The sequence below is a fragment of the Vespula pensylvanica genome, chromosome 13, assembly GCF_014466175.1.
Source record: "Vespula pensylvanica isolate Volc-1 chromosome 13, ASM1446617v1, whole genome shotgun sequence".
In the NCBI taxonomy this organism is placed as follows: Eukaryota; Metazoa; Arthropoda; class Insecta; order Hymenoptera; family Vespidae; genus Vespula; species Vespula pensylvanica.
The window spans coordinates 4,969,915-5,099,538 of NC_057697.1; the positions used below are offsets into that span (position 1 = coordinate 4,969,915).

Below are 129,624 nucleotides of genomic sequence, written 5' to 3' on the forward strand. Positions count from 1 at the left end.
AGTTAATTTTGTTGAAGCCATTCTTAAACCACAATTAATCGTAAATCGAACCACAAAAAGCCAATTGTCCTTGTTTACTAATGTTTATTAAATTTATAGTAATACAAAAAATTGTAAAATTATATCAACAATACAATTTAAACATTTAATTGTCAGTATCCTCACATAGAAGTATTACGTTTTTGATATTCTTCCATGATGCACTAATCCTAATATACCAAATAAGACGCAAAAGCTTCTACAGATGTTCCATTGGAACAATTCACAGTCATTTAAAAAATATTGAGAATGTTTACAGTTTCTTATATTCTAATAAAATTACATATTTAACTAATGGGTAAAATTAATGGAATTTAACTTCTCATTAGATCTGTGAATAATAAAATAGTGTGTGTGTGGGAGAAGGGACACGTAATAACTAGGATTGTTCGTAAAAAGAGAAAATATAGATATAAATAATGTTTAAAAGATTAAAATAATCTTAAATACAATAAAAGTAACTGTTCTAATAGTTTTATAATATGTCATTTATATTTATGTCAATTAATATATCACTTATATATACAATATTTTATAATATGTATATACATAAATATATTTCATACATATATATGACAAAAACATCCATTGTTTACATTAATATAATATAAGAAAACTCATTTACACATATTTTATTATATATTCATTTTTATTATATTGAACACACTCATTCAATAAAAGAAGTCTTACTATGAATAAATAAAATAATAATTACATCGTTAAGACTTCGTGTAAAAGACATACTAAGTTGAATACAAGTGAACAGCGCATGAATTTTTTCTTGAAAATAATCAATAATTTTTCTAATTTGTTATTTTATAAAAAGATTAAATACTATATAGTATTTTATTAATATTGACAATATTAATAAAATTAAACATTTTATTTGAATAATAATAGTTGAAGTACTAAACTAATAACTAATTATTAAGCTAATTAATAATTTATATAATAATTAATAATTTAGCTAATAATCAATTTATATAATTAACAATGTTATTAATATTAAATTTAGATCAATAACAACTTTGTTTCCATTTTTACAATACAATCATTTGTATTTATATTATTCTTATCAAAATATAAAAATTGTATATATAATGAATATATTCAATAATCATATTGAACAAAATCTTTTAAAATAGATAATAACTTTGACTTCTGTTCTTTGTTAGACAATGAATACTTTATCGGTGATACGCAAAAACTGATAAAATCTCCTTTTATAACATTCAGAGTAGAACTGATGAAATAACTAGTTAAAGTGTCTCAGAAAGTTCTTACCCGTTGGGGCAGATAGAATATTTGATTTTGTATAAATACTTGATGTAATGACTTGCATACGATGATACTATTTTACATTTAATGCTCGATATTAAATATAATTCAATATGAATGATTCTTAATGACAATATTCATACTTCTTGGAATTTAATATTTTTCAAAATTTTAACTCTTATATACAATTTTTCGAAACGAGTCAATTATAATTCAAACCGCATGTATTGTTTCCTAAAAAATATTGTTTATAGTCTGTCATTTACGATGAAAATAATATATTATATTATCATCAATTATATAAAATTAATAAAATTTCCCTTTTAATTTGAATTGTAAATAATAAAATACATACAATAAAAGTAACACTTCTTAAACTCCTATTTATTTAATTTATACTTTTATTAACTAATTGTAAGTATTTCTATAATTAAATGGTCAGTGTGCGTGTATGTATGTTATATATAACAATAACATATTATATAAAATAAAACATATTATTTATTTAATACAAAAATATTTACATTTAATAATATACATAAGTATATTATTTTCATTGTTAAAATAGATAAACAAGTTATATTATCTTCTATTATATCCTCAATTTACTTCAAATAAAATACAGAAATAGTCTACAATGAAGGGATTAAAATAAGATTATATGTATTGTTCAGAGTTGAAACCCGCGGACGGCAAAATAGGCACTCTGGAAGTCCATCCCATAACATCTTTAATAAATCTTATAATCCTAAGAGTACACTCTATTAATAAGATTATCGTACTTAGAGCTTACGAGCTTACACTGAGAACAAAGAAAGAAATAAAAATACAGTTTCGTTATATTAATAGCTAATTCTCTGGAATTTGAGACTACGCAAATAGTTCGATGTTCAATTTATCGTTCGTTCTTATGTCTTATTTGCTCTTAATACATCTTATTCTACATTACTATTATTACTCGATCTAATTAGTATGTATAACTTTCTTCGTAAATCAATAAGACGAATCAAAAATACGAATGAAAGGTGTCTCCTTCCATTTTGATCAAAATTAGATCCGCTTTCCTTCTGCAGGATTTCTTCCATCTCTAAACAATACTTACACGACTATACAAGAATACGTGTGCATGTATAGTTTCAACGTATTATATATGTATAGTCAATGAATACAAGGATGTATGTAATGTGTGTACCCATATACATTGAATATATATGAAAGTCAAATATGTCACAAAATAACATTAATAAAACTCTAAATTATTATGATGACCATAAACATACATTGAAAAGCATACACTTCGCGGAAATAAGGGACAAAAATTCGTGAAAAAGTATGACGCAATGACTTCCCGTGTACACGATCATACACTAATTTTATTTTCGCGAATTAATTCAAAGGCAAAATTATTTCAACTTACGAACACTATACAGTAGAAAGCGCGTGTTCGATTATCGATTAGTATATTGATAATTCGGAGAAAATAAAAAAATTACCTATATTTATGAGAACGACGAACTTCGACAAAACATGTTGGAATACGTAAATCCAAAAGAGTTTTGACTACACATCGGCAACGAGGATGAACTAAAATACGTAGCACAACCTTGCGGATATCTCTCACCAAATGAATGATTACGAGCAAGACAAATTTTCTGAAATAGTATACAAGAACATTGAATTAAATAATTAATATTAGATTTTGTAAACATTAAGAACTTTTAAAACTTTCAAAATAAAAAGTTTAAAAGATTAACTAAAAAGTTTAAAAGTTAAAACTTCAAAAGATTTATTTTCTTTTACTTATTTATTATTGTCCATGTACTTATTTTACTCTCACTTATCTATTTTTATAAGATCATTAATTCTGGTTTATTCTCTATTTCAATCATATTTGATACGATGCACAATTATCTTTATCTAAAAGTTAAATATTAGATTGATTTTTTAATATATGTATCTGTTGTTTATCTTTGAACGAATAAGTAATAAACTAATAACTTAATGATATATGGACTATTACATGACCAAATCTATCTATTTTCAGCTCCTATATTAATTCTCTGTAATGGCATGTAACATTAAAGTCACAAATCTTATATGAAAGTCAATATCTTAGATAAAAGTTCATGTAATAGTTATCTATTTTTTATTGCACTTTTGTATTGATTTTAATGCTATTTTCACATAACATAGTTTTGTAACTTCCATCAAGCTATAGTTAGATAGTATATCAAATGTTATTTTTAACATAATTTATTTTACTATAATATTATAGACCTGAAATATGGAAACTGAAGTGTTAATTAAGAATTTTTCATGTCCAACTATGGTTAGCCACATGATCTGTTATTTATTGGAAATCAGATATGACAGCTATTGCTAATACAATGAATTTAATATAATGGAAACTAATTAAATCTAAAATACAATTTTTCAATAATTTACATGCTGATTGAAATAATAATTTAAGGGAAGTAGATAATTTACGATATATAGGAACTCTTTTGATTGACTACTTTCAAATTTTAATCATATTCTCATAAATAAAAAATTTTTTGTTCATGAATAAATGATTTAATTCGAAAAAAGCATGGACTAAATCCAAAGAATAATGTTACAAAATTTTCTTATGATGCAATTCTTCTAGAATTATACATAATTTTAAAATAAATATTAAGAATAAAGTGAAGGTAAGTAAAATTAAAGATAAAGTGAAACATGTTATCCAATTACCTGGCATAAAGATAAGTAAAAATGTATAAGGTATAAAATAATCCAGAATTGTGCAAAAAAATTTATTTTGATATCTAATTTATTTTGATAATTGGTTCACAACTATGGATTTCTTTTAAAGAAATGAAAAGAAATATGGAGAATGATTGATATATTCTCCACAAATATAACTGAATTATCTGTAAAAATAGTAGAATAGTATCATATTAAGTGGATACACTTATGAAGTATATTTTAGACATGATATTACCCATAGACATGATATAACCAATAAATACAATAAAGATATAGGGCAGAGAAACCTAAAAAAGTATCGATGTTGAACACTTTAATACAGTAAAATTATATAATGAATCCATATATTCAGTAGACTTAAAAAAATGATATCACCGCATTGTGTTCTATTTATTGCTGTTAACAGTTGCAATTATTTGACTTTTATATAGAAGAAATTGTTTTTTATATATTGTAAGAAGAAAACATCAATACCATTTCTTATATATTAAAGCAGAAATTGCTTCTTGCTTATGCCAAGAATATAAAGAAAATAAAAAGAAAGAATGTCCTATTTCACATTCTATGCTGGAGAAATAACAACATTACAGAAAAAATTAAAAATTATAAAAATAAAGAAAACAACGAATAAATGCAGTTATTCCAGGAAAAGTTTACAAAGATCAAGTTTTTTACTTTTTATTTTTTTTTATTTTTTTATTTTTATTTTTTTTTTTTTTTTTTTTTTGGTACTGGTTAGATAAATCGATTTGAATCATTACTTTTTATTTGGAGCATTCCTTTATCTAATTATTTTCTAAATTATTAGCAATAAGTACTATTAAGTATTTTACAAATTTGTATTAGTTCATTTTATTCGAATTATATTTATCATTTTCTTTGAATTCTTCAAGATTAGATACTACACAGTTGCCTTTCCTTATTTATCTAGCATTATAATTACTGTCAATATAGTTATTATTTTCTATTATCTTTCGTTTTATTTACTATTTGAATTCAACTATGTGTCAATCCTGTAACTATGAATTATATGCTGAACATCAAGGTTTGCAAATTGTGCATAGTATTACTTTATAGCCTATCTGATTCTCTTTTAACCATTTGTTCAAAAATCTACTTCCCATATTTACATAACAATTATTAATATTGTATAATTCTAAGCTTACAAGTAGATTCTTGTACTCCTTTTACAATTCTTTATATTATTAGCGCGTTATATTATACTCTTATTCACAAATGTTCATATAGAAAAATTTTTCTTTTGATTCAATTTCGATCGATTTAATGATGAACACAATTTATTTTTTTAACTCTAGATAAATCCTACTAAACTCGACTAATTCTGAGTATCTCGGAGTGGTTCTATACATTTTCACGTTTAGGCAATCTAATGTAAAAATTTCGGACAGAACCTGCTCAATTCGGAGAAAATTTGGCTGCTTCCATAAAAGTGTATTAAATCTGGATAAGATGTGTAAATTCGGCTAAGTTCGAGTGTTTTCTAGTGCTTTTATGCATTTTTTCAGGTCTACCCGATCTAATTTAAAAAATTCGGTCAAAATTCATGTACTTCCAAGAAAATTTAATAATTCTGGACATGTTAGTTTAAATTCAGTTAAGGTCGATTGTTTCCGAGAGTTTTTATGGATTTCTCAGGTGTACCCAATATAATTTAAAAATTTCGAACAGGCTCGGCTCAATTCAGTTGCCTTCAGACTAATTTACTTATTTCAGATAAGTTCGGTTATATATACCTAAATTTGTATATATCCGTGTGTTTTTATTCATTTTTGGGTGTATCTGATCTAATTTAAAAATTTTTGAGAGGTCTGAAACAATTCGGCTAAATTCTATTTCTTTTAATATAATTTATTAATCTCAGACAAGTTCAAATAAATATGGCTAAGTTTGAGTATTTCCGAGTGGTTTTATGCTTTTTCGAGTGTATCCGATCTGAATTAAAAATTTCGGTCCGATTAAATTTAGTAAAATTCGGGTACTTTCAGGGTAATTTATTTATTTCGGACGAATTCGAATAAATCAGACTAGGTTCGGGTGTATCCGGGTAGTGTTATGCAATTTTTTGTATTTCTGATCTAATTAAAAAATTTCGGATAGATAAAACTAAATTGGGGTAAAATCAGGTGTTTCTAAGGTAATTTATTAATTTCGGACAATTTTAGTTAAATTTCAGAGTAATTTATTAATTTCAAACAAGTTCGGGTAAAATCGACTACGTTCGGTTATTTTTCGAGTAGTTTTATACATTTTCAAGTGTATCCGATCTAATTTAAAAATTTTGGACAGATCCGACACAATTCGGCCAAAATTCAGAAGCTTCCATACAAATTTATTAATTCCGAATAAGTTCGAATAAATTCAGCTAAATTCAGGTGCTTCCGAGTAGTTTTATATATTTTCAGGTATACTCGACCTATTCCAAATATTTCGAACAGATCCGACTAAATTCGTAAAAATTTGGATGATTCCACGGTAATTTATTAATTTTCGATAAGTTCGGATACATTCGACTAGGCTCGAGTGTTTAAGGTTGGTCTTATGCAATTTCCTGTGTTTTCGATTCAATCATATTCGGTTATACTCGAACAAATTTTGGTAAAATAGGGCTTTTCGGATAAATCCATGTATTACAAGTAAATTGGGATAAATTTGGCGATATTTGGATATATCTAGGTAAGTGCGGGCTAATCCGAGCAAACTGGGTACATTCGCGCTTATTTGGTGAATATTAGGTATATCAAAAAAGTTCCGTGCAAATCCATAAAAATTAAAACAAATCCGAGAAGATTTGAGCAAATTCGATCAAATCCATACAAATTCAAACAAATCTAGGAAAATTTAACGAATATTAGTCAATCCAGAAATATCTGGCAAATCCAGACAATTCCAAATAAATCCGAACAAATCCAAACAAATTCTGACAAATCCGGAAAATTTAATGGGTCCTGGGCATATCTAAACAAATCCGGACAAATTCGTGCATTTCTGGATAAACTTAGAGAAATGTGAATATTAAAGTAAATCCGAGATAATTTAACGAAATTCAAGCATATTTTTGCAAAACTGGGGAATTTTGGCAAATTTGGGCACACACAGAAAAAATGGCTGAATTCAGGGCATATCTAGGCAGATCCACACAAATTCGAGGAAATTTGGTAAAATCTATACAATCATATCTAGACAAATTTGAACAATTCCGAGCAGGTCAAATTCGAACGGATCTGGGCAAGTTTGGTAAAATATGACCAGTTCTGTGCAAATCCGGGCATACTCGATCAAATTCAGGTCAATTCGAATTATTCCACGCAAAATCGAAAAAATTTGATGAATTCTGAGTATATTTTGGCAAATCTGGAAGAATTTGGCAATTTCTAAATATATGTAGGGCAAATTCGATAAAATTCAAATTAATCTGAGCTAATTCGGAAAAATCTGGACATGCCTACGCAAATTTAGGCAAATTCGAACAATTTGGAACAGATTCAGGCAAATCTGGTGTAATCTAATAAAATATGATAGAATCAGAAATATGGGAAAATCATGGATATAGCTGGAGATGTCTAGTGAAATCTGGAGAAATCTGTAGAAATCTGATAAAATTTTGAGAAATCTTAAGGTATCAGGTGAAATCTGTCGAAATTTTGGTAAATCTTAGAAAATCAGAAGAAATATACTAAAATCTGATTAGATCCGGAGATGTCTGGTGTTATGTACTGGAATCTAATGAAATCTGATGTAATTTTAGGAGATCTGGTGAAATCTGGTTAAATTTGATATGATCTTGGAGTAAATCTGGGAAAATGTGGTGATATCTGTTGAAATCAGATGGAATATGATGGAATCTGAGGAAATCTGAATGATATATATGGAAATTTGGGACAATCTGGGGAAATCAGGAAAAATTACGAAGGAATCTGGATAAAACCTGAAAAATGTGAACCTAAAAGAACCTGAAAAAGAAAATTATGTAAATCTTGGAAAATATGCTGAATTCTAGATGAAATCTGAATAAATATGATGAAATCTGTGAAAATTTTGAGAAATCTTCGGAAAATCTGGGGAAAAACGATGAAACTTGTGAACAATTTAGGGAAATTGTTGAAATCTGATGAAATCTAGTGATATCTAAGTAAATCTAAAAAATGTATTGATATCTGGGGAAATTAAATGACGTGCGTCAAATTCTAGTGTGTTCTGATAAAACTACGGATATCTGGAGAAATCAAGGCAAATCTAAGAAAGTCTGGTAATATCTGAAACAATCTGGAGAAATTTTGAGAAAGATGGTGAAATGTGGTGGAATCTGGTAAAATCTAGCTAAATCTTCTGATATCTGACGATATCAGATATGTCGTAAATTCTGATGCATTCTGAGGAAATCTGGTAAAATATGTAGTAATCTGGTTGGAACTACATCTTAGAAAATCTTGTGAAACCTGGAGAAATTTGAGGAGCAATCTTGCAAAATGTGGTCAAATTTGGGGAACAACTCTTGAGCTAACCAGATAGAAGTTATATATATATTATGACTATTATTTTTATGCGATTATTCGTAAAACTATTGTTACATAGATTTTTATACTATTGTATATTTCCAAATAAAGATTATTTATATATATAAAAAAAAAAAATTCTCATTCGATCACTAAAGTTAAGCAACATTGGGCATAATTAATTCTTGGATGGGTAATCACTTAAGAACATTATATAATATTAGCACCCTTTTTGTCTTTTGTAACGCTTATTTCTACTGTTCTTTTTACCCATATAGATTTCAGTGAACAAAACCCCATAGTTTTTTCTCTTTTGTCAACAACAATAACTTTATTAGTAATGTACATGTAATATACATTATTAAGTACAATCTCTTAATATATATATTAAATACAATCTCTCTTAGTCTGTCCAAAATATAATTGATCCTATCTCTGTTTATCTTAGCTTTGCTATTAATATCTAGCATTGCTATACTAAACTATTATAACGTTTATATTTTTGATTAGATTTATATGAGGAGTTAATATAAAACTGTATAATTACTCATATAAAAAATATATAATATTTTTAATAAAACTGAGTAATTAGTTAACAGTTATACCATGTTGTTACAATAGTTCTCATCCAATCACCGAAGTTAAACAACATTAGGCACGATGGATAGTATTTGAACAGGTGACCACACAAGAACACCACGTATATATTAACTATTATTAGCAATTCCATTTATCTTTTTCACCTATTTAAGATGTTCTTCTCAATCATATATAATGCACAAAACTTACTTTTCTTTTATTTTTGTTAATAAAAATAAGTTTATTAATATTATATATGCAATACTGAATATATACTTATGTATTTTCTATATAAACTACAATACATAGTCTGTACAAACTATCTTGTTTAATTCTATCCAGCAACATCTAAGGATGCTCGCTTTTATCAAGTCTCAACAATAATATATTAATCTATACTACATTAAGTTTTCTTCCTCCATAGTAAGAATTATCTTTGATTAATATTAGTATTATATCTATTCTTATTTACGGATCAAGGAAAGAGAAAAAAAAACAAAAAAAGCTAGCAAGAAAAATATAAATCTATACTCTACCAATTTCAAGACTGTCCTATGGTAAAAGTTATTAAGTGAGTAGTGATATTAAAACAGACTGTTTTTAAACATTGCATTGTCACAAATACATTAACTTCGGTAAATCTGACTCAGATAGTATTACTGATACGTAGTGCTTCTTAAACAATAGCACTATACCATAGTTAAATAATGTATTGCATACATTTTTTAAAATTAAAAATGGAAGCATAACACTCTTTATTTAATCATTGGGAAACTATCTGTTTCCATACTTATATGCAATTTCAAACTATTGTCTCTCCGATCTGTATTTACTTATCATATTTAGTATTAGAACAACATTCCTACAGTCAATTTATTTCAAATAAACATATTACATATAAAAAGAATATTTGTTTCTATTTCAAATATTATATATATATATATATATATATATATATATATATATATATATAAACATCATTTTATAACATACTCATTACAGACCATATATAATGATCTTGAGGGATTAAAAGTATATACAAATAGCTTAATATATCTTTTTGAATTAAATTTGAATTAAAATTGATATTAAAAAGGAAGCATTTAAAATATATTTGTTATTGTCATATTATAACTCTATATTCTTTCTACTAATTTAGTATTATTTCAATTCTATTATTATATTCTTTACTATATAATATCTTTATTAAATTCGTTTGTTGTTTTTTATTTTAGATTTGTTGATTTAATCAAAATTATTTTTCCAAATATATGATTTCCAGAAGCTAAGATTTTATAATTTAAACTTATCTTATCCCATAATATCAATCAAATTTTGTCTCGACCGATCGTCTATACTTTTCCGAATTATAGCTTTACTATATTATAGATATGGTTAATTATTAGAAAAAAATCGTTTAACAAACCTCCAAATATGTATATCTGCAAAAATTAGTCTTCGTCAAATCACATATCTTATATGTCCACAAGTTCCCTTGTCTTGAGCTCTACCTGTAACTACAATGTTCTTTATGATAAATATGCTTTATTTATTTTATATTATCTACGTCGCTACAGATGTAAAAACAATAGTTACGTATGATGTATCTGTAATTTAGTTTGTACAAAAATCGACTTTTTCAAAAAAACCTACCATGAACAAATTTGATTTCACATTTTTTATTTATTCTTTAACGTAGAATAAATAAGATGCAGCACGACAAAATAAGTATACTTCTAAAATAACGCCATTGATCGATCTAGCAACGCACCGGTCCATCTCACGCCAGTCCATGTAATACTTTCTCTCTACCATAAAAAGAGAACATATATATGAATAATACTATATACGACGAATAATAAGCATATGATACATGAATAATCTAGTATATATGTATGAATACATACAAATGTGCCTTGTTTCTCTTCCTTTTTGTTATTGAACGAATAAAAATATCGTATATTATTATAATTTTATTCGCTTAATCATAAAAATTACAGAACATGTATTATCGAACGAAATAAAAAATTATTGGAGTTATAGAGAGTTACAATTTACAATGTACAATACATATATTTCAATATAATTATTTTCCTAAACATTTACAAAATAACAAAAAGAATGTAATTTCTAGTTTGATTAATTATCTAAGACAATATTTTAATTCGAAATTACATTTTTTCACATTCTGGTGGCTTTCGCTACTAAATATGTGATATAATATAAATATATAATATATTACAATATAATAATAATAATAGTAAAAATGTACTTAAATAGAATTTATATATATTAAACAATATGAAAAGAAATGCATGAAGATCCTAAAGTAGTAAGAGGAAAAGAAACGATACGGATGAAAACAAAAGAAATGTTTCGTACTTATCATTATAGGTCATTTGTATAGAACGTATCTATTATGGGCGGTCATGTGTCGAAATTATCAAAAACACGATATATTGAGAATTCATGTGATAAACCATGACGTAAAATGACATGTTTTTCCTTCTTTTGTTATCATAAATTACATCATATGTATCATGATGTACATACTATAAATATATTCTTCTTATTACTGTTCTTATTACTATATTATTATAATATATATTATTATTATAGTAATAATATCAGTAATAATAATAATATGAATTGAATTCCTACAGAGGAAACTATAACAAAATAGCATGGGAAGAAAACTCTTGTAGATAATGTGGAAATTCATATTTTGATCTTTATTAAAAATAATATGCAATATATATATTCTAATTATTAATTAGTAATTATTCTAATTATTAATAATGTTGAAAAAATAATCAACAAATATATATACTTTATATGCATTATTATACTGTTGCTATGTCCTATCTAGTACAAATCACCGTGAAATTCACTTCAGCCATTAGTGTAGGAAATAAATATAAAACATTAGATAATAATACCTTACTAAATTATCAAATTAGGAAAAAAGAATAAATTAGTTCATTATTTTCATTTACGTCAATACAATAAAAGAAAACACGGAAATCATTTTAGTCTCGAACATACGATCCCAATTTAGATGCTTACCATGTACTACATATCGCTTATAAAATCTTTATGTTTTTAATCTATAAAATCTAAAAGGAACTACAAATTTTTCAAAAATTGAATTATATTGTAGAAATTTAGATCAATGAGACCTTCTTCATCAAAATCGATCAAAAATTACGCCTGTCCTCATTGCCGGCGTAAATCATTATAAAGCCAGGGGTGATGAAATAGCCTTAAATTGATGTCGTTCAAATTCAATTTGAACTGATTTGAAAAATATATATTTTTAGAAGCAAAATTTCAAGATTGCAAAAGTGAAAGAAAAAGAAATTGATTTTCGCAAGATACGTAAAATCATAGAACAGAATTTTTAAACAAATACTTAATGTTTCAAAGCTTCGTTTAAACATATACATAAAATCGATAAAATTCACAAACTTTCCGTTAAATATTCTTATCAAAAGGATATTTTAATGATCTCAGATATTTAAATCTCGAAGATATTCTATAATACATGAATGTTTTCAATGGTAATACAACGACACTGTAATACTTAATATCGTTATATTAAATTTTTTTATAAAACAAAGGCATTTTATTGATTAAAACAATCCCATTTAATTCTTTATAATAACTTTACAATTTAATGGGAATCTTATCACATCAGATACATTTCATAAAAGATCTGCTTAGTAGCACTACTATTTACTACTTACAAAAATAATTGTGCTCATAAAGCATTATTTCAAACCTAGTTGTATTTCATAATTTATTTAATCTAGTGTTAATATTAAAATTAAAAAAGTATAAAGCAACATATTTGTGAGAAATTGTGTATTTGGTTACATCACTAATCACATACTCTTCTAGTAATTAAATATATTCTAAGAAATAAAAGAAAAATCTTTTGATTATTTAAGTTGAAAAAGAATTTCATAATCACAGAATTGTTTTTAATTATACCCTTATTAGATCCATCCTAATAATATGTCTTTTTTATCTACAAATACTTATCGCATTTATATAGCTACAGAAAAAAATATATACATGGAGAAGTATGGAGTTAAATATATCTATAAAAAATATAAACATTCTGTACATATTAATTATCTTTTGGATCACATTTACTCTCAATCAATGAGAATAGTAGTGTTAAAGTTTGAGATATAAAAACAGAATAATTAATTTCAGAATTAAATTTTTCTAATGAAATATTTCATTACAATTGTAGAATTTGACTACACAGCTGGAGATATAGAGAAAGAGTAAGGCATTTATTGGTAAGATGTCTGCAAGCTTATATTCAAATACAAAGACGTAATTTTGAATATTTCTTACGAAAGTAATCAGATAGAGTTTGTTGAAAACGACATCTGTTATATAATTCAAAAACGTAGTTAAATAGAACATAAATTTTTTTTATCGTTTAAATATGCTTCAGTTCACTAAAATATTTTTCACTTATTCTAGGACACCATGAATAATACTAACAGTGCATTTATTGTAATTAGTAAGTTTTTTTCTACATACTTTTTTCTACATACTAATAGTACATTATTTCTATGTACTATCAATGTATTGAATATATTCAGAAACTAAATTTCATTAAGAAATTTCATAATTATAAATTTATCAATGACAAAACAATCATCTTTATCTATTTAATTTTTTTTAACTTATTCTATACCAAGCAATAATATGAAATGTTAACATTGCTTATGATACAGATACTAAGTAAACCATATTGATCGGTAAAAGGAATGAATATGTCGATATTGCAGTTTTCTAATATAATAATAACTTTCTTGCAGATTTAATAAATTCTTAATAAATATTAGTAAATACATAATACTATGCATATCAAGTAAAAATATTATACCTACATATTACTGTTTTGCTTGATTTTCTTATGTGTTAAATTTATACAAGCCTTTTACATTAAAATTTTGAGACCTTGAACATGATTAGGAAATTATAGCATTTTTATATAACATGGTATATATATTTATATTTTCACAGTTTAATAATACATTATATTATAAAGTTATCGTTTTATACTGTATATGAAATAAGAAACCAAAGAATCTGTCTTTATGAAGTATTCTTAATTGATCCACGATAATGATAATTTAACAGCTTAATAGGATAACTTAAATAGGATTCTTATCATTTATTTTTCTTGTAACCAATAAATCTGTTTCCAATATTGTCATTTAAATTTTTATTAAAGAATTAAGCATTTTAGAAAGATTTAAAAATACAGTATTAGAACATAACTTAAATATAAATCTAACTTTATAATAATAATAATTTTTACATTATATTAAAATTCAGTTTCCTTTTAACTATAATTCTTACCATAGAGAAAAGTTCTAAAAAGAAAAAATTAAGATTTTAAATAGGTTGAAATTTGATGGAAGAATAAGTCGTGCTAAGTTTATAAATTTAAATGAATTAATAATTCAAACAATAAAAAAAATGGAAACAAGAGCTACAGTTTCTTTTGGATTTTCATCAAGTTTGAATGGAACTGCTACGATAAAATATACTTTAAAGAATAAAATGAAAAAGTATTAATTGATATGGATAAAAGATACCTGTTCAAAACATATGCTTTGAATAGTTATGTAATAAAACAAAAGGCAGGTTTATAAACATATAACAAGACTTAAATACATTTCTTATAATTAATCGCATGAACGTGAATTTCAAAGCAGGTTTAATAGAAATTTAAAGCTTGGCTGAATAGATTTAAAAATCGATTTTCCTTATGCAATGCCAAAATTATAAAAAAAAGTATATCAATAAATATAGAACTAACTAAAATATTTCATGAAAATTTACCCAAGATTAAAGAAATTATACTATATATCAGATGTATAATACTAATGAATTTGTCTTATTTTGAAAAAAAAAAGAAGATATTAAATTAATAGTAAATAAGATTTAAAGAAAGAAAACTGACACACTCCTTCAATTCAATAATAATAATGAAGAAAATCCATTACAGATTTTTAGTAAATTGAACCAATATTTTATTTTAAAAATGTTAAATAAAGAAGTAGAATTGACGAAAAAGTTATAACACTTTACTAATAATAATTCCAAATTTCTTTTTAACAATTATTAGTATACATTTTTATATTTTGCTATTATTTTTAATATTTAGCAATATTTAGTATTTAGTTTAATTTTTAGTAGTAAAAATACATTTTTGAAGATGATACTTTTTTACTTGCAATCAATGATAAATATTAAATAACTTTTAAAACAAATATTTTATTTCTAACCGTATTGTTTCCTGAATTATAATATTTAGTTTATTTAAATAATTAAATAATGCTATTATGTTGAACACAAATATTTACAAAAAATAATTTTCATAGATATTTTTTCTCAGGAAATTACATTAATTAAAACGAATCGATCGTTAATACATTTTACTGATTTTAATGCATCTATTTATCACTATATATAGTATACTTTCTTACTAACATACCAACATATTATTTATATAATAATATATAGAACACATATATATAATATTAATGCGTAATAAATAATAATATATAATTAGAATCATTATTTATTCTCTGAAATGTTTATTCAGCAATATCTAAATCTGGTAAATTAACAATACTATTATTGAATGAATGACTAATGAATGTATATTTACCAAGTACAGAACAATTATTTACAAATCGCTTAAACGCGATCAAGGAATTTATTCTTCGCGGCACAGTCGTCAAATTCTTTGTGCAATTTCACCACCAATCAATTCTACTCTCTTCTGAAACTGAGCCAATCGAACCAAGAAGAAAGGAATCGGCCTATCCGGCGGTAAAATCCATAATCCACAAATAAAAGAACTGGATTCCCTCGTCGAGTCCGCGTCAGCCAATCCTCATCACTGAAACAGAGGTAAATCGCAGCGTTTCATCAAATTCGTTGAAAATAAAGGTAAGTGTCATTTGATTGGCTTGCATATGCCGGCTAGCATACCATTAGGTGCCAGTTTCGTGCCACAGAACTGTACACAGCAGGTGAAGACCAAAAAAGTACATTAATCCACTTAGCAGGAAGTCCTCGAAGGGAATTTATTTTCTCGATGCCCGTGCTTCGTAAGCACATTGAATGCCGTGACTGTATGTCACAGTCTTTAGATCCAGCTGCATTTATCCAATAAAGTAGTAGTAAAAAATTTCTTTTGTACTACCACTTTATTACGTCATTTGTCTCACGTTACAAAAGTTATACCTTATAATATGTTGTCTTTAACATAACCGAATCCTAACAATCACTATATTGAGTTATTGGTCTGGTGAGATATATAAATAATCTAAGCGTCCTAGAATCGTATTTGATGAAAGTAAAGTAAATATGAAAATAATGGGTATACAGATAGCAATAATAACAATCAAATATGGTTTAATTCAATTGACAATCAAGCCAATTTAAAATCTTTCGAATATATTTAGCATTAATCTATGAAATATTAAAGTTTTAAGATATTCTTTTCCAATAGATCTTTATTTATTATTTTTCAATGAAGAAATGATCCAAATGATATATTTTGGACGATCTTGTTATCAACTTAGAAATACTTATTTATTAGAACTAGTTGATATTCGGTACATTAAACTTTACAAGTGAAATTGCATGAATATTTAGAAAATCTACTTGTTCAATAATCTTATAATTGTTAATTCATTCAACTACGTTATTTGAGAATCTATTATGATTTCTTTTTATTATATAATTCAATACATACTTACTTATAATGAATTAAACAAGGTATAATTTATAAAAAACTTTTTTGGTCTACTTTATTTTTTCTTAAATTAAATAATATAAAAAATACTTATTTACACAATCTACTTTTTTATGTAATTTATTATGATGTAACATTGAGTTAGAGTTTTGAGTTGATAATTTTGTCTTTTTATTTAAATCTTTATATTATGTTAATCATGTAGTGTTCTTTATATATTTTCTTGACCATCATTCTATATTTGCATAAGATCATTATTTCTATGAAAAATACTTGACCATTTCAGAATTGTACTGATTAGAAATTTTAAAGAAACTCTGAATCTTATAATATACTCGTACCTTCTTTTAAGAATTTGAGCTATTTTGACATTATAATAATTATCTTATTAAATATGTTACATATTTATATAAAGCTAAATAATTGTCAGAATAGTTTTTTCCAGCTTTTTTCCTCTAGCAGCATAAATATCAAAATTGTAAATATAGCTTGTTGGTATCTTGACAGATTACTTTATTTCACAAGTATATCATATTTCATTATTTTTGCAAGATTATATGTTTTAAATGAATCTGTAATGTAATTATGGAATAATATAACATTTAATGATAGTTCTTGAATAGATTTATATATATATATATATATATCATAAAAATGTATATATATATATATATATATATATATATATATATACATATACGTATATATATATCATAAAAATTTTTTAAAAAATAACAGACTAAACTTTTACTAGTTTATTTGAATTGTAAATAACGTTTTCATTATCAGTATCATTAAAGTTTTCTGTTATTTTTGATTGTTTATTATCAATATCTTAATAGTTATAATTATCTACAATTAATATAAATGACATTAATTATTTAAATTAATTAATGTTAATTATTATAACTAATGTTATTATTCATATATATAATTCCATTTTTTTTCTTTGGTATCTCATTTTTTAACTGAGCAGATTTTAAATGTATTGTACCTAATAGGCACAGATTTATTATGTTGCAAAAAAAGATAACTGTTAAACAAACATCGAAAATGGATTAAGCGATTCTGTTCCATAAATATAGATAAAGCGTACTGTTCTATTGAAAATTTTGCAACTATTATAATATGTTTAAAATCTTTTAAGTTCAGAAGTGAAATGTCAAAAGTATAACAATAAGCTGGATGAGACAGAGAAAAATGGAATTATATATATGTATAATGATGACAGTGAAAATAATTATCATTAATTAATTTGAATAATTAATGTCATTAATATTAATTATAGAAATCAAGGAGGTTTCATTTTAATTCCATCGACATTAACTTAAGATGACGAATATATGATTGACCACTTAGATATTACTAATGGATGGTCGGGAACTTTAGTTCAATAATTATCTAGAACAATCTATAAGAAGTAACTCATATATTTCTAACTGGCTAAATAACTGTGCAATTTAACTTTGATCTATATTAATGTGGCATAGAGTAATATAATTGTGACAAAAATATTATTGCAAATATAAACCTTAAAGAATAGTTATTTATATCTTACAGTCCTATTCTTGATATCCCATCAAAATAGGATCTTCCCAAAAACTTAAAAAAAATATTTATCAAATCAAGAACATTATATAATCTACGTTATCTATATAGAGTGTGAAAAAAGAAAAGTAGGTGCATTTTATACGTTAAAAGGAAAGATCAGAAAACAAAATAAAATTAAAAAGAAATGATATTTTAAAATGTTTAATTTCTTTACTGGAAAAAAATATAGTATACAAAGATAAATAAACAAAAAATATTTCGGCTTATTTGGTTTAATTTAAGTTTGATTTAGATTAACATCTTCATCTAATATGATAAATAGCATTAAAGAGATTATTAATGTTTCTTTTTTTAATAACTCAATATGAATAATATACAACTAAGTATTTTTGGGGGTTTTCGACTATTTATCCGACAGATTTTATATGCTTAAACAAATAATATAGGTTATACACAATACAAAACACGTTTACACTTGTTCTATGCATATAATTGAAAAAAATACATCCAGCAGTAATCTTATGCTATTCGCAGGATTTATTAAGTTGCTTATTGAACGCAATTATTAGCACGGAATGTTATAATAATATCGTTTATGATATAAATTCTAAATAGACTTGTATCGTAAATGTATTGGTCGGTAAGAAAAATAGATATGTTGATATTGCAGTTTTCTAATATAATGACGACTGTTCTTACAGATTTAATGCAATCTTGATATATACGTATGCATAATACTGTCATATTATGTACTAAGTAAAGATATTCTACTCACATATTATTGCGTTATCTGATTTCGATTTTTGATGTGTTAAATTAAGATTTATGCGAACTTTTACATTAGAATTTGAGGTCGTTGACAAATTCTCATATTAAACAAATTCTGAATAAATCGACCAGGTAAAAAGAATATATATCTTGAAAAAGATATTATTATTTTGTAACACTGTGATTGTTTTTACAACCTCAATAAATATTAATATAATACATGATAATATAGTATTTTCCACATTAAAAATTGTTAATATTTCGTATATATATATATATGTATTATTGTTTTTATTATTGTTTTTATGATTTTCAACGTGATCTAATCAAAGTAGTCCTCAAATTAGAAAAAAAATACAAAACAATTAAATTATATATATTTTTGTTATTTGCTCGTCTTAAAGTAATTATTATTGAGATGCGTATTCTTTTTAATTAATTAATTCTCGTCACATCGATCTATGTATGTGTATATATATATATATATATATATATATATATATATATATACACACCTACTTAACTATGCTTTAAATTTAGAAATATATACAAGAATTTTATCTTTTTAATAGTGTTTGCATATATCTTTTATTGGATTAGCATTAATGAAGAAAGATAAATTATTATTTATCGTAGTAAAAAGGAACATTATAAATAAGAAAGAAGAACGAGCTTTGTGATTATTTGTCTAAGAATTTAATTGCAAAGAGAAAGAGAGAGAGAGAGAGAGAGAGAGAGAGAGAGAGAGAGAGAGAGAGAGAGTAAAAGAACTTCGTAAAAAATAGGAGGGGATAAAAAGAAAAAGAGGGAGTGAAAAATAACGGTGAAAACTGGTAGAAAAAATGACAAGTATACTCATTTTTGGTGAATCGTCAACGTCATCGAGAACTTTTATTGTATGCCGGACTTAAAATTATTCATCTGTGGTCTATGCTGAGTTGGCACTCTTGACGAAGATAAATGTTACACTCTAATGATGTACATGATGGAACCGTGAATTCAAAGTATAGTTCGACTAATTTAAATATTTGTACTTAATGAGCTATGAGCGGACAGAAATTTCAATATGACGAAAGTGGTGGGACGTTTTTCTATTTCCTGCTTTCATTTTTGGCACTCCTCTTGATACCCGGAACATATTATCTATGGCCACGTTGCCCAAAGCAAGGTTAGAATATATCAGTTTATTTAAAATTTATTGAACTCATAAATCAAACGATGACGCTTTCCCTTATACTTTATTGTTTTCATTGTTTGTTTTTACTTTAGCAGAAAAAAATCAAGTAATTGACAAAATAAACTTTATGTAATAACTAAATTAAAAATATTTCATACGTTAAATTTAGTTTAATTTTCATGAGATATATCTCATATATTGGGTATTATCTTAATGGATTACAATTTTGTTGAAAGCTATTCAAAATCTATTATTATTAACATGTTTATGATTATTGATATATTTGTAAATAAGTTATAAGGAATAGTTAAAATTAACATTTTTATTTTTGTAGATCCGGATAAAGTTTCAAAAGAATGTCAGTGTGATGGATGCAAAAAGAAAAAAATCATTTTACAATCGAATGAACCTTGGAAAGAAACAAAAGCATTGTTTACGTAAGTTTTATATATTTTTTATGATTTAATTATTTAATTTAATAAAAGCATATAGAAGATATGATTGATATTATAATCTATACACTATTATAGGAAATTTCTGATTATTCTGGGATGGATAATTCTTATTTTACTAGCATATAAAGTATCCCAATTTGATTATGAAATGGCAAATTTTGATCCGTTTGAAATATTAGGAGTTTCTCCTGTAAGTATACATAATATCTAAAATGTCTGTTTAATTAAATAACTTCATTATTAATTGTATCTTCATTAAGGGTTCATCACAAGGTGAGATTAAAAAGGCATATCGTAAACTTTCATTGATTTTGCATCCAGATAAAGAAACAGGAAATGAAAAAGCATTTATGAAGTTAACTAAAGGTTAGTTTATAAATGAAATGAATAAAATACAATTAATTTGAATTAATATCACAATATGAATCGCGCGCGCGCGCGCGTGTGTGTGTGTAGCTTGCCTACATTGCGTATAATACATCGTATATATTGTTTCTAGCAAAAATTAACAAATTTTATATAAAATTTAACAAAAATTGTTTTTTCTTTTTTTAATATACAATTAGCTTATCAGGCTTTGACGGATGATGAGGCACGAAAAAATTGGGAAAAATATGGAAATCCAGATGGTCCAGGTGCAATGAGCTTTGGAATAGCTTTGCCTTCTTGGATAGTTGAAAAAGAAAATTCAGTTTGGGTTTTAGGTTTATATGCACTGGTTTTCATGGTAGCTTTACCTACAGTTGTTGGAACATGGTGGTATAAAAGTATTCGTTATACAGGAGATCAAGTAATTCTATTTTATATAGAAAATAACTTTATCAAATACAAATTTGTAATGTAAGTTGTATATGTAAAAGATATTGTGTATATTTAACAAAAAAACAATTTCTTAGGTTTTATTGGCTACAACTGAAACATATTACTACTTTTTTATTAAAACCCCATCAATGACTTTAAAGAGAGTTATTATGATTCTTGCTGCATCCTTTGAGTTCTGTAAGAAACGTAATGCAGAAATAATTGAAAGACATACAGACAGTGAAGAAGTTCCTTCGGTAAGATTTTTATAAAATTAACTTTTTTTATATTTTATGTAAAATATTTTTTGATACTTTCAGCTTATCAAGCAATTAACTAACTTAGGAGAAAAAAATAAAGAAATACCATTATGCCATCTGTATTCAATAAAAGCTAGAGCTTTACTTCATGCACATTTGTCACGTATGCTGTTAAATCCAGAAACATTAGATAAAGATAGACAGTACATTGTAAAGAAATGTCCATATTTAATCCAAGAAATGGTTGCATGTGTTAATCAAGTAATTTTTCTAGCTTATGCAAAACGAGGTATCTATTATATATATATATATATATATATATATATATATTTATATATAAAATAATTTTATTAATTTTTTATAAATGTAAATACATTTTTTCTAGTTCCGCGAGTACCCAGTATAAAAACTATAGAAAATTGTATGAAATTATGTCCAATGGTTGTTCAAGCATTCTGGGAATTTAAAAATCCTCTTCTTCAACTTCCACATATTTCTGAGGATAATTTAAAATATTTTCTAGCCAAAAAGGTAATTACTCTGATATTATTTTAATGATCATTTTTTATAAATATATCAAAGGTAGCATATATATATATAATATATATTATATATAATCAAAGGTAGCAAATGTTGTATATATACTTATTTGATAGCGCCAAATTAAGAGCCTTCAACAATTTGCACAATTAAAAGGAGAGGAAAGAAGACTGATTCTTAGAAACTTGACCGATATTCAATATGAAGATGTTATGAAAGTTCTTGGAAATATGCCATACATAGAATTCAAAGTACGGTCTGAAGGTAAGATTATTATTCTCTATCGCACAATAATATTACTATTTAATTCAACCAATTAATATTTTATTTGAATTTTAGTAATTGATGATGAAAATCCAACTGTGTACACTGCTGGTGCTATAGTAACTGTAACAGTATCATTAACACGCAAAGACATGAAACATTTATTTGGTGATGATACTGTTAAAGAACAAACTATGATAGATGACATCAAAGTAAGTGGGGAAATAAACAACGAAGGTTCGGAAGAACAAAATCAATCTGTGAAGAAACCAGCCTGGCTTAGACAAAAAAAAGGTCAGAAGAAACCTCACAAAAAAGGTACCAATAAGAAAACAGCTCCTGTAAAAAATATACAAGCACAAGGACAAACAACACAACAAAGTAATAATAGTACACAGCAAACTAATACACCAAATACAAAAAAGAAAGAGGACAAAATAGAAAAAGAGTCTTCCAAAGAAAAATCCGATGTTAGTGACAGTGAAGCTGATAGCGATAGAAGTGACGATGAAGACAGTAATGATAAGAAAGATATGAGTATTGACGATGATGATACAGAATGGGAAAGGTAATAATTTATAATAAATTAAGCTTTCTAATCCTATTCCATAATTATTTTCAATTATATATATAAATTAAAAATATGAAGACACCATTTTCTCATATTATTAATTATTTATAGATTTCAACAAAGAATTTCAAAAAGAGAAAGAGTTTTGGAAGGAAGAAGTAATTTATCACATGAAGTACATTGTCCACTTTTTCCTGATGTTAAACAAGAATATTGGTGGGTTTATATCTGTGATCGCAAAAGTCAAACTTTGCTGACAACTCCAGTACATGTTACATCTTTAGCACAATCGGAGGAGGTACAATTACGTTTTACAGCACCTCGTTGGCCGGGATTATACACATTTACAGTATGTTTACGTAGCGATTCATATCTTGGTTTCGATCAGGCACAAGATATTAAGGTACATTATATTGAAAAATTAACTTTTTTTACTAATTATTTTTAAATTATATTAAATTGATATAATTAATAGCTGGATGTAAAAGAAGCTCCCGAAGTACCAACAGAACATCCTCAATGGGATATTTCGGATGAAGAAACTGCAGAAGATGTGGATGCAGCGGATGAACATTCCGAGTTCACAACTGATGAAGATATCAGTGATAATGAATAATATCTATTTATCTTATGTGATTGGATGAATGGATATTCTAAAAATCCTCATTTCTTCTCTTTTTTTACTAATTAAGTTAATGTAAATTGTCTTTTATACATGGAATTGCATAATCGTTGATGTATGTGGACAATCTAGGTAATAGTATGGTGTGTAACATTTCTCATGATGAGAAAGTAATAGCAAATAAAGAATATGATATTTATTTTAAAATTGTTGTTTAATCTTTAATCTTAATTGTGCATAGGGTTGTGTATTTTATGATATACTTATATAATCTTATTTTCATACGTTTATATTATATGAATTTTTGCGATTTGAAAATCATATTCTAATGATCAAATAAATTAATAATAAAGATTTATTCTGTATATTACAAAAAAATATGTATTGTATATAGTTTTTAATAACAATAACATAATACACATAGAAGAATATGATATGTTATTGAAGTTTAGTGTATTATTGTACATTTATGTATTATATGTATATGCTGAAAAAAAATCGCATTTATAATTACTATAATTATACATTATTCGTAGTAATAGACAATAAAATCTGAATCAAGAAAAAATTTAATAAAAAAACCTACAATCAAAAAAAAATCTATAGCATCAACAAAGTATATAAATATTAGTCACTTATAAGTAACATCTTGTTTGTAAAATTACACCTAGTTATACATCACATGATCATCATATTTTAATCTGTATTTTATAAAGAACTTTACAATGCAAATCTTTTCTATAATAAATTACATATGTGCATGATGTATTTTATACGAATATAAATCTGTATAAAAATTAATATTGTTATTTGTACATATTTAATACATAAATTATTATTTAGCCTTCTTCTAAAGTTATGAAAAACATATTCTTGTATATTTACTTGTATATGCAATATATTTTATTACTTATAATAAATGTAAGTTCAATATATTTTTTGCAGCAAAATATAAAATATATAAAAAATATAATATATAATGTGTTAAATGTACACGTGCGCGCGCGCGCGCGTGTGTGTGTGTGTAAATATATATCATTTATACAATCATATGTATATAATTTTATCGATGTGTCATGCCCTGAATACCTTAAATTGTTCAATGCCATAAATATTCTTCGTTGAGAGTTAAAAAGTCATAAAATAAAAAATTGTCCGCAAATATTCGAATATCTTTAAAAACTATTCTTTCTTAATACTTCTTACTCTTTTTCATTATTTTATCAAATCATTTATTCAAATATAATTCTAAAATAAGTTTAAAAACACTTATTGAATTTAATTTCTATAGACTGGAGATTAATAATTTTTTGATTTCTAAATCTATTCGCGCAGTTATCTCTAGAGAAAATCTTCTAAGAAATAAACAGTCTCAAGTGGCTGACCCTAGACTTAAAATAGAAATATATAATCATATATAAGCGATATCTCCTTTATAGAATTGAAATGGGAACCAACCCTACAAATATAAGAATTAGACATACGTTTTATCATAAATATGAACAAAGACTCCTATCATTGTACAAAGGGGGATGTGTCGAAACAAATGGGGGGGGGGGGGGGAACAACGGACGCCACAAAGATGTGAGATACATGCGTTGGATTCATAAGCCTCGTCTCACTAGACGCAACGTCTCAAATGTCCGCAGCCGCCATTGAACATCTCCACCGCCAGGTAGGGGGAGAGCTACAACGAGCTAATAACAATATCGCGGCAAATCACTTCTCGCTGATTGGGTAACGCTCCTTATTTAACCGGACGCACACGCCGTCTCAGCGATTATTGTTAGTTAGATTTTTCGCTGTACTTAATCATCAGGCTGTTGCTTAAATTATTTTGCTATATTAATTGTTACGATTATTGCTCAGGTTATTGCTTAGTTATTATTTCTGATATACGATTCATTCGATTCAGTCTTTGTTACTATTATCTTGAACCGATCATCATCCTTGTTCAGTTACATCTATTATTATTGTTTTAAATAAATTAAGCATTATTAAACGGCCTAAATCAATAATACCGGTTGTGTCTACGGAAGCGACTCACTCCCAATTCTTATTGAGACGAATCTCAATTCCACTTCTATTTAGAAATCGCTTAAACGCGATCGAAGAATTCGTTCTCTGTAGCATAGCCAACAAATTTTTTCTGAGACTTTACCGCCAATCAATTCTACTTTCTCTGGAACCTAGCCAATCGTGTCGATAAAGAAATCGGCCTATCCGGCAATAAATATCCATAATCCACCAATAAAAGAGATGGATTCATCGTTAAGTCCCCATCAACCAATCCTCATTACCGAAACAGAGGTAAACTGTAGCGTTTCATCAAATTCATCGAAAGTAAAGGTAGGTGTCATTTGATTGGCTTGCGCATATTGGCTGGCATACCGTTAAGTGTCAGTCCCGTGCCATAGAACTGCACACAACAGATAAGGGCAAAAAAGGGCGTATAATCTTAAAACACAGGAACTCCTTAAAAGGAATTTAATTTCCTCGAGATCCGTAATTTCCTCTTCGTAAGACGTATCAATAGATACATCACAATACTCCTACGATATGCAAATTATCCATCTTTTCAATATTTAATGACTTTACATAGTTACTGGAATGAAATTGGCATCATTGAAAAAAAAAGCCGCTAATTTATGAGCGGTCGATAATGAAAACATCAAAGACGAACTAGCAGTGACTACAGTCTAAGAGAGTAATATTGAGATCGTTACAATGTGCTAAAAACAAAAAACGAGATTTATGTCTTTTTCATTAAAATTCCTTTGTGAAACTTTCTTAGTGTATCGTCCCTTAACTCTGTTTTAATTTAAGTATTAAATTTTATTATTTGTCGACGAAATCACTTCGTCGAATGATATACTTTCTTGGGTAATTATTAGACCTCTTTTGCAAATATATTTTATGTCAGTTGCATTTCACTTTATTCTTAATTATAAAAAGTTTGTGATCAAATTTTGAACCAATAGAGATGCTCCAAAACGTTTCAATAAAAAATTTATGAAAATAATATTTACATTCATTTTACGAATAAATGCATTCGTTTTGGCATACTTTCCAAATATGTGTGATAATTCAGGCAAGATTTATTTCAAATTATACCGTTAACAATATCTTAATCTGTGACTAACATATTCTGTAATTTATGCTTGGTTTGAGTTTTTTGTGGTCTATAAGATTAGTTTCATTATTTTGTAATCAGTATCAGTACTCAATTGTAATTTGCAATTAATATTCAATTCTGTACTCAATTTTTAATTTCTGTTAATTTCAGTATATATAATATCATTCTACAATTAACAAATACATACAGTAATCAAAATAGATCAAATTAGAATTTTTATTCAATCATCTGTTGTGTGAGCATTGTGCATTAATCCATTCACAGGTTCAGTTCTGAGTAAATATCAGTATTTCTATGATAATGAGCCTAGAAAAGGAGACATCAGGTTCTTTTAAAATACATAATAAGGTGAATAACTGAAGAATTACAATTTCTAGAAGATTATCCAAAATTCCTATATATTTTTATATAATTTCTGAACAATTCAGCCATCCAAACTTTTTTTACATCCATATTTATTTCTTTATACTACTTGCTTCTATGGTAATTCTGGAAAAAATATTTGAACTAAAAATTATTTCTATAAATTAGATAGAAAACTCATTTAATTTATCCTAGTTTCCAATAATAAATTAACTGTATCTATTTTAACTTTTTTTTTTTTTTTTTTTTTTTTTTTATAGAAGCACAATTTCTTCTATCATAATCTTTCATTTAATACATGTTCTTAGGATTTATTCCTGGTAAACATATTATGGAAAAAAAATCATAGAAAGAAAAAAGATCCATATTTAATATACCACAGGTGATTACAAACCATTATGACAAATATATATATTATATATTTCTTTTCTATTTCAACAATATCAACTAATCTTCTATTAGAGTTAGAAAGGATAAATAAATTGAATAGATCAATACATACATTCGTTAGAACTGAGAAAGAAATGAATATTAAATGGGTAACATAAAAGTATATCCTATTATGTTTCCAAAGTTTCCTAATGTTTCTAGAATAATTGTAATAAAAGTTAACTGAATACAACTTTTTGGTATAAATATAATATGAAATTAAAATGCAATAATATATTTGTTATTGAAACAATGCTAGTGATATTTATATTTTGCATATATCATATATCTCAAAATTTATTTTTGATTTTATGGATCAAGACTTACTATCTCCTGATATATTTTCTTTATTTCTGTCATAAGGTTATCCATCCTATATAATAAATATAATTTATAAAAATATTGTAAAAAATTAATATTAATAAAGAATAATGTAAAATAAACTCACGTATGTCGTACTACTAAATTTTCATATATTAAGCTATCATGACATTCTATAGATTTATTAGACTCGGTAATTTCATTAATTTTAGATGAAACTTCCAAATCTAAATCTTCCTTTATTATAGAATACAAATCTTCTTGATACTTTTTAGTCATGACTATTACAGAATCAAATGAACCTTCTAATTTAAAAAGCTCATTTTCCAGGTTATTTATTTGACTGTAAAAAGATTCTTAATGTACAAAGTAATACAAATTGTGATTATATTTATAAGATTATATTATATATAATAAGAAAAATAATTATTGTACAAATAAAATAATAAATGTTCTTAAACAGACATAATACCTGGCAAGTTCAATGATCTTGTTTTCACGAAATTGTTCTTCTCGTAGTTTTATAAATTCAACAAGTGCTTTAACCATTTTTGTTGGTGTCCCAGTACGATTAAAGGTCTCTTTAAAAGTTTCAAATATATCTAAAGCTTTATTATATCTATAAGAAAATTTATTAAAAATATTTCATTAATATTCTGTAAATATCAATCTTTTTTTCTTTAGAATAATATGGCGTTAAAATTGAGATATATATTATTTACATTTCATATAAAACTTCTATTGAAATCTTTTGGACAATGTTCTGTAATACATTATTATCTTCATTTAAATTAGTAAATTGTAACTGTATTTGATTAGCAGCAGTTAGTAACTTATTTACTTTCTTAGAATTTCCTTCCAAAGCTTTAATTTTCTCTTTTTTTATTTCTTGATTGACATAATTGGTTTGACAAGAAGTTACTTCCACAGCTAATAAATTTGTACTTTGTAATGTATTCTCCATACATTTTCTAAACTTAATAAGTCTTGCATTTATTAAATCTCTGAAATGTTATAAATTTTTATTATAAGATCATTGTATTGTTTTAATTTCTATATGTATTTAACAACTAAATAAACAATAAGAACTTACACTTCTATAGATAAAGCAAAAATATATAACTGGAAAAGATGTAACTCCTGTTTCATCATGAATATGGTCGCACGATAATAATCATTTAATGCTTCAAAACCTAATTCATTTTTTGATTGTTCTATCATTTTTTGTACTAGATAAGGTATACTTAGTATAGGTTTATCATATATTAATATATCCCCAGTTTTCAGGACAAATAACATTGGGTTCTATATTAATGAAGTTATTTTTAAATTATAAAAATATTTTATATACTGTGTTATAATAATACGTACATTAATTTGTGCAAAAATGGGTATATCATTAAGAAGAATATTTCCATAATAATCAGTTAATATTTGTTGATTTATTGAAATATTCGTATCTTTCTCTATAAGAAATTGCAAATTTGAGAGAGTAGTGTTGTTATCAATTATATATGTATTTATCTTATATAAATACATACAATACACATATAAAACCTGTAAAGTATAGAAACAATAATTTCTAAAAATTCTATTCTATTACTTGCACCTGTACAAAAAAGAAAAATTTCATATTTTTAATTGTTGCTTACTTAAAAATACCTTCTGCAATAGAGCTGGTTCAAGTAATTTAAAAACTGCTAATTGAGGTGTTCCATTTACATCTAATTGTTTACCCCGTTTTTTAGGATCCCATTGAAGGACAACTTTAAACCATTCTACCATAACAGATCTGATATAACTATAAAATAAAATAAAATAAATCATAATAAAGGTTATATCCAATAAATTCTTCTGTAATTGTATATAGAATAAACCAAATTTTTTTTCTTATAGAATTTACCTAGATAGATCTATTGGATCTTCTATATCTTGTCTAAATAATACTTTTTTTCCGCATTCATATGCACATATATCATCATTGGATTTATTTTTAATAATTTGCATCCTGCATAAGTTATTAATAGAATATGTTTATAAACAATATTTATTTTGTAAATATACTACTTACCATTCTATTGTATGTGGCATACGTGGTAAAAATGGTCTCTTTCCAGTAATTATTTCATAGAAAAGTATTCCTAAGCTCCAATAATCAACAGAACAACTATATTTCTCATTATAAAGAAGTTCTGGGGCTACATAATTCAATGTACCTACTATGGATGCAGATGTACTTGTCTCTCCAATTTCTTTAGCATATCCCAAGTCTATTAATTTATATAAAATCTATAAAATATTTTAAATATTCTAGAAAAGTTTTACAAACATTTCTTCTACAAGAATAAATAATACATTCTTACTGTGCCTTTTACAGCTTGTAAAACTACATTTTCTGGTTTTAAGTCACGATGAGTAATATTATGTAAGTGTAAATATTTTACAGCTAATAAAATATCATTTATTATCTTTAATATATCTGTTTCTTTAATACCGCAGCAATTCTCTGGTTTGTTTAAAACCTGCGAGTCAGACAACAATAATTAAAATTAAAGTATGATATACACAAACATTATGAATATAAAAGTAATAAAAAATTTACTTTTCTAAGATCACCCATTGTACAATATTCCATACATAATACAGGCATGCTTTTATCTTCATCTAGAAACTTAAATGGAATATGTATTGCTTTTACAATATTAGGATGTGTTAAGCGTTTCATTATTTCAACTTCTCTAGTCCATCGCTCTTTTTGTATTGCTGTTAATTGTGTATCGTTCCATTTACATTGTTTTATTGCTAAAAAATAATTACTAAATTAAATATTATAATTTTTTTTACGAATTATAAATTTAACAATACATTATACAAAACAAGTTTAATACACTTGTTACATACAATTATATTTTTACTATTTACATATTTAATTTACCCAGTTTCCGGCCGGTTGGTTTATGAACCCATAATTTTACAATTCCAAAACCTCCAGTCCCTAAGATGCGTTCATAATTCCAATTTTTGGGTGTGACAATTGTCATCTTTATTGACTTTCGTAATGAGCAATATATAAGAAGTAATAAGCAAATATAACAATTATTTTTGCAGTCCTATGCGGCGAACTTTAAAAGATTTTATCTACTTTTAATGAAAGAGATGCTGTATTATTACATTTTTTTTGCATTTTTCCTTAATTTAATTAGGATTTATTTAATTTTAAATGGTAGAGGTAGCACTGATAAGTAACATACGCACACATATTTAACGAAACTGTATCATAGCGTATCAGTAGCGTACATGCACTGCAAAGGAAATCGCCATCTATAGCTTGTTCAACGAAATGAGTTAGGAGATGCAAATGAAACAATCATGTACTAAAAGTGTGATAAATGAACGGGACAGCAGCTATTGGTTGACGAATGATAATCAGTGTTGAATACAGGAGTGAATTTTCATAGGTTTTCTGTCGGAAAAATGTTGTAATATCTGAAGGTTGTAAGTACGCTCTTGACCCAATCATATCCGATTATGTACATTTGTTAATATTTGCTGACTCGTCTCGTCGAACGAACTACAGTATGGTTACCTACACCGAGATCCTTCCGATGTCATCAAGATCAAAGAAACAAAAAATTACATGATTAATTTTTTTAATATATAATAGAAATTATATAAATAAACATATTATAACGCAAATCAGATAAATAAAATCGTATGTATTAATTTGTTCAATATATTAAATTGTTTAATATGAATGCATATACATATTAATTAATATATATACACATATAGGGTGATTCAGTAAGTCTATGACAAAGCGATATCTCCGTTACTTTGAATGATACGAAAAACTTCGGAAGGAATGAATTGTTTAGTTCAAAGAAGTATATATTACGATGTAAATAAATTCTTTCTTAAGATGATTCTTTTTAATATTTCAAGATTATCAAGAAAATTAAAAAAAAATAGAATTATATATTATCATCATTGAGACATAATAAATCAAGACGAATTTAACGATCTATAATTTTATGATCTTCACATAACCTTCAATTTGATCTAAATTATCCCTTTGAGTAATTCCTCGCATCAGTAATAAAACTAACGGAAAGATCACTTTGTAGCAGAATTATTGAGATATCGTGTATACATAATACACACATATACACATACAATTTTTATTTTTATTTTAATTTTACAAATTTTATTTACTTTAATTTATTAATTTTATACAATTTATATACAATTATTATTTACAACTAAGAATTTAAATAAAAATGTGCTAGTGGATTAATTGTGAGACTTATAATTACGTACTTGAAAAGATGTCATGTTGAAAAAAAAATAACAAGTAAAAATAAAAAATAGTGTGTAGAATGTAGATAATAGATAAAATGAAGAAAGTGTACATAAGTTTACAAATACTTTTAATCTCAAGTAATTAAGATTAGGTTAGGAATATATTGATTTAACTATCGGAATAAATAAAGCACAGTAAACAAACAGGTGAAGACATTTATTAAAATCAAAAAGAGGAAACAGAACTTAGTGATGTTTTTATGTAATATGAGAACAACTATAAATCTGGAGAAAGAAGGTTGAACAACATAAGAAAAGGTTAGATGGACTTACAAGTCCATCTTTAGAAATCAAAATGATTAACTTTATCAAATAAAAATGAAAGAAAATCAATAAACTTGCAAAATGATTTAAAAAATTTTTTGTGAATTATATGAACAAATAAAAATTGCAAAATTTATAATTAAATATATATAATATTTATAATCTAATGTATATAATATATAAAAACATATATATATATATATCAAATTAATTTCTGAAATGTTATTTATTATTCAGTAAAAACCAAAATTTTTACCATATTAAGGTGATGAATAGATACTATCAAAATAATTTATTTATTCATATTTAATTGAATACTTATGCATGTTTTTTGGTATTCAAGTTAGAAAAATGATCAAAGATGGAGTTAATCAATTTAATCCATTGACATACTAATTTTTTACCACGTATGTTTCTGCGTATACTATTTTTGCTCAAGTAAAAATATTAATTTTCACTTGTAATTTTATATATGCATAATTAATATTTTAAAGAAAAGATAGATAAAGAATAAAAGTATATAGAAATGAAAAGAATATCAATAATTAACTACTTCGTAACAAATTAGAAAGGACTTCTAAAAGTAGGAAAATTATAAATATAAGAGGATTAGCTATGCCTATAGTAATTTATTATAAGAATCTGTAAAATGTAAAAATAAGGGAAAATGATAAAAGAGGTATATTTAAAAGAAAAACAATTGTTTTAATAAATCCATATAGGAAAGGAAAAGAAAAGAAAGAAATAAGAAATACAAATTTGTAATAGAAATATGAAAATATATTCATAGAGATGATTTTTAGTGTTGAAAGAATAAAGAATAGAATGGAAAGTAAGTTTTCTTACTAGGTAAAAAGTAGATATAGTAACGAGAAAATTAGGGAGGCAGAGGGAAAAAGGTTTAAAAAGTAAAAGAAATATGAGAAAATGATAAAGAAGTGCATAAATCTTTGGAAAAATAGAGGAATAAAAATAAATTAATTTTTAGGACAAACATAGTACAATAGAAGATGTTAAGAAACGGGAAAAGAACAAGAAACAGGTGGTGATGGTGCAAGTGAAAAAATAGATAAGAGGTTAGAAAATGAAAAACTGCCTTAATACGGAGAAAAACAATGTGAAAAAGATGGAGAGTGAAATAGAAAATAAAACGCTAGAGAGAATAAATAAAAGAAAGGAAAATAAAAGGAAAATCAAGAAATTAATATTGAATTTACCAATTAGTTAAAATGATTGATTTTAACTGTTATTATAAAAGTTGCTATTTTAAATTTCATCACATGTTTTTTCTCAAGATATTACGACTTTTTTATTTTATACATATAATCAGTTTTATAATTTTCTTGTTTCTTTTTCTTTTGTTTTTCCAAAGATACATATTATAGAAATACAGATGATAAGGGAAGAAGTAAAACGAAAGAAGAAAAGGGAGTTTGTGGGAGAAATAGGAAGATTGGTAGTATAAGAATGAGATGTTAATACATTGAATGTCATGTTGGTCATCTATGACCGAAGATTGTTTCCTTAACGGAGCCATGATGGTTATTAGTGACTGCAGTACTTAAAATTTTTCTTATTACTTTGTCATTATATGTTTAGAATATTGAAAATTCTCATGCGGCTCTGAAAACGTCATTTAAATTTGGTATGGCGGTCAATATGTTAAATTAAGTGAAATCATAAAAGTAATTAGTAAAGATAAGAAGAAGGTCATAACAAATAGCTTATTTATTTTAGAATAATGAAGATTATTTTATGTAACTTTTGAGAAGAGCTATAGAAAATAAAGAAGTAGAAGGCATATAATAAGGATGAAATAGAATTAGCAGAAGGAGTAATCGACGTATACATAAAAAAACTGGATTACAAATAAGATATGGATTTTCTGCAGTATTTCAATAAGAAAAAATTAAAGAAATTGATTACAAAAGTCTAGAAGAGAGAAAGTAGGCTTTCTGCGAAAATGAAGAGAAGGAATTAGATTATCTTTACATAATAAATTCAAGTAGGGTAATTCAAATAACTATAGAGATATTATTTTTCTAAGCAATGCACGTAAGGTCTATGCACTTATGTTAAAGGAGATTTGACAAAGGGATAGAAAACAAGAAAATTCAGTTAGAAAAATCGAATCCATAATAGATAATATTTATATCCTGCAATATATAATAAAAAAAGAAGTAGGAACGTAGAAGAGATAAACAAGATTAATTGAAATAATAAAGGAAATATATGTGGGTAAAGAAACATACTTAAAAATGATAACAAACTATAAGTGATTATGAATAGAAACCTATTAGAAGGTTTTCGGAAAATAAATGAGACGAGACAAGCGTACCTAATTAAAAATACTCTCTTCATTATATTCATTTTGGGCATGAAAGAGAAAAGAACTATGTTGTTCTGGTCATTAACATGATAATTTGATAGCCAATTATAGAGAAATAAGTGATTGATGAAACAAAAAATAATGAAGACATGAAATGAATTCTTGGCACCAACTAAATGAAAACTATGGTATTTTGCAAAACAAAAATAAAAAGAGTAAACGAAGAAACAAATGATTGAATAAGTTAAAGAAGTTAAAGAACGAACAAATTAAACATGTATAAAAGTTAGTGAAGAAAATGAATGTCTTAATAAAAAAGAAAGTATCTTCAAGGATGATTTTAACAAAAAAATGAATGTTTGGAGAGCATTTTTTTGAAAATAAACTATTTTTATGGTTTTTAATAGTGGAATAGTTAAAAAATGTTGGAAGAAACATGGAAAGAAGTAAGAAATTAAGAAAAAGAAATAAAAATTCGGATAAAAATTAAAGACTAGTAGAATAAATAGAATAGTAGCAGAAAGAAGAGTAGAGAACAGATTACACAGTAAAAGTGGCTACTACTACTATACTATTATTGCTATGTCATTGGTGGTTCTTATCTCAAGAATGAGATGTCCTACTAGAGGCTTTGAAAAAAGATTAAAATTAAAATATTTCTTTTTATAAACGATTGACGGAGATGAAATAAATTTGTTTTTACTTAATGTATATTTATTGAGAGCATTAAAAAAAAAAAACTATTCGAGAATATCGAAAAACAAAAAAATATGAGGTTTTTTTTTGCAAACTTTTTTGGTCCAATTAAAAACTAAATGGACTATTCAAATTAATTAATAAATATAAGTCAATGACGATCACTGATTTTTGAAATTTTTTTTTTCAATTTGAATTGAAAATTAAGCACGGAAAATCTATGAAAAAAAGTTATTTTTACATCTATCTTGTCCAATCTATCTGAATATTTGATTTACGAAAAAGACTTGTAAATATTGAAATTGTTTAGTTATTTCTTAATGAAATTCTTTATTTATTTCAAAATTTGAAGAAAGATATTAAGGCTATTCATCATCTTTGGTTTTATAATGGTTTTTATACTAAAAATCAGAACAGGCTAGTTTTGTTAACTTTGCAGTTCCAGTTCTTCGCAATTGTTGTATCCTATCCGTTTCGTAATTTTGGAAAGCCCTAATTTAATGACTCTATTTTAATTATTTTATTTTATTTTACTTTGTAGAAAAGAAAGAAACAGAGGAAGAAGAAAATGTCTGTATATGAAAGAAAATAAAAAATTGTTAATCCTAATCTAAACAAGTACTATTTTCCCGTAATGCGTGACAAATGACATGCAAATAATGTGCATCTTTATTCAGTGTAATTTCAGTAGTCCCCACAATTACCATATCTTATATATTTTATAGCTATAACTTTAATATAGGACTCGATTTTATTATAATAAAATTATAAATTTAATTGAACTTTAGAAAAGAGAAAAAGTTCAACATTTATGTCTTCATTTTAATAATAAAAATGCATAAAATATGAAATAATCTTATTCGCTTATATATGGTAATGTTGAGACGGAGACGAAATTTTTAAGTTTCCAAATCTATCTTTATACCCATCGTCATAAAAGTATTTTAAGCGACAGCATGATATAATTAAAATATAACTAAGAGCCATTCACGAAAGATCTAGTGAACGAAAATAACTCAACAGCCTATAGATGCCCTCTTACCGTTTACGCTGGCGCGTATCACCGATGGCTTGCGCTCGAATCTTATATACGCTTGAATTTTCCGTCAGAGTGAGCGTATCGTTTAGTAACTACAACAAATTGCCATATAGTTAAAATTTCAATAATGGAAATTTAACGTATATTAATCGAAAAAAAAGTAGGACGAAGGAAAGCATTAATATGAGAGCCACAATTTGTGGGGGCCTTTTTGGCATATTTTCTTCCTTTGATTTGTGCCCTAACTTAATTGATCCTTCAAAAAATGTAATAAGGAAATCTTATTTTAAATTCTAAAATAAAAGAGAAAACTTTAACATACCTGGGCAGAAACTGATTACTATCTTTTCGAACATAAGAGAAATAGGAATTAATATATTAATTAGAAATCTTGAGCTAAAAATCGGGTCTACTGGCTGGATTCTACAAATCTTTATCTTTTATCAATGATTCTATTCGACATTTTTCATTCAAAAGCAATGACTCTACTGATTTCTTTTATTTAACCAAAAAAAATGGATTAAATATGTGATTAATTTTTAGTTAAAGATATAATAAAAAATCTTTGGACGCTCTTTCTTATGAGCGATAATTCTAATTATTAGAAAAAAAATGTAAATTCTTTTCTAATCCAGAGATTATCTATCACGAATGTCTTCTTACTTATTCTTTATTAGAACTTGTTAATACCGATTTTTTACTATTTCCGCAAGAAAAAATTCTTTAAAAATGCATCGAAATATTCAAATTACAAATAATTATAAACGCGAAACAAGAAGACCCTGTCCTGATCTAATAAATAAATCAAAAAATAAATAACTATTTACGTGTATATCTCTGAAGAAATTTATTCACGGTGACTCAATGCTTTTCTATTATTCTAATTAATTAGAACCAATCATTCGTGCTGATTTGAATCTTTCATAAAAATTCACTTACTACTTAAATAGTTCTGCTATGTTTCTGCGTTTTAGGTCGAAATTAAGGGTGGATAATCCGTAGTAGGTTGAAAATGTGTTAGGTCGATATTGCTGCAAGTTGAGATCTTCTTCAATGATACACTGACTGTAATACGCGGTAGTTATTTTTTAATGGATGATAACTAAAATTAATTCGCAAAATTCTACTGTCTTCTATAAATTCTGTGGAATTGTTAAAAAAGCAAAAAACTTCGCGAACAAACATTAACTCTAACGGATTGTACGCAGTCAATGCAAGTTTACTTGTTTAAATCGCCAAACGAGAACGACCAAACTGCTTCTACTTCGCAATTTTAGCGATATAAATCGATATAATTATCGATTACATCATTGCTTTGCGCGCAATTGCAATGATGTTTTAAAACAGAAAAATTATTAATACCAATATTATAATATGAAATCGTATTTGTATCTATAAGCGTGCGTTAAAGATTACTTAAATCGTTTTAAAATACTCGAAAGAATGATTTATTTAAGTTTAACCATTTCGAAAGAGATTGCTTCGACTTTTACGTGTCGAAATCCAAAAGAAAACTGTTTTGATAACAGTAAAAGTCAATGAAAAGTTGGTTTTTGTTGACATAAATAAACAACGACCACGCATTCAACTTTTAACCCTATTTAAATATTAATTTAATTCTATTTTATATTTAATACATGTTTCAAGCTACGAAATGTTTAAATAAATATGCCATTACTTAAATATTAGTTTATTATATTACATTGAAATATAGGAATTTTACATTAAGATTCTTTTATATTTATCGCGTGTTACGAGCTATGTTTTGTTTAAGCGAATATAGTTTTGTTTAAATATTAGTTAAATATTATTATAGTTCGCCTACTATATATTATTTAAATAATTAAAAAATTACCAACATTATAACTTGTTTAAGTTTGCCTGTATAAAGTGGAAGAATTTCGATGTTTATTCATTGGACTACCAAACAAAACTATTCCGATAATTATCAAAATCAATCAAGCATTCGTTTTTCTTGATATTAGATGTAGGCAACGACCCCTTGTTCGAAATATAAGTGAATTGAAATATTAAATTAGAATTATTTGATATTTAACACATATTACGAGCTGTATAATGTTTAAATGAATATATTTTTGTTTAAATATTAGTTTATTATACATCGTATACATTATATATTGTATCAATAATCAATAAGATTATTGAATATATAAATTATTGGAGAGTAATCATATGGAAAGGTCATCGAAGATAGACAAATGCTAGTTGTTACAAATCATACTTTCGATGCTTAGAAACGTTCTATTTTGTTTCACATTATGAAAGTATAATTTGTCTCCGCACGTTAGACAAATATGCATCTATTGCTTCATTTATAACTTCTGAATATATTCAACATTCTCATTATTTAATTTTGTATCCGTTTTTTCTATCTTGTCAATATGAATATTATATTTATATTTATTATCTTCTTCTTTTTCATTGTTTTTATAGATTTTCTTCACATACAAATAAACTAAATAATTTATTTGCAAAAATCAATATTTCTTCTTAATTTGTTTAAATAATATTTTAACTTAAATCAATATTTCTTCTTAATTTGTTTAAATAATATTTTAACTTTAAATAATATTTAAATAATGTTTTAAAATTAAGTAATAAAATTAATTGCATATAAGTATATGTTAAATCTTGATTAAAAAATTCGTCTTCTAAAGTGTTAAAATAAAATAACTACATCTGATTTGCAAAAGAATAAAATTCAACTAGTATTAGATATTACTTGAAATATTAATCTTCTACAGTCAGCAGTCCCATGTTAACTATTTTTCAATATTATAATGGCGATTGTATAAATTCTCTATTAATTTTATAAATAACAAAGGCAAAATTTTTTGAAGCAAAATTATAAATACAATCTAGATGAATGTTAGCTAAAATTGACAATAGCAAATGCAAAACTATTCTTACATTCTTGATTAAATATTATAAAAATTGAAATAAATTGATAAGAGCTGTGAATACGAATATTTTCTTATTGTGTTTTGTGTTTGGTTATTTTCGTTAGTTAACTTTTCTTTTGATTAGTTGAAAAATAGCTGACTTGAGCGACGTTTTGGTGGTAACTATTAATCTCACCACGTTCTAACTTTATTGTAGTTGACACGAGAAGATTCGTAATCTCTTTCGGCATAAATCTTTCAAGTTGTCCATTGAAATTGGATGTCTCTTTTTGAGTCACCGTCTGTATCTAAGTTTGATTATAATCTGATGAAAGACTCTTTGAGTTTAATACTACGAAGTAAATTATCGTGGTTTTCAATTCACCGTAATATTCGAAATTTCCAGCAATGGCTATAACCCATTATAACAGATCGATACTATAATATAAAAGACTTGCAACCCGCAAATTCATAAAGTTATGATATTTTGAAAATAGTAGAACATATATGGGCATGTATTACATAATTTCTTTTGCTGCTTAAGTAAAGTCCAAATTATAAAAGATAGAAAAAAGTTTTTAAGACAAACATTAATTAAGACTATTATAGCCTTATACTCTTTTAATTAGGACTATCATTCGATAAAATATTTATTAATTTTTTATATAATTAGAAAAAGTTATAAACAAAAATAATTTTTTTTTAAATTCCTTTTTCATATGAAATCTTAATTGGTAGTTTAAAGAACTATGAAGCAGCATTATATTTTTTTTTTAATATAAGCACAAACTTTGTTACATTGATGAATTATGTTCATTTATAAACAAACAACTTGTGAATCCTATTTTATTAGTATTCCTCTAACACTTACAAAAGTAAGGTAATTTATTTTATATACTTTTTTATCTTGTTACATAATAGCTAAATATATCAGATGGAAATGAAGGAAAAAAAGAGAATTATTAGATATAACTTATCTATATTAGAACTTTTTAATTTTAACATAAATCTTTTCTATTTTTAATATCGGATTTTCTTTCATTTTATCACAAAGTAGATAATGAAATAATGAGATAATAAAAAGGTTTAATAATTCATGCATAGTTAGATAATTTTAAGAATACATATGTAATGTGAATATTATGAATTATTATTATGATATATTATAAATTATTCTTTACAGCGATGAAACTGTTAAAGAAATGTATCATCTGATTGAGATATTAATATATTTTTATTATCAATGCTAAACCGAACGATAAAAATGAGAGAACACTTTGATGCATATATCTTTAATATGTAGAGAAACATTGTACAGATCTGTCACAGTTTTTATTCTCTCTATAAGTTATTCTTATAAGTTCCTCCTCATGTTAAGATACCATAATCAATTGTGGACCCAAAGAGTATATGATATATTAATAATATAGTAGCAAAAACATAAACTAAATACATATTTTTATTTATAATTGCAGCTATATGGTAATTCTATTTAACATTATAATCTATTATTATTTCTAAGTATTTAGTTTTAATTAGTCTGTTTAGAGGGATTCACGTTTACATATTTCATTTTTACCATGATCATATTAATTTGAAAATTTGAGATTCATATTTCATTATTGTCATGATCGTGCTAATTTAAAAATTTATTAATATAGTGTCATTATAGCAATGTAGCAAAGGTAATATAACAAATAATTCTTTTCGCATTTAAAGATAATTAATTTTGTTTTGTTGTCATTTATAAAACTATTTTGTTTGTAATCTTATTTGCTTTTAATTCTTTTGACACTATAAGCTATTCATACATAGGACTACAGTATCATCAACATAGGAAATTATATTATTTTCATCATTTTTTCCAAAACCTGGGACATCAAATCATTAATAGAAATTGAGAATAGTAACGGATTCAGTATAGCATGCTGATGTTCCTTACATTTAAAAATTAATTCAACATTTAGTATATCATCTATTTAAACAGTTTGGATTCTTTTACGTAAGTAATTATAGATCAAGTCCAGAGCCATTCTTCATATACCTATATTATATATATATATATATATATATATATATATATATATATATATATAGCGAAAAGACAATATGCATGATTACATAGATCATGTCAAAGACATGTGATATCCATTTTTTTATGCATATAAGTATCGGTTCTTTTGTATATAAATTTTTTGCTCTTACCGTCTTCTTCAAAGATTAAGATAATCATATACTTTAAACAAATTACTGGTTACTTTGGTAAATAATTATCTTTCAAATTGATAATCTAACAAAGACATATTGACATTTTATAATTGATAAAGCACCTAATCTAACACCTGGAAGAGGAATCATCATTGGATTACGGAAAGAAAGCCCCAAAAAATAAAGAGGACAATATGCCTATCAAGAAAATTAAGAAGATAATTTTTTCACTTCCTGATCCATCTTATTAATTAAAGAAATGTCAAGATACCATTCAGATTACGAAAAAGAATAAAGAATTGAAAAGATAATTTCTTTGTGCTTACTGTATAGGAAGTTATTTTTATTATCACTAACCGAATATGTTAACCACCTTCTCGTGTCCATTATATATATAAAAAATCCAATTTCAGGCGATATACATATAGTTTTACAAATTCGTCGATCGATCAGTTTTAAGAATTAAAATTCATCTAGTCACGTATTATAACTTTTAAATAAGTTTATTTCATTTGCAAAAGTTTAGAGAATTAAAATTCATTATCAGAATTAATCTTTAGTAAGACTCGCTAAAGGATCTCAAAATTATTTTTCTGTAAGGTAGATGGAGTAATTTTAATTTCTGCCACTATACACTTTGTATCATTTTTTCTCAAAAGTATAAAACTATGGAATCTGAGTGAACCTGATTTTGTTACTCAGCCAATGTTAAGGTTACCTCTCCTTTGCTTATGTGATGAGAGAATTCACTTGTATAGGTTAAATAAACAGCTTATTCATATAAAAGAGGGAGCATCGCGTCTTCAGCAGCGCAGTTATTTTTTTATGTACTCTTGAAACAATTTTTGGCTCAATTACTTTCCGATTTTATTTAGTTTTTATAAGTCTGATATGTAACTTCTGCTGCGCTAAGTCTTACAACTAAGTCCTGCACAAACTCCACACGATATTATTATACGTGTGCACGTCGTACTCAGTCAATTGGAGAAAATAAATATACACTTCTATAAAGTTAGGAACATATGTCGGATATCCCTTCAATGATATTCAATAAGCACATGATGAAATCTTTGCAGAAACCAATTCGATTAAGAGTGGAACACCGTAATCTCTTATTGTTTAATTTTTAATTTCTGAGAAACAGTTTTTATCACTGAGCTTAAAAAGTTCGTAGCCTGATCTGTTAGAATAGAATACAGTATTACGAATTTACAAATAAGATTTACTATGAGCGCGTCCGTTTTCGTATCGAAATAATATTTTCTAAATGTTCTGCTATCGAGAATTTATTAAGTTGATTTTACATTGTTAAAATATATTTATTTCTTTTCTGAGAAATAAATTTTCTGAGAACTCATCACTTTTAAAGTCACTGTCACATTCACTTTTTTATTAATATAAACATCCGTCTTTTTATATATATATTTTTTTTGTTTTCACTGTGTTTTTAAAAAAGGATTTTAGGATACTGATACATTTTAAATAAATTATTGGCCGCCATTAAAATAATTATTTTTCAGATGGATATATTGTTAAGGATATGTTGACACTTTCCAATTAATAAAGCAGCTCTCCTATTTGAGTTCTTAAACAAAAATCATGTATGTAAGGAATGAAGTATGTAAGGAACATAGGATCTGTTTAAGGCATCGGTCATTTAAGAAACTCTTGAATCGTTAACACTTTCACTAACGAAAAACTAATTTATTTAGATATGGGACTTCCACCATTTATTGCTCACCAGACATGGGAAGAAACATATAAGATTCTGAAAGATAATTAATCAAAAATTTAGGATGAGACACAGAGGCCATATCGTTTCCATTTTTCAATACCTCTGCTGTCAGAATTCGAGAAAACGCAAATAGAAATAAATATGATCACATACAGGAATTTATGGAAAAACAGGTTGGGAGCTTGTTTCTACGAATTCGAGATCGTTAATTCTGTCAAGGACAGAATATCGGTCGCTATACAACTTAAGATCTTCAACGCGGCACTACAACTTTAAACAATAGCCATTTCATGGGACAATATAAAAAAAAAGTTCCATTTAGATTTTCTTGGACAGTTAAATTTAAATCATTATGTTAAAAAACGAAATAACAATACCCAAGAAAACCGAAAAGATCCAGATCATTCACTAAAACTATGCGATTGGATAGGAGTTCATAAAAGTGTAACCAAAACTTGTGCACGTATTAAACAAAAATATTATTAAAAATATTACTCTAATCTTAAAACAGATGTAAAAACATACATATAAAATTGTAAAAGTCACACCAGGAAGTTTGTTAAATTGAAAATAAATTAGGCAATGATTCTCATTAACACAATAGACAAAACCTTTGACAAAATTTCTATGAACATCGTGGATCCAGTGCCAACAACATACCATGTTAACAATCCAGAATCTTACAAAACACTCTCTTGCTATTTTACTCAGACAAGTTACTTTGGAAGAAATTGCAGATGCATTTGTTAAATATGTCATATGTACATTCAAATCATAAAATAATTAAAAGTTATAAAAAATATTCTCATAAACCGAAGCTAAGTTTATTATCACAGATGATGAAAGTGATAGCTTGTAAGTTCCGTTTTTTGTTCTCCAAGTAACATCTTAAATACTTCTTTAATTCAGAGGTGAGAAAGTTACTTTCTTGATTTTTCATGTATTTTTCAGGATTGGTATCGTTTATCTTAGAAAATAGATAAAGCAATCTTTAGCCTGTTTTCTTTGTTCATAGCAATTTTGTAGAAACCAGATTCAAGATCAAATGTACTAAATTATTTTGTGCTTTCAAATTGATTTGGTATCTCTGTGATGTTCAGGAGACAGTAACTCTTTAATCGTTTTTTCAGTAAGCATCCTGTAGTCAATTACGAGTCCCTATCTCTTATTACCGTTTAAATCTGCTTTCTTTGGAATGATTCAAAGAGATGAGGCATTAAGTGATACGGACAGTCAAATGACATCACTGTCTAATAGATCGCTTATTTGCTTATTAATCTCGTCCTCCCCAATGGAATGCTTCTATATATTTGTAAGTTGACATTTTTCTGTTTCATTGTTGGTACAGCATCTAATAATACATTTTGTATTTTGGTGATAATTCTCTAGATTTCTGTGTTAATTTGATAAGCTGTGTCTATTTTAGATTTTATTGTTACACTCAGATTTAAGTTTTTTAAAAAGATTGACATCTATGACATTGTGTAATCCTTCTGTTTGTGATATAATTTTCCCATGTTATTTTCGTGTAGCACTAATAGGAAACTTTTTTTTTTAATTGCTGTAATTTAGTTGTAGCTGGTAGAGAGACTACAAATGGTGAAACTGTTGTATTTTTCATTAGTTACCTCTTGCATGATCTTAGTCCAAATATTTCCTTTTTGCTCATTTCCAATTATTTAAATTAATATACTTATTTCACGCTTCACTTTTTCAAGCAGTGTCTTAGTTAAAGATTTTGTAAACTTATCTACCAGCTATTGTGCTATATTTATATAATATATGCTAATACTATCTCATTCATAGATATAACAAAGGAAGTGATAGCAGATTTCAATACGTTATTTTCTTTTATAAAAGTTTGGATTGCTCGCAAGCTTAATGGTTGATTATCCACATGCACTTTTCCATATTACAGATCTATTTCTAAACAAAATTGTTTTCACTATACATTCTCCTGAATCCTTGATTATGCAAGCTATTTTGTTTCTGTAGATGAAAGTGTGACTATTCTTTGATTTATAGCTTTTAGATAGATCATGAAGTTCCAAGGTCACAAAACGTATTATTGATTTATGGGTTATTGTATATCCTGTGTAATCTGCATTTATGAAGTCACTTAATTTATTATGACTTCCATTATTTCCATAAACAATAACATGATCTGCTGTTCTCTTTTAATATTTTAAAATTCTTTTCACGGATTTCCAATGTTCTTGTTCATTTTAAAAATTGGCTTATTTTATTAACTGCAAATTCGAAATCTTGTCTTATAATTCTAGTTGCAAAGAATAATGAGTTGATTGTTTCATAATATGGTATATTATGGATTTTTACATTTTCATTTTTCATTAGATTTTATCTGAATTCTAAGAGTGCACTTACGAGTTTTGCATCTTCCATTTGAAATCTAACAAGCAATTTTTTAATATTTCTATTTATTTTTATTATTCCTATTTATTTTGATAATTCCATTTTTACAATAGCGTTAAATTTCCATACCGATAAATTGCTTACAATCTTCAATTGTAATTATTCTGCTCTAAATTATTCTGCAATTTTGCCAAAACTGAACTTATTACTTCTTTTGATTTAGATAATATTAATTCCTCATTTATATACAAAGCAAAAATAACTACTATTTTATTTATTTCATCCACAAAGATGTAGTTAACAATCCCTTCGATAAAAGCCAAAGTGTTTTAAAAATTAATAAATTTTAAGCTTCAACATCGCAATGACTGTTTAGTCATATAGACTTTTTCTGAACCTTCAGATTCCTTGTGGGTTAACTTTATGAACAAATCCTTGTGACTGTTTTATAAATATTCTCTCTTTTATATCACTGTGAAAAAATGCAATTTTAATGTCAAATTAATCTATTTCCAATAATTCCAAATCATCTCTTGCTGTAATAGCTAAAAATATTTTAATAAGCTCATATCTAACAATTGGTGTGAAAGTTTCATAAAAATCAATTTCTTTATGTTGAGTGATATAAGTCTTTCATGATATAGATTTATATTGCTGTTTGTGTTTAGTTTTCTAGTATAAACCCAATACTAGCTCCAGTTGTTTCATTTTTCGGCAGTTTTTCAAGTATCCACGTGTTATTTTTTTGAAATGCATTAATTCTTTGCACTCGAGAACTTTTCCACTAGAGAAACCAAAAACTCGAGGTGATTTTGTGAATATTTGGCATGCTTCCTACACTTAATTTAAAATGATTTTATATAGGAATAAATCTATAAAAATTATATATTTTAATGTTTTATATTATTAAATTTTTAAAAACAAAATTTGTTAATTATTATGCTCTTTATTTATTCTTTGTGTGATATTTTATAAAGCAATCACTAATATGTATCTTCAGTTTGTTAAAGCATGTATCGCAGTAATATGTTGTTTCATGCTTTTTACGGAGAAAATTTTGTTTAGTGCAAACTTTATAATCATTCTTAATACCTATTAGAATAGCATGCAACTTTCTATTTAAGCGAATTTCATTGACACTTGGGGTCGAAATACAATCTTGATCACGAATCTGACGAAAGTCTTCTCTTAATTGACCAACCAAAATTTTTATATATTGCGGATGAGTCATTCGTTCCTGTATATTTTCTCTAGTTTATAAACAATGTAAAAATTAATTGAACGTACTTCTAAATTCTAAAAAAATAGCTTCTACCATTATTTCAAAAATTTTCTTGAAGAACAATATGTGAAGGCATATTGATCCACTCAATCAACACCACCTATATATTTTATATAGTTTATGATGATATTTGGTTTTTTGATGTTAAATTCAACACCATCTCGTAAAATCATTTTACTGGAATTATTCCCGTATTATTCGAAGTGGTCAAACGTGTGATAATTCTTTTGTCTTTTCTCCTTTTGTACCAGAACTAAAGTATTGCTTTTAACATACTTTAGTTCTGTGGATTTTTTGTGGAATTTTAGCTTTTTTTCATTGTATTTGGCAACTACTTCTAATTTGTTAAGATCGTCCCGGTTAAATGACATTTCCTTTTATGTAATTCTTGATTAAGATGTAGCTTGTGTAATACCGATCCGTAAATACATGATGTATCCGAGCACTAGAAATTTTATGCACTACATTTTGTACAAATATTATGGGATTCTGATTGATACTGGAACATCAGTTCTTATCAATTTCTCGCGATCTTGCACTTTCAACAAGAGTTTGCATTTCTCACTTAGCTCAATCATTCCGTTGAGAAATGTTACGGGGCTGATTTCTTGTGAATAATCCTTTTGATTTTAAGAAATCTTGAAATTTTCTTGACACATTTATTTCCGTTGTTAAACTATAATGTCTATATTTTGTCGTTAGTTTTTCTGTGTATTAATCATATTCTTTAAATTTACTTATAAATTTCCTAAATGACTATATCTTTCGATTTGTGGCGTAGAAAATAGAAAAAAACCTAAGTTTTTTTTTTAAGGTTTTTCATCACTTGTCGCTCAAAGCGTGTGTGACCAACGCCAAATATAAATTACAAGCCCAAACGGAGAACGCTGTTCCTATCATGCGTCTATCTATATAGCATACCTATATAGCGTAGAAGCTTGTTGAATAATCCTCTCATCCGTACATAACAATCGCTTTTATGTAGGTTAAAGTAAATAGTGCTGTGAATTCACACTTTTCATTCTCATATGCATATCTTTTTTGATAATAGTATTCGTTTTGTAGTGATTCGTATGTTGGTACACATTTGTATCATGACAAATTCATAAAGAATAATAAATATAATTAGCACATAATATTATAATTAGTATATAAATTTGTAATAAAAAACAATATTTTGTCGAATGTTTTATCAATAATGATTAGTGACTACTTATTATACTATATATATATGTGTGTGTGTATATATAAAATAGTAAGTATATATATATATATACTTATCTTATTATATTATATATTATTATAGTAATAATATTAATAATAGAAATAATATAAAATGGATTACCCCTAAATAGGAAACCATAAAAAAAAAATGCTTGAAGAAGAATCTCGTAAGAAACGAACTTGTATTTTGATTTTTATAAAAATAGTATAGAATATATAAGTGTATATTTACTAATTATTATTTTTGAAAAAATAATTGATAAATATAAGTACTTTATATGCATTTGTCATCAAACCATGTTATACAACTATCTAGCACAGATCATAGCAAAACCCACAATCATCAGTGGAAGAAATAAATATAAGAGAAAGGGAAATATCAGATAACGAAAAAAGGAATAAGTTAGTTGATTATTTTCGTTTACATCAATACAATAAAAATAAATCACCAGAATATTTCTTAGTTTAGAACTTACGATTCTTGAATTAGATTCCTACCAATATGCTACACATTGTTGAATATAAATGATTGCCAATATGCTACATATTACTTATAATCTCTACGTTTCTAATTTCTACAATATAAAAGAAACTATAAATTTTTTCAAAATTTAACGATATTTTAGAAATTTAAATCCATTGATATGAACAATTGCATACATATTTTTGCTATAGGATCATCTATCCGAAGTTTATTAATGAGCAATCTCTCCGTTCAGTTTCTTCATATAAGCATCATAAAAGATATATTTTTTTCATTTGAAATTAAAATCGTCAAAGAATCAGTGCATCACCTATTTACGCACGCACGCACACGCAACACACACACACACACACACACACACACACACACAGAGGCAATCATTACTTCATAGAAGCAAAACATATACTAAAATATATACCAAGCATTTATATGAAAATCAGTAGTGGAGATACAAGTTTCTTCTCTTTTACCACAAATTTCAAAAGGCACCACAGTACAAAATTCTTTCTTCACGGAAAATGTTGAAAACAACATTTATGTCGCAATCAGAACAGGTATAATTCTTGACCAATTTTAAAGATTGAGAACATAATCTCATTTTGAAGATGAAAGTTTATTCTGAGATCCCTTCTTCGAATGTTTGAAAAAGCTTTATACTTGTAAATAAATTATTCTCGAAAAAATATCATTTACTGATACGATTTTTTTTTTTCGAAGAAAATAAAGCTTTTTTCAAAATTAAAAAAAAAGGATCCTAGATTAAACCTTCATTTTTTAAATGAGACCATGTTCATCAAAATAGGTTAAGAATTACACCTGTTCTCATTGTTGGCATACATCATTATAAAATTAAGGGTGATGAATAGTCTTAAATAATAAGAAATAACGTGCATGATCCATAGTTTTTACATTAATCGAACCACATATATCAGAGTGAATCATTACTTCCGATTTTTCTGCTTTGTCCATTGTGCTTAATTGTCATTCCATTTACCACATTTAATTTATTGATATCCTTGATGATATTTATTTATAGGATCTAATCTTTTATATCATAAATTTAATGAGTTTTCCTGCACTATGTTATATTCCATAGATATTTTTGTTTTAAACAGCATTTTACATCGGTGCTCATGACACATTGTCATTGACAATAAAGTATCATTTTTATTTCGAACTTCGTATCATTTATCAGCTATATGAAAGGAAAAAACCACGTTTGGTTATTGCTCCCTATTACTGAAAACAGATTTTGTTGTAAAATTAAACGGAGAATAAATTAATGCGAATTGTATTTCAATGGATTTGTATTTCAATCTCATTATTATGCTTGTATTAATGTGCTTTTCTATTCGTTTTCGTTTTTTGGTAGTAGTACTTTCCTTAATTGCATCCAGTTTTCGTTTTTTAGCTACTCGAATTATTAAATCGTTGATATTATTATTGTTTGAATTTATAATTTCCATTATTACTGTTTCTTTGTAGGGGCGCTATTCTCATTGTTGAGGTTATATATTCCTGTTATTGCTACAATTTTATATTGTTCTTTGTAAATAAATATTAATATACAATCTATTTGTATATATGAATCCATACTCATCATTTTAACCTTTCTACTTCATTTTATTTTGATATTCGTAGTAAACATATTTTTATATTATTTATTTTGTCACTCGCCTCTGTTTTTTATATTTGTAGCATTGAGAGATTCGTCGCTGTGTAATATAGTTTTTCTAAGAGATTTTCTAAGAAACATAGCATAAGTAGAAAAGGTTCTCATCTTTTTTCTGACTTGATCAAGTTGTACTTCTATTGACATTGTGTCCATAAACAAGACTCTGATTATATTTTCATAAGGTTCTTGTTGCTGGATTTAAATCCTCATTTTTTCAGCTCTTTAATTACATTATAAAATTTGATTCTGTTTCTTTATGAAAAGCTTTAATTACAAAGGTATCCTACTTCTATAATTTTTCAGAATAAGTGTGAAATCTAACACATAATTTGAAAATGTTCCTGTGTGCTGAATTCCCTTTGTGTTGCGAAGATCTCCGTTTCTCTCAGATAATATTTTATTCTCTTTAATTGGAGAGTTTAACATCTCTCAGCTTGACATTTTTATATTATTATGCAATACTAGTAGAAGTAACCTGTTTATGGTTGTTGCTGGTTTTGTCCCAGATTTGTGTTAACTTATTTTGATGTTTTCCTTCTAGACCAATTTTAGTCTGATTAATTTTCTTCTAATAGTACATCAAATCTATTTATAAAGATTATCCCTTTTTTATCACCCTGACGTTTCTGGAATTTACTTTAAGTAATCATCTTTTCTTTTTTCTTTATGTGGAAATGTTTACAGCGTTTCCTGTACAGTTCTGTTTATATTCCTTAAATTGCCAAGTTTTTAATATTAAGTCTGAATAATATGGTTTCGTAATTGCTAACATTAAGTTTCAATTTCCACATGTAATAATTTACTATTATTTTCTCAAATAATTTATAAAGCTCAAATTTGATATTTTTAGTTTTACCTGTAACAGAATATTATATAAAATATATTATATTTATAAATAGATCTATTATTAGATCTATTTATTTTCTTTAAAAAAAGTCGTGTTAAAAAATAATATTTTTTCGAGAATAGTTTATTGAAAAATGTAAAGCTTTTTCAAAAATTCAAAAAAGTGAGATCCACCGTCTTTAAAATGAGATCTTATTTGTCAAAATCGATCAAGAATTACGCCTGTTTTCATTGACATAAATGCTATTTTCAACATTTTTCAATAGTAGAAAAAGTTTGTAGGCGCTTCTTAAATTCTGTGGTAAAAGAGAAAAAGCTCATACACCCATTAGTAATTCATAATTAGTAAGCACAAATGCTCTAATTCTTTAAAAAAATGGAAATACAAAGTATTTTTGTTCTAATTTTTTTATTTTTCTGACATGTAAGCTATTCATTTAGGCTGCAATAAACTCATATTATATTTAAGTAGCTTGATAAAAAGATTTTCAATTAGTGAAGTATTTCCTATTTGTACTCTTTCGTACATGTTATTTTTTATAATGATCGTAATTCTTTCTGTTGTGTTATTTTTATGAGCTCTTATCAGTATACAGTTTTTGATTTTGAGTTTCATGATGTGTTTATATTTATTTTCATTTACGTAATATAACGATATTATTTATATTCAAATATTCTTCTATCAGTTCTTCTATTCTTCTTCTTAATTCATTTGCATTCCACATACATATGGTCAAATTATTCATTATTAAGTTCATTAATGTACGTCAGAAATATTTTGAGTATAATAATTTCAAGTGTAATAATGTCAATATAGTTGTTTCAAGTGTACTAGTTGTAAATATAACAATTACAAGTGCATGCTTGCATGCGTGCGTGTGCGCGCGCGTGTGTATGTGTGTATAGTTCCATTTAAAATAATTGCAAATATACCAATTTTAAATATGCTAATATAATAGCTCCAAGTATAATAGTTACAATTACAGTAGCTTCAGGTATAATAGCTTCAAGCACAATATCTTCCGAAGTATAGTATAGAGTAATAGTATAATGATCTTAATATAGTAATTAAAAATATAGAAGTTTCAGATATAATAGTTCCAATATAATAATTGCAAGTATAGTAATTTGAAATGTAGTACTTCCAGGTAGCAATACTTATTGTAGTAGTTTCAACTATAATTACACTAATCATGATACATACCAGTAATTATAGTACGGTGAATATACTTCGGCTGATTATAGTACGGATAATTGTAATACGACTTATTATAATATTACAAGTAGTAGCTAATTATTGTACTGCTAATTTTAATACTGCTATTTACAGTACGATTAATTACAACATGGCTACTTATGTTATAGTCTATTATTATTATGGATATATTACAGAAACTACTGTACCTGGAATCATAATATTTGTAACTATTATACCTGCAACTACCATACCTGGAATAACTATAATTTGCACTATTCTAATTAAAACTAATATAACTGAAGTTACTTTTTTTGGAGCTATTATAGTTGGAACTACTTTACTATACTAGTAACTATTATAGTTAAAACTATTGTTTCCAAAATACCATAATTAGAACTATTATAATCACTAGTACTATAATTGGAAGAATTTTTTTTACAGGAATGCTTGTAAAGAACAATAATAGGAAAATTATAAAACTTAACAATGAACGATTTTTATTCCTTTGAATTTGAATGTTCTTTCTTTCTTTTCTTTCCTAACTTTTTTATCCTTGGTTTTTTCTTTTTCCTTATCTCTATGATGTGGTATCACTAAAAAAATAAACAATGCTAGAAATTTTATTTCATAAATAGTATGGAAATAAACTAATATTTTAATTTTTATAAAAATAATGTATAATATATAAGTATATATTCACTAATTATTATTTTTCATCAAATAATCGACAAAATCTTGATTTTAATAAAAAATTTATATACTTTATCCATAGAATACATTTATCCATAGAATTCTGATATATCCAATCTATTTATTTATGCAAATATTATTAGCAACATAAAGTGATAATATTTTAATGTTTAATCAGAATTTAATGGAAAAGATTTTGAAAATACACTGCTATATGCAGTCATTCACCCGGTAGTACTCAATATACAAGTAAGTAATACTGACCCAAGTCTTACCATATGGAGGTTGCTGTATTTGGAGACCCGCGTACTATGATTCTATTCTAATATATGTGATATCGGGATAATTTGTCCCAATACTAACTGGAGGAGGGTAAGTTCCCGTTTACGGATAGCAGAATCGTCATACAACGAAAACGTCATCATCACTAACAAACATGGCCGATTGTGTTTTTTGAATTTCAACCAATAAAACGAAGTTCACAGTAGAACTTTTATCGTACCTGTGAACACTCATGCTTGTATTTTGTCGACATGCGCATGGGAATTAGAATAACGGTGACCCTACTATTAAATTTATGATACCGGGGTAATATGTCACTTACAGAAAAGTTAGATCCTAATGCTAACTGGAGCAGGGTAAATCCCCACTTACGTGCATGAATTTTTAACAAGACCGATCTTCTATTTGAAATTTTAAACAATAAAATTAGTCCAGGGTAGAATTAATCCCAACGTGTGCGTAGCTGTTCTTCTTAATCTATCCTGTTCGTCGTAAAGAAAAGAAGAAAAAAAACAAAAGAGGAGAAAATAAGGAAAAGAGAAAAAGAGAGATAAGGAGAAAAAGAGATAAGAAAAAAAGAGAAGAGAGAAAGATAAGGAAAGAGAAGAAGGGAAACCAAAAGAAACGAGCCCGGCAAAAGGTCCACACCCAAAGGCCCCGCCCGACAAAAATTAGAATAATTAATTTAGAATAATTGGTTAAACTATTATATAGTTATGCATTTTAATAAATAGAGATGATTGTTTATTTGCTTAATATACGAAGATCTTCCCTATTAAGTACATCCAGTTCTATTGTCATTATCTAACTCTCGGTTTAAGGTTAGTCCCAACCGTGCCCACCCACGCTAGCATACCACCTAGCATATCTGAAATACTTTACATATTTCATTAGTTAATACTTTTATCAAAAATGAAAAATTCTTAAATCTTAATAACATCTCTACAAATGCAGTGAAAGTGAAGAACATGATATATATTTAAGTGTGTTTATTCTGTGCAATTATAATATATATATATATATATATATATATATATATATAAGATTTTATATTTAATTTAATTTAACTTCAGAAGAAAAAAAGAAAAATTTTCAACCTAATCTAATCAAGTATTATATTCTCGTAAAGCGTGGCAAAGGGAGAATTTAACATAAATCGAAATGTGCTTATCTCAACTCCATGTACATCCTTATTCAGTAGTCACCACATTGCCATATCTTATACATTTCATGACTCTGACTTTAAACTAATTTTAAGAAATAATAATAATAATTATTTAGAAGAAATAATTTTTATAGAAACAAAGAATATATTACTTATAAAAGATGAAAGTATGAATCAAATTTAACTTTAACTCTTTCGCCACTGAACTGGATCCCGCGTCCAAAGTGTACACATTGAGCAAACGTGGATAGTTTATCTTGGAGGAAGAGGGACTTTCTTTTAAATAATATATTCATAATTTTTACATAAAAGATATAAACTTATTTTGTGGGTATAAAGAGTCTGACTAACGATTGGAAATAGTGAAAAAATAATATATAGTGATTAATAATTTAATTCAGTATGATATGTTTTGCTCTATTCTCGTTAATTATCTATTTCTTTATGGCATCTAATAGTAATGACAAAATGGAGGTAGAACAAATATGATTCAAACTGTATCGTTTATTCCTTTTGTCAAATAATTTGCTATTCAAAAACTAAGTCGTTGACGACTTTAATCGGAGTGCGTCTCTATGCGTCATTTCGTGTAAGTCGGATATATCTGGCGTGCGTCTCTGTGGATCATTTCGTGTATCCGGAGCGAAAAGGTTAAAACAAAGAAAAGTGAAAACTGTATGAGACTTGACTTTAATAATAAAAATGTGACAATTCTAACCGGATATGCGGGACAATGTGGAGACGAAAACGAATTGTTACATCATATCAATTTTTCAAATCTATGTTTATACTCATCATCATACGAGCATTTTGAATGACAATATGGTAAAATTAAAATATGACCAAAGCTATTCTCGAAAGATTCTCATGAATCTTTAAAAATAATTTTATAGTCTGTAATTACTCTCTTGAGTCACAGTTTGTGGGGCCCTCTTTGGCATATAACTTCTTCTTTGCTTCGTGCCATAATTTAACTGGTCATCGTTCAAATAGTATAATAGCAAAATCTGTTTCCAGATTCTAAGATATGGAAGGAAACAAAACATAATGTTAACGTATGTGGAAAATAAAAACCTTATCTCTTTAGGTAGAAACTGATTACTATCTTTTCGAGAAACACCTTTTCGCAGGATAAGAGAAATGGGTATTACTATATTAATTGTTGAAAATCCTGAATTAAAAATTGATTAATTTATTTTAGGACCTACGGACTGATCCTACAGGTTTCTCTTTCTTTTATCAATGAATCTATTCGATTTTTTTCATGCAAAATGATTCTATCGACACTTTTCTTTTACCAATAAAATTGATTAAATGTTTGATTAATTTTTAGTTAAAAATGTAATGAAAACTCCTTGAATGCTCCTTACAAGCGACTACTCTAATTATTAGAAATCATATACATCATTGTAATCCATCGCAAATGTCTTCTTGCTTACTCTTTATTAGAACTCGTGAATATTGGTTTTTTACTATTTTCGCGAGAGAAGTATATTTAAAAATACATTTAAATATTCAAAATTTCAAATAATTATAACTAATACGTTTGAACAAAAGACCCCATTGTAATCTAATAAATAAATTAAAAACAGGAAACCATACACGAATAAATCTTAAAAAAAATTTAATCGTGGTCACTCAATGCTCTTCTATTAATTAATTACAACCAATCACTTATTTTTTAAGAAGTTCTGCAATGGCCCAAAAACACTTGTCCGTGATTTATGTTGAAATTGAGAATAGATGATTCGTAGCTGATTGAAAATATGATAGGTCGAGATCAACGTTGGTTGAGATCCTTTTCAATGATGCACTGACTCTAATTCGCGGTATGCATTTACTTCGCAAAACTCTACTGTCTCTTATAAATACAGTCTGTGCGATTGTTAAAAAAGCAAAACACTTCACGAACAAAAACTGATTCTAATGACTGCATTGCACGCAGTCGATGCAAGTTCACTTGTTATTTAATTCATGAAACACGAATAAATATTGCATGTATTTCGCGATGGTTTTACTTTAGCGATACAAACACTCGATTACTTCATTGCTATGCGCGCGATTGCAATGAAATTCTGAAATAGAATATAAACAAAATTATTAGTATAACCGATATAATAAGAAATTATTCAAGAAGTGTGATATAGAAATATATTTATTTTAAGTCTTCGTTGATACGCGCGATAATACGATAATACGAAGAGAACCTCCCATAATTTTCAAGTCCAGTAGTATTTACAAATATTCCATATATACATTTATAAAATGTATCCCTTGCTTTGTAACATGCAAGATATTGGCTACTGTTAACGTTGGCTTCCAAGAATTATATGTGCTTGTCTTAAAAACAAAAAAATAAAACATGGTTCATGTCTTATTCAATATCTTGAGACCAATTGAAAGAGTCGTTTGGAATAGCAGTTTCAATAGTTCCTGTGCTTTATCGATGATATGTATATTAAATCATTTATTGTTATATTTTGTAAGAAATAGTGTGTTTAATCACAAAAAATGGAACGTGCCAAAAAATTGAATGAAACAGACATAAAAATCTTGAATTTAAGAAAGGACATTATTATTTAAGAAAGAATGTTATTCTAAAATTTCAAAATTCGTAGTTAGAAACTGAAATGTTATTAAAAATTTATCAAAACATCCTGAGAATTATATTAAAAAGAGAGCGAAAGATTGTTCACATGCAATAAGTGATCATGGAATTCGGTCGATTTTAAAAATTGCATCAAATTCGGCGTTGTAGTAGATGTAGAAGTAGATGTTTCGAAACGTTCAACGAATTTTACAAAAATCTGAAAAGATTCAAAGAAGAACATTAAGAAGAAATCCAATGCTCACAAAGAAACATATTGACGATTGACTGGAATTCGCATGGGAATGTCTCAGATGGAAAAAAGATGGAAAAGAATTATATTCTCAGATGAGAAAAGGTTTACCCCAGACTTGATGGCTGGTCCTATTATTTTCATATGAGAAAAGAACCACAATTCAAAATGAAATGACAGATGAAAGGCAGTGAAGTTATGGTTTGGGGTGGGATTGGATTTAAAGGAAAAACATCTATAAGATTTATAAATGGGAAAATGAGGAGTATAGATTATGTACAATTTATAAATGAAAAAATTACAACACATGCGGAACAGATAAGTGGAAAAAAATTTATATTTTAGCATGATAACGTAAGCATGCATAGCACTAAGATTGTAAGAATTTATTTAAAAAATAATAATATCGAGGTTTTACGATGGCTAGCAAGGTCTCCTTATTTAAATATTATTAAAAATGGAGGAAATTAACCCGTCATGTATTTAGTAATAGAAAACAATTTTATTATATTCTAATTAAATTTAATCATCGCAACAATAAGATACTTTTTTACATCTTCATGGAACAATCAATTGGGAAATAAGAAAGCATACCAAATGCTCAATATACTTTCTTATTGAACTATTTCAGATGCGACCTGATCAACTGTTATTGTAATTTGCTTGTCAGCAAATTCCTTATAATTCCACAGTCTATGTAACAGGTCAACGAGTTTTGATTTGTGAAAGTTGCTGTATTAGAAAAAATTAAATTCCAATTTGTAAAAACAGTTCCAAATGTAAAAACTTGAATGTAAAGATCGTTATTGATTAGAATATAGCTTTGCAGTCTCAGCACCATTTTGATTCTGTTTACTAAACAAAATAAACATATAACTGTTTCATTGTTTGTGAATATCATAATTTTGAAATATGGACTCACTAAACTATTACTCATATTTACTAATGGAAATCTTAATCTTACGTTAATATTAGTGATTAACATATTCTAAAGCATTTGTCAATAGACCAAAATAATTCAGAAAACTTTCAACTACAATAACCTTTTGATGTATAAGTTTAGTGTATAAATATGTTAATATTGTATTATACAAAATATATACATATTATGCACTGTTTAGTACTACTTAATTTTAACTTATAATATTTTTTTCTATTTTCAAGTGTTTAGGAGATACAGCCTATTATAATTGTATGGGATACTCTGTATATGATAATAATTAAAATGTTCAACTTTACGAAATCTAAGGAAATTCAGTTATTTATTATTATTTTATAATAATATCATAAAAGTATGGAGTAATATTTATTTTCAGGTATGAAGATTAATATTTAGAATACTCTAATCAAAAATGAACTGAGTATATTATATCAAGTATTTTCATAACTCTAAAAATAATAAAAGTAGTATATTATATATATTTTTATAAATAATATATTGATTTTTTTCAAATGTAAAATTGTGATGGTAATTGATCATAAAATAACTTTGAAAACAAAAAAGATATAAACATTAGATAAAATATAGAAATATTTTAGGAAGGAATCAAAAATTTTGTTACTATTTCTACAATTTTCATGAGTGTTGTTGCCATTATAGCATCAATTTGTTGTATCATATAATTAAAATATAGATAGAATATAAAGATGATCAAATTTCTAAATTCTTGTAAGGCTTGGCAAAGTATATAATTGGAGTATTCTTCAAATATATTTAAATTAAGTCAGAAACTTCTGATAAAGAAAAATGATTCTTGAGGAATAATAATGATTTCTTTAAAAAAAAATCATGTGAATTATTCTGCTGATATTTTACCAGTTTTTTCCTTATAAATTTCTTTTCCTCTGATAGATAATCAGAAAACAATCAAAGTTCATTTTTGCAAACCAATATGATTAACAATACCAATTTTCTTTGTTAGAGTGATCATGAATGTTATATTCATTAAAAGGTATAGTTCTCCATCAGTTCACAATGTCATGCTTTTATATTCGACAAGACAGTACTTTGACTAATCTTTCAGTGGTTTGCATTTTGGATTGCTATTCAACATTGATATTTTCTATAAATGATTGTACTTGAGAATTCTTCTGACTGGGCTCGAAATCAGATTTTCTATCTTAATCGTTTGTTTTACCTCTCTATATCATGTTCATGACCATAATCATTTGTATGATCACTAGTTCAACATCATTAACTACAATGTCCATCAAAAAGAAGAAGAATGGGATCATGATCGCAAAGAGTCCAATTTTCTTGGTTTAAAATATTGCACTTATATGTTTGAATATCAGTCAATCAACTTTTGAAAATAACAAGATGATAAATAAATAGCTAATAAGAAAACTTAATTAACATTAATATTACACATTAAATCTATTCATTTATTCCTTTTAATTATTTAAGGCTACAACTGATCGCCATAGAAAAATCTCGAAGAAGTGAACGTTTTTGTTTATGCTTCTTACTGTCGTTATTATTTCTCCCAATCTCTGGAATCTTTGATTTTTCCTTCATACGTTGATTATTCTTTCTTTTTCAGTTCCTATTTTTCCATCACAAACTCGGTGAAATTAATGTCAGAAACATTAAAATCATCTCTGCTCTAAACCATACTCATCTTGAAAAGGGATAAAAAGCAAAAATATGATCGAACTTATCAGTGGAATTGATCCTAGTTGCCAATAAAGAATACAGGCAATAATCAATGTGGCAATTGAACTAATCCACATATAATGAATACTATATTTAATTTAATATGTTAGCATCATATTCCATTAGATAATATTATTTGTACTGAACTACTTTTGTATAGAATTACTTCTTTTTATAAACTTTTTGATTCATCTATTAATTGTTTCTATACATCATTGGATATTTTGCTTTTCTTAATCTCATATTAGATTCATTTTTTAATATAAATAATAAGATCAATGCAAGTACCTCTCAATCTTGATTATTTAATTAATATCAAAGCTATTTTTTTTTTTCATTCTTAATTATAATTCTATTAGTATAATTCTGTAAATCATTACAAATTAATAAAACTTTTCATTTATAATTTCCATGATTTATGATCCGATTTTTTAATTTCTTAATATGTAAAATGTATATAATTAAATTTATGTTTAGAGGTTAGTATTTAGTTTTAACTAAAGTATATCATGTAATCAACTTTTGATACGCTAATCTTGATTCCTAAACCTTTCTTTTAAAATTTATTAAAAGATTCGATAAATGATATTAGTAAAGCACAATATGATATATTATAAGTACTTATTACAATAAGTGTACTGTTTCTTAATGTTGTCTTTAATATTAAAAAACAGTACACTTGATTACATTACATGCAGGTAAAAGAAGAGGAAAAAATAAACAGAAAAAGGAGCATTTACGTCAGAAAATATGAGAGCGCATTGATTAGTTTTGAATACAATTTCTAACAAATACTAATCTAAATGATATTTAAATAAGAAATTTATATATTGTTTAAATTTCTTATATAATTATTTTAAGGGTAAATTATTAATGTTTAATTAATAAGTAATTGATTAATCTCAATATAATTATATATATTTCAATATAAATATATATATATTTTTTTAATTATTATTTAATCTAAAGATATGATTATAAATATAGTAAAACTGTGAACAGCGAGAATAATGGCAAGATAAGGAGCATGATAAAATTGAATCAATATATTTCAATACAGATGTTTATAGCAAAGCAGCAATGAGAGCCATAAAGAAAGCTAAAAACAAAAATGTTTATTTTTGCTAGTGGAGATGAATGTGATTGAGGCCATTTACTGGCTTCAGCCATTGTCATGATAACAATTAATTCGAAGTGTTCTTTAATCCTAACCAGATTTTTAACAAAATTATCCCATCAAAATATAATTTTTGGATGCACCAACTTTAATATCCAATCGAATGTAATAGATATTCTAAAATAATGCTCAAATTTGTCAGGATATTATTAAGGATATTGTCATTGAAATCATTTAAAAATGTAATAAGTTTTTTTACCTATCTCTATTAATAGGATAGACTGTCCCTCTTCTGGTCCTGTATCTTAAATGATCTGAAACTAATACATATATCTAATAACAATATTTTTTGCAAGCATTAGATTTAACAACAACACGCTAAAGAAAAATAACCCACTATAATGTTTCATTTCTCATTTGACTATAAAAGATCAAATATCGATACAAATTAATTATCAGAAACATTATACATATGGGAAATCTATAGTTTGATTGAATCTAAGAATATTTAATTATTGAATTAATACATTTAATACTTCATATATTTTTTATAAGAGGAAATATAAAAAAGGATGTCATTAAAACCTAGATTACACATTTGTAGCTTTATTAAAAAGTTACAATAGAGTTATGAAAATTATGAAAAAAAAAACTATAACAGATTTGTTCTTAACTAATATGATACAAGATAAAAATAAGTTAGTATTACTATAATATGCTTATATATTATCATTCTATTTCAAAATGTTGGTTGTCTTGTCGGTAAAACTGACATTATTGAAAAATGAAATTGAAAAGTGAATTTGTAAACTTTTAAATAAAGTTTGAAACTACTTATAGCGATATAATAATTTTTTCTTATTCCTATAATATATTAATATTTAAACATAAATGTGAATACAGAAAAACCTAATATCTTTTAAAATATAAATAATATCATTGGTTAAATATCCTTGTTTTTGGATTTTTAGAAAAATACGAGGATTCTTGGTTCATGTTATTAAATCAAAAATTTCTAGAGATTTACTATGTTTTGGATCATATAACTTCATTTAAAAACTAATTATCTTTACTGTCTTTAAGCTAAATAATTAATGAAATATTGTTTTAATTTTTTAAAAATGAACTTCTTATAACATTAATTACTTAATTATTCAATGTATCATTGAATAAATTTAATTTTACTTGGTAGTGTTTATCAATACAAGTTATCTTACTGAAAACCATGCGATTTTGATATAAATTAAATTTTTATGTAACATACTTCATTTCAATTGTCATGTTAAGTGTTGTATCCTATATATATTTGTTAAATTATATTTTCAAATATAGACAGATCTCGCTCTTAAATGAATATATAAAATATACTTTATTTTATTTTATTCTACAATAATCGACTTTATATATAAAAATATGTATATATTTAAGCATGTATAAACATGTATATATTTTTTATATATGTAAATATGTGTATATTTACATATATTTTCTAATACAGAGATTATAATTAAAATGAGAAATATAAAGGGAAAATTTAATTAATTTAATAGTTTCAAGCATTATTAATTAAAAATAAAGATTATTCATAAAGTAAAATTATATATATGTATATATATATTTTTTAGACACACGCGCGCGCACCCGCGCACGCACACGCACACACACACAATATAATATTTATATATATGTATATATATATTACGTATTCTAACAACTAGTTGATAAAGTCTTCGCTAAACAAGAAACATGTATAGTAACATGATTGGTCCAATTGGATTCGAAAAGAAAATCGGCGAATGAACGTAGATTTATTGACTAATAGAAATGAATTTACTAACAGAGTAAAGAATTATAAAATACGAAATTTGCCATACTTTTATTGTATTACATCTCTTTTTTATACATATATATTGCACTAGAGAGAGAGAGAGAGAGAGAGAGAGAGAGAGAGAGAGAGAGAGAGAGAGAGAGAGAGAGAGAGAGAGAGAGAGAGAGAGAGAGAAGTACGTGTTCTCATTCAAAAGGCATTGCCGTGTAAAGGCGCAATAACAGTTTTTTTCCTATGTGTTGTTTTTCTCAGCGTAATTTTTTTCTATTTTTTCTTTTTTCGTCAAATATATATTAAAAAATACAAAATATTCATTAAGAATAGTGTTCTAATTGACGAGCAGGTAAATAGAAAAAAAAACATGCTTTGTTCTCATCATTATCCTGGCTTATAGAAAAGTATTAATTGTTATTAATTATTGCAGGTTAGGATTTATCGCTAACTTATGTGAATTTATGTGAAATAATCCAAGGTTTGAAAAATTCTCAAAATTCAAATATTGTTCGGATAACTGAGCAACTGGATAATATAAAGATAGGATACTTTCTTTTAAATCAGACTTTTGTACGACAAGATTATTATTTTGAGTATTGATGTTTTCTTAAGATCTACTTTTTCCTTTTTTTTGATTCACTTTGTTTCCTTGTCCTTGATTAGAAAGTTAAAGATTGAAATAACTGTTTTACTTCTTTAGTTTAACTATATCATATGTACAGAAAACAGTTCTTGATATCGGACTAAGAGAGGTAGAAGCACAAGATTCAGACTAATATGAACAGAGATTCGAAGAAAGTGACATGATACAGTCGTATTCCTTGAATCTTTTAACAACTCTTTATTCTCTTATCCTTCTTAAAGTATTCATACATGTGCTTATAAAAAATTGTAGAAAGAAATCTGTACGCAAAATTTTTATGAAAGAGAATTTAGAATTTAATTTTCTGAAGAGAAAGAAAAATTTGTCTTTGCTAATTTCCTTAGTTAAAGAAAATGAAAAAGGATTGTAGCTAGAAGTCTAGAAAATATAGCATTTATAATGAAGAATCATAGAAGAAGCTGCACTGCCAATTTGAAGAATGATAGCTGGAAACAAAGGAAATTTGAAAAGGTAAAAGGAATATCTAAGAAAAAGAAATATAATTAATTAAGATATATAATTTTTGAAAATTTATATAATGAATATTTAAAAAATATTGACACAAGAGCTTATAGATATATTATTTTAAAACTTATTATTAATTTAAAGTTTATGAATAATTAATTTATGAAACATTATATTAAAGAAAAAATTTTTACTTGATTTAGAAGTTAATTTATTAGATTTTACTAATCTTACAAAAAAATTTTTTGATATATATTTAATCAATTATATATATGCACCATTGATTTGAAAATTAATTAATTAAAATTTTAATCTAAATAGCAAGAATAAAAATATTTTTAAAATAAATTTTTAATTTTCTATATTTATATATCTGCGACTATAAATGAGTTATCTCTCTTCTTCTTAGCAAATTTTTTTGTTGTGGTTTTACTAGATCCTATTTTATTGTTCCAAATTCTATATTTTAATGTTTGAAAAGTGAATAGTGATATTCTAATATATCAACACTGATGTCTAATTGTCTGTGATGATGTATGAATCTTATGTAATATTTTCTTTTTTTAATACTTTGTTTCCCTTATTAATGAATTCTGATATGTATTAAAGCAACTACTGATTACTAAGGCACTTCAATTATATAAATATTTAAGAATATGGGATTATTTCAAGATAAACAAATTATCTGAATCTTATCCATTTGTTGGCTATCCAAATACCCAGATATTTATGATCAGAAAAATATTTTATATGATTTATCTGAATACTTTTTGTGTTACCTTGATGTTTATAATATTTTTTAATATTTTATAATATTTTGGTAAAAATTTATATTTTTATATCAAATAATAAAATAATGAAACTTAAATTATTTTGAATTAGATATCTTTCGAGACAGACATTGAGAAATATATTCTGATACATAATTGAATTAGACAGTGGTAATGATGATTCATTGACATTAGGATCCATTATGTAAAAATAACCAAAGCGAATTTCTATAAGAACCAGCAGAAATTACATCTTATACATCAAGGTGACAAGAAGTATCACAGGCATTTGCTCCTAGATTCCTGTAAATATGATGACCATTTCATTTTATAATAGTAATGAATTTAAAGAGTTTATGGCTATATTGTAACTAGGATATCGGTGTCTTTGATCCTAAAAGTGTTCTAAAGAGATGACAAAATCTCTAAAGAGATGAAGAAAATTTTAAAGAGATGATTATGTGTATAAGAATAGAAACAAAATTTTCTGTAGTAACTAGCATAGCTTTCATGGAAGGATATGGAAATTGCAAGGTAGGGTTTTTATTATTATATTAACACAACAGAAATGTAGTTATGTTTGTTCTAACAAACACAACGATTATGATATTAAATGTTACAATCTGAAAACCTTTAAATGTAGTAACTATAGTGTTATGTTTACAAAATTTCTTTGGTACTTTACATCCTTTATAGTCTTATTAATAATCATCTCAAAATTAATGATATGGGTAAACTTGAAAGAGTGATGTCAGTGAATTGTTTTTTTGGAAATTGAAAGTATGGAATTGAATTGAAGATATTGACTTAGAGACACCTTGCTTTTTGAGCCCAGATAAACTTTTAGTACATTTTAGTTTTTTTTTTTGATGTGTGAACATGAATAAACTGGAGGATTACAGTTCAAGATTATGTTTTTGAGGGTAAGTCAAAGAATCATTAGATATGAGTTAAATTCGATAATTCCAATTATTCTTATATATATATATTTATTGCCTATTCCACTAATTACAAAGATTTTTTTAGATCTTTTTAAGCTATTGATGGACCAATGCTTGAAGATAGTAATGTTAACTCCAATTTAAAAATTTGTTCTCTCTATAAAGGTAAGAAGTTTTGACTGAAGTAAATAAAGAATTCTTTGTCATCTATTCATTTCTCTATTCTGATATTAATCTCGATCTTCTCCATAGTTATAATATGTTGACAGCAATAACAAAAGAAAGAAGATGCTCATTATCATCAATTACTATATTACATCAATCTGTTGGTATGTATTCAATAACAAATACACAGAATAATCAGATGCAACAGGAGCGGATACAAATACAGATCTCATCTGTTTGTCATGGGGTCTTGATAACTTTCAACAATAGCAGCAATCCGGTTCTCAGAGTAACCTACATAAGAACGTATTCTATATCTTCTGGTTCCTTTGGCAGCTTCTAAGCTAATGGTATCTACTGAATCCAATTGGTATGTACTTTTTTTTTCATCAGACTATTATCCTCATTGTTATATTATCGTTGTTACCACGATCGTTGTTATCGGTATCACGATTGTTATTAACGTCGTTAATATTAAGTAAATAATACTATCACCGAATATTTTTGCAATTGCAACATTTTTTATTATTATCATTTAAGATTATACTATAAAAGTCTAAATCAAAGGCCAAATGAAAATGCAAATTTGATTCAAAAATCTAATTGCTTATTATCTCTATTTATTCATTTGACTTTCTTTAAGGGATTTTGCTCTCCAGCAGTATTCTCCAACAGTAATTACATTTAGTTTATAAATGAAGAATTTCTTATGTATATCACTCATATAACATATAAAATATAAACGTACAAATGATGGAGAAATACTCGAGTGAGTTTAGTTATATAACAATCAGGAAGGAGGATTATTTCTTTTCAGAAGAAAAACGTACGCACGTCTTTGAATAAAGATTTATAGGTTGATGCATAGAGAAATGAGAGGAATATTTATTATAGTTTAAATAAATCTACAAATCATAGAGAATTATAACACATAACAAAAATAACAAACACAGAAAATAGAATATAATTTCATTTAAATGCCTAATAATAAAGAGAAAATTTGTCAAATGTATACCATTTTATTGGAGACATTCTTAAATGGAATAGATCACTCCTGAACATATCAAACATCGATGATACATGTTAGCAATGGCTTAGCGAACATAGCTCTCTAATTCAATCAAATTGGTTGGTCAATTGTAATATATAACACTCTTTAAGTATATTTTAAATTTAAAATTACTCCTTAAAGCTGAATACATGGAAATCTTTTAACATATTTACAATGGCAAAATTTTAAGTTTGTATGAGTAGTAGTATAACATGATCTCTTGATTAAGAGTTAAAACATAAAAGCATTTGCTGTTATCTTTGCTAAGTTTTTCTAAATAAAATGTGGACATGTTACTATACTTGCATTATGGTATAGAATTCGACTTTCTTATTGGAATCAAATGCGATAAGTATGAAGTTTATAAAAACGAGTTTATCGATTACATATTTTCATATCTTTTCCTATTCTGTGTAGAGACTCGTTTTTTTCCATAAAATTTTTAATAAGTGTATATTATGATTGGAAAATATAAATCTGAATTTACAAAACTATTCAAGATAAAACTAACTTCTTAAACGTTACAATTCAACTTCTTTTTTTTATAGTTTTGGTTTTAAGAAATCGAATAGTATCATTTTTATTAGTAATTACATAGTAATTTATAAAAGAGAAGGGACTAGGCTGATGAATTTTACTTACATACATTTGCTCTCAGAAATTATTTGATTATTCTTTCGATGAACTTTATTATTAGTTTCGATTCAGGGTTTTGTATAATTAACTGATGTAGATATGTTCTACGGCACTTTGATCTCGCTGTACAAGATATTTATCGTTCTGCAATACTCGATAACAATATATGTGGATAGGTATGGGATCTGAAATACCTCGAATTGCTTTAAATCTTTTTCGTTTATATTGCTAAAAAATTTGTATAACTTCGAACTTGATTCAGAACTTGCAAAATCTTAAAAGCCTTAATAAATATCGAGTCTTTGGTTACTTTCGTTATTCTATCGACGATGAACTCACACTGAGACACTTCGAATCGTTTCGAATTTGTATCATAACTTTGAACCTGATTTCCATTTCAAAACTCTTGAAAGCCTTACAAGTTTCAAAGTCTCGAAAGTTTCGATAGATTTTTTTATTTATTTCGTGTTTGATGAATATTCGATATTTTACAAGCTTTTTAATTATTTATATTCAAGCAATATCATTGACATAAAATATCCGAAAAGTTTGAATTAGCAAGAATACACCGTCCATCCAAAAAGTTTCGGGACTGGATTAATAAAAAATGGAGGAAAGTTAAGATGGCGATTTTAATGCTTCAGATATTCTACATAGGTTCCCCTCACTTGAACATAACGCATACAATCATGTGAAATTATCAGAAAAGTTCTTCTTTGGGGTTCAACTTGCGTGTCATATGGGCTTGAATGTCAATTATATCGTCAAAGTCTTCTCTTCGGTCTTGGCGAACCATCAGAAATTCATTCTTCTTTGTCGTTTTGTGGTAGGTTCGTATTGATAACACGTAGTCTCATCACCCGTGATGATTTTTTTTCAGAAAAGAATTGTCCGAGTTTTTTCTGTTGGATGTTTCCGTCGGATGAACTTAAGGTGAGACGCCCTGATCTCTCATTGTCCTCGAGCGACACCTGTTCTTTTTTAAAACGTTTGAATCATTCAAACACTCGTGCACAACTTAAACAATTATTGCCGTAAGCTTTTTTTCATAGACTCGAATGTCTCCGTAGCTGTTTTATTGAGTAAAACGTGAAATCGAATCACTGCTCGTTGATCCATTGCGATTTCTGACACAATGCGTTGACTCACTACGATCGCACATATATATAACAATAATTCATTGCGTTTTTCTTCATGCTGGTAGGTATTGCTTTATCTTTACTGTGTATTTGTATTTGCTCATTTCAAACTATTGATTTCAAGATGGATAAGAAGCAATTTCATATAATTTTTTAGATAAATTTAAAGTGGCTCGCAAAACTGCGAAAATAATTTATGATATTAACAAAGCATTTGGCCAAGAAATCGCGAATAAATGCATATTGATAGAATGCATAAAAAATTGCATTAACTAAATCTGGCATTGATCAATCAACTCTTGACTATACGTCGCACGGCAAACTGCAAAAATTGTACGAATTAGGATACGAAACTTTGCCTTATCCAGCATATTTTCTGGATTTATCATCAACAGGCTATCTCGGTCACTTTTAGGGGAAGTTTTTGTTTAAAATGCCTTCAAAGATATTGTCAATTCCAAATTGCCGGATTTTTTGACTCGTGGAAAAAACGTATTTCTTGTTTTATATAATTTGCAATTACAATTACACAAAAATGTATAGATTGCGATAGTTTTTATTTCGAATAACAAATTTTATGCTGAGTGAAGACGTGTGATTTTAAAGATAAAGGTTGAAAATCAACATTAATGTCTTACGAACTACTTCTTTTCTATATATATATTTAAATATTAGAAATATTTAAAAATATTATGAATTATGTTAAAATATAAAAAAATATAAAGAATTATATTGTGCAATACTAATGAATCTGATAAATGTTTCTCTAATGTCAAAATTTGCGATAACATACATAAATATAATATCTAGTTGATCGTTATGGAGAACTTCTAACATTGAATTATTGCAAAATAAGTAGCTTCCTTAATTGTTGATATTAACATTTTACTTATTTTATTAGCTAGCTATTAATGTTGTAAGGAAGTAATTCGATTTATCAGAACTACAATAGCATATATTTTGATGTTATGTTTTAAAAAGTTGTTAAATTCACTTTAATAATGTGAACAATAAATAATGTAAAATAATTTTCGCAAAAATCAGAAAAAAATATCATTTCTACTATGTTTCAAAGCATTTGCTTTAGTCCTTTGTTCAGTAACTTAATGGCAGCTATTATTCTTTTTAAAACCTCTCCATAATGTTTTTTAGATTGTATTTGTTTCATCAATTTAGAATCAACTCGAATATTTACTGAATTTGATTTTCTTTTGCGTGATTACTCATAATCACATAAGATTTGTGTTATATTCCTTCAGTTACTATATAAAACCATTCATTAAGCTATTATTGACTTAGAGAAAACAAAAAAGGTAGTTGCTTCGCTGGTTTCTAAAAAAATTAGCCACTCTAGTTTCTTTTTTGTCTTTTTATAGTAAAAATATGATTCATTTACATTTATATTGTATATTTTATTTATATCTTATTGCATTCTGCATTCTTTCTTAATTTTTCGATTTTATCAATATTTTGCGGCATGTTTATTAAAATATGCAAAATAAAATCCCATATCGGGAATCCTGATAATCTCGAATCACGAGGTATTTTTAGAAACTCGAATCGATTTCGAGTTCTTGATCTAATTCAATCTGATATTTTCAAATATTTCCTAAAAAAGAATATTTTCTAAAGAAACAAGTTTATTACGATTTTAAATGTTTATCCATAGTGACAAGTACTACAAGTGTAAGTCTAACAAAAAGGTCAAATAATTATGAAGTCATTTAAAGAGTTATCCATAAATGCGTACACTGTATAATTCTCTATTGCACAGAGTAAAGATTATGCATGATCTTCGTCCAGTCTTACATTTTTTTTTTGCTGCAAACCATGCAAACTTTCTCCGTTCTTCCAGAAAGTTTTCTTATAACTATGACTGTTGCATTGTTGGATGTTTCATCAATCACGCCGATGCTATTTTCCTTTCTGCCATCCATTCTTTTGTTATCGATTGAATTGTTTCATTTATAAATTTCAATCGAGTTATAATTTTGCTTTCAGTATTCATTTGATATAAGATATATACATTCAGTATCTCATATATAAGGTATATCATATATAATATCATATACATACAGTATCATTTTCGAAAAAGTTGAAAAAACTACTTTTTTCTAAAATTTGACAGTTTTTTTTTCGTCCTTGAATTGCTACGAAAGTCTGTTGATAGTCAGAAATTGGTATATAAAAATTTATTTAAACAAAATGATTCCTCCGTTTTCACCAGTTATGTTATCGCATATGAAATTGCGAAATACAGCAAAGCATTTTTAGAAAAAGAATTTTTTAAGAACTGTATGTTAAATGCTGTTGATATAGTTCGCTCCGATAAAATTTTTAACGTTATTTAGTAAAATTAGTTGCTCGAAAATGACTATTACTTGCAGAATAGAAGATATTGATGAGAATATTTTGAAATAATTGCAAGAAAACTTGAAATTATTTACTGTTTTTTCTATTATCTTGGACGAGAGTACTGATATATGCGATAGAGCCCAACTTTTAATATTTATTCGTGGAGCTACTGAAAATTTTATGATCTTTGAAGAGTTATTGTCTATGGAAAGTTTACAAGACCGTACAGGGGGATGTTTATTATGTATAAATTATAAGACAACGGCAAAATTCAGAAAAGTTCTCTGCTGCTAATAGTAAACTTATCAAAAATAAGAACAAAGGTGCCGTTTTTCAAACGCTGACTATGGAGAAACGGATACAGTGTTATGAAATTTAACCATTTATAACGTTCTATAAATTTATTTTGAGACGGAGTTCTCTCACGATGCGAATAGTAAGGCGCTATCGCATACACTACGATATATCGTTTTTCGGGATTAGATGGACTAAATAAACAAATGTCGGATAAGAAACTCAGATTAATTACCTACCGTATGATTTTAGTCTAAATATTTTTTCTCCAATAAAAACTTACCATACAGCCTAACAAATAAAATAATCAATGACTTTTTTATAACATAATACACGTTACAAGACATACTTGAAGAAACAAGTAATAAAAAATCAGCTACTTTTGATGAAATATAAAATGCAATACTAAGAATTCTACCAAAAAGATATAAATATACACAGCTGACCGTAAAATAATAAACAAAAACACATTATAAACATTACTTGAAAAAATCGATAATTATTTTATAAACTGGAAATTGAAAATTAACATTGTCAAATGCAAAATAATACTATTCAGATTCATTTTAACACTAGGTTTACGAACATTTTTTGTATACCTATTTCTACGGACATTTGTCAAATTGACGGTAAAAGAAATCACGTATTTAAAAAAAAAAAAAAAAAAAAAAAAGGAAAAAAGCAATTAAAATATTAAGAGATTTTATATTTATATTAACTTATACCAACTTTTACTATATATATATTTTGAATAGTTTATTTTGAAAGTGGTGCATATTAAAGGTTAACATATTAGACAAAAATATAAATTAATTATATTATATTATAACAAGTCTGGCAATGTTTCTACTAATTTATCAATATGTAATTTGATTATATAAATTTCTTTTAGGCGAATTTAACTAAAATAATATATATTTATGGGCTGTAAATGGACTTACACTATTTTCATAATTAGTCAGTTGTAAAAATCATTTAATTTCAATTATGAAAAATTAGATATCACAAAATATATTTTGTAGTAATCCAATTTTGTTTATAAATAATAACAAGAAATAAAATAAGAGTAGTATTTTTCATTTTAAACGTTAATTGTATTTATATATTGCTAAACTTAATATAAGATATTGCTATTATTAAATTATGGAAAGTGGACTTGCACCATTTTCATAATCAATCGCTACACAATTTTTTTTATTGGTCGATTTTAAATTAAACAAAGCATTAGCATTTTTTAAGATATTAAATATTAACTAGTTATAAATAAAAAGTTTATCATTTATACTACTTTAAAAATAAACGGTCCATTTATTCAACGCATTTTTTACAGATACATTCTACGTTGTGTACACATTTTCCGCAAACTTTCCTCTTACACTTAATGCAAATATTATTACTTCTATTTTTATTGTAATAACTGATTTGACAAGATTTGCGTATTTGTGAATTGTTAATTGATGAAGGAACAATCCTTGATTCATTCTTCTTGTATTCGTTGATAAGTTTTTCTGTTAATTGAAATATGAAATTTTTTTTAGATATTTTAGAACTGGTGCATGTTTTGTACAATATGCAATATAAATAAAACCGATTTATTATGATTAATTATGTAATTAACCGAATCGTTAATTTGACGGGTATCCGAAAAAATAGATTTGAGTGTATATATTCCTTTTATTACATCAATAAAATTCAGCAAAAATTGGAAGAAAATAATATATAATATAATGATTTTTGTAATGTTGCTTATGAAGTCCAAAATTCATCAAATTGATGAGTTTCATAAACCTAATGTTAAAAGAGATCCATTGTGAAGTAGAAAAATGTGAAAAAAATTCAAAATAAAAACAATTAGAAATTCTATAAACGAATTACTACACAAACTGTTAGTCAGATACTTAGGAATATATCTGGAGACAGATTAAAAATATTTTCAACATCTAGGTATACAACTAAAAAAAGCGAAACAAATTTTCAAAAGTTTATTAAGCTACTTTAAATAGTTAGATAAAAAATGCAAGATTATCTATTATTGATGAGGCTAATAATAACATATGCAAGTTTTATTTGTTTCAACTTTCCCAGAAAAAGGGAAGACAATTAGAAATTTTAAAAGAAACTGTCTCAAAGTTTGCAAATATTTAGGACAAAAGAATCATACTATATAAAACATTACATAAATGACCAATTACTTAATCAAGTCAATATTCCACTAATACACAGTCAAATATTAAATCTATCTACTGCTCGTAGCAGGCACCACTTTGTTAAAAACTACCCAAGAAAATATATATAACATGTCTAATTCTAGACATGTTATTCTTACATCAACATACTTTGAAAAAAACCAAACGAACAGAACACACACCAATAATAATATTTCCGTTTTGGGACCCCAATGAACTAGCGTAATAAATAAAAATATGTCTATGTGTTTGGAGCTTAATATTTCTTTATGATTCTCTTGTAGACACAAAAGATTACAGAAGCAGAGATTATCAACCAAAACGCATTTTGTTTGGGATAAAATTTGGGTATGAGGGTCGCAATACTGGTATTCGTTTGTTATAATGAATTATGCAATATTTCCCAAATGGACAGAAGTAAAGTGACTAGTACATTCACAAGTTTATTAAAATATATTGCACAAGTGATTATGTGCTCATTAATCACAATACTTCTCTGAATATAACTCGTTTTCTCTAAAGTTTTGTTTTTGTTATTTTTCAATTTATATAAGGTTTCCAATAAATGAACCGAACCGATTTTATTGGTGCTTAATGTTAAGAATATTGTAGATTTTTCCAATTGTTTTATCATGATGGATATTGATCGAACGAAAGCGGTTAAGTACCAATTTAAATTTGGTATGCATTTAAGTAAGGCAAGATTACTTTCTTAGATAGTACTTGATGCATTCTTCTGATTCAATTTGTTGTTGTGTTATATCAGAATCTTTATGAACAAGTTTGAGAGTGATTGTAAGAAAATCACTAATTCTCAACCTCATAATTTTCATTGTTACATAAAGCAGATGATATGGAATTACTCGACGACGATCGGATCGTTTCAATTCACTTGTAGCTATCATGAAAGTTGTAAAATGTAGCCTTTCTTTGAATATTTTGAGCTAACCAAAAAAAAATATGGGAGAAAGATTATTCATCTACGTGTCATCAAATAATATTGTTACACGCAATCACATGTTTGAACGTAAACGAACTTTAATAACAAAAAAAAGAACTGTATAAGAACGGTTAATTAGTTAGAAGAGTTCCAAGTTCACTTAGTTCTCTAGGCCAGTCCGTAATAATATGGTGTGTGATATATTCCTCTTCCCTGGTGCTATCCGAAGATATTTTTTATTATGAAATAGCAGTGTTTGTTATTGTCCAGTAAGACTTTTTTCGATAGGAATGTCTTCACTTACTTCATTTCTCTGTACTTCAGTCTCATTTGCATTATTGAAAGAAAATTGGTTACTTGTAATATCGTAAAAACTGTACAGATTCATATCTTAATGTTATGTTTGGTAATCAAGCTTATTAAATAGTTTGATTGTTGATTATTTTATATTTCTGCGCTGGTTGTGCGTCGAACAGCGCCTACGTAGAAATCTACCGTGATATACCTGTAAATCTAACTTATTTCAAACATAGAAATCGTAAAGTCTACTTTCGAAATATAATTATTGGGAAATTCATATTAAAATGACAATAAATAAAGGCACATCAAAACAATGCTTACGTTTATTCGAGAATTCGTTGAAAAACGGTGTAATTCCCCATATAAAGAATACATAATATTTTCATTAAAATTGAATATTAAATTGGATTATATCAAGTTAACGGTCATACCACATTGTTATACCTTTTCTCGTCCCCGCGTCCGATATGCATCGTATGGCATTGCTAAAGAATTATTAAAACATAATAAAAAGCTATATAATATAATAATAACTTAGTGTTAATACACTTAATCACACTGGAAGTAATAAATAATAGTATATTTGATATTAGAGTTGAATAAATAATAGAAATAGATACAGAGGTTAATCCTAATCTCAACATCAAAAATCGAACGCCTATCCAGACAAATAATGAAAAGTAAGACTTCAACTTCATTATCATTATATCAAACAAAAGAAGAAGTAAAGAGGTAATTACTCAAATAAATTCCCGAGGATGAAATGTCAAAGAGATAGAAAGAAGATAACCGTTTCTAATAGATTTGATGTTTTATCAGATAAAAGTGAATTAGAAATGGAAATAGAGACTGAAATTGTTCCACAAGCAAAATGACAAAACAAAATCATTCAACAAAATATAAGTGAACAAAAATCTAGGCCAAAGTCAGCAACAGTCAGAAAAAAGTTATAGCCACTTATATTGCATGATAATACAGAAACTCACGTCAAGCTGGTAAGTATGCTAACCTCACTAAATCAACTAACACTTAAATTTTGTATAAAATACGTATCACATGAGAGAAACAGGAATCTTTACAATAACACAAAGGGACTTCAGTACGTTGGAGAAATATTTTTAAAACACAGATGTAAGATTTCATACTTGTATTGAAAAATCACAAGGCAAAAAAACTTTTGTAATCAAAAGTTCTCATAAGGAAACAGAACTAAATCTCCTAATTAAGGAACTTCGAAAGAAAAGATGGTAATCAGTGATATTTTCTGATGAAAAAAAATGTAATTTAGATGGTCTCGATGGTTTTAATTACTATTCCAATGATATTAGAAAAAAAAAACAGTTATTGAAAGTACATTGGCAAATGGAAGCTGTATAATGGTATGGGCTGGAATTGGGTATAATGGATGGACAGATATAGTATTCATTGACTATCGAATGAATGCTGTGGTGTACAAAAAAGTAATTGAAAAACAATTTAGAAAACATGTAGCTCGCATTGTAGGATCAAAATATATATTCTAACAGGACAACACATCTGTTCATAAAACAGGAATTGTAAAAGCATTTTTGGTATCTAAAAATATATCTATTCTCGTTAAGCTTGTGAAATCCCCTGACATTAATATTATAGAAAATTTTTGTATCGTTTCTCTTTGTCTTATTAACTTAGGATCGTAATGCATTTGTTTTTATATTATCTAATATATACAGTCAGGGATAAAAATAACTAGACAGGTACTGGAAATAGATAACGATAAAATTTAATTGTATAAACATAACTGTTATTTACTTGATTTTTATTTATTATGTATCTCTATAATATATGCTTTATTTGGTAAAAAATTAGAACTCATATTTACATTTTTGTCTAAAAAAGCCATACTTAATGGTAATGTTGGCTGTTTATCGAGAGACTAAAATAAATGGACACGTAATATAGTACGAAATAAATAAAATAAAAAATAAATTTAATATTTACTATTGGTGCCTTTTGCTTGAATTATTAATGTTAAACATCTTAAAATATTTTTTATTAAATTTTTAATATAATCTTTATTAATATTTTTAAATGTTGTTTGTAGACTTTAAAAAAATTCATCTTATTTCATTGATTCAATGAAATTTTTGCGTCTAATAAACAAGTTTTCAATAGGATTCAAAGCAGGACTTTAGGCCGTCTTAAATATATAATATAGTAATGATATAAATATGATATAATAATGAATATAAATACTTAATATAGTAATGTACTTATCTATATTCATGATTTCAATATTAACTGACGTATCAATTCCACTCCACGAGAAGCATCTACACAACATCAATGATTCATTGCCAAATTTAACCATGAGCGTAATAAACGCTTTCTTATACGTTTCATTTCTTTTTCTCCAGATTAGAATTTCTTTTTTTTTCTTTTTTTTTTCCTTTAATTGCTGCAATTCAAATGTACTTTCATCGCTTCATATTATATTTTTCCAGAATGATAGTAGCATATTTATATATTTCTTTGCGAAAGCTAAACGTTTTTTCATATTACTTTTATTAATATATGGTTTACTTCTAACTTTACAATATTTTAAATCGGCTTTCTGTAATCTTCGTTTTATTGTTTTTGTTCAAACGTTTAATCCTAATGTTTTTGCAATATTTCTCAGAGCAATTCTTGGATCTTGTTGACATTTGCGAACGATTCGATGATCTTCGTGAATCGTAGTACTGCAATTATGTCCACTGCCTCTTAAATTTTCTACAGTATATATTATGTAATAGATACTTTTTATACATTTTTTCTACCGCATTTTTAGATGTTATACCTCCGCTACCATACAGTAACTTAATTTATTACGGCACTCTGAAATAATTAAATGGTAAATTTGAAACGAAATTTCTCATGATTTTGATATTCTGCAATCTTTTACAAATAATCTTACTTTCAAAAATTCTGCATTGGTATTGAAACTTACTTATGTTTAAATTGTTTAGGATCCCTGCATGTAAGCGTGATCTGTATCTGTTTACTTGCAACAAAAACGACCTAACATCAATTAATCTAAACAATGAACTCATTCCGGTTAAAAACATAATTACGTACGTAGAAATTGGATAAAGGCCTTGGATAAAAGTCTTGGATAAAAGTCTTACATGGAATCTGCACATATATCTGATCAGAAGGAAAGTTCGCACAATACTTGATAAAATATGGTATGTCATATATTGTAAGTCCCGACTATGTATCAAGAACAAAACACTGCTGCATAAAGTCTTGATAAAACCAATATAGGGATATGGCATAACATCATGAAATACAGCCACAAAATCCAACCAAGTCAAAATAAGAGGGTTACAAACCAATGTTATGAAGAAAATACTAAACGCCCCTTGGGGAACCGTCAGTCAACTCTGAGATTGTTAAGTATTGGAAATGTTATTGAGAAAAATTAGAAAAACATCCAAACTCGCTATACTCGATTCTTTTCAAAAACTACTAAATGAAAGAAGGGTTAGAGTAAGGTATCCACTGGACGACTATCTTTCAACTATGCCTTAGTGAATTGATATTACTTTTAGAAAGCGTCCGAATTCCTCAAACATTCAGTCAAAAAATCATTCTATACCGAAGATGTAAAAACTTCTTTGTAGTTATACATGCTAACAAATAATATTTAAAAGAAAAAAAGGAAAAGAAGTTTTTTCTACTACGAATGTCTGTAGTTGGGTAAACTGGAAATATTTAATCTATATTTGCTTATTTTTTAATTCCTGCTTTGTGATTATGGGTTAAGGAAAGCACGTTACACCGGATATGCAACAAGAAATTCTGTAACTGCGTAAATAAAATTTGAAACTTTGTGAAATTACAAATCGTTTGAATATTTCTATTACTGCTTGTCACCAAACTTTGAAGCATATAAATGACAATGGTAATTATTCTAACATGATGCGATTCCTTAGACCATGAAAAACAACGCCTCGCATTGATCGTTTAATTTATCGGTTCTCAGAAAAGGATTTCAAAACTGTATTAAAAATTCATTCTGAAATTTTAGCACATACATCAGAACTTAGTGTCCACTGTACAGAGGCAATTGAATGAGTTTGGGTTAAGAGGTGTTACTCGTAGAAAATCATTTATAAGTTTGAAAAATCGAAAAGCAAGGTTATGCTTCATTAAAGAGCACATTGACTGGACTCAGAGTAATGGGTTAAAATCATCTTCACTGATGAATCAAAGTTTAATTGGTTCGGTTCGAATGGAAAAATATGCTTAGTGAAGAATAGGTGAAAAATTCAACGAAAAGTGCCTAACAACTGTTAAAAGAAATGATGATTCCATAATGGTTTGGGTCGGAATGATTATGAATGGTCCTGGCCCAATATGTCGACTAGAAAGGATTATGAATCATCTTTATGTTGATGTCTTAGATCCTTTATCATTTAGTTCCTTTTGTTACGAACAATTTGCCAGAAGATTTTTAGAGAAAACAACGATCTTAAACATACATTTCGTAAGGCAAAGCAGTTTCTAGGTGATCATGTTAATGTTATGACATAGCCTGGTTAATCTTCTAATTTAAATCCAATCGAGATTTCTTTAGAACAACGTAAAAACTGTAGCTAAATAAAAGAAACCATCCAATATTAACTAATTATATGATGTTCTCGAATCAATATGAAGTAAGATACCTGTTGATTGTTGTATATGTCTGATGAATTCATCAGAAAAAGGGATAAACTTACAAAGTACTAAATAATTTTAGTTATATTACGAAAATCATTATTTTGTGTCAGTTAAAACCGAGAAATATTAGTACTATAATGTTTTTTTATTTAGTTGCTTGCTAATTATTGTTCCACATTATATGTATTTAATTTTATGTTTAAAATAATGGTAAAATTAGTTAACAATTATAGTTATTTAATATCAATAAAATACACTTTCTAACGATATATAGTACTAATAAAAATGTAAACAATGTATAATTATATTAGTAGTTTAATTTGAAAGTAAATATTTCCTTATTTATATGCTCGCCACTGTATATATCAATGATATATCTATCTTTCCTAAAACTTTGCTAATGATACTAATCTACTGCCATTTATGCTCATTCTTTTCATGCAACAATTACTGCCAAACAAATACAGATATAGTAGTGCTCAAAGATCTTTTGACATGTTACTTTCTAACTTTTATTGTTCTCTTTGTAAACACTGCTATTGTTCTCTGCTTTTCGGTTCAATTATTCACTGATCTTCATTTTCTTCGTTACAACTCAAAAATATTATCGAATTGATGTTGAAAAACATTTGTCTTCAAAATTAAAATCTTGTCGATAGCTTAAAAGTCATATGATATGCTTGACTCTTGTCGATAAATAATTATTATTGTTGTATACACATATGCTAATATTAAATTTTTTTTAATATAACAACGTGGCCATAAAACATCGAAAAGAATATTCAATGGATGTTAAAGAGGTTATAATACGTGCTGTAAATGAAAGATAGTAAAAGAAGGACATAGTCAATCAAAAGTTGCCTACTGTTTGGAATTCAATGTTTGAAATTATTGACAAAAAGTTAAGAGCAATGTTAATCGTAAACCTCGTCAAGAAAAAGCCCGTAAAACAATGATAAGTATTGACAATTATTAAAAGGAACTTTATCGCTGATCCCCGCAAGTTTGCATGCCAAATTATTTGAGAAGAACAGCAGAATTATGGAGTTAATATTCATCTTTTCATTACAAAATGTTGTCTTAAGGATTATGGGTTATTAGGTCGCTGTTCTAGCAAAAAATCTTTCATCAATGTAAAAAATAGGGAGACTAGGATTGATTTTGCAAAGTCTACCATATTGGGCGATCAAAGAGTGGTCTAAAGTGTTATGGAGCGACGAAAGTAAATTCAATTTGGTATCTTCTGATGGTATACAGTATGTTCGTCATCCTAAAAATGAAAGATATAATCCACAGTACCAGATACCTACTGTAAAACATGGTGGGAGACATGTCAGTCACGAAGAGATATTTTTTGTTAAGGGCATCGATCCTTTATTCCGTGTAAAAGATACAATGCATCGCTTTATTTATCGAGACATTCTAAAAAAACAAATGATACCTTGAAAGCTTGAAAAAATATGCTACAGAACTAAATATTCCAACAGGATAATGATTCCAAACATAGATCTAAGCTAATAGAAGAATATTTTGCGAAGAGGAAGATTAATATTTTGCAGTAGTCTAGTCAAAGTCCAGATTTAAATCTTATAAAGTACTTGTGAGAGAAGTTGGATAGACGTATTATAACACAGAATTACTTGAATCAGGATAATCTTTTCAAAGTTTTGCAAAGCGGATAGATAAATATTTCACGGGATCGAATAGTGAAACTTATCGAATTCCTGCCCAAAAGATGTGAGGTTGTATTATCGGCAAAGGGATATCCAACTAAATATTAGTGTTTCACTAACTTATAAAAAAATTATATCTATTTTTTTTAAATTACAACAAAATCGTTAAACATAGTAATCTCAAAAAACTTATGAACTCTGATGAAATAAATTTTTGTTTATGTAATACTCATTTAGATTCAATATGATATTTTTGTTATAAATATATATTACTATATGCAAATTATAGATTATGATGGTTAATATATGCATTAACATAATTAATATTATGAATGAAAAACTATTTGTCAAGACTTTTGAACGCTACTGTACATACTGACTTATTACGAACATATTATGACTGTTGAAAAATTAAATTTAATGTAACAAAGACTGAAGTCCTCATTTTCAAAAAAAAAAACTTTCATAACGCGGAATATTCTAACTTATTAAGATCTATAGACATAACACAGAGTCCAACGAATCTGTAAAATATTAAGGATTGCATCTTGATCCTAAACTTACTTATAGAACACACATTAAAAAACAATTAAAAAAAAAAAAACTATTAAAAAAGCATATCTAGTACAAAATAAAATATATCCTTTAATGGGCAGAAAACTTAAAATTATTAATCCGAAATAAAATCTCATTATATAAAAGAATTATTAGGTTAATACTTATCTATGTAGTACTAGTATGGTGCAGCACTGCTTCTACACACTTCAAAATTCTACAGAGATATCAGAACAAATATCTCGGACTGATACTCAAAAAGGATACACCCAAAATTGGCTCTACCCTACTTTATTGATTATGTTAAACAATTAGTTACATCTTTTTATAAATCACAACTTAAACACAATATCCTTATCAAGGACTTGACAAAAACTAGAAGACATAATCGGCCTTTTAAAGCAAAGTACAAATTGATCTATTAATGAAGTGGACTAAAACAGGGTAAAATTCCTACATTATATACTATACATTTATATATAAACAGAAAACTGTAGAAAAACTTAGATGTAATTATTATTATAAGTTACACAATATATATTGAATATTGAGCTACAACAAAGACTGAATACCATATGAACTTATTACTTCTTTCGATTTAGATAATATTTCATCCACAAAGACGCAGTTGTCACTTCCTATTTGATAAAAGTCAAAGTACTTTAAAAAATTACTAAATTTCGAGTTTCAACATTGTTTGAGACGATATAAAATTTTTCTCATCTTACAGATCTGTTTTTGACCTTATGAACAAATCCTTGTGACTGTTCTATAAATTTTCTCTCTTTAATCTCACTATGAAAAAATATGGTTTTAATGTTAAATTAAGCTAATTCCAAATCATCTCTTGCTGCAATAGCTAAGAATATTCTAATAGACTCATATCTAACAATTAGTATGTTGTATAAAAATTAATTCCTTCATGTTTTTCATGATATAAGTTTATACCACTGTATCTTATTTTCAGTTTTCTAGTATAAATCTGCTTACTAGCTGTAGTTTTTTTTATTTTCCGACAGTTTCTCAAGTAACCACGTGTTATTTCTCTCAAATGCATTAATTCTTTGCACTCGATGATTTTTTTGCTAGAGATATCAAAAACTCGAGACGATTTCGTGAATATTAAGTAAGTTTCTCACAATTACTTTAACATGATTTTATATACAAATAAATTTAAAAAAATGATATATTTTAACGTTTTACAATTTTTAAATTTTTAAAAACAAAATTTGTTAATTATTATTTACATTTTGCTCTGTATTTATGCTTTGTGTGGTATTTTATAAAGTAATCGCCAATATGTATCTTTGGTTTGTTAGGGCATGTATCACAGTAATACATTGTTTCATGCCTTTTACCGAGAATATTTTATTTAGAGCAAACTTTGCAATCTTTCTTAACACTTGTTAGAATAACATTGAACTTTCCATTTAAGCGAATTTCATTGAAACTTAGGGTCGAAATACAATCTTGATCACGAGTCTGGCGAAAGTCTCCTCTTAATTGACCAACCAAAATTTTTATATATAGCAAATGAATCGTTCGTTCCTTTATATTTTCTCCACTTTATAAAGAATGTAAGAATTAATTGAACATACTTCTAAATCCCAAAAATAGCTTGTACGACTATTTTAAAAACTTTCTTAAAAAATAATATGTGAAGATATATTGATCTGCTCAATCAACACTGCCTATATATTTTATATAGTTTATGATATTTGGTTTTTTGATGCTAAGTTCAACATCATCTCGTAAAATCATTTTACTGGAGTTATTTTTGCATTATCCCAAGTAGTCAAATGTGTGATGATTCTTTTATTTTTTTTCTTTTCGTGCCAGAACTAAAATATTGCCTTTGAATATGCTACAGTAAATTTCTTGTGGAATTTTAGTTTTTTTTATTGCAATTAGTAACTGCTTCTAATTTGTTAGGATCGTCCCGGTTAAATGGCATTTCATTTTCTAGAGCGAAGATATAACTTCTGTAATACCGATCTGTAAATACATGATGTACCCAAGGAATTTTATCCAATAACATTCTGTAAAAGTGTAGTGGAATTTTGATTGATAATGAAACATTAGTTCTTATTAATTTCTCGTAATTTTGCACTCTCAACAAGAGTTCGCATCTCTCGCTTTGCTCGATCATTCCATTAATATCTTTTGAATAATTCTTTTTGATTTAAAAGAAATCTTGCAATTCTCTTGACATATATTTATTTCCGTTTTTAGACTGTAATGTCTATATCTTGTTATTAGTTTTTCTGTGTATTAATCATATTCTTTACATTTACTTCTAAATTTCCTAAACGACTATATCTCTCAATTTGTGGCATAGAAAATAAATAGGACGAAAATCTATTTAGTCATCTTTAAGACTTCATCATTTCTCGCTTGAAACCTATGTGACTTCAGCGACAAAATATGAATTACTAGTCTAAGCGGGGAACGTTGTTCCTACATTGGTATGTCTATCATACCAATGTATGAGCTTGTGTTGGTTATAACTTTTACGCATATGTAATAATATTAATTGAATATATATTAATTGAACCACATATATCAGGGTGAATCATCACTTTCGGTTTTTCTGCTTTGCCCAGTTTGCTTAAATAATGCCGTTTTCTTGACTGCTTTCGTAAATACAAGCTTCATAGAAAGATCAGTACTAAATTGTCGATCCTCTTCTGTTCCATGAGTACATGTAATATCTATGTCCCAATACTTTAAACGGATAAAATTTTCCTTCCACAATTTTCACATGTCTAGTTTCTCCCAGCGATTTAAATTCTCAAAATATTTCTTTATGATATACATATATGTACATAGAGGCTGTTGAGTTCAGTATTGATGTTGATCTTATCCTACTTCACAAGTCTGCAAAATTAGTTGATGCAATATTTGTTCCTTTTGTATTGGATAAATTATTAATTCCCTTTTTGCTTTATTATTCAGTCATTTCTTACATTCACGATAACAGTGCCCTTTTTCATGACAGTAATTGCATGGAAATTTCTGTTCCTTCTCTTTAGATGTATATTTCTTTTTTCTTGTATTCAAGTTTCTCTTATATTTCTTTTGTTTGTATTTTTTAATTACAAGTTCAAATTCTTTGCCCTTAGAACTAATGATGTTTCTCTTTTTTCGGTTGATATGAGGCATTTATCTTCTCAAATTATTATAATTATTAAACTTTCTTTTTTCCGTTTAGTCTTGGTTTTACTTGTCCAGGTCATTCTAAACGTAAAGAATTTCGATGGTAGACTAGCAACCTAAACATTACCACACTCTCGGAAGATTTGTTTTATCTGCATTATTTAGCCTTCTGCAAATAGTTTCGAATTTCTCAATTTGAATTGCTACAAGTCAACTAGTATTGATATTAAATTTATAAAAGCTTATAAAAATCTCGCCAACTACTTTTTATACCTTCAATAGTGTCACCATGCAGCATATTCAATTTTCTCCAGATTTTTTTCAGTATTGAAAAATTTATTAAATCGATATGCAATGCTGTTTTTATAGAGCTGAGGAGAATTAGCTGAGGCGTTTTAGATTGACATCTTTTCCATTTTTTCCATTTTATTAATGCACTTGTCTTTTTTTGGCTGCATTGTCAGTTCCATTAACAAAATCCATTAAATCTTGTGGTACAAGTAAGACACACTATATTTCTATAAAACGAAATTCGTACCGTCAAATTTTATGATGTTGTGTTTTCTTATTTGCCATTTTTCCATTTATTTAATTCAACAAAAGCACAGTACGGATCACTATAGATTTGCGATAAGCAATGCATACAAAGCAAAAGAAACTAAGATAAAACTGTAGATGCAATGCAAACGTGCTGGATCGATAATCTGTTGGAGTTTTAAATTGATAGTATGTAATGCTTTGAAATTGATTTGTGAACAATACGAAAAGGAGAGAACTATGAGTTTACATAAACAGGATATAAAAGTTAAATATGAGCACGTCCATATTGCAACGGACCTAATCTTTTTAGTGTCAACCAAAAGAATTATACTATAAATAAACCAGTTTGATGTAATTTGGTAAGAGAAAAAAAATCATTAAGAAATGGTAAGAATGATATTTACAAAATTCAACAAGGAACATAATACGAAATAAAGGGAGAATAAATTAATGTTAGTTGTATTGGATGAGTGTAAATATTCGATTACGCATAAATACTCTAACAGTAATTTGATGCGCGAAATGTTTTTATTAATCAATTATATAATCACCGTTGCTTTCTACAATCTTTTCCCAACGTTCTGGTAGCATTTTGATGTCTCGATAGTAAAACCAGACTTGGTTTAGCGTTAAAGAAAGTAGAGATGTGGCTTTTGACGATTTTCAAAGATGCCAATTTTTTCCCATTGAAATTATTTTGTAATGACCGAAATAGGTGATAATCTGATGATGCGATATCTATAGAATACGGTGGATGAAATAAGACATCCCATTTCAATTTCTTTCAAGGTCTGTTTTCTAGTATGCTGTTTTGCGTTATCCTGGTGAAAGATAACTCCCTTAACTTTTATGAACCAAAATTGGACGCTATTCTTAAATCGCTATTTTTTAATTTTCTAATTGTTGATAATATTTAATAGAATTAATCGTTTGAACAGTGAGCAGTAGTTCAAAATAAATTATTCCTTGGTAATTCTACCAAACAGAAAGCATCATTTCCACAGGATGCAAATTGAGTTTTGCTATAGGTTTTGTACGTTCATTCGTAATTTTCCAAGTTCGTTTACGTTGAACATTGTCGTACAAGATTCATTTTTCATACCTGTCTTCAGTTCATCTAAAAACGGTTCTTTGTTTTATTGGCCAAATGTGGAAAATGCTGCAGAAACTCGATTCAATTTGTTCGTTTCGATAAGCAAGTGTGGTACTCACAGATGTACTCAATTTTTTTAAATATTCAAATGCAGTTGATTTGTCAATGTTGAGATTCCATATAATCTTTTTGGTTGAAATTCATGGATCATTGTCTACTAAATTACGCATAATGTCATTATCTATGCTAGAAGGACGACTAGAGCTTTATCGACCAGGTTCATCACTTAGATTGAAATCGCCACGTCTAAATTTCCCAAACAATTTCTTAATGGTTCATATTACTGGTGCATATTTTTGAAAAACATCTTGAATATTTTTTGTGGTAATTCCAATGATTACACCTTTCTGAAACTCATAAAACATAATACACCTTTTCTTCTTTGATCATCTTTTAATTTTTTTTTCACTAAATAACATTCAATCCAAACACAACAGAATTTTATTCAAATGACAATTGAAGGTCAATGAATAAGAAAGAAGAAAATAAGAAAATAAAAAAAAAGACGATAATAGCATATGTTGTTCTTAAGCATTATTACAAATCGTAGTTAGATAAGGACTCTTATGATTAATATTAGATTAAATTGTTTTTATTTATTTCTACATTACTAAGCTAAACTATTAATTATTAATGAGCTAAGCACATTTCAAACAGGCTGAATCAGCATGACAGTTTTTTGTTCTCGTTTGTCCCTACTCTTAATATCTATGACATCGAGAGATTCTTCGTTTTGTAGCATAATTTTCCCAAAAAACTTTCGTAAGGCATAGGTATTTCACCTTCTCTCCAAGTTGATCAAGTTATACTTTTACTGAGATTGTGGCCATAAACAGGACTCTATATTGTATTTTTTGTAAGGTTCATACTGTTGGATTTGAATCCTAATTTCTCCAGCTTTTTAATTATGACGTTTGATTCTGTTTCCTATAGAAGATCTTTGATTACAAAGGTTTTCTGCTTTTCTGATTTGTCAGTGTAAGTGTGAACTCTTGCATCTTTACCTTGAAAATATTTCTTGAGCATAATGAAATTTCTTTGTGTTGTTGTGAAGATTTTTGTTTCTTTTAGGTAGTATTTTATAGAAAACTTGCCTTGAGTTAGTGAATTAGCATCTTTACCAGCTTAACATTTTTATGGTATCATGTAATATTAGTAGAAGAAACTTATTTGTGGTTATCGTTAACCCAGGTTTTTGTTGGCTTATATTTTGTTGTTGATTGGTTTTGTTTTGATGTTTTTTTTGTGGATTAATTTCAGTGTCGGTTTTCATCTCTGACTCACTTTCTTTTGATAGTGCATCAAATTTGTTTATAAGAGTTATCCTCTTTCTATCACCCCAATATTTTAATTTGTGAAGTGAATTTACCAGAATTTCTATAGTGAATTTCTACAAGAATCTATGGTGAATTTCTACAAAAAATTTCTACAGTGTTTCTTGTCGGTTCTGCTTACATTCCTTAAGTTACCAAATTTGTAACATTGAGTCTGAATAATATGGTTTAGCAATTATTGACTTTAAGTTTTAATTTCCGCATGTATTAGTTTACTATTATTTTCTCGAATAATTCGTGAAGCTTAGATTTGATATTTTTAATTTTGCTTGCGACATAGATTAATAAATCTATTATTAGATCTATTTATTTTCTTTGAAAAAAGTTGTGTTAAGAAATGATGAGAAAAGTGTTTATTATTTTTTATAATGATCATAATTCTTTCTGTTGTGTTACTTTTATGAACTCTTGTCACAGTATAGTTTTCGATTTTGATTTTCATGATGTCTTTATATCTATTTCCATGTATGTAATATAACTATGCTATTTCTATTCAGATATTCTATCAGTTCTTCTATTCTTTTTCTTAATTCATTTGCATTTCATTCACATATGTTCAGATTATTTATTGTCAAGTTCATCAAAGTAAGTCAAAAATACTTGAAAATTTTGTCCTTCACTTTAGGAATGTGATAATTGTTCTCTCAGTTCTCTTATCCTCATAAACATTTCTTTAATACGTTGATCGCCCAGTGAAAATCGATTGAGTTCCTGCAGGACCTAAATCTGATAATCAAATCTATGGGTAAATCTATGGGTAGTGTGTAGATACAGAGTGATTAACTGGAGTAGCGATACGATGCAATCTGTTTAAAAGTAGGCACGTGCGTGATTGGTGACCTAACATTACTGAGCCTTCGTTTTATATGAAAGAATAAAGGATCTGTGAAAGGTCTCACGCTACTTAACCCAGAACATTTATTTGGTCGAGAAGCATATTTTTTCTAACAAGCATATCTGTGATTATTATTATTCTTTCTCAAATATCCAAAAATATTATTTTATTCTCAAAATGTTTGTTGGATAGCATAAAAATATAATTGAAAGTAAGCGAAATAGTAATGAAGAAATAGTCGGTTTTACAAGAAAGATTAGATATAAAATTTAATAAGTTCAAGCTTGGATAACGAGGATGCATATGAAAATGAAGACCTTGAGGAAATGTTAGAAGAACTGGCTATAGAAAAAGAGGAGGAATTGATCAATACTGTTGGTTCATTGGATAATATCCAGTGGAACGAGTTTACCAGCAAACAAAAATCATTTACATTCATCAGGAATAAGGGCTTCTAATAGAATTAAATCTTCCGATGTTACACCGGGTGAAGTTTTTTTATTTTTTAATGAAAAAATTTTACCACTTGTACACATACTGACAGATAATTATCAAAAAATCTTTTCACCAGGCCCAGATATTGTAGTCGACGAGACAATAGTTTCTTGAAGAAGAAGACTAATATTTAGTATTTAACAGTATATACCAACGAAATCATATAAATATGGAATAAAATTGTTCAAATTATGTTCCAGCGAAAGATATATATGTTCTGTTAAAATATATATTGGACGAGATACTAGTAAAATCAAGCAAGTCAGCATAGTGGAGGACATTTGCACTGAGTTTGTAAACAAATTGTTAAATGAAAGGCGTCGATAATTTTTATACGTTATAAAGTAGCATTTAAATATCTGAATTTAAAACATATATTGTTGAAACTGTACGTTACAATAAGAAATTTATGCTAAAATATGTTATATCTTAACTATTGAAAAGAGATGAAATATCACTGAAAGATAATGACGTTATTGTGGTATTAAAATGGAGAGATGTCCGTGATGTTAAAATATTGTCAAGTAAACGTATATCCATTATGGTATCAAATATGGATTCCTCTTATCGCAATCGTCTCCCAAAAATAAATCCCTTAGCAGTAACAGCTTATAACAATAAAAGTCTGGGATCGACGGAAACGATCAAATGGTATCATATGCAACAACAATATGGAAAAGGATCAAATGGTCTAGCAAATTGGCAATACATTTACTTATAGGAATCTCCATAATCAATGCAATAAATAAATAAAAAAAATAAATAAATAAAAAAAGCAATAAATAAAAAAATAAAAATAAGAAAATTTCGGGAACTTTTAATTAAAAAATGATTGTAATCAGTTGTAATTGTTTCAGATAAGCGCTTTTCTTTTACGTAAATTCAAAATATTTTTAAATACACTTTGAGAACTGAAGTTTTTCGAAAATTTTCTTCATCTATAATCTCATTATCACTATTCTCATTATCGAAAAGTTCATCATGAATACCCCATAGTTCGATTGCATTTTCTTCTGATTCACTTTCATAGTGATAGAATCTATTATCTTCGATATCAGAGCATTCCATTGGTATATCGTTCTATTATTAATTTAATTAATTCTATTACTAATAATTTAGAGGTTTTCAATCGTTTTGCCATTTTTAGGATTTATAAAATATTGTTGTATAAAACAAAAGAGCGGGACCTAATACAACGGCTATAAATATACATAGAGCGATTGTGTGCAACAATCAAGCTTAACTGTTCTGATGGCTATGTTTACATTATGGCGCCAAATATATGACCAGAAAATTTTATAACAAAATATTCCTAAGAAAAACTTCAATTCACATTCTACGTTTCTGGATCTAAATGAACGAGTGAAGATATTTTCGAATGAATACATTATTTTTGCCTTAATATTATGGTTGATTCGGTTCGATTATGATTATCCTGATTATCCTGATTATGATTATCCTGATAAGTGACGCCTTTATATTGAATGATAAGTAGTAAAAATTCTAAAAAAGTCTGAGAAGTTCTACAAAGCAAGGAAGCTGGTTAATTCGGGTTCAGTAAACAGATTGTAGAACTCTTTTATACTTTTACAAGTTACATTTTGATTGGTATTGGTATAAGTAGCTATAATACAAAATTATTTTGATTTTGAATAAATAAATAAAAAAAAATTCATTATATTATTTCTTTAGTTATCGCTGCAAAAGTTATTACATCATTGCGGAAAAGAAATGTAACATGAAGTACGAGTTTTAAAATAAAATTGCAGAACCAATCATTTTGGTGTTGTAGTTTTAGTTGTAATTATGTATGATTAATAGTTTTACGACTTCTTGTTGCTGATTTCTTCATTAAATTATGATAGTTTTATTTTGGGGTATTCCATGTTTCGATAAAACTAATACATTCTGTTTCTGCGATTTTTTGCTCTCTAATAATATTTCCCTGTTTTGGGAATACTTATATTCGCCCATATGTAATTTTTGTTTTATATGTGGTGGAATATATTTTCTCTTTATGCGTATTGTACCAGTCAAAAATATATGTTTTTCAAATAGAGATCTTGCTGATGCAATATTTGTAAAAAATTGTCAGCTATTATAAGGTATTCCTTAATAAAATAATTACCCATATTCAGTAGTTTATATACAACAACATGAGCAAGACCTTTTTCTTTCATTTTATATTTGTGATTTTTATACTTGGTTCCATGATAGCAAAAAAATGATAAGCAATAATGAGAGGTTGCATCGGTTAACATTCAAAATTTGATGCCGTATCTGTGACTCTGTATTTGGTAAATATTATATCAGTGATAATCTACTTTTCATGCTTACTAATGATTCATTTATATTTAAATGCTAGGTGAATAATGAAATTTAAATTTATTATTTGCATGGGCAACAACAGGTTCAAAATCAGTAAATTAATTGAATTATTTCTGCATCATCTATAACGATATATTTTGTATAAGACAGCCACAAAATTCAAAAATTCTTTTTCTGTTGCTAATTGTAAACGTGTCAAAAACAAGAACCAAGATGTTTCTTGAACACTGATTGCTAAGAAACAAAAACAAGAGTTACAGAGGCCAAGGAAAGAATAAAAAATTTTACTCTCGCCCTGTCGATATAAATTTATTTTGTGAAACATAAGAAAATGTTCTGTTCTAAACAGTGTAAATTTAAAATCTGTGATTACGATTTCAAGCAAATTCTATATTGAATTTCCATCATATGGCTCTAGCGTATACTCAGTCTCGATCTAACCATCACGGGATGTAACAAAAAGTTAAATCCATAAAAATTTTTTCTCATTCGTGAAACACTACACATATGTAGGTCTTCTGCAGAGAAATTTATAAATTTCTTTTGAGAGAAAGTTCTCTCGTAATGCGAATAGTAAAGCGCCATCGTATACATAACGATATATCGTCGTTGGCATTTTTCACAAATTTTGCTAACAACGATCGGTGTTCAGCACTATAAGGGTTAATTGATGCGATTTTATGACGTTAATAATATCCGAACTATTGTATAATTGATGTAATTCTACGTTGTGTAATTTTCTTCATTCGCCTGTTTCCTCATTGTGTTTTGCGTCTATGATTTTTCGATGTATCTTACTTTTGAATATCCTAAATTTTTTCTTGTCTTGTAATGTAACTGACCATGCTTCGTATTCATAAAGGACTTCCTACCGGTAAAATAATCGTTCTGAAAATTCTAATTTTTATGTGCGTAGACAACACCCACAAACCGAATAGTTTATTAACCGAATAAAAGCACGTATTTCCCAAATTAATTCTTTTCTTAAGCTCTTCTATTATTTCATTCGTTTGATTTAGAATTGATCTTGAAGTTGCTGATCCGCTCAAAAATTTTATCACGAATGACCAAGTTTCCCTTATTTTGAATATTTTGGATTTTATCAGTGAACATATGTTTAGTTTTTTCAACGTTCATGTACAGTCCGAGTTTTTTCATTTTATTTAATAGAGTTGTAACGTTATTAATTAGTGTTTCTTTATTATCCCCTAAAAAAAAAATCTAGACAAAATGCAAAACAAAAGAAGACAATATTGCAAAGCAATATCGTTTACATATGTTAACAGTTGTGTTATACCGTTCAACTGCAGATCTTTTTTGCATTTCTTTAAAGAGCATATTTCAATACTAAATTTAACAAAATAGGTAATAATATAATCCTGCTTTAATCCGCTATGAATAATAAAAGTTTTCGATATTTGATTACTTATCTTTACTCTACCTCCAGTATCTTTTAAACAGGATGAACTAAGCTAACCAATTTTTTAGATATCTCCGGACGAATCAAGATTTCAAATATTCCTCCCGTTTTATCGAGTTATACGCTGTTTTGAAATTAATGTAAAATTGATATTCCAATCGATTAAATTCCCATTTTTTTTTAATTTGCCAAATAGTACAAATTTGATTCGCAATCGATCTATTTCTCCTAAAACCCCATTTATCTCATCTATATATGGTATAAACCTCGTCAATAAAATATTCAACAAAATTTTATAGCATGTAAGTAAAAGTGAGATACTCCAATAATTATAACAATTCATTTTAAACCCTTTTTGAAAATCGGGATTGTAATTGAGTCTTTCCATTGTTCTGGCAGTGCTTCTTTTTTCAAAATTAAGTTAATTAATTTATGAATTTCTACTATTAATCTACTGCCCCTCTCCCCCCCCCCCCGGCCCCTCGAATTAATTAATTCTATTGGAATCAAGGCAATACCCGATGTTTTGTAATTCTTTAACCTTTAATTGCACTTTTTACTTCTCACATCGTTGGTTTGTTAATCATAGGTTTAGCCATGTGAAACTAAAGACTGTCTATTTTTTGGTCATTTTTAAATTCAACATTCGATAATCGTTCAAAATAATTTTTCCAAATGATACTCTTCTTGAATCTGCAATTAAATTATCGTTCTCATTTCACCATTTCCGTTCAAGCTTGGAATATCTTTTCAAAATTATTTATCCCTATGCACATACCATGGACATTATTACTTTGATAATTTTCATTTATGTATTTCTTCAATTTTACATTCTTATTAATGCTTTTTATTTTTAAACATATCATAACCCAGTTGCTTAATATTAAGAAACTCATTCAGATTTTCATTTGTATTTTCATCGTTTCGTATTTTAGCAGTTTTTACGCATTCTTCGTCAAACTACGATTTGTTTTTATGTCTTTAAGAAAAACCAACGTAACTTCCGCTGATTTTATCATCGTGTTGTGTACGTTTTCCCATTGTTTGTCAATCGAGTTATTAAAATTGTCAAGTCGTTCGGAACAAGAAAAATTTGATCTCTCGAATTATTAGTGAAGATAAGATACTAGCAGCGATGACTGAAGAGATAACGTTTCTTGTGCTACAAAATAACAACTTGCAAGGGAAACTAGATGGTAGGTCGAAATCTGATTCGAACGTACAGCGTGTGATGAAAAAAAAGGAATTAGGAAAAGATGAATGAGCAAAAGAAAAAAAATGTGCAATTATCGTCACGAGACAGGTTATTGGTATCGCGAGTGCAGGAAGAGAATTGCCGACAAAAAATGTAGAAAAAAGAAAGATCTGCATACGTGTGCAATATCTCTGTGATTTTTTTTTGAAAACATCCGATAATGAAAACTGCATAATTAGCAGATTCAAGTGGGAGTATGTTCTTTATCAAGACTAGAGGAATGCAACATGGAATAAACTGAAGATATAGAGAATCCAACTAAAGCATTGTTACCTCTTGTGACGTAATTCAAGATTGGTCAGTTTTTGGTCAGGTTGTGAAGCTTTTACAAGGGATTGACCTTAAGGAACATAAATTCGAAGAGGAGTGACTAGACAAGGAGAGAATAGGCTGAGATTAGTAGACCAGGAAAGGAATAAGCCAGTAGACACAGTATTAAAATAAAGATTCCAGGTTGCTTATTTTTCCTACAAGTGATGTACAACAATAGCTTTTCGTCGCAATGGACTAATCGAATAATGTTCAGTAGGTGCTGTAAGGGAATACATATCGTTCAATTAATAGACGACTCATTGATTTGTGGATAAAATTTTATAAATTTATAAGTGCCCTGATAAAATATGGAATACAGACTTATTAACTAATTATTGATCTTACAAAATGCCGAATACGGACTTACTACGTAATTTCTGATTTTAAGGACTGCAGAATATTGAATTATTATTTAGTTATTCATTTTACAGATTTCAGAATTTTAGATGCATTTTCAGATGCATTTAGCTGACTACATACGAAACTTGCTGAGGGGGCAAGGTTTGCTTTCTATTTAATAATAATTTTATCACAATTCTGATTGGTTCATATTTTAATAAGAGATCTATTGTACCAAGATGTGACCTTTGACTGGTGTCAAGATTTGAGGAATTTCAAGAAGAGCATGTTTAGAAGAAAAGACATTGAAAATTTTAATTGTTTTATGTCTCTGAAAGTAACAGTTGAGTGGTCTAAGGTTTAAGAATTAGAGAAAATTATCAATGGCGCTACAGGATACCAAGAGTTTGATTTGAAAATGGTAAAAGGCATTGATTTACTTTTTGTTCTAAGTATATCCTTAGGTTATGCATTTTTAAACTTCGAAAATATCAAATATGAATAAAGAAAATCATACGCAGCACATAATTGCACTAATGGACGTTCTTCAAATCGAGTGAATGGACTAAGAAGTCCTCGAAAAAGAACTATAGAAAGTTCGATCCATGGTAGACAGTCGTGTTAACAAATTGGAAAAAAGTCGTGAATAGGTTAAGGCGTGTGTACCAGAAAGGAGCGAGATGGTTAGGCATGTCTCCACTTATTGTAAAAATATTGTAATTTTATTTACGAATATATAGCAGGAAGGTTCGAAAACTAGAGGGATTTCGTCACATTATATTGTATTTCAGAACACTGGGGTTTCGTTTATAAGCACCAAGTTGAAAAGGCGATTAGTATTCTTAGATGTGATGGTATTATTGTAGAAAATGTAGAAATCATGAAAGAGACCGCTTCTTTCTACACACATTTTTGACGAAAGCGAAGATATCACAAAGCAATGGGTTTTTAGACATAGTTTGCATACATCTAATAGTCTCTCTTTCACGTAGGAAGTGACTCGCGTTGTTAGATCCCTTAAAAACGGGAAAGTTCTGGGATTGGATTTTATAGATGTAGGCGAGCTCAAAAAAATTTTTACCGTAATTATCGGTTACTTCGTGAAATTATTTAATGGATGCCTTCGGTAGGATATCCTTCTATCTGGAAGGAGTGTTTCTTAAGAATGTTCCCGAAAGGAGAGAACTGGTAAAAAAATTTCTGACAATTTTGAACCTTTTATTTTATTCGTAAATGGAAACGATTTTTTTTTTCTGAAAACTTCCCATTATACATTATCTAACAATGATATATTTTCACTATTTTCATTTATTTCCTTTTCCAAAACTAATTCATTCAACATTTCATCGATGTTATCATCGAAGTCAAAATATTCTACATCTTCATTTTCTGAACTAGATGAGTTTGAAAAAGTTGTGGTCTTTTATGTTGTTTTTATGTTAACCCTTTTGTCTTTACTTATTGCTCACAATCCTGTTCTTTCGCTTTTTTTTTACTTCAACAATTTCGTCTTCATTATTATTCGTATCATTTATAACATTATCTTTATCGTTTATTTTTTAACATTTTTTTGTTCATTTTTTCGGTTATCTATTATCGCTAAGGTGCATAGTAAATCGATAATTGTCCCGTAGGAAACATTCAATTTACGCACGGCAATCAACGTGTTAGTAGTGGTTCTGAAAGGAGAGGACAGAGATATGGAAGGTTTGAAATAGTACCGTTTTGTCTTGTCTTCGTTACAGGAAAAATCTTTAAGAGGCTATTGAATCTACACCTTGCCACCGTATATTTTTTTTGCGCTGGAAAAAATCTCAGATAAGCATTTCTATCCTGTTAGCATCACTTGCGAATTAACGAAAAGATACATCATCGCTATTATTCGATATCTCGAGCGTCTCGATAACGTATAATAGAGTATCGTAGAGACTACTCGAAGAACATATTCGAAATAATTAATACGTTTGAGCATGGTATCGGTCTCTGCGGACAGTAACTTTTCATTTAGACAGTGTCGGTACGTGGGACTAATAATATTAAGCTTGAAAAATAAATTTTGTGATTAATTTAATATAAAAAATATGCTAATTATTTACGAAATGTCATGATTGATATTTTTCTTTCTATTGGAACATAAACAAGACATTCACAGTAGATAGATCTAGGTTTTTTGATCAGGTATTCCATTTTTCGGTAAAGATGGTGCCATTTATGGGGCATACGGGTCGTAATCAAGGTTAGGGCTGTAGATGGTGAGATAGAGTCGTAGGTAGTAGGGAGTATGGCCAATGGGTGGGATAGCACCAATTATGTCAGAGTTGGTGGATAGAGTAGGTACGTTATTAGTGGGGGTTGAGCTAGCGTAGCAGATTGCTTCGTCAGATTGGTGAATCTTAACGTTGGGAGAAGGGGTGCCGATCATTCATGTCGGGTCTTTGGTCAGTTGAAAAAGGAGTGGTAAGAAAGAAAACATTGTTTGTCTTTTTTTCTTTTTTCGTTTTCTTTCGCTTTTATTGTTTCTTTTCGGGTGGCATAACTCGATATGAAGTCATTACATCTGAGAATTATCTCCACTCGCTTATATTTCTCGCATCCATAAGCAATGGACGGCATTCCATGCCGTGCGTATGTATGGAAAATATAACTCGCCGATCTCTTGTGGTAGCTCGGTAAGTCGAAAAATTTTCTCCTCAATGTATAAATGTTTACCGTATAATAGTAAATTTAGTGTATATCTGCCAAATCATGTAAACTTTCTCTTGTATTTGAAAGAAGATCTGTTCGAATCTTTTAAAAGAGCGATGTTGGGCAAAGAGTTGTAGTGAAGGAGATCAATACAATGAATTATATTCTATAAAGTTCCTAATAAAAAAGAAAAAGATGAAAAAGAAGGACAACGCTAAGAAAAATTCAAAGAATGCTAACATGATGAATAAGATGAAAAAGAAGGAGGAAGATGAAAATAGCGACATTAACGCGAGAACTTCTAGGGACGCAAAAAGATGAAAAGAATTTTTTAAATAATGAAACGATAAAGTATTGTTGAGTAGTTGAGTTTTGTTGATAGAAATGTAAATAGGTACAGACAAATGATAGTACACTTAAAAAATATAAACCCATATTTCCTATTATATAAGTTATAAATACAAAAATATATAGATAATATAGTTATATATATTGCTAATAATATGTAGAACCTTCATGGTTCTCAATTGTATCTGTCATCCTGTTCGATAAGGATTTATATAAGATTTTAATTGTAGATCGGGAAATATTTTCTTATTCTCTTCTAATGCAGACTTTTAAATTATGCAAATTTTCAAACTATCTGCCTTATGTTTAAAGAACTTGTGATAGCATTCCCCAACAGTTCTCAATGATATTAAGATTTAGTAAGCCATTCAAGAATAAAAATGTTCCCTTTTAGAAAATATTTTTGAATAATTATGAGCAGAAACATTGTCTTGCTGGAGCAAATATTCTGGGCCAACAATATGTTTTGCATACTTATCAATTCGATTTATTATTAATTATAAATAAATGGCACTATTCATTTTCCCACTATATATAGTTAATTTTCGTTTTTTCTTTATTCCCAATGCCAATCTAAATCATTATTCCATCTCCTACTATTTGACGTCGAACTTTTGTTATTGTTTTTTTTCTTTTTTTATTTTATTTTATTTTTTTTTGAATACTTCAATAATGCACATCTATCTGAACTATTGAGTTAGTCGTTCTTCCTTATGTTTTGTTAATTGTAGCTTTCTCTGTATTTGTCAGATTTATAATGTTACTTGTTTGTAACATACGACGATGATTATGAACGTTAGTTTCCAGCCCTGATTTCCAAGCGATTTCTCTTGCAATGGCATAAAAGTTTCATGCAACATGGAGTGTTGCTTTTATCTCACGTTGAGATAGTATTGCTGGTCTTCCAGTGATTTTCGTTTTACTGTAGGCATTTAGGTCTTTTAAAAAATTATAAATGTTTTATAGGTTGATTATAAATGTTTGTGGCAAATGTAAGAAGAAGAATCTTATAATTTGCAAAAAGTGCCACTAAATAAATTGAAATCATCATTCATTTATTTCTAAGTAAAGTAAACACTGCCACTATGATCTCCTGTTTATGTTATGTATGATATATTTAAAAGTTACGTTGTAAACATTATTTCTTACAATAAATTGACAATTCCAGCGGAAAAAACAGCATTTATTACGTTAAATTTGTACACCGATCAAATGATCGGTTTTGGTAAGAATCGGTATAGCGAAATGCCGATACATTTAGTGTTAAAAAAATGGCGTTACTTTTTTCATGACATCCATAGAAGTGTGCTTATCGAATTGAATGTGACGTATCTCTTATCATCATAAGGACTGAGAACTATTTTTTGTTCTCTTATCGTATATATTATATCTTGTGGCGAATAGAAACGATTCTATTTTGATAAATTTTTTTTTCGTCTTTTCATTCAGACACTGTAGATAATTGTCGAATTACCTTTCGCAACTACGTTTTTATTCATTCTTTTTATTTCCTGCATGATCACGTCGTCCATACGAACAGCATCTTAGATCTTAGCTCGATAAATTCTGACATAATCGTATCGTTATTCTAATCTTCTATTAAATCTAGTTTTTTTTTTTATTCGCTCGCTGATATGGTTTATTTTCCGCGTAATCGCTGATATCGAAGCGATCAAAGTCACTTTTAGCGTTTTTACGTAGAAATCGTGGCACTTTAATTTATAAATCAGACTGTTAATGTTTGTATACAATATTTTACACTTTTCTAGTAAACGAAAGATCTTGAAATCGTTATGAAATTCGCAATTAAACTATATTCAATATACGCATACCTATGTACTCAGGTTTAAAAAATTCTATTTTTAATTTATTCATGGATTTCAATTTCACGATCAGAAAGCTTGCATTCCGCTGTCCCTTTGCGCATCTTGTTTTATATCCTTGCGATTACACACGTTCTCCATCGTTTTACCGAAGATCTTATTATTCATTAGGTTGTATGAATTTTCTTGAAACTTGTCACTCACCCAAGTTTTGATGTTCAAATCGACATATTTGCGTAATCAATTTGCACCCGATTGCTTAAATTCCAAAATACGATATATGTGTTATCTTTAGTCCTTTTAATGCCGATCGAAAAAAAGCGAAGAATACTGAACCAATTTGAAGTAATTTGGTAAAGTTTGAGAAAAAAATTATTTAAAAAAAGTAATAATGATATTTGCAAAATTCAAAAAGGAACATATTACAATTGAAATTGCATTTCAATATTTATTGAAAATCATACTAACATTAGAACTATCGACAATTAAGTTATTTCTATCGAAACCAGTCAACTAATTCTAAACTAGCGTTTAGAAATTACATAATAATAGAATATTTTTATATGTATTGATTTATTAGTTTCTTATAAAAGGAATTTTATGTTAAATAATGCATTGTTGATATCATTAATCAATCTGGAACTATGCTCTCTAAATGAGGGTTGGCGCCTTTTATTACTTACACATTTCTATATTATCGATGTATATCGATAATACAGAAATTGATTGGGTAGATTAGAAACAACTATGGAACAAGCGATAGACCTCACAATATCAATACAAAATTCTTTATATTAGCGGAACTATATGTCAATAATAAAATCAGAAAATTTTAGAAAGAGGAAAGATATATAATCACGTAAATTAACAAAACAAAAAATCATACGACAAGAAAAATAATAGTATGCTCGCTCAATATATAAACCTATTAAGTAACACCAAAAGATGCCTGTAAGAAGAATTAAAAAAATTAATGAAGAAATACTAAAAAGAGAAAACAAAATCTATAGCATCAATCAAATTACAAATTCGTTATATAAAATAAACAAAATAACGAAATGGGTAGAGAACAGCTAACATTATTAAACTAAAAATAGATCAACTAAAAAATGAGATAGTTGAAGTTAAAGAAAACTTTTCTGTTACCAGAAAATTATATACATATTCTCACCAACAAATCCAACTGATAACTTTAACGAATCAGTCGTACAGCAAGACTAGAGATTAATCGCTGCATTACAACTCACATTAAAGAGATTAAACAATGAAAGTTTTGATAAAATCCCAAACATATCCCTGAAACAAATATCGCCACTATACATTCATTTCTACATAATTATATTCAGCACTTACTTAAGCAGTATGTATTTTTTAAGTATATGGAAAACAGCAAAAGCAATAATAATTAAAAAGAATAAAGATGAAAGTGATCGAATCAATTACTGACTTATAAGTCTACTTTTAAGTTTGAGCAAGATATTTGAGACAACTGTAAATAACGCTACAATTTCTCACTGATCAAAATATTATTTCAGATCTTCAATTCGGCTTTAGATTAAAATACTTCATAGTACATATAATCTCTTAATTTATATCAAACTAATGTTGAGGAAGAAATCCTTCGATTACACATTCTTAATCTTCAGCGAATAAAATATTAAAGTTTGACTTCTTTTTATATTTTAAAGATATTATAAGGATACTATATTTAGGGATATTTTAAAGATAGTATAATATTCTCGGTTCATTATTAATGTTAGAGACCTCAAGCAATACATTCGGTAAGAAATAATAAAAATAACGGAAAAAAACATCAAAAAACACATGTATGTGTTTTCTCCAGTATTTATCTAAGTTTTTCGCATTTGCCCATTGAACAGATAATGATAGTAGGTATTACAAAATTTGCGGCTCCATAATATGTATTAGTGATAGAACGTGAACTTTTTCGTTCATATTTATTATGATGTCGTCACCTAATTAAATTCTCTCTCCTGTTCGTAACTTCACAGACATCCTTCTTTTAAATTTGTATTTCTTATGCAGATATAAAATGCTTTTACATCTTGGCGGTATAGTGATTATCTTAAAGGTATAGGATGTAATTTTCTTATAAAAAAAAATAAAAAATGGCTTGAGCAATTTACTTTTACTTCAGTGGGTTGAAAGAAATCATTTGCTAATATACCAGTTTTTTTTGGATTGGAAAGTTTTTATTTACGATATTGATTGTAGATATTGATCAAGGTATCTAAGTGTTGATTCTATTTGTCCTAATGTATAAACGACATTTTAATTTCATTTAATTTTAACGTATTAGTTTAATTTTTTATTATTATTAATTTTATTATAATTAATTTTTTTATATATAATTATTTAATTGTGATACGTTATTTACCTGACTTAAATTAGGTCCTGATCTGGTGTCAAACATAAGTGCTATTGATAAATTTAATGCCATAATATTCATTTATAATTATTTGTCGTAAATTATTTTGAATGCGAGACTGGCTGTCTTTTAATTCGATTTGTTGCTGACTAATCAAAATTTAATGCATTCTTTCAATACAATTATCTTACTTTCTCAATATTGACATACATAGATTGACAAGTATAAGCTGATATTGACAAGATTCAACTGAGTGTCCTATTCTATGACATATTTAAGTAACATTTAACAATAAGAGTGAGAGATGAGTTTAAGACAATGGTCTGAATATCTCTTTGTAAGATAGGATTATTTCGAAATCTACATTGCGACGTATCGTAAATTCGTTTCTACATATTTGACAGATTAATGTTTCTATACAGATTAATATTAATTTAACAGATTAATATATCTACGCCTAAGTTGCATAAGTCTTACGATTGTTAATTTGTGTGAATTTATTACTAACATGGATTCATTCAGAGTTGAATCGTTATAATTATCATATAATAGTCCAACAGATTTTTTTCATTGTATAGCTATATCTATGGTTAGATCATGTGGTATACGTATATCTACCTCTTTACGGATGCCTTTTAGAAATTGATTATATACAATGTTTTTTATCATTTATAAATTAATATTGTCTATAACTTCTTTATTTCGACTTTTGTAACTCTGAACTAATTAAGTTCTTATTCTTTTAAAGAATAGCGAATGTTGTAAGAAACTTTTTCTTTTTTAGATGATTTCTGATAATTCCCGATTTAATTTTATGTTTGATTCTTATTCTCCGAAAGCAATTATTAAAGATTACAATAGGTCGTCTATCATTTTGAAATCTTTATATGTATCAATGCAAATGTTGCATTTTCATTAATTTTAGTTTTCAATAGTTTTACAAGTGTTACTTCGGCTTCCAAGAGAATCATTTCTCTAGCCGCCGGATTACTTTGATGTATAAAATCTCTAAGAGAAATGTTTGTGAATCGTTTTAATTACAAGTTTTAGCAGTATTCTATATGATTAGTATTCTGTCATTATATTATGAATATGTAATTTAGCGCAACCGAAAATACAATCGTTCTTATTCTAAGAGTAGTTTCGATTTCGTTAACTTCTGTCTTAATAATGCTTTCGGAAAGTATCTGTTCGCTAATACTCTCTTCGCTAGTAATTGTTAAACGATTCACTATTGATATCAAGTTCAGAAAATTATAACGATTGAGGGTTATTAACAGAATATGGAGATGATGTCTAAGATATACAAATATTTTCTGGTCTATCAGGATTGAATAGCTTGATAGCCATATTTTTGTGAAACTATCTCAGTGAAAAATGTTGAATTATAATTCGTCGGAAAATGACATTATTCCAAAATGCTATCATTGTTTATAACATGATTGAATGTGTTTAGATACTCCTATCTGAACTAAAGTCTCTTTCTTTTATTAATTACTTTAATATAGGGTTTCCTCAAAATAACAACCCTAATCATATTCTCAGTGAAGCAGCCGTAAAATAGTTTTAGAATATATATGTTTGTAATTATATTCTTGAATCTCTGTTGAAAATTGAGCTACTGTAGTTGGATTTTTCTTAATTATTTGCAAACTTCTACATTCTGCATAATTAGAAAATTTTTACGGACGATCACATCGTAGCAAATTCATTATTATTTCTGTAGTTTAAAATTTGTTAATTATATGCTGAACTGTCGATCGTCTTTTTTACGATTTCTTTAAAAAGTTTATTTTTATTAAACAAATTTGCAATAATTTTTGTTTCTGATAAAACGTTCCATTATCTTTGAGTTCCATATTTGTGAAATAAAACTTTAAGCTGTTATATGACTGAAAAGAAATTCCTTATCGATCTTAATTGTTGCGTATATCAACAAATCTGATAATGTACGAATACTTTTGTTCACCATAAAAATTATAGACTTATAAATTACTATATTAAAATTTGTTAGTAAATTATAGAATATGAATTATTTATATATTTTATAGGATCATAAGTTTAATTTCAATGAAGTCACTCTTCTTTTTTCTGGTTAAAGCATGTATACGCTATTTATTCCGGATATAATATTCATCGATTTTAATGTGGTGTTTATTCATCCCTGTCCATTTGCTCTCGCTGCTTTTTAAGCTCTTCCCCTGCTCGGATTCTCGAAATCGCATTCAAAACAGTCACGTAAAGGCAACGGAGAAAGCGTAAACACGATTAGGCATATACATATATATGTGCATTTATGTCGAGTATTACTGTAAATATTGAAATAAAATATAATTATTGAAATAAAATTATTGATTTATAAGTTATCATTATTTGTTTTATGATTTCCTTACGATACAAATACTTTTGTTTGCCACTCAATCAATAAAATGAAATAGAAAAAGATCTGATAAATACGAAAAACGAACAAGGCTGAAAACAGAGTACAACGTAAACTCTGTTACAATGTAGATATCAAAATGAACTGATTAAGAAATAATTAAATATTCACAATAACTATGTCTCATAAATAAACATCCCACATAAAAAGACTGTTCGCTGGTTAAGTGTATGTCTAGATTTTAAATTGAATTATAATGCACATATACATAGGTATACAAATGAAAAAAAGCTTTTCAGTCATAAAAAACTATTTTGTTCGAAAGATCTAACTACAGATTTAAGATAGACAATAAAATTATTGTTTTATAAATTATTGATAAGACCTATCATAACTTACAGGTGTGTGATTTGGTTTAACATCATTACTGGAACCATAAAAAAAAGATATCTTTCAAATATAAATGTATGTTTAAGTAAATTAGGAGTATATTTAGGTAAATATAGATCATCAAAATCGAATTACATCAAATACATTAGCATAAACAATCTCTATGGAGAAGCAAAGATGATAAGTATAGATTTATTTATCTTAAAATTAATTATAAATCACTGAGTTTTTATCCACGCAGTCAATTCGAATGGCCTTATTTATAAATCAATATATCAAAATTTGGAATATTAAAAAAAACGGGACATATACGTTCCAATCATTGGATTAGAACTGAATCATTTATTTACTTAGATAAAGAAAGAGTATATTCAAAATAATATATCATTACAATAAAAAACATACGATAAAAAGCTGTTGTGTGATAATAATTTAAATTCAAATAATATTAATATCCACCTTCATCGAAAATTATCATCAATAGAAAAAATATTAAGGAATACTGGTGGCTGTAATATACAAAAGGATATAGAAATAATCATATATTAAAACATTGAAAATAATTATCTAAACAACTAGAAACAGCTAACTATTTATCTAAAAGCAAATAAAATAGAATCGGGATTGTTATTTCTATGTTCACAAAATAATGTAATAAAAATATAACTATTGTATATTACTTTACGTGGTTTATATACTTAAATAAATTTTGTGGAAGTGTTCTTATCCTCGGTAGTATAGTGGTTAGTATCCCCGCCTGTCACGCGGGAGACCGGGGTTCGATTCCCCGCCGGGGAGTTGGTTGTTTTTATATTTTTTGTTTATTTTTATGGTTTTTCTTTCTTCTCCTTTTAATAATATATATATATACAAATTTTAATTAATTATATTGTTGATATATGATTTAAATTTTTTAATTTACGTATCGACAATACGCTTATGACAACGATCACAATGCACTGATAATGGAGATTGGTAAACACACTTTTGACTAAAAGATAACCTAAAAGTCTAAAACGATATTCTGAAATTTATCTTTAACAAAATGAATTGAAATATTTTCTAAAATTCTCTTACCAGAAACTATAACTTGAATATTTATAATAATTTAACTAATAATTAAATAGACGAATTCATAAGTGAAATAGACAAGTATATATAGAACGCAATACATGAAACAGTTTTAAAAATACAAAGTAACAATTTTTACGGATCTTACGTAAAAGACAAAATCATCAAAATTCAAAGGTATAAATCCTATATATTAATACAAATAAACAAAATTCTATATAACCACACACAAAGTGAAAAACTAAAATTTTTTATATATTTTCTTCTAGTAATATAAAAATACAGTTTAAAATAGAATTCTCAAAGAATATCAATAATTTTTGGTCAAAAAAGATACAAAACATATCAAATGATCTAATTAATAAAATTTTTAGGACAAAGATACAGTCTCCATCCCTTCCTTAAAAACTTTTGAAGAAGTAGTTAATTAATTGAAAACGCAAAAATATGCAAGGACACTGAAGGGAATTACATAATTTCTAAAGTAATTGACAAATCAGATATTATAGAGCCACATTTTGTCAAGACACAACTCGACGAGTATTACAATTAAAGAGAGTAATTATAAACCAAATACATTTAACGATTCGAAACAACCGGATGATCGATCACCTTATTATCTTATTAAATCAATTGCCTTATTAAAATCGAAGACAAGAAAGTCTAGACTGCATACGAAACATTGTTCTAAATGTCTTCCGCAAAAAATTGAATAGTATTACACTCTTTAATCCTGCACTAAATAACATGTATTTTCCAAAGACGAATTAAAGACGCGACTTCGTATTTTAGGTCTAAAAACGACCGACAAGAAAGTAGAGTTGGCTGGGAGGTTGAAAACAACCCTCCATGATAGTGATGAAGAAGACGACGATGACAGTTATACTCTAAAGATAAAGAAAAAGAGGAAGGTGCGAGAACTTACGAAACGAAACAATGTGGAAAATTGCGAAAATTTTCAAAGCGTTGTATTTTCTCGTAACGTAATGACTTTTAAAAATGTCGAAGATGCACTGGAAATTTTCAGTGGCGATGGAAGCAACAATGTTCATAGATGGTGATTAATATTCAAAGAAACTGGCTATGCTAGACGGAGGGAGCGTTTTTATGTGCAGCTCAAGGAGCTGCTTCTCGAACGCAAAATTGTCCCCTTTAGTGTGTTATCCCAAAAATTGTCTCCCTGAAGACTTCCGGCTTAGTCGCTTCTTGCTTCTTCGAAATCAAGATGTTTCTTGATTCCAGCAGATCTAGAGGAATTTTCCTGATATGAAGAATTAGACTAAATATTCTTATTTATATTTCCATTCTAATCTGCTTGAGGCTTTTTAAGACCGTTTAGATACGGCACCGTGCTTTTCCATAGCATTGCTTTCTTTATTTCCTCTGGAGTGATTGGTTCCTAGAACTGTTATATCGTAGACGTACTTAAATTATAGATTGATGTTTCCATAGAATGTCTCTCAGTTATGATTTGTCTCCAATAAATGGGAGTGGATTGTCTATTTATACTTCCTTCAGTATGGATCGAAAGATATTCCTCCCTCCTCATTTTTTTCTTTGATATCTCTTTGGGAGATGACTTATAATCCCTTCTTGTGTTATGCTCTTTTATATGTTTTGGTATTGCTTTTTTAATATAAAGCGATAATTCATTCAGGATACGAGCATCATCCCAGAACTCTACTGCTTCGCAGATAGCCTTCAGGTTTACGCAAAGGTTTTCGCAAATCAATAAGGAAGAAAGCTCTTTGATGAAGTCAACAATTTTATTCCTAAACTCAGAATGATCTAGGAATAAAACTTCCTCCTTCTTTAAGAGAAAAAAAAAGTTTCTTCAAGAGAAACAATCTAATATAGTATTACTAGTGATTCACAAAAATATCAAATATAAAACTATCTTTCTGGAAAAGGAAAGCAATATCCTTATTGGTCGTGGGTATGTCAGGATAATTTGTTCGAAATATTTAAACGATCTCATTTTCCTGACGACCGTATGGACCCATGAGTGTTGCATTGATATTTGATTGGATTACACTGATATTGAAGGGTACGTGCCAGACAAATCTATGACTCGTTTTGTCTACGAGTCTACTTTCACTATTTATTTATTGTCCGACTCGATATATTATTGAAAACTACGTGCTTAATTAAAGATGCCTAAATTCGGACAAAGATAGCAATGTGTTTTTTATCTATGCGTTTTCTTAGCGAGTATCCAACGAGTTCCCAAGGACAGATATTCCTAATAATGATATATGATCCTTAAAAGAAAATATTGAGAATTGCTGAAGATACGCACATATGTATCAATAGTAATTATATTATAAGCTTGCTACACGCTTTAAATATTTTGAAATTAACGCTTTTTACTTTAATGAATCGAAGTAATGAAAATAAAGAATTTTATTGGAACAATTTATCAAATTGTTTTGATAGTTCTTTGGAGACTGATAGTAGTGATAGCAGCGAAGACAATGAATAAATTCCACAGAAGTGGCGTCATGTATTACTATTGTAAATTAGTGATTCAGAAAGTGATGATATTAACGTTGTAATAGATAAAACTACATACGACAAAATAATTATTATAGAACCTTTTGCCAGCGTAAAAGTTATGCCAAAATTTAAAGAAAACAAGGGACACCTTTATTTCTTGGAGATGATTTCTTGGAGCATATGTTGAAGGAATCCAATAGATATCACAATTAAATAATAAGTAAATAGGGGACCATTAAAGACAAAGAAACGGCACAATATCACACTTCTGGAAATAAAGAATTTTCTGGGTTTAATTATTTTGATCGAAAAATTCAAAAAAGACATTCTTTCCAAGTATTGGTCAACTTAGTCCAGTATCGAAATTCCGTTCTTCTCAAAAATAATAAACAGAAATAGATTGGTGCAGATAATGTAAAGGTAGCATTTTTGTAACAATGAGGTCATTTCCTTCTACTTTATAAACAGACTCGTAAAAATTTAATCAGTTATTGATTATTCAAAAAAGAGATTTAATGACGTGTACAAGTCTTGCTAATAACTATCATTGGATGAAAATATTATTCCGTGACGAGGCAAACTTTCACTTAAAATGTACAGAAATCACAAAGAACGGTATACTATTAAGTGTTTTTTGAAGCTCATATTGGATACATTTGTAATTTCGAAATATATGATAGCCAAAAAAGAAAGTTAAGACACACCATAATATTATTGAGTCTTACAAGAATATATAACATCACATTTTTCTACTGAAGAATAAATTGTGTTCTGTATACGTGAAATTATGCGAATAGATAGACGTGTTCTCGAAAGTCTTAAAAAAAATACAACTTTTACATGATCGAACCATATTTCGTAGAAAAGATAATATTTTACTACAGATATGGAATAATGAGAAATCAAATGTGAATATGATTTCTACGATACATTCAGCAAGATTAATAGAATTCAACAATATAAATAGAAAATCTGCAGTGCCAGTTCAAAAGCCTAAATCGATAATATATGACAACAAATGGAAAGGAATAGATTGTGCAGATCATTATTTCCTTTATTATTTAAATGTTAACAAGATAAAATAGTGGACACATCAAGTTGTAATATTTTTAATCAATTGTGCATTTTTTAATGTATATAAAATATATAATGCATTGATTGGAAAAGATTTCTTATAAAAAATTCTTACACAAAGCATTATTATTACAGATAGCAAATCAGTAATTCTAAAATTAATAAAAATGAGGATTTACCTGGCACATCAAGCATTTCAGAACCCTCGAAAAGGACATTCTAAATCGATAGATAAAGTGTTAATAAAGTTGAGGTAACCTGGGCAGCAGCGCTTGGCGTTACTAATGAAATTACCAGAGAGTTGAGTCTCTTTAAGAGGTTCGTTAATAACGATTTAATAATGAAGATTTATTTTTCGCGCATATAAATTACGTATATAGCAGCAAAATGGAATAATAAGACATAGCCGAATAGTTCGGAATTGTTATTACTGAGGTATATGATGTTATGTCACGTCGAACGATTCGAGTAGATAATTATGTTATGGAATAAATGTAGGAGGGCTTGAAGTTGTTTAATGAGAATTTTAAGTTAGAATTGATTTTTTTTTATCTAGAGATGTGACTAGCCAAAGTATGAAACTTTGAGTAAGCTAATGTGTCTTTATTTAATATAAGAGTGTTACATCTCAGATTAAAGACTTACTAAAATCAATTTTATTTGAAATATGCGACGGTTAAAATAGACTGGATGACACAATGCTTATCATAAACGATGGAATACAAATTTGAAAAGATCTATCTTCAATTATTTGTGCTTATAAGTAAATTCTCTTAAAATATAGTTCGCATTTACCTCGGATTCTCTATGAACTATTACCTACTCACCTACGCACTTATCCACCTACCAACATACCCACATACCTACATACCTACTGATATACGCAGGCAGACATTTTCAGGGCAGGGAACCACACAAACAGACATTCTTTTTTTAAGCAGAAAAAATATATACACATATATACATATATTAATATATAGTTACAATATAATATTTGGACATCATCGTACTTCACAAATTATTGTTCTGTATATTTATTCGATATGTAATTATCGTATCTTTTTGTTCGTGAGGTTTAAAGCACATATTCTAATTTACAAATATGTACATTCATTTATACGTGTAATTTGTTTTTTACACAATGAATCATAAGCGATATTAGATCTAGTATTGATGTCGAAAAATTCAAATATATAACATTACATAATGTTTCTCAATATATATATATATATATATATATATATATATATATATATATATATATACACACACATATAACTAAAATTATAATAATGTTAATACTTCGTTAGATAAATCTTTTATCTAATAACATGTTCTAAGGCATTTTTGAAATGGCTTCAATTCAATATTTTGGCTAATACGTTTTCACTCTTCCGTTAATTGTCTTTTTAGTTCTTAGTTTGTCTTTATACGTGTCGTTTGAATTTGGCGATCTAATAAGTCCCTTAAATTCTCAATCGGATTTAAATCCGGTGATTTAAATACAATAATCAGATTTTAATCTGGTGATGGAGTGTGAAATACTTTCGTATAATTGTATAATAAATATTCTTGCCCGATTCTCGATTTGTGTTTGGAGTATATCCATATTCGTTACATTTTTTATTAAATTTTATTTGAATATATCTAAATGTTCGTTTTTATCAAAAATTCCTTCAATAGAATAATGTAATTCTTTTACACTGGCAGTTGAAACGCAACCAAATCAAAATTGCATCACCCTGTTTCATCCTTTGATATTACAATATTTACTTGTACCTGTTGATTTTGTTTACGCCACACAAATTTTCGTCTATTATAGTTGAATATGAGTGTTAAATATGAATATGAAATTATTTCCACCCGCAAAGATTACATCATTTCACCATGATTATGCTTTAGAAATAAATTCTTTAGCGATTATTAATCGTTTTTGCGATTGATTTCGTTTATGTCTTTTTACGAGCTATTCTACTATTGTACCACCTTCTTTTAAAACATTATGGACTCTATCCAGAAATATTTTCTTTTCAGTTGTTTGAAACAATTCTATAATTGAATTAGTAGAACTTAATCTTGCATTGATTTTTATTTTGCGAATAATTTTACGTCTATCAAGTAGACGTGAACATCCTTTTTGAAGAATTGATTTAATGCAATCTTCATATTTGTATCTTTTTATAACATTTGCGATCGTATTCTTACTTAAATTTAATAATTTTTTAATTTAATATTTTCTCGATATAATTTTCGTTTTTCTGAGTAATATATAACAAATTATAACAAATTGTTGAACATTAAATGAAGTATTCTTAATTTTTGTTATAGAAGGAGCTGCATTCAAAAGCAAAATGTATCACATAATTATTGATGATTATGTCAATGATTAACTTTATGGAAATATAGCAACGTAATAACTATTTATTTTTTTATCTCAATCTGGAAATATAAAGACGAAATAGTTTAGACAAAAAAGAACCCCTCTTACCTGGCTGTTTGGTGAGCTGGTAAGCCCGTAACTAAATATTTGATTAGGATTCAGAATGATCATTTTCCAAGGACATGTAATTTTTAGGAACTAGAAAATAATTGCAGAGAATGTAAAATGTATTACTACTGACAAACTGATGGACGTCAGTTTGTATCGATTACGTCAATTAGTTGGTATGTGATCTGTAGCCTTGAGAGTCAATGTGTGTTAAGAAATAACAAATGTCATCACGGATTCATCAACTGAAGGTAAAAATAAAACCTTAAAAGCAGAATTGATTATACAATTATCCACATCGCAAGAGAAGAAAATCAAACAATTATTAGAACACAGAGAAATGGGAAATAGGACCGATCTTATTCTTAAAGCTATGAGTTGTAAGTCGTAGCGAATTTCAATTTGGCACAGCTACGAAAAAAATTGCTCGAAATTTAATAACAATTAAGTCGAACATACATATTCACGAGGAAGATCACGTACACGCAATGAAAGGAGCTGATGTCGTAGCCAGCGATATAGTGGATGATGCAGTTGAAATAGAGATTTAGCAAATGCGCGTAATTGATTTCAAGAGAATCGGGATCATTATATGTCGCAGTTGATGACGGATTGGAAGCATATCACCGTTTTATCGCCGATGCAAGCGTAAAAACAAAGTTCTTGATAAATACTGACATAGATTCCACTTGCATTTTTTTCGCGTTCACGAGTCAATGAAAAGTAAGCTTTTTATCACATTATGGCTTATTAGTTAATATGCGAAATTGTTGTTTGATAAACAATGTAATCGCTAGCATCAATCAAACAAAAAGGCAATAGTTAATAAAAATTTAGTGCAGAATATTTGTGGAACATAAAATTGTGGAACATTGAGATACCATCGTTTATTCCTTGAGTATCCCGATTTGTCATCCTATGGGATGGAATTACCAAATAAAACATGCGTTTCGATATTATTTCTTTTTGCAAAACAAAAAGTGGAAATGGACTACGCGTACCAGTGGTAATGGTATTTTACCAATAGTATGGTATTTTCATGGTTCTATGTATACTCATTAAAATCATCTTCTTCCTCATTGTGCTTAATATGACAGACAACATATGATAATAGAATGGTAAGTAGTTTGTTTCTTCCTTAACCAATTCCCGTCTTATTCCTTCTTTTGTTAGTTTTCCTTTTAAATAGTCAATACAATCAATATAATTAATATTATTAAAACACAAGTTAACACTAGTTGTAATTTCTTTCTACTTCAAGAACCACTACTGAAAAATCTGCTGACAGAATGACATCATATTCCTTTCCAAATGTCACAGATAAATATTACTTTGCTATTTCCAAATTTTTTCTTTATTACAAGTTTCAATTACTTATTACTATCTATAATAAATGTTTTCCCGTTCTTCTTGATAATTAAGTCAAGGTTTCTTAAGCTATCATCGACTTTTATATATAATTTTATATGATTATATATAATTTTATTTATACGATATTATTTATTTATATGATAATATATAATTTTATTTGACCCGTGTACAAATTTTTTTATCATTTTCTAAGTTTTTCTACTTGGACCTTATCTCTGGACTTAAGTATCATAACTATAGATAGTTGCATACATCTTAACATGATTTTGCTCTAATTTTACATGCAATGAACAGATTTATCGAGAATAATCAAAATAGTTACAAGCCCGATATGAATCTGATTGTTTATGAGCAACTATTCCCTACAAAAGTAAGATGTAAATTTACACATTACATAATATATATAAGTAAGCCTGATAAATCTGGCATCAAGTTTTGATTAGCATCGGATAGCAACAGTAAAAACATTATAAAGAGTTTTCCATATTTGGGAAAAGAAGAATCCTGACCGTCGTCAATACCACTTGGTGAATTTATTGTCCTCAAAATAGTCGAACTATTTACTGGATGTACGGCGGACAACTTTTTCACGAGTGTAAAATCGTGAGCTTTAAAGGCAAAAAAACTAGTGGTTCTACCTGAATTCAAAGCAACTAAATGATGGATTTAGAAATTCAAAAATATCCTATAGAAACATTCCATACAAGGTAATAACATTCAGAACGCGATCTATGTTTCAAGATATTGGTATCTTGCAAAATGTTTTTCTGCAGTATTTTTCTTGCAGAATCTTTCGTTTCGTAAGGTTTGTAAATATTGATGAATCTGAGATATAAAATTTAATATCTTATCTATTGGACTTGTAAAAATTTATAATACAAACAAGAATGGCTTCAATTTTGAGATATATTTCCTGAAAAAAATTAAGGAACAGAATAATCGTTTGGGAACTACTGTATATTCATTATTTTCTAAGTTATATATGTAGATTGTAATATAAAATAGTATAGAAAGATAATATTTCATATATTAATATATAGTAATTTTTTTTTCAAATATATTTGCATAAAGACTAAAATTAATATTAGTCTTTATATAAGTTAACAATTAATATTAAAAAACACAATACAAATGCTTTGTATCAAAAGTTAAGAAATATAAAGGCTTTCACAAATAAGGAAAATATGTAATCTAAATTGGTATGGTTTAAACATAAAAAATTTAGTCTTCCAAATGTTTATATAAATACCAACAAGCAAGAATGAAATAAAACATCTATTTGGACTGATTTTTTGGATGTTATTGATCCTATCCTTGCATTTATATTAGTTCCAGGATTCATCGTTCCTTAAGACATCCCCATGGAAAGTAATGAACAAAAATTAATTTAAAATAATGTTGAGAAGATAGGTATAGAAATGGTATAGAAAATTTCGAGTTTTTCTTAAGTGCCACTGTTGTGAATGATTTACTTAGCTTCGAAAATGTAACATGAAAAAAAAGATGTCAATCACATTTCATAAACAATTAATAGATGCGCTTACACAGCATTTAGATGAAATAATTCCATGCTAGGTCTATAAAAGATGAGTCGACAAAAGAAATGTTCATCGATTGAAAAAAAAAAATGGAAAATATAAAAAGTATGAAGATATTGTTATAACGTGATAACACAAATGAAAAAACATACGAGCGCAATATAGACAGAAATTTAAAATTAAAAAGGTCATCACTTTTTGTAATACGTGAAGAATTAAATCATATTTTTGCTTAGAATTTTTTAATAAAGTCCACTAATGAAATTTAATATCTTTTTATATTACATTAATTACGATTTATTTTTCATAAATTATAATTTATTTACTTTCTTTTTTCAATTTATTTATTTCTTTCTTTAATTTATTTTCTTTATTCATTCTTTATTTCATTCTTTAATTTAATTTATTTACTTAATTACAATTTATTTTTTTTCAAGCTTAATACTGTCAGTTCTGTGAATCAACACCGTCTAAACAAAAAGTTCACTATCAGTCCATAGGGACCAATATCACACTCAACTTGTTAATGACCTTGCATAAATAATCAAACACAGTACTAAAGTAGGGTGAGCGAATATAAACCTACTACATATATTCTGACCTGAGAAGTCAGGCTCTATGCCAAAGAGTATAACGTTGGAACAAATCTATATGGAATTTTGCGTATTCGATAGAAGCCCACGTATCAGTCTTAGAAGCTGTACGGCAAAAGAAGTATATATCGGGGGGTGGGACCTGTCTTTGATACTTTTGGTGGGGGCCGAAGAAAAAGAGGTAACACTTACATAAAAATTATGAATATTAAATTTAATCATAATTATTTAATACTTTTTATTAATAAATAGATTTATTGGGACAACTAAGACCAATTAGGTTACATAACCGGGCTAATCTACATCTACTGGGTGACTATTTGCGAGACGATAACTATGAAGAGGGAAGACATTTTTACAAATGAACCTGAAAGTATTTTGAGTAAATTCGGTATAGATAGGCTGAATACTGGATACCGAAAATATTTTGATATATAACAAGTCGGTCTTTGATGGAAACTTGGTCTAAGAGGACGTAGTTTATAAACATTCCAGAATATTTAGATATTTTTATAACATCACATTATTGTAATTACAATTTGTTTTACATTAAAACGCGATGTTGTACGTGACAATATATATATACATATATATATATATATAGATCTGGATATATATTATATATATAATTATTATTTTATATTAGATCTAAATATATATTATATATATTTGCACTCGAAAGACATCGTCATTAAGTTTCATTCGGCAATTCGAGTTGCAAGTGAAATCGTTGAACTTCGAAGGATTATCGGGCCATAAATAGGTTCCTAAGCTTCTTGCGTATTCTTTAATTGTGTTATATAAAAAATTTCAAGAATTGTAAACCAATATATATTTCAAGAATTGCCTAACCAAGGTATATAAATCAACATACATTGATATTATGAAAGGACCGATTGGAATTCAATTTTTGTTGTTTGTGTCGAGTTTGACATAAAAATCTATGTATTATGCAAATTCAAGTGTAGGTATGTCGACTTTTGATACTAATTATATTTTATTGTTTACTTTCTAAGGTCTCTTTTCATAATTCTTCATAAATTTCAACAAAAGTCATAATTCATTTTTAATATTATCATTTTCGATATTTTGGAAATCTATTTCACAATTACTTTCATTCTCATTTATTAATTTATGCAAAATATTTCCAAAATGTTATTTAATGTTTCTGCCTTTCTGATACGTTTTAATATTTTAACATTCTTTTGTTTTAACATTCTCCTTGTTTTTGCTTGCTTTTTACTCTTTTCTTATAGTCTAAAATCTTGACAAAAGTCTCTCCATGCAAAAAACTTCGACCCTTTCTCTCTCATAGGACATATTATGCAAAGATGCTTAAACCCACCAAAATTATATTACTGTTCTTCATTTTTTAGTATGTTTCTCTCTTATCGCTCCAGTACGACGCATTGTAAAGTTCTTAGTCTTGAACCATGTCCGCTAAAGATTTTGTAAGGATTTCAGTAAATCTGTTTTCGTTTTTATTGTTTGCGCTCTCTTGTAATTCTATTAATAATATTATATAATTCGATAATTTTTGTGTCATTTATCGATAGTGATTTTTCAAAAAGACTTTGTGATGTATATTGATATATACTGAATAATTTGTCTCATTTTCATGTATGTTGAAAATCAAAATTTTATCTCACAACAAATATATTCTCTGTGTGATAGAACACAGTTTTCAGTTATTTAATAATCCTTTAACTGACATGAATGGTGGTCTTGAATGAAACCATTCGAGCGCAATTTTCCTTAAACGTAACCAGATTAAGACAGAATTGAAACTCAGACTGGTGTTAGAGCTAGTATCTGGCGACAGAATCAGACTGCAGACTATTGGTAATAGCGTACCCTTTGATGAGTCCTAAGACTAAATTGCATCAACGCTTATGCATGACGCTCCTTTAAGACAATATGACACATATCAGTCCTCTATCACTAGTTTTCTCCTCTATTATTAGCCTTTCTATATATGATTGTAAATGTAATGTACAAAATTTTATAAGTTCTATTTTTGTTATTATATTTATACTTTCTAGGTCATCATTATTATTATTGTTAATATCACTATAATTTTCACTCTCATATAAATGTATCTTAAGATATAAGAATAGGCCCAAGCTACAATCACTTCGCAACATCCGCAAACTTTCCCTTTATAATTTTTTCTCTCACGAATTAATTTTATTAAAATTTTCAAAAAACCAATGCATTACAAAAGATATACATTTGGACTTCCTTTTTAATTAAACTACTCAAAAATCTGTTCTTAATTTTTAAGAACCTTCTCTTCAACTATCGATTACGAATACGCAATAACTTATTTACACATTTCTATAAACAAGCTCACAAATTATTTAATATATTCGAAAACGATCTCATATGGCATCTTCCAATTACATTTAAATCCGGCACGTTACATTTCTCTCATTTGCTTGAATTGAATAATGGCATATATATATTAACGTATTTAGTAACGTTACGGTTTTGATAACTACACTGACAAGCCTCTGATATCGTTTATTTTTTTATGTATATACGGAGGATCTGGCCTTTGTCTCTTCTTAATCCTCAGACCTGTAGAACTAATGCTCACGATGAAAAAGGGCGACGGTATAAAGCTCGGAAACAGTTGAATGTTCTCAACAAAATACCGTTCCCTACATTTCCACAAATTAATAGGAGAACGCGATTTCTTTGAAGGATCCCGTCGATCTCGTGAGGTGATGCGCGATAAAGAATACTTGGTGAATCGAAATTATAACAATGTATTTTTGAAATAATGAGATACAAATGTTGTGATATGTCTTTCTTTGGTCAATTGTATGTAATTAATTGTGTTGGCTACCTCAATATGAGGAATGGCCAATGATATTAGCAAGACTCGGAGGTCTTGATGATTTTAGTACAAAAGATATATTATCGATTTAAATTGTGCTGGATATATTTGATAAAGGCATGACCAGTGATGTTGATAAGATTCGGCTGTCTTACTGTTAAGCACGAACCATTTGAATCGTTGACTGCTTAATAATTTCTCTCGAATTATCCACGAAGACAATACTGAATTATAGGAAAAGGAAAGAAAAAGTTTAAATAAAAAGTGTATGGAAAAGGAAAGCAAAATGGTTATTGATCGTGGGTCAGAATAATTTGTTTGAAATGTTTAAATAAGCTCATGGCTTCATTCTTTATTTTGATGATTGTATTCATGAATGTTGCATTAATATTTGAAGGGTAGGTGCCAGACGAACCTATGAATCGTTTTGTCTAGGAATCTACTTTTATTGTTTATTTATAGCTCTACTCAACACATTATTGAAGGCTATATATTTGACTAAAGATGTTTAAGCTCGGACAAAGGTAATAATGTATTCTTTATTTATGCGTTTTCTTAGCAAGTATCTAACGAATTCCCAAAGGTAGGTATTCTCAATAATGATATATAATCGTGGCCATATGCTTAAGGACGAAATAGAAATACATTTTGAAATATGATATATCTGTAAAAAAATGGAGTAAAAATAAAATAACTGTAATCTTAAAAATTCGTATTCATAATATTAATATTGGAGCAAATGTTTTCTTCCTATTTCAAAAAAATATAGAGTTTTTTACAAAACCTATGTTTTGTATGGAGCATTAATTTCTGCAGCGATCAAATAGTTAAGAACACTATGTGTATCGTACTTTAAATCGTTTAATAAATCGATTTTATCAATTTCAATCGAGTAGTTCGTGTAGTTAGATATATTATATAGAGCATTAATATGAGTAATGGAAAAAATATCACACCGGAACAACGAAAACAAGTGCAATTTTTGCGAATGTGGAAAATCTTATTGCCAAATTTCTTTAGAACTTGGAATATCCAGAGTCACCTGTTTCCAAACCATAAAGTATATTATATAAGTATAATATTTTCGAACTACAGATAATGTTCCTTGTAAAATTAAATGAAAAACTGATGCCAAAACTGATCGAAGGATCCATAGACTCTCCGAGACAGACAGATTTAAAATTGCAGTAGAAATTAATTCAGAAATTAATCCTGATTTAGATAAAAAAGTAAGTGTTCAAAAGATACGTCATCATTTAAATGAGTTTGGTTTAATGGGTCAAATGGCACAAAAGAAAAATATTCATCTCGGAAAAAAATCGATGAGTAGGAATTACATTTGCCATTGGACGTTAGAATAATGGTTTAAAGAAATTTTTATGAACGAATCGAAGTTTAATCGATTTAATTTTGACGGGAAAACATATGTGAGATGCTGTGTAGAAGAATTTAAAAAGATTTCTACAAAATCTACAGTCAGGTAGTGGAGGTTCCATACTTATCTGTAAGGAGTATAATGAGTATTAATGAAACCGGTTCCATATACTACATAGAGGGAATCATGACCCATTTTAAGTATTTTGATATAATTAAAGATCTGTTACTCTCATATGCCAGTAATGAAATACCAAAGGTTTGGATCTATCAGGCTGATAATGATCCAAAATACATGGCTTGTATAGTAAAATAATTTCTAAATGAGTAAAATATTAAGATAATAAAGTGGCCATCGCAGTGTCTGGATTTAAATCCAATTGAAATTTTATGGATCAATATCGACAAATTCGTAATAAACAAATTCGTAAAACAACAAAAATCGAAAAACTTAGAAGAATTATATACTATTATCTAAGATGGTTGGAAGTCCATACCAATAGAGAGATGTTTTCGGTTAATACAATCTATGCCATGAAAATGTGGCGAAGTTATAAAACAGATAAGTTTAGCAATTACATATTAACATATAAAAACTTAAAAATTAAATAAAAATGCAGAATATGAAAAATATTTGTGTACTTAAATATGTCCGCTTGAAATATTACACTTGGAAAATAATTTTTTTTTGTTAATATCAGAAGTAGTGAGTAAAAATGTTTTGGCTACCATACACAGTAGTGTTTACACTTACTATATATACAAGTGACTATCATATAATTGCATCCAATTTTGCAATTTGGTAATAAAAATATAAATTTTTCGACTGTCTGTAAATATATGACCGCCTTTATATGGCTCTTAGGAGAAAGTACTATGAATTGTTGAGGATACATACTTATCCATCAACACAATTCATACAAAAGGTATAGATGTTATGTTTATTTCTTAAGGCTTTCAGATTAATGAGTAAAATGTATTTTAGACGAACAATAGTGGTATCTTCGAAAACGTTGATAATTTTTATGGTAATTCTAAGAGTGTTGTCTATCGTTTGCGAGAATGTTATTAAGAGATATCAAGATCGAAAATTAATACTTCTTGTTACTGATGGATATTTACAGTTTGCTAGCGAAGAAAAATTAACTAAATATAATACATTAAATATGATATAAATAAATAAGAAAGATTGAGAAGCAATTAGAAACAAAACTTCGACATTATATAGAAGATAGTGTCGACGCTATATAAATACCTTAAAGTTTTCTGTTATTTCCGACCATTGTTAATATCCGAGTGGACAATGTTTACATATCGTCATTCTCAGTTCATACTGATGGAATTGAAATAAAACATTTGTAACTATTATATTAATGATATTATTATATTAATGATATTAATTATTTAAATTAAATTAATTATTATAATAATTCTATTTTCGGCATTCATTTTTAAGAAGAATTGGAAAGATCTTATAACATATTACTTCTAATACGTGTACTTTTATTATGCAGCAAAACATGGACACAGCTATTAGAAAGATGGAAATCATTGTTGGGATTCATCCAAAAATCTTTATAATTATATTACTAGTACTGAACGCAATTAATACAAGCTATAACATGGGAACACTATCTTCGTATGGTATCAAACATCTAATACGTCGGTGTAATAAAAAAGCTTATGTAGATTTACTTCTCTCACGCATAATAATCGACTTAGTATGGATTAGAATATTTTTGTTAATAGCTTGAACTTACATTTTTCAGTTGTTCATATTTATGTCCTTTTTCGAAGATGACATGCAACTTATAGTAATCCATGCTAGATAAGAGACAATGCTGGTAAACGTGTGTGTGTATGCTGTGTATAGTCCATATAACAAGATGAAACATAAATAAATGCATGTGATGGAGACGTAATAAGGTCAAGAGTGTATTCACAACCTTCACATTATTTTGTAACAGTTTTTGAACAGAAAGTTTAAGCAAGTTCTAACAATAATCTATGTAAATTCATTCCTGAATTCAACAATTAACTGCCGGTTGCCAGTAAATAGCTGAAGTCTTATGCATCTATCACGCACATAACACATGATTATTCTGTTTACGTTTCTGATACGTCTCGTTGCACTATTATATATAAATTTCGGACAAAAAAACAAGATTTCGTCGATTATTTTATCAAAAATAAATAAATTTAATGAATATATTTATATATCATATATTATATTGATAGAAATCAAAAGATGTGAGTTCGTTTACATACTAACTATGAGATAGAACACTTGACACTATTTTTTCTTATAACTTCTATTGCAGTCCACTTTATATTATTACTTATATTATATACACATTATTACTACTATTATTACTACTATTATGATAATAAAATATATCATAATAATATAATAATAAGAGTAATAAGAAGAAAAAGAATTAGCTTTTAAACAGGGGAAAAGAAATACTTCGGAATCTTGTTCACTCACGAGGATATGATAGTTTACTTTCTTTGGCCTCTACTCTCATGTATACATTACGTCTCATGGTAATTGGTTTCTCCAATCTTATTTAATCAATTTCTATTATTTGTTTCGATTTCTATTTCTTCTCATTCGTCTCTTTTCCTCTCTCTTTCTTTGTCTCTCAATTGACACTCATTCTTATCCTCTCTTGCTTGCACTCTCTTCTTTCTTTCTTTCTCTTTCACTTAATCAACACTCGTTCTTAGTTTGATACTGATTGCATAATAAAAAAAAAATGAGATAAAAATTGTTAAGAGGAAAAATCGGGAAAAAAAAGACGGAGAATGAGTTACTGCGCCCTATCTCATATACATGTACACTTTAGAGGTTTAATCTGAACTAAGATAACACGATTTGAATTAAAACAAGGAAGAATACGATTTAGAACGCTTATAGACATATATATATATTTGTGTAGCTATTAATGTAGTATATTTTTATTTATTATACATACCAAAATGTGCGTGTGTGTGTATATAGCTGTTAATATAGTATATTTTCATTTATTATATATTTTTACAAGATATTTATTGAATTTATAGTATATCAGTAATGTGGAAAATTATATTTGATTTTACTAATTACATCGTTCTGACCTTATTTTCTTAAGCCATGACGCAGAGAAAAAGAATGCAACAATCACGGCATTGCGGCATAAACAATGCGCACTTTCGAGACATATTGTGAAATAAAGCATTTACTGGTTTAAAATTATGTATAAGAAAATACGAATTAAAAAAATAAGAAAGATAAAAAACAGAATCAATCGCAATAATATCCTAAAGTACAATTTATTTAGAATATTCTAACCTTCTTTTTGTGTACATGTTTCATAAAAAATAGATAAAAAGCATTTATCAATCGAACATTGCGTTGATATTCTATTTTGTCTTAAATTTTCTTCAAAAATTTCAATCAATTCAAAAAATATTTAATTAATGGAATCGATCGTATATCTTCGTCTTCTCCTCTTTTTCTTGCTTTTTAGCAAAGATGTTTTACTATTTTCGTATGATACTTAAAAATTTACTATTTATTTCTTTATGCATGATATACACAAATACACATTTAGTAAATTGAGGGATTTTTGCGGACTCTCTCTCTCTCTCTCTCTCTCTCCCTCTCTCATGTTGTTTTCTCCTTTCAATTCTGTTTCATCATGTTATCAATTTATAATCGTTATAAAAGATTCAATTTAAAAGAAATTTTGAATTGTTTACTTGCTAATTACATGCGATGATAGAAGTCAGTAAATCAACGATATTGCCCTTACTATAGTCGCTTATATACTGAATATAGAACGAGCTGTGTTTCTGGTGGCGCTTTTATCTCGTAGTAATATCGATCGATGGAGTGGCACATTTTTAGCTTAGAAAATTAAAAAAAAAAATGACTAATATAATGTATTAAGGACTCTTTGATCTATTGGTTGTAAATTTTGTATTATACCGTTTTCAATGTCTGTAAAAGTCTGTATGAGAATTAGATAATCCAAATTTTTTTTAAATGAAATTTCTATAGCAATCTGAATTTTTCGTTCACTGATGTAAAATCAATTCAATAAATATTTCATAAAAATATATATATTTTTAATTGACGACTATACATAAGATTTTCCTCAGACAGGTAATAAGATTAAGAAAAGACTGACAGGTATGTGAAACTAACAAAACAATAAACGATTTTGTATTGTTTTAATAATTTCCAATAAATTTATTATTAATATATAGTACGTGAGATCATAGATAGTATATTTTTCCTAACCTATCGATATACGTGTTTATCATTTTGTTGATTTTGACCAAGAGTATACTTATAGTTATATTATTAATTTACGCAGTTTTTTTAATCTGAATGAAATATATGTCTTTATAAGAGTTCTAGATTGTATTCTTATTTGTTTTAGTTCAAATTGCATTATCTTAATTTAGAGCAAGACTAAGAAATGCACGTATGTGAGTTAAGCCATGGAATCTCACTGTACAACTTCTTCTAGATTTTTATTTTTAGCAATTTTTTTTTAACTATTCAATCAATATCCCTAAAGATATGTGCTATATTCTGTTTACAGGACTTATTATGTATCATTGAAATGAAAAATGACAATGAAAATTTAAGAAATCAAACGAAGTATAGTAAATTGCATAAAATTTAATAAACATCATTAACTATATAAACTACATATTTCACAAGAATTGAATAAAAATATTAAGAAAAAAATTGCAATATGCTTTTATTGCAACTGTGCTTTCTATATTACATTATTTTTTTTTATAATATTCCAAGATAGCTTTGTCAAAGTTTAAGCTGGCCATGTCTTCATGAAGAATCGCACAATGTTCAATGGGCAATGTCAGCTTAGTGACAAAAGATGATATGTTTTTTTCTTTAGATGTGAATGTGTGTATAAGTATTTAAATAGAAGTCATTTGTAAATAGAAACATTAAATAATATTCTATGTATTTAACATAGATGCATTTAATAAATTGAAGGATAAAAGTAATTGCGAAATAAATTTTCAATATATCAAAGATGATAATTACCTGTTTAGAGTATATGAATATGCAACTCCGATAATAATAATAAAAAAATGTTACTATAATATGTGATTGTATATCAATTATAAGTTAGTAATAAAGATATTTATAAAGATCGTTATTCTTTGTCACTAATTGAGAACTAATTAAATAGTCTTTAGGTTTTTATATAATTCAGTTTGCATGACATCAAAAATGGATTCTTTCATATATCATTACATTAAAATAATTGTAAGTATATTGCATTTATAATGGATGAGCATTATGAATTTCCATTTGGACTTAGTAATTTAGTGCCAATCATATCTCAGAAACTTATTAATACAGTTTTTCAAGATTTGATAAAAAGTGGTTTAGTTTTAACATATTTAGATGAAATCAAATCTATTCTAAGAATTCTGTGATTTTAATAAGGACAAGTTTCAGATTCAACATTTGAAACTATTGTTGGCTAATAAACCAATATTAAAATTGTACCGCCTAACTGCAGATATCGAGATTCATATTGATACTTCAAACCTAAGCATTGATTACAGAAATATGACATGGATTAGTGTTTCCATCCTATGTACTATGCTAGCATCCTATGTACTATAGCAGTGCAGGTATAGTCGTGTTATATACTAGTTAGAAACTAGAAGTATTAGCAATTGTACTTCCGTTAGAAATTTTCTTTCATTTTAAGACTGTCCAATAACGTATTGAGTTCTAAGACAAGTAAAGTATATGTATTCATGGATTTCTCTTTCCAAAGAATCTACTACTCGATCCACTCCATGACTAGATCTTTTGTTTTTAGTTTTCTGGATTTTTTACAAAATATCGATGATGTCTCATTGTTGCCCAGGTAGTTGCATCTCTGGGCAACTATTAATGAAGCATTGGATTCTCTTATGTTGAAATTATAATGCCCTCAATATTTTCACGTATCGCCTTTCAAAGCTTTTCAAATATTGACATTCGAACTGATGTTGAACCTAATGTCAGGTGATAGAATAGGGTCGTTGGCTATTGGGAATTCTATTTAAAAAATCGTCGTGCGTTCACTTTCATTATGAAAAAAATTAATTTGAATGGACGAGTGGCGAAATTAGTGTTATTATTAGAGGGGTTCGATTAAACAATGAAACACCTCCCAGGAAAAAGTATGATGCAAATTAACGTTTTGAATAGAAATCCTCTTTCAATGTGCACGTCAGTGAAGAAGCTAGATTAAAAGAAATACAATATGAATAAATGACACACATAAGTTGAGTCTAATTTGTAGTTGTTACGTTACATCGAAAAAATGAATAAGCTATAAATTTTTGAATAATTATTCTTATAGGGAATAAATTTAATTAGACATATCACTGATTATAATCCATTAGTGATCATTATTATCCAGAATATTAACAAATGTTTATCTATCACTGATTTGATTTCTTGTTACATTGTTTTTCCTTCAAAGCTAATGGATATATTTCTCTAGTACTATTGTTCCTTTCACGTTATTTTAAAAACATTTAAATTTGAAACACAAAAGTAATAGACATTTGACCCAACACATACATATTCTGTTGTTACTCCTAAATATGTTATTTGATTATTTACATACACATTCATACGTACAGAAATTCATTTATTTATTATCCTAATCGAACCTGCAAAATGACATTTGTAAGAAAAACTATGTCCTGACGACATAATCAAGACTCGACTATAAACTTGATCCAAGAGAAATATGGTAAAATGAACGAAAAACGAAAAACTGCAATGCAAAAGAAAGTAAATATATATATTAGTTTCTTTTAATTATATAACTAATATACTATAATCTATCGTTTTAAGCAAATGTGAAAGAAATACAACACGTAAGTAACTTCTATCGAATATAAAATAGCATTAAGATCTATCTAAAGATCATATGTTTATTTCTCTTACAAAATACTTTGTACAGTTGATCTAAAACTTACGATCATTCAATTCAGAATAACAAATCATGACCTTCTGTTCAATCTTTTGATATGATTCTTAATAAACGTTAGTGGATATTTACAATAACTTATTTTGACAGTAACTTTATTTAAAATATATATGCATATCAAAGTATATTTTTTCTTAACCAAAAGCATCTACTGAATCACATGTGCACACTTTCAAATATTCATAGTATTATCTACTAAGGATCCATTAGCATTACAAAGAATAACTTTGATAAAAGAGTGATATTGTTGAACAATCTCTAAGAAAATACTTAAATATAAAGAAACATATTTCTTATGTTTCCCACGATTTCCATTATTGTCCAAATTTAGGCATTGTTAATCGAACATATGTTCTTCCGTAATATACCAAGTCGGGCAATCAATGAAATTAGATTATTAAACAAAGCAAGGTGTGAATATCTGGAATTTATCCTGAAGCCATCGATTCAATGGTCACGAATAAATATGATTATCAGAACAAAGAATCACACCTGAAATTATTTAAGAATTTCAAATCTACTATCCTGATTTGCTCGCAAACAATAAGCATTATTACTTCCCATTCTATATCTTTATACACTTTAAATTTCTTCATTTTTCTTTCTTTCTCCTAATTTCGACAGTATCTTCGCGAAAAGTTCCAGAGAAATTATAGTGTCAATCGATATAGACTTTTCAAGTTTAAAACAATAAGACAAATGAGTAATATTAGCATTATTGATAATCTCTCATTCAAAGGTAAAAAACACAACAAACGACATACAATAAATAATCATGGATATCACAATATTTGTATCTAAATATATTAAATAAAAAATATCGTTATAAGTTAAAAATATGAAGTAAATTTTATCGTACATCCATCATACCAAAAAATAAATGTAATACTATAATTAAAAGTAACTCGTAAGATTCCAACTCTAGTTAATATCACGTAGTAACACAAGTTCTCGTCCAATCACTGAAGTTAAGCAACATTGGACAGTTAGTACATGGATGGATGAACGCTTGGGAACACCATGTATTGTTAGCATTCTTCTGCCTATTTTAACCCTCACTTTTACCCTCCTTTATATTCATTTAATTTTCGGGACACAATGATCTTTCTATTTTTATAATAAATATACCATTGTAAGTATTGTAAGATTCATGTTGAGAATATGTATGAATAACAAGCATTCGCAGATAGCTTCTACAAATTAAAAATTTAATTAATAATTTTTTTTTCTCACGGTTAACCTTATATGAGAAATCCATATAAAATCTGTGTAATTACCCATAATGCAAATTGTAAACTATTTTTTGATTTAAATTTTCGGTTAACAGTTATACCATGTTGTTGCACCAGTCCTCGTTCGGTCACTGAAGTTAAGAAATGCTGAACACGGTTAGTACTTGGATGGGTTACTGCTTGAGAACACCGTGTACTGTTAGCAATCTTTTTGCCTATATTAATCCTCACTTATACCCCATTCTTTCTTTATTCAATTTTTAAGACACGATGATCTCTATGGTTTGTAAGTAACAATACTATTGTTAGTGATAGAGAACCCCACCTGAGAATATGTATGAAATACAATCACTCGGAGATAATTTCTACAAAATATTAACTTACATTGTTTTTCACAGTTAAACATATACAAGGAGTCCAAATAAAATCCGTGTAATTTCCTATAAAGTAAATTGTAAAATTATTTCATTTTCAATTTACAGTTAAGTATCATACCACGTTGTTACATAGTTTTTCTTAGTTAACCTCATAGAAGCAAGCCATACAAAATCTGTTTAATTATATACAAAGAAATAAGTAAAATTTTTATCATTTCCAATTTATGGTTAAAGATCATACCATGTTGAACAGACTTTTTCTCTGGTAACCTTATGGAAAGATTAACAATTAAAATCTGTGTCACTACCTACAATGCAAATTATAAAACTTTTTCATTTTGAATTTCTAGTTAATATTCATACCACGGTGTTATACAACTTTTCTTGGTTCTCCATTACTGGCAAATCCATGTAACAACAGCATATTTATCTATAATGCAAATTGTAAAATTTTTTTCATTCCTAATTTCAGGTTAATGGTAATACTATGTTGTTACACTGATTTACTCTGTCTACCTTGGACCAGAAAGCAATATAAAATCTGTGTAATTACCTAGAAAGGAACAAGAAAGATTTATTTCAATTTGAATTTCCATTTTACTGCCATAACACGTTGAAGAGAGTATTTCTCAATTATCCTATAGGGAGAAGTCATATAAAATCTGTATAATTACTGTACAATTTACAGTTAACAATCATACCATGTTATTACACAGTTTTTCTTGGTTCACCTAATGGAGGGAAACCATATAAAATCT

General features: G+C 27.2%; 2 protein-coding genes, 5 long non-coding RNA genes, 1 other non-coding gene and 2 pseudogenes across 9 annotated transcripts; 7 read left to right on the top strand and 3 right to left on the bottom strand.

Annotated features, from left to right (window-relative positions):
* Positions 1-20,051: 20,051 nt before the first annotated feature.
* Positions 20,052-24,175, top strand: LOC122633777 (translocation protein SEC63 homolog). The gene is made up of 12 exons (XM_043822116.1): positions 20,052-20,446; positions 20,790-20,892; positions 20,986-21,100; positions 21,171-21,276; positions 21,477-21,700; positions 21,807-21,968; positions 22,032-22,260; positions 22,357-22,502; positions 22,628-22,775; positions 22,851-23,343; positions 23,458-23,749; positions 23,822-24,175. Exons 1-12 carry the CDS (start codon positions 20,323-20,325, stop codon positions 23,960-23,962), a joined length of 2,283 nt encoding a protein of 760 aa, XP_043678051.1. The 5' UTR covers positions 20,052-20,322; the 3' UTR covers positions 23,963-24,175.
* Positions 24,176-27,214: 3,039 nt separating this feature from the next.
* On the bottom strand, positions 27,215-31,408 carry LOC122633754 (inhibitor of nuclear factor kappa-B kinase subunit alpha-like). 2 transcript variants are annotated; one of them, XM_043822078.1, is made up of 12 exons: positions 31,153-31,408; positions 30,820-31,019; positions 30,581-30,739; positions 30,289-30,506; positions 30,121-30,225; positions 29,880-30,018; positions 29,589-29,774; positions 29,311-29,522; positions 28,940-29,221; positions 28,690-28,836; positions 28,345-28,560; positions 27,215-28,269 (listed from the first exon to the last, which is right to left on the bottom strand). In XM_043822078.1, the coding sequence occupies exons 1-12, from the start codon at positions 31,256-31,258 to the stop codon at positions 28,206-28,208; spliced, it is 2,034 nt and encodes a 677-aa protein (XP_043678013.1). In that variant the 5' UTR covers positions 31,259-31,408; the 3' UTR covers positions 27,215-28,205. The 2 variants fall into 2 exon arrangements, with proteins under 2 accessions (XP_043678013.1, XP_043678014.1); XM_043822079.1 differs by lacking the exon at positions 30,121-30,225.
* A 152-nt stretch (positions 31,409-31,560) lies between these two features.
* On the top strand, positions 31,561-36,429 carry LOC122633755. The gene is made up of 3 exons (XR_006328177.1): positions 31,561-31,929; positions 34,213-34,485; positions 34,578-36,429. It is a non-coding gene; the product is annotated as an uncharacterized LOC122633755 (long non-coding RNA).
* Positions 36,430-60,310: 23,881 nt separating this feature from the next.
* On the bottom strand, positions 60,311-62,113 carry LOC122633747. The gene is made up of 3 exons (XR_006328176.1): positions 61,980-62,113; positions 61,842-61,896; positions 60,311-60,430 (listed from the first exon to the last, which is right to left on the bottom strand). It is a non-coding gene; the product is annotated as an uncharacterized LOC122633747 (long non-coding RNA).
* A 1,554-nt stretch (positions 62,114-63,667) lies between these two features.
* LOC122633795 lies at positions 63,668-67,968 on the top strand. The gene is made up of 8 exons (XR_006328193.1): positions 63,668-63,753; positions 63,835-64,518; positions 65,395-65,816; positions 65,979-66,205; positions 66,309-66,388; positions 66,476-66,552; positions 66,659-66,758; positions 67,032-67,968. It is a non-coding gene; the product is annotated as an uncharacterized LOC122633795 (long non-coding RNA).
* Positions 67,969-89,544: 21,576 nt separating this feature from the next.
* On the top strand, positions 89,545-90,466 carry LOC122633956 (annotated as a pseudogene).
* Positions 90,467-106,108: 15,642 nt separating this feature from the next.
* Trnad-guc lies at positions 106,109-106,180 on the top strand. Its single transcript has one exon. It is a non-coding gene; the product is annotated as a tRNA-Asp (tRNA).
* A 6,178-nt stretch (positions 106,181-112,358) lies between these two features.
* LOC122633796 lies at positions 112,359-113,357 on the top strand. Its single transcript, XR_006328194.1, has 2 exons — positions 112,359-112,530; positions 112,599-113,357. It is a non-coding gene; the product is annotated as an uncharacterized LOC122633796 (long non-coding RNA).
* A 14,688-nt stretch (positions 113,358-128,045) lies between these two features.
* Positions 128,046-129,098, bottom strand: LOC122633665. The gene is made up of 2 exons (XR_006328162.1): positions 128,535-129,098; positions 128,046-128,450 (listed from the first exon to the last, which is right to left on the bottom strand). It is a non-coding gene; the product is annotated as an uncharacterized LOC122633665 (long non-coding RNA).
* Positions 128,577-128,694, top strand: LOC122633999 (annotated as a pseudogene).
* Positions 129,099-129,624: the final 526 nt, after the last annotated feature.

Bases quoted from the DNA above. Each gene is read 5' to 3' on its own strand.
- LOC122633777 (XM_043822116.1), top strand. From the start codon at position 20,323: ATGAGCGGACAGAAATTTCAATATGACGAAAGTGGTGGGACGTTTTTC. The intron at 21,277-21,476 runs GTTAGTTTATAA...ATATACAATTAG, and splicing joins ATTTATGAAGTTAACTAAAG to CTTATCAGGCTTTGACGGAT. The intron at 22,503-22,627 runs GTAATTACTCTG...CTTATTTGATAG, and splicing joins AATATTTTCTAGCCAAAAAG to CGCCAAATTAAGAGCCTTCA.
- LOC122633754 (XM_043822078.1), bottom strand. From the start codon at position 31,258: ATGACAATTGTCACACCCAAAAATTGGAATTATGAACGCATCTTAGGG. The intron at 30,226-30,288 runs GTAAGTAGTATA...TAACTTATGCAG, and splicing joins ATGCCACATACAATAGAATG to GATGCAAATTATTAAAAATA. The intron at 30,019-30,120 runs GTAAATTCTATA...TTTATTTTATAG, and splicing joins GATCCAATAGATCTATCTAG to TTATATCAGATCTGTTATGG.